Here is a 144,179-nt window from a genome sequence, read left to right as displayed (position 1 = left end):
GGAAAATCATAAATCTCCTAAAGGGCAAAAGCCAAGATTCAGACCTTACCTAGTTCTAATGCTAAAGAGACCTTTGTCTAAAGCAAATCTATTCTTGCCACACATCCTCCGCTTACTCTGTGGCGTGAGTGACTGTCCTCGGCTCCAGAATCTCCCAGCGGACCCCCATGGACACAGGCGGGGTTGCTATGTGGTATACATGTATTGTGAGATCATCGATTCCTCTCCTATCCACTCTTTTCATCTGAACGTACCTTGGGATTTGCTTTCTTTAGTGGAAGTTTCTGGCTTGGATGTAATGCCTTTTGTATTTGGTGCTAATAAGAATCTGGACATTAGGCTGGGACCTGGCCTTACCAAGCCAGGTGTGGTGGAGAACATGGAGTGGTCACCAGGCTAGAAAGCTCTGGTGCCTCAAGGGAGGCAGAGTGAGAGGAGCATCAGCAGAGCATGTCAAGAAGGAGGAGAGGCTGAGACTACCACCCTTTAGTGAGGAGAATGGTGGAAGCCGGACTCCTCAACCGGAGAGGGACCAGGAATGCTTCTTTGAGCCTTCTACCTGGAGAAGAAAAAAATGCCAATGACCAGAGGCCATGAGATAAAGTGGCAAACACAATAAGCTATAATGTGGTGCTTTCCAGGTGCCAGTCACTAGCCCAAGGATAGACAGCCGGGGTAGAGCCGGGATGTGTGCCAGGTCTGACCTGCAGCCCAGGCCCTTTCCCATGTTCCAGCGACGACCGCCTCTTACTGTCACAAGATACCACCTGGCCTGGCACAGGTCACATGAACTTTGAAAGTCTGATATAAGTGAAAAGTGATTCTAATTTGGTAGGGACCATGGCATTTCATCCCATATGGGATGGTATCGTGAAAGGAGATGCTCATAATTACATCAGCACAGTGTTATCTGGGGTTTTCCCAGGCAAAGCAGGATGTATTGTCATCCTATTTACAGGTTACGAATTACTTCACGAATTACACTTATCTAAAATGGGAATAACACCTGCTCTCTCTGCCTCTATCTCACAGGGTTTCTGTAAGGCAGGGTTGAATGAGATAATGTCTGTTACATCATGTTACAAAGAGGGAAGCCGTTTCCCCCTTTGAATAAACCATGAGTGTGATCTGAATGCATGGATTTTGGTAGGTGTGTAGGGACAGGGACACGTGCGTCCTAGCTTGCAGCATGCTTAGCTTCGTCATAGGCACTCAGGTGTAATAGATAAGTATGCACACCGACAGCCCGGAAATGGGGAACCCGGGTTTCTGGGTCCCTCCTGTAACAAATACATGACATTGCTTAAGTCTCTTACTGGTATAAGGAAGCTGAGGATGTTTCTAAAATAGCTTCAATAGTTGAATTTAGAAAAATGAATCTCATGAAGGTCGGATAAAGCGCTGGTGTAAACGTCACTAGAATGCTCATGAATCCTACCCTGTTGGAGTCAGCATTAGTGAAACTGCCCTACTCCCAACACACACATCTCCCTCATGACACAGAACACACAGACACACACACCATAGTGCATCCCGTTTACCACGTGCAGTAGAGTGCTTTGAATTTCCTTCTCATCCCATCAAGAGTTCACCAGTTCTAAAGCAACTGGCATCACACTGCTTGTGACGAGGATTCTGATCAACCACGTTCAAGATTTAATGTGTTTGTTATGCTGGCTCTAACGTGGTAAAATATCAAAAGGAAATTAATGAGATATGATTTGTATGAAAGCATAAAAGTCTAAAATCCCATTAGATCAACATGAACTTGCATCCAAGTTACGTGAGCTCCAATGAGCCAAATCCATGCCGTGGTCCACTTGCTGTGTTCTTAACTGGGTTAGTGTGAATCTGAGTGAGCGCAAGGCAAGCCGCTTCCCTCTTCAAATTTCTCATTACTTGGTACTGTATTTTGATTCATGTAAACACAGAAAAGAGCATAGCACCCCCAGGAATTCAAGTTAGTCGCTAACTAGGAAGTGGGTGCACCCTCCGTATTTCCAGGGACCCTGACGGTTACCCCACGGGATGTGTCGTGATGGGTGCAGCCGGCGCCGGCAGACCCCATCCCAGACAACGAAAACGCTGCGCAGAAGCGGCCCTGCCCCTACCCGCACGGACCACTCAGTCTAGGAGGAGACTTGCTGTTTGCTGTCTTGAAAGAGGAGGAGGAGGAGGAGGAAAACAAAAACGGGGAAGGGAGGCAAGAGGGAGGCGGAAAAAGAAAAGGATTAACTGATTGGAGAAAACAGTTTTCATGCCATGTTTTTTTTAAAAAAGGAAACAGGTAAGCAGAGACTTAAGGGAGTGCTGTTTTTCTCTCCTTTCATGGCCACGGGATTCTAGAAAATCAAATGGCAGGTCTGGGAGGGACAGCCTTGCTCCGCAGTCTACCGAGCGGGGGTGCAGTGGGGAGACAGAACCGCAGCAGGGCAGGATGTGGAGCAGGCCAGGGCCTGCACCAGCGCCCAGGTATGCGGCTGACAGGCAGGGCGCTGGCCCGCGGCAGGTGCAGCACCGCCAGTGCCCGCGGCCCCAGGAAAAGAAAACCTGCAGGTGCCGTCGGGACATGTCCTGAGCCTCCGAAGCCACGCGCTTTTCTCAATAGCTGTCCTGTCCTCATTGTCTGCCTGCAAGATGATGGGGTGCTGCTGTGCGGTGGGAGGGGACGAGAGGGAGGGAGTGGTGTGTGGAGTCTCCTGCTCTGGTGGCTTTGATGACACAGAGGGGTGGCTCCTAGTGAGTGGCAGCTGGAGGGAGTGGGGCAGGCAGTGGGGATCCCAGGGGGCTGTTGTGGGCTGGCTGAGCCTGTGCCAGAGGAGGGGGGCGGGGACTCCCCTGCCAGCCCCGGGACAGCTCCTCTTTCCCCAGCAGAGCGCCCCTCCATGCCCTCTCTCCCAGGCTGCATGAACCTGGCAATCTGTTGGCTGCAGAGTGCCCCTGTGAGCACGACCCACTGTCCCTCCATGCCCGGGATTCTCCTCTGTCCCCTCTCAGCCATCTGCCACACAGTGGCTCAAACCATTTCAGCTCAGTGCTCACAACCCCAAGAATTTCCCAACACTGCCCGAATCCCTGCACATCGCAGGAGCGCACACGCGTGAGCGCACACTGCCGGTGCTCCGGGGCCTCTCTGTTACCATTCAGCCTGCTCATGACCTGTCACCAGAGGCAGTTCTGAAAATAAGCAATTATCACATTCAGTTGGAAGCAGGAGAAAGCAATGGAGCCACGTGTCTTTTGCCGACTCTGAATACCTGATCAAGGGGATCTCCTGCCCTCCTCAGAGAGGACTGGCTTACATTTGCAGGGAGTGGGGAATAGGAGGGCGTTTTGCCTTTGTAGAAGGTTAACTCCGTGTTGTGGCTGTCATACTGACTGCAGCCAAGGAGGAAGGAGGCAGGCATGAGCTCCTGGCTGGGCCCGGGGAAAGGAGTCGTGCTCCCAGCCAGACCCAGAGGAAGGAGTGGTGCTCTCCAGCTAGGCCCAGGGACAGGAATAGTGCTCCCAGCTAGACACAAGGACAGGAGCAATGCTCCCCGGCTAGACCCAGGGACAGAAGCAGTGCTCCCGGCTAGACCCAGGGACAGAAGCAGTGCTCCCTGACTAGACCCAGGGACAGAAACAGTACTCCCCGGCTAGACCCATGGACAGGAGTAGTGCTCCCCACCTAGACCCACGGACAGGAGGGTCCCAGGCTAGACTCAGAGACAAGAGTAGTGCTCCCCACCTAGACCCACAGACAGGAGACATGCTCCCCACCTAGACCCAGGAACAAAAGCAGTTCTCCCCAGCTAGACCAGGGACAGGGGCACTGCTCTCCACCTAGACCCAGGGATAGGAGCAGTGCTCCCCGACCAGACCAGGGACAGTAGTGCTCCCAGCTAGACCCAAGGACAGGAGCAATGCTCCTGGGTAATCCCAGGGAAAGGAGTAGTGCTCCCCACCTAGACCCACAGACAGTAGTGATCCCCACCTAGACCCACGGACAGTAGTAGTGCTCCCCACCTAGACCCACGGACAGGAATAGTGTTCCCCACCTAGACCCAGAAATAGGAACAGTGCTCCCCGGCTGGACCCAGGGACAGGAGACATGCTCCCCACCTAGACCCACAGACAGGAGTAGTGCTCCCCACCTAGACCCAGGGACAGGAGTAGTGTTCCCCACCTAGTCCCAGGAATAGGAACAGTGCTCCCCGGCTAGACCCAGGGACAGGAGACATGCTCCCCACCTAGACCCACAGACAGGAGTAGTGCTCCCCACCTAGACCCACGGACAGGAGTAGTGTTCCCCACCTAGTCCCAGGGACAGGAGCAGTGCTGCCCAGCTAGAGGTGCACCCAAGCCCTTCCTTCCCTCTCCAGCCTCACAAGGCCCCCGCAGCAGCCTCCTGGGAAGGGGCTCAGAGCCCTGCACCCTGCCCTGTGCCCTGAACCCAGCGCTCACAGCTGATCCCCTTGGATGGAGCAAGCACACCTCTGCTTGGGCCACTGAGCAAGAGCTGAGCACCATGCCACGGTGTGCTCCCTACAGGAGAGGCGGCGGCCGGGCCCGACTGCAGTCCGGGGCCTGGAGCACTCCGTGCCTCACTGTACACAGTCATCGGGGGGTGAGCGTGTCCTTAGAACACCTGCCATGCAGGGTGGGGAAGATTTAGGTGAATAGACTGAAAGCACCTAGAGTGACACCCGGCACATGGGAGATGTTCAGTACTTGTCAGCTCTCATGACTGTGGTGTAATGCAAAGGGCCGTGTGCATGGCAGTGTTCTCCTGTCCAGTGTCATGCTCTTGCGAGCAGCCAGCCGATCCTGCATGCCACCTGGGTCACCCCCGCCAGTGTTCAGGCAGTGCTCAGTGTGTGCTGCTCGCTGCCCGCCCACCTGCATCTACTCCAGGGCAGGACTGGAATTCCTCCAGGGATCCGCGTCCTAAGTGAGCCGGGCCGGCAGGAGCCGAGGTGCAGTTCAGCTGCTGTGCGTAGGTGATTAAGATTCCTCACTGTATCATACACAAACACCTTCGCTACAAAACTGCAAGCTAGGAATGCAATGTGTACTTCCACAGAACGCTGACTCTCGGTCAAATCAGTATCCCTGTTGTCTGAGCATCCAGGAGTGTTCTCTTTAGGAAAACGATGCCCCAGAAGCACACAGCTTACTGTGAAGAACTCTTTTCCTATACCTATTACTAACCACCCAAATGAAACCTATTGCTATGTGAGTTTTAGAGCACTTTGTTTTCTGGTCTTAATGAAGTTTGGTTTGTGTGCGCATGCATGTGTGTGGGTGTGCATGTGTGTTGTGTATTCCTCTGTGCACACAGGCATGCATGAACTCACACCCTCAGCGAGGCCTCCTCTCTGGATCTCCCATGTCCTCAGCTCCATCTGGTCTTGCATTTCCTTGCATGTCCTGCTGAGGAAGCCTCTAGTTTAATGCACACGGTTTTCTACTCACCCTGTGACTATTCCAGTCGTTTCATGGAGGGCTATGGGAAAATGGAGTTCCTGGTAGAGGTGAACCGGACGGGCGGCAGATGTGCCTCCAGACCTTTGACTACAGCCTCAGGCCGCAGGCTGCTCCTGCCCACTGGCTCCCGAAGGCTAAGCTGCAAAAGCCGCCCTGCTCTCAGCTCTGACAGCAGCAGGCACAAGTGGGCAGGCGCAGGTGAGCAGACGCAGGTGGGCAGGCACAGGTGAGCAGGCACAGGTGGGCAGGCGCAGGTGAGCAGACGCAGGTGGGCAGGCGCAGGTGAGCAGACGCAGGTGGGCAGGCGCGGGTGAGCAGACACAGGTGGGCAGGCGCAGGTGGGCAGGCGCAGGTGAGCAGACGCAGGTGGGCAGGCGCAGGTGAGCAGACGCAGGTGGGCAGGCGCAGGTGGGCAGGCGCAGGTGGGCAGACGCAGGTGGGCAGGCGCAGGTGGGCAGGCGCAGGTGAGCAGACGCAGGTGGGCAGGCGCAGGTGAGCAGACGCAGGTGGGCAGGCGCGGGTGAGCAGACACAGGTGGGCAGGCGCGGGTGGGCAGGCGCAGGTGAGCAGACGCAGGTGGGCAGGCGCAGGTGAGCAGACGCAGGTGGGCAGGCGCAGGTGGGCAGACGCAGGTGGGCAGGCGCAGGTGGGCAGGCGCAGGTGGGCAGGCGCAGGTGAGCAGACGCAGGTGGGCAGGCGCAGGTGGGCAGGCGCAGGTGGGCAGGCGCAGGTGGGCAGGCGCAGGTGAGCAGACGCAGGTGGGCAGGCGCAGGTGAGCAGACGCAGGTGGGCAGGCGCGGGTGAGCAGACGCAGGTGGGCAGGCGCGGGTGGGCAGACGCAGGTGGGCAGGCGCGGGTGGGCAGGCGCAGGTGGGCAGGCGCGGGTGAGCAGACGCAGGTGGGCAGGCGCGGGTGGGCAGACGCAGGTGGGCAGGCGCAGGTGGGCAGGCGCAGGTGGGCAGGCGCAGGTGGGCAGGCGCAGGTGGGCAGGCGCAGGTGGGCAGGCGCAGGTGAGCAGACGCAGGTGGGCAGGCGCAGGTGAGCAGACGCAGGTGGGCAGGCGCGGGTGAGCAGACGCAGGTGGGCAGGCGCGGGTGGGCAGACGCGGGTGGGCAGGCGCGGGTGGGCAGGCGCAGGTGGGCAGGCGCGGGTGAGCAGACGCAGGTGGGCAGGCGCAGGTGAGCAGACGCAGGTGGGCAGGCGCGGGTGAGCAGACGCAGGTGGGCAGGCGCGGGTGGGCAGGCGCAGGTGGGCAGGCGCAGGTGGGCAGGCGCAGGTGGGCAGGCGCAGGTGGGCAGGCGCAGGTGGGCAGGCGCAGGTGAGCAGACGCAGGTGGGCAGGCGCAGGTGAGCAGACGCAGGTGGGCAGGCGCGGGTGAGCAGACGCAGGTGGGCAGGCGCGGGTGGGCAGACGCAGGTGGGCAGGCGCGGGTGGGCAGGCGCAGGTGGGCAGGCGCGGGTGAGCAGACGCAGGTGGGCAGGCGCAGGTGAGCAGACGCAGGTGGGCAGGCGCGGGTGAGCAGACGCAGGTGGGCAGGCGCAGGTGGGCAGGCGCAGGTGGGCAGGCGCAGGTGGGCAGGCGCAGGTGGGCAGGCGCAGGTGGGCAGGCGCAGGTGGGCAGGCGCAGGTGAGCAGACGCAGGTGGGCAGGCGCAGGTGAGCAGACGCAGGTGGGCAGGCGCGGGTGAGCAGACGCAGGTGGGCAGGCGCGGGTGGGCAGACGCAGGTGGGCAGGCGCGGGTGGGCAGGCGCAGGTGGGCAGGCGCGGGTGAGCAGACGCAGGTGGGCAGGCGCGGGTGGGCAGACGCAGGTGGGCAGGCGCAGGTGGGCAGACGCAGGTGAGCAGACCAGCTGGCTGATGCTGAGAGTGGGAGAAGTAAGGCCTCAGTGCCCCAGGCCACACAAACTCTATGTGTCCATGCTAAGTCGGTGCCTTACAAACAAGGAGGAGTGCGGACACAGGACAAGCGCATCTAGTAGCACCTAGAGCTGTCGTTTCATGGACACCAGCAAGCTGGGTGAGCATGAGCAGAAAGCAGGGAAAGTAAAAAGAAACGGAGTGAGCAATAGCGATATGCTGAGCCTTCTGTTTATTGAGGGGTTGCCAGGGACGGGGTGTAGAAAAACGGGCGCAGTGGCTCACGCCTGTAATCCCAACACTTCGGGAGGCTGAGGCGGGTGGATCACCTGAGGTCAGGAGTTTAGCGTGACCAACATGGTGAAACCCATCTCTACTAAAAAAACAAAAATTAGCCAGGCATGGTGGCAGGTGCCTGTAATCCTAGCTGCTCGGGAGGCTGAGGCACGATAATCGCTTGAACCCGGGAGGCAGAGGTTGTAGTGAGCCGAGATCGTGCGACTGCACTCTAGCCTGTGCAACAGAGTGAGACTGTCTCAAAAAAAGAGAGAGAAGAAGAGAAGGAAAGGAAGGAAGGAAGGAAGGAGGGAGGGAGGGAGGGAGGGAGGGAAGGAGGGAAGGAAGGAAAGAAGGAAGGAAGGAGGGAGGGAGGGAAAGAGGGAAGGAAGGAAGGAGGAAGGGAGGGAGAGAGGGAAGGAAGGAAGGAGGAAGGAAGGAGGGAGGGAGGGAAGGAAGGAAGGAAGGAAGGAAGGAAAAGGAAGACAGACACAGAGCACACCAGTAGCACCCGTTGCATTGCAGCCTACCTGCGCACACATGGCTCTTGGGAACAAGTGTCTGCTGTTAGGCTCTCCCTTGCCCCGAGGCTGACACGTGACTAATACAGTGGTGGCCAAAGTGAGTGGAAGGTGGGAGCGGAGCGCGGAGCCGGCGATATACCTAGGATGGGCCTGTGTTGGTGCCCGAGAGCACCCCCGGAGTCCATCTTCAATGGAGCATCCATCCAAGGGAGCTCCCCACTCTCTAGAAGGCGAATCTGGAAGCACTGATGGCCCTTCGCTGTGCAGCGTGGGCAGCCCAGTACCCTCGCCTCGTGCCCATGGAGCCCCAGCACCCCAGACTCCTGCAGAGTCTTGGGTCCCAGCCCTGCTGAGGCAGAGTCCACGTTCCACTGGGCCCTGCAGTGCAGCACGGGCACCGGGGAGAAGCCTGGGTCTGGGCAGGCTGGAGGCCTGGCAAGCGTGGCCCTTGGCACATGGCAAACACTGCCAAGGAGATCTCTTCTTTCACCTGGAGACATGAAGACTACGGTTTAGTTTAATAGCACTGAGTCCCTAAGGAACAACCATTACCACAACGAATGGGAAGTTGTTTCGATCCAAATGTTACGCTAATGCTATCTGCACCTAAAGAAATTTTATTAAATCAAGTGGTCTTTATGGCAGCTAGAAATAACGTGGCCAGCCACCATGAGGAAGGACACTGATGGGCCGTCCACCGGCAGTGAGGCAGACCATCTTCCTCAGCCTCCCTCCGCGGCGGTCCTGAAGGGCTGAGTGGGCTTGCTGGCTGGGAAGAGAGGACTGGTCTGCTTTGGAGGGCCTGTCAGTGCGTCTAATATTAAAAAGAAGTTTATCCCCATGGGTGCCCATCAAGTGGACGGATGCCGCCCTTGCCCCCTTTCACCTGCATGTGGGTCTCTGCATGGAAAGTTCGGGGCAGCACGGGAGGGCCCAGGATGTGCCAGACCACCCCCGACCACCCCCATGTGTCCTCACGTCTGCCCGCCATCGCCCCAGCATGGGTGCTGACGGCCTGGCTCCTTCGCTGGCTGTGCACCTCTGCTGCCATATATCCCTCAAGAAAACATTCCTCCCCTAACACACATCCCCTTGCTTATTTCTGCCCCGCCCCCAGCCTGTTTTGCTCCACGCTGCCCCTATTAAGGGGCCCCTGCCACTCACATAGAGCTCTGGGCCTGTGGGCTTTGCCAGGTGAGAGGGAATTAGCTCACGTGGGTGAAACTCAGGCGCCCTCCCCCCTGAAGGACACTGTCACCGCTTCCCTCCCTTTGCCACCAGACATCCACTGACCAGATGATGGTCACTTAAGTGCCCGTCACCTGTGCAGTGGATGGAGCATTCTCTAGATGCAATGCACAGCCTGTGTGAAGAGCTCCAATAAAGCAGAAAACGAGATTTTTCACTCCTGTCATCAGAGAATACTTGGAGTATTTCAATCACTGCTGTCATCACAAAGCCAGTGGCACCCACTCCACCACTAATAGCAAAACGGCCTCATTGCTCCAGCACCAAGGAACAAAACACGGGGGTGGGAAGGCTGCAGACCTTGGAGTCCAACCTTGCTACCGAGCCAGACGCGGCTCCAGGGCTGAGGATGTGCCTCCACGCCCTCAGGGATGCCCTCCGCTGCTCTCAGCCAGCCCCTGCTCGGGGGTTGCCTGCTGCCACTCTTTCTGAGTCTGCCTCTCCCTGTCTCTCTGAACAGGTTCATCTCTTCAGACATCTCTTAGAGCTTGAAAAAATTATATAAATTTTTCAAGATCCAGTAGCATAAAGCCTTTGGTATCATAAAAAGTTTACGTGTTGGTTCTGTTAGAAAAGAACACTGGCCTTCTCATGTCGACAAATGCCTGTTTCGCCAAACGATGGGTTTCATCTCTCTTCTGAGGTACCCACTAGTAGAAACACAGCGTGAACCGTATATGCGAGAAGGATTTGCTTCTCCAAACACCATAATAAGGAAAGAAATTGACTGACACCAGATCAGATGACGGCAAGCAAGGTCTCGCCCTGGCCTGTGGCCGGGAGGGAGAGGCAAAGAGGGCTGTGTTTTTCTCTCCTTTCATGGCCACGGGATTCTAGAAAATCAAATGGCAGGTCTGGGAGGGACAGCCTTGCTCCGCAGTCTACCGAGCGGGGGTGCAGTGGGGAGACAGAACCGCAGCAGGGCAGGATGTGGAGCAGGCCAGGGCCTGCACCAGCGCCCAGGTATGCGGCTGACAGGCAGGGCGCTGGCCCGCGGCAGGTGCAGCACCGCCAGTGCCCGCGGCCCCAGGAAAAGAAAACCTGCAGGTGCCGTCGGGACATGTCCTGAGCCTCCGAAGCCACGCGCTTTTCTCAATAGCTGTCCTGTCCTCATTGTCTGCCTGCAAGATGATGGGGTGCTGCTGTGTGGTGGGAGGGGACGAGAGGGAGGGAGTGGTGTGTGGAGTCTCCTGCTCTGGTGGCTTTGATGACACAGAGGGGTGGCTCCTAGTGAGTGGCAGCGGGAGGGAGTGGGGCAGGCAGTGGGGATCCCAGGGGGCTGTTGTGGGCTGGCTGAGCCTGTGCCAGAGGAGGGGGGCAGGTTCTCTTTGCCCAGGAGGGTCACCCTCTCTCCTAATGTCTGGGAAAGTTGGATGGGGAGCCCTGCACACCTCCAAATCCGGCCTTCACTGTCTCCAGCAGGCTCAGTCCTTGGCTGGTATTTAATATTTCCCTCCATTATTTGGTGAGAAAAAAGAAGACATTTTAAGCTCTCAACACTAGAGGATAAATGTGACATTAACCGTGACATCACCGCGGTTTGCTATGGCAAGGCACGTCGGTGCGGTGGCAGGGAGGACGGGCTCCCACTCATGCCAGCAGAGGGGACCGCAGGCAGCTGGCCACAGTCACCCACCCCCGATGCTACGCCCGGCTGCATTTTTTTCCATTTACGTTGCTCTTTTTTCCCTTCTATGGAGCATAAATCCATGAAAACACAGCCCCTGTCAGTCTTCTTCGCCGCCGTCTTCCCGCATGGTGGGGGCACTCAGTCAATACTTGCTGAATGAGTGAAGGATTGAACCCCACAGCAAAGCATTAGTGGAAAACTTATTTTGACCTGGATGTCAACGGAGTGTGTGTGCTCAGGACAATGTTGTTTTTCAAGAAAGCGGATGTGACACTATTGTACGTGCTACAAATTGCAGGGCTGGGTAGCTCTCCACGGCCCAGGGCAGCCCTGACAGCCTTTGATGTGCCGTGTGAAACCGAGAGCAGAAACGGATGTCTCCATTCTGCTCATCCACGCATGGCTCCAGTGGCAGCCCGTTCATTTTGGTCTGTTTCATTTGGTGTTGAAAATGCTCCTGTAGGCTGGGTGTGCTGGCTCACATCTGTGATACCAGTACTTTGGGAGGCCAAGGCTGGAGGATAGCTTGAGCCCAGGAGTTCGAGACCAGCCTGGGCAACATGGTGAAACCCTGTCTCACAAAAAAATGCAAAACTTAGACAGGCGTGGTGGCGCACGCCTATAGTCCCAGCTACCTGGGAGGCTGAAGTGGGAGGATCATTGAGTGTGGGAGGCCGTAGCTGCAGGGAGCTGAGGTCGTAACGCTGCACTCCAGGCTGGGTGATAAAGCAAGACTCTTGGAGAACAAAAGGAGGTTAACCACAGCACTCATTAACAAACCTGGCACAACTACTGGGATTCGCATAGCTTTTCCTGGAGAAGAGCAAGGGCTTATTCAATGCCTTTATTTGAACTCTGCATGTGGACTTTTATTACTTGGAACATATCTTCAAAAACTGGAACTAAAGTAAACAGACTCCAACTGAAGTGTATAAGTTTGGTTTGATTTAAATAGATTCTTCTATTGGTAAGGTTAGAACAAGCTATGACAATGCGTTAAGAAATAAACATCATTGTGAAACTTACACAGTGAGATATTTGATGATCCCTAATGAGTCCCTGCAGGTATAGGTAACTGAAGGATCCCACCGGGGTGATGATTCTATTCCTCTTCAGCCTCCTGGTGAAGCTGTAATGATGAGGGGTTTGAAACCTACAGGTTTTCAGCACTCGGCTAACCACAAAACTGTAACTTTCAAAGGAGGCGAATTCGCAGGTCAACAGGGTAGGAAATGATACGGTAAATGTTAACGCTGAGAAAGTCTCTCCCTTCCTCAGCTGGCACTGTTATTCTTAGACAGGGTAGGTTCTGAGCCAGTCAGGAGGTTAGGAGAGGGTGTTAGGGCAACTTGGTGCTTCTGAAAGGCTGTTCAGATTCTTGGCACACACTACAACCCTCTGAAAGACAATGGCTTTCTGGAGACCCTTTAAGTCACCTTTGCCATGATGCCATAATGCCAGGCCTGCCCATGCTCCCACACCTCCAAGCCTCTTGCAGGAATGGCCTTCCTTCCCTTCTTCCGTCTTCTGCCTGGAAGCTCCCGCTCTGCCTCCCCTGTGAAGCCCTTCCAGCCTCTGCCAAGAAGTCTGCCGCCCTGAGTGCGTGGTCCCGGCATCTCCCACAGCATGGGAGAGCATCGCACTTACTATCGACTTGCATGTCACGAGGCCGGGACTCCAATCTCCACAGTGCTCTTGTCTGGCATATAATAAGCCCGCAGTAAACTGATGACAATTGAAGAGGGTGCTCAGCCCAAACTCACGGTGCTAGAATCTCAGAAATTTCCCCACACATCCTCAGAATTCAGCTCTTCCTTTGCGAATGACAAAGGTCCTGTAGCAAACCATCGATGGGAGCCTTGCACTGCCGGGGCCTCTCAGCAAGCGTGCCTCCCCACGGACCCGGCCTTCTATGGGATGTGTTCCCCTCCACAACCTCAATCTTCATGATTTTAAACCTTGAACACCATCTCCCCAATTTCTTCCTCTCAAACTGCACTTCGTCTTCCACGTCATCGTCACGTCATCATCACTCCCACTGCCTGCCTCAGTCCGGACGCCTTCTCCCGGTTTTCCGGCCTGCACCGGCCTCATTCCCTCCTCCCTTCTGAGCATCCCTCGTCCCTTTTCTTCACCTGAGTGACTCCCTCTCATGCACCAGACATGCTCCTGACATTGTCTCTTTCCAGAAACTCTCCCTGGTGGTTCTTGGCGAGCTGTGTTCCCTCAGTACGGTTGGTACACTCCCTTGTTACCCTGTTGCTGCACTTAGCCCTGTAGAGCACGATTTCCTGTTAGTGTAGCTTTGCACTCTACAAAATATAAACTCCCCGAGTGACAAAATAGATCTCGCTCACCGGTAATTTCCATGTCAATACGTGACAGTTAAGCTCCCACCTTGTGTGATGATTCTGCAAGCTGCCCAGGGCAGGTCTGTAGAGCGGAGGGCTTTGCAGAGGCTGGAGAGGTGTCTGGATCCTTGGAAAGTTAGAGCTCTCCAGGAATATTGCTAAGTAAGGAAAACCAAACCCATGTGCACCTTTCTTTACAGGCTTGAAATTCAAATGGGAAAACCCAGCACATCTCCATTCAGAAGCTGGTATGAAGAATTTTCCATTTTCCTTTTCACCCACAATGCAATCACCACTCCTTAAAGACTGTGTCAGATCAATCTTGAGTTTTCTTACAACTGACAGCTTGCAGGGCTCTAACCCATGCATTGTGGGGCCACAGCCTCAGCACAGGAGTTGTGCCACCCAGGCAATGGGTGGCTGGGTGTCTTAGGGCAAATTCCAAAATATGATTCACATCTGAACTCTCAACGAATGACGTTACGAGTCCATCCCTCCTTCATCGACTAAGAGTGTATCCATCCTTGAAGGTGTACGTCAACTTCTTCTTCCATGACACGTCCCCAACCCCAGATTCATCAGTAAAAAACAGAACTTGAAAATGAGAGCGGGCTGCAGGGATTCCCTTCTTCAAATCCAGAGCCAATTTGGCTCAATTTTTTCCGATAAGGGACTTGGAGGATTTGTATTCACCTCTGCCCTCACACATGTTCATCCTGCAACGCTGACTGGCACAGTATCTTGTTTCGTACAGGTGTTACAAAAATATTGATTCATCGGCCAATGAAAAGAACACGCTGATCACTGACAGAAAGGAAACATCTCCCAGGAAGCTGAAGGCCCGAGTTTCTAGTGAACATGGCCATCAGTCTGTAGGGTTCTCGGGCCTTCATGGAAATGAAGCCTGCTTCCAAAAGCTGTCTGCAGAAGGGCAGCAGGCTGAGTCCCAGGACCAGCGACTGGTTAAATAGTATCCATGCCCTACCCTGAGTAATGGTAGGATTTTTATTATTCATGTGGCATTTTTATACTCTGCAAATCACTTTTATATCCATGAATTCATTTCATGTTTACAACCATCCCGGAAGTTGATGGGGCAGATGTGGTGATTATCAGATGAATAAACTGAGGCACAGAGACATCAGGGGACTTCAGCCCCAACGTCCGCCTGAGGGAAATGAATGTGAACCAGATGCAGCGCTGAGTCCAAGAGACAACAGCCACGTGGGACCAAATGGAAGCACGCGGAGGGCCCAAGCAGAGGTTTGCCAGGAGCGCTCAGGAAGCACAGAGGAGACAGAAAGACTGCGGCCCTGATGCCCACACTGCACCCAGGGGGCCGGCTCCACGGGGCCTGAGCAAGACTCAGATCCTCCCTCCTCTGAGGCTTCTGAGGGATGAAAGGGGCTCTGAATGTGTGAGCTACAGTAATTATGTTTGCTTTAATGGAGCAGTGCAGGCTTTTGTTGTGCTATGGCGCAAAGGCCTAATTATTCAAACTCAGCCATTAGTTCCCACACAGCAGAGATGACGGCAGATGTTATAAAGATAACACCTCTTGGCCCTTTGCCTGCCAGCCCCAGCCACAGGGACACTTCAGATGCGACAGCAGCTCCTGCCAGGAGCACCCAGCACATGTCCCAGGACATCAGAGCCCACAGTTGACCTGAGATATCTGGAGGGAAGAGGGGCAGCGTGAGCCCCTCCCTCCAGGACCCCCAGGTGAGGGAGGCACAGGCGGGCCTGCTCGGAGCGGAGTGACCCCGGCTGCCCGGAGCCCTCTGTGTCCTGCTGGCCGTCTTCACACAGACGAGCAGCTCCCATCAGGACACAGACACCGTGTCAGGAACCCATTTCAAGCATACAAGGCTGAAAGGAAATCATTCATTTCACCACAGGACGAGATGTACCCAGAAACCCGTCCAACTTCTTGCCGCCACCACCAGGGAAAAAAAAAAGTGACGAGCCGAATTGGTAGGGTGTGCGATTGCTCAAACGGGCATTCAGGAGCAGGCGCTGGCCTGCCTACATTTTTCCTATCCCAGCCCTTCTATGAGTAACTGTTAGGCAAACACAAAGGGCTTTAAAAAGTTCAAAGAATTTTTCTAAAAAGTGGCTGCCTTATTATCACCACAAAACTGTTTAATATTTAGACTTCTGTAAACTAAAACCAAAAAAAAACCCTTTTTTTTTTAAGTTGAGAGAACAGGCAATATTCTTCCTCTGCGCCAGCCACAGCAGGGATTTCCTGGAAGTTGGGTCCCTCGGGCTCTGTTCTCTTTCCTCTGCATGCCCACACACACCTGCCGCTCCCCCATGCAACCTGCTGGGAACTGGAGACCTGGAGAAGGGGGACAGGCTCTCAGAAACACTTCGCTTGACAAAGATTTCTGCCACTCTGTTCTTTAATCACATTTTCCTCTGGCTGCTTTTCACACATCCACCCAAGGTAGAAAGAGTATCTTCCATAAAAATTGTAGTGTGAAGAGTTCTCTATTTAAAAAAGGAAAGAAGTCGGGGGAAATCTGCCGTCATAATGAGGGAAGCCATACTCTGTTCGTTAGCAAGGACTCTGAACAATGCCCCAACCTGCCGTCCAGAAAAGACTTGTGTGGCAGCGAGGGGAAGAGGGAGGCCAGGGCTCCCCAGGTTCTAAGGACGCCCCTCTGTGCAGCCTGGCAACAAATCCTCCCGGGCGAGGTATTTCCGGCTCGGCATGTTGCTTTTTTCCACGTGAAGTTGTAGAAGAAAACCTGGGAAGGGATGAAGCCAAGTATTTGCTTCCCAGCTGAAGAGGAACAAGGGCCTCGGAAAGGCTGCAGAAGTGAGCTCTGGAAGTGTGTCAGCTTTTCAAACCACACACACACAGTTTAAGAGAAAGTTTTTTTAACAACATTAAAGATATTAAGAATGAGAAGCAGCAGGGCGCACACAGGCATGGCTAGCTCTGTGGCTGAAACAGAGGAAGGTGGGTCATGGTCTGTTAGGAAGAACGGAAAGAATTGCACGGGTTTGAAAAAGATCTGGAAATGACAGTCCCATCCATATTTTCAGGCCAAAGCAAGAGAACATCGAGAATTCACCAAATGCCATTCTGGGAGGTCAGAATCAGGGGAGACAGGGGAGACCTCAGAAATCAAAGGCTCATCGTGGAGACAGGAAAACAGGGCCAGCAGCTCCCGGGCCTTGCGGCTCACTGGTGGGTGCAGGACTGGGAAGAAAGGGAGATGGGCTGTGCTAGAATCCCGGTTTTTCAGCGGACACTGGGGCTGAGGAGGGGGTCTAGAGTCAGCACACAGGCGTTGGGGCCCACGGCTCGCTGCAGTACAGTCAGTTTCTACACAGAACAGCTCCAGGAGACGGTGCAGGTGCAGGTGAAGATGGAAGGTGGACTAATTGAACTGAGGGAGCCTCTGAGTGAAACAGCCACCCCCTCCTCCACCCAGCCACTGCCTCTCCTCCCACCCAGCTCCCGCTCCTACAAAGTCGATCTGTGCTTGCTTTTCCTGGTGAGTTTCTTCTAAACGAATGTACTTGTCTCCCTTCTTTCGACATGAAAAATACGAAGACGAAACCAGGCACCTTTGGCTTCTGCATGCAGCTATGTGGCCATGGGTGAGATCGAGCCACAGTTTTTCACAGCGTCCTTGAAGACAGACTGAGGAAGACACTGCCCCACCCAACACAGCCCACCCACGGGGGCTTGCTGAATGGACCCCACCCCCACTGTTCCTGCAGGCTGGAGCACTCAGCCTCTGAGCAGCATGACCTCAGGCAGCCACGCAGCCATCTGTTCAGACCCAAGGCCAAACCCACACTCCTGTGGGGGCCACAGAATTCCCTTCAGGAAACATTTTCCATTGCAGGGAGAGGCCCGTCTTGGGCAGGTTGAAGTCGGGAACATGCTGTCTGCTATGGGCCTAAGTGCCAGGCCTGAGGTGTCCTAGGCTTGGGGGAGGCAGGGATTGGGGTCAATTCTGGGGGCCCTGGCTGCCTCCCGATGGCGTGTTTTGGGGTTCTGGGCCTTTGTGCATAAACCGTGTTGGCTCCTGTGAAACCTACACGCTTCCTTCTCAGGATAATGTCATAAGCACACAAAACTAAAGAGGACTAAAGAAAAATATTAAAATCGGCTGTATCCACGTACTCCCTCGTTAAGGACTCACTTGAGAACTCAAGTGACCTAGACTTTGGCATAAACAGTAAGTGGGGAGCAGCCACCGTGAGCTCTGGTTCTGCAGGGCCGCAGGCTGCCGCTGTGATGAAGGGGGCACCTGGCCCCCGAGAGCACGCCGTGCAGACCTCCCAGGGCCTCTGAGCGCTGGCCCTGGCCACTTCCACCTTGATTTACACTCAAATGTCCAAGGACTGGCTAAGAAGTTAACTAAAGCGTCGTTCCTCAGTACAGACATTTCCGTGGAAGCATGTGCTTTATACATCGTATTGAGTAGACTCACGTATATAGGACATCAACACATTATTTTCTGTTTTATACTAATTTCTTATGAAGTACTCAAATCATAAGTAAGCCCGAGGATGTTCTCCTAGAGACAGATAAACACAGGGTACCGAGGGCTCGGTTTTCATTTTGCTGTCCGTCTTCGCGGTGATTCTTCCACGGCCAAGCCCGCGGCAGGCTCTTGTCGGAGGCCGAGGGACGGGCCGGGCCGGGTGCTCCGGGCAGGAGCCACAGTCAGCAGGTCGCAGCGCGGGCTCACCTGCTCCCGCGGAGCGCCGCGTCTCCAGCCGGCACCTGCACGCGCGGGCGTGTTGTCATCCCCCTCACACTGTGCACACAGGCGCGTCTGGGCCTGCTGCGAGTCGCCTCCGGTGATCACAGACCCAGACACGCTGCGCGGTGGAGAAGCCGGGGAGACAAGCAGCGCCGGACCCTGTGCCTCCTGACCCCCGTCAGGACCCCGCGTCCCCACCCACCCTGCCTGGGCCTGAGTCACAGCCCGGGTCCTCATGCCAGCTCCAGCACCTACTGCGCTCCCTCTGCGGACTGCAGGGCCCGCTGCCAGCCACGCCCCCGCACAGACATTCCAAGACAAGGACCCCACCATGGCTGCCAGCCGCGGGGGGTAGGGGGCGCTGAGATCGCCTGCAATGACCCTTCTGCAGCAGCCCCTTCAAAGGAGCCCTTCTTTTCCAGTTGACAGCAACACTTTTCATTTTTTTATTCAGGCTGGTTAACAGGCAGCTCTGATCGTCACGAGGACTGGGGTCCTACGAGAGTCTGGGAGTGAACTCACTTCCTAGTGGCATTGAGGGAAGACACCCAGCCATCCTGAGCGCCCTACTGCGCCATGCCTGACGCAGGCTGCTGGCCCACAGTCTGCCACACCATGTCTTATTTTCAGAGCGCACTCAAGTCCAACTTCCTCCTCTCCATGACCCCCAACGGGTTGTGGCTTCTGCTCTGTGGGGGAGTCCAGCATGAGGAATTCTGCTCCTCCCCATCCCGTGAGGCTGAAAGTTTTCCACACCCAGGCAAGCTCTGGATAGGGTTCGTTTCCGTTCCTGGTCAAAACATGGGGGCCGTTATACTCAACTACCCAGGATGAGGTGCTGGAAGAAAACTTCTCCAGATTGTAAAGTTTAATGTTTAAATATCAAGTAAGGCATTTCTTTTCTTGGGGATCATGCAACAGATCCAAAAGCAAGAGAGTAAACTTGTCATTTCTACGCAAATCAGTTTTCCCAGGGAAAGGAAGAGAATGACGCGTGGAAGGACCCCAAGACCAGGGAAGCTCAGGGAAGCTCAGGGAGCCCTTTTGCCTCCTGCACTTGATCCTCCTGCAGAATGACACATGGCATCCACTTCCTCAGGAAAAGACAAACATGCAGAGAACACTGAAGTCTCACTTTCCTGGGACGGACTTTTACAATGCAAGAACATTTGATCAAAGTGGGCCTACCCAAGAGCTGGAATAGACGCTTACGCCTGGCTCCCAGCACTGCCCTGCAGAAATCACAGGTGGCTTCGGGCGCGCCCAGACACCTGGAGCTCCTTACGAGTAGTATGGCAGGTAAGCCTTTGATAAGACCCAGCTCTAAAACCTTGGCAAGGGCCACTTGGTTTTCCAGCGTTCTTTTGTGTGTCAAAGCTCCAGCCTGATGCTTCCAAAGGCGCGTGCTCTGAGGGCTTTTCGGCAACTCTCACGGCTGAGTACTTTGCGGCGCATTGGCAAGGAGGCGCTCTTCCCCTCCCAAATACGCAGGCCAGAGCATGTGAGCGACAGCTGCCTGGCCTGCCCTCCGTAGCCTGGCAGAGCAGGAAGCCTTGCTCAGGCAGCTCCCCCTGGCTGGAAGGCCCGCCCTCCCTTCCCGTTCCTCTGCTACACTGGTGAGGTGCATGGACCTTTATTGATCTTCTACAATTATAGGGAAACTGAGGCCATCAACTGCTACGTCCCCAACACCCATGTCTCATCACACTGGAGGGCCGCACCTGAGCCTCCCTGAGATTACAGACTCCGGTATCCCACTTGGGATGAGGATGTTGATCCAGAGGAGCAAATAAGTAATTTCCCGTCAGTACGCTGGTACCTAGAGCAGTATCAGGTGTTCAGCTATTCTCTGTATCATGCTTAATATTAGGAGTGCAACACGTCTCAAAAGCATTTTCTCTGATACTATCAGGAAAAAGCATTTCCTTTGACACTTACCACACTTTTATGCTGTTTTTCATAGAAAAGCTTAGTTAATACTTGTGTTTGACCAGAGTTTAAATAATCTAACTTCCTTTTTTATCAGTTAGCCTTGAAAGCCATAGTGATTCAATGAAATTTGTTGAAATGTATCGACCACCCTGTGAAATGGACACTGCAGAGTTGTCATGGCCCCTTGTGTGTCCCTGGTTCTGGGGTGTGTGTGTGTGTCTGTGTGTGTTAATTTTTTTTTCATGGAGTGTTTTCTTTCCAGCTGAGGGGAGGAGCAAGAAGCGGTAAACCATCAGGGCCACTTTCCAGCAGTCACTTGTTCTAGAATGGGAACCTGTTCCTGTGAAAGGTTCCAAGCTTCACCTCCTATTACCATAACTGGATTATATGTTCTCTCTATAGACAGACCAATTAAAGTGAACTACAGGACTCACTGGAGTGGAGGAGATCTGGGAACTTTGCTTACAGCATGGGAACTGAGCAAGCCAGCTTTTCACAGTGATTGAAGCTGCAGGTTTAACAGTGCCAAGGAGGGCTGCGCCCAGTCTCCTCCTGAATTCATTAGCTGTGTTTGTTGTACACATGCGCTACCTGTGTCTTCTTGGCAGGGGATCATAAAGCCCAGTGACAGCACCTGCTCTGCCCAGCCATGCTTCTGCAGCCAAGGTCAGGGGGATCCTGCCAGCAGCACACTCCTGGAGACCCAAATCTTCCTAACAGGCCACCAGCCCAACAAGAACCCACAATGAACGCTGGCGGCACCCATGCCACCACAGACCAGCACGTCCCACCCCACTGGGGACATCCAGTTTTGTAAATAGAAGTAGCCCACCAAGGGAAACAGGGAGGATGCTATTTCTCTTTTTAAAAAACAAAAAGTGGGCACCTGTTTTGCTTAGATTTGACTGCAGGCCACACCTGCACAGATGAGCCGGCACAGGCTGGAGGAGGGGCCGCCCCACCCCAGTGCACAGGGTTCGCCCCCAACACAGGCAGTCCTGGCCCCAGATTGCACCTGCAAGGGCACTGACCAGGTCTGAGGCAGTCTCTGCTCCAGCGTCAGGGCACCCCTCTGTATCTCCTCCAGCAGAGAGCTTTGGAGTTCACCCACTTTGCACACTGTCTATTCATCAGTCCTCACTTCCTGCACACGGGGCACCTGGGGCGTTTGTGCTCCCGACACTCACAACCATCGTAATTCATAATCAGGCAGCAAATATCTCATAACAGAGCAGAACAGGAAGAAGCGAGTGCTGAAAGAACTACTGTGTGCTAATTTCACTTGAATAATTAGACAACCCCCTAGCAAATCTTAAAGTAGTCCGCAGACGCAAAGATTTAATGTATTGTGTATTCTTTTCCTATCTACATTCATAAATCGCTATGTGCCAACACTCAGTAAAAATTCCACATTTGTCTTTTGTGAGATTTTTTTGAGACAGGATCTCACTCTGTAGTCCAGGCTGGAGTGCATCATAGCTTGGTCACAGCTCACTGCAGCCTCAGCCTCCTGGGCTCAAGCTGTCTTCCTGCCTCAGCCTCACCAGTAGCTGAAACTACAGGTGTGTGCCAGCACACCCAGCTAATTTTTAAATTTTTTTGTAGAGATGATGTCTCATTATGTTTCCCAAGAGATATATTTTTTTCTATTGCCCTAATGATTAATTTTACCTGTGTTAAGTGGCTTAAATCTGGATTACACATTATCATAATAATAGACTATAATAATTTTAGATACATTACCAAATATATATACATGATATTTTATAAGAACTTAGAGGAGTCGGTCCTTACACTCATGGAATTTACAGTCTATGTTTAATGTAATTCTATGTTCCCTGAATATACAGTCAATCTGTGATCCCCAACATGTACTCTTGGCAGTTGGGCCAATGATTTGTCTCTTCATTGCATTATCGTCAATATATAATCCCCGATGTGTAGTATTAGTACTTAGGTCAATGAGTTGTCTCATTATTGCAATATTGTCAGTATAGAATCTCCAATATGTATTATTAGTAATTAGGTTGATGACTTGTCTCATTATTGCAATGTATATACTTATATTGATACAGTAAGAGACACCAGAAGCATTATGAGTTTCTAAGGTAATTCCATGAAAAAAAATGCACACAACATATCTTATTGGGAGCCATCGTAAATATTTCAGCAAAAAGTTACAACTTCTTTAAATGTTTTTCTAATTTTAATTATTGAGCCATTCAGCAAACTCAGTAATTCTGCTCAGTAATCAGCACCGTCAGTAGAAAATATATATTTGGCAAAGAACAATAGTACGCTGGGATCAGCTCATAATGGCTTACCAAAAAACACCTACTAAGCCATCAGGTATTTTGTGAGCTTTTTGTTAAACTCTGCCATTATTAAATGTCAAATTATATAGACTTACAACTTAATGACTCATATTAAATGCAAAGGTAGTAAGAACTCAAAACTCGTGACTTTCTCCATATTTTACTCCACTTCAGCACGTTCTGGGTCTCTGGCAGCCATGTGGTGGAAGCACAGTCTGACAGCGCGCTACTGTGCATCTTGTTCCAGCTCTGAGCTCGTGGCGTCTCATTCACAGCATGTAACCAGCCACGGTGGAAATCAGCAAATGCCACAGATCAGAGCTTTATTTATTACCTCATGCACCGCTCAGACTTATGAAAGTCAAGAGTAAAACGTTTATCGTGCAGATTAAACCTAAAACTGTGTCGTGTAGGTTGCTACTACATTGTGAAATAGCACAGCAGTGAAGGACTATCCTTCCTCTGTTCAGAACCCGTTGTCCGATTCAGCAAAGGAGTCGCTCACATCACTGAAGACCAAGTGACGTTCCCACGTACACCTTCATCGTTTCCTTTTCACCTTACTTATTAGGATTACTATGAAAACATCCACCAGCACTCATGTCAAAGTCACATCTGCACATCAGCTGCAACGCTAGGTCGGCTACAGAAACAAGATTTCAGCAAAATCAGCGAAAGCATTCTGTGAGGATAAAATAGAATTTATGATAAAGCATATGTTGTATCATCATATATGCTATGGTTGTTTGCAAACTGTGCACAATGTATCTTTACACAGAGATGATTGATAATAAAACTATATGCATATATATGCACACTTTTTTCCCTGAAGACCTGGTTGTTACACATTTACCAGCACACCACTGGTTACCTGTCTTTCTCAGTTTTTCTCTGTGTATGAAAATTCTAGCCAATTTAAAGGAGATCTGTTTGCCTAAATATTTTTCCTCAGGAAACAGTAAGGGATATTTTATGTTTACAGAAAAAACAGTGCCATTGAAGAAATACATTCTGTTGGTAATACTTACCAAAATTCTGGGACTGTATTGAAAAATGTTTTAGATCTCACTATTCCAGCAGCATTGCTCATCAAAAAACATTGTTCATGTATGTCTATTTAAATTATATTCTTGGGCTGGGCATTGTGGCTTAGGCCTGTAATCCCAGCACTTTTGGAGGGGGAGGCGGGTGGATCACCTGAGGTCAGGAGTTCAAGACCAGCCTGGCCAACATGGTGAAACTCTGTCTCTACTAAAAATATAAAAATTAGCCGGGCGTGGTTGCAGGTGCCTGTAATCCCAGCTATTCTGCAGCAGGAGATTGGGGAGGGCCGGAGGGGTGTGGCTGAGGCAGGAGAACAGCTTGAACCTGGGAGATGGAGGTTACAGTAAGCTGAGATCACACCACTGCACTCCAGCCTGGGCAACAGAGGGATACTCTGTCTCAAAAATAAATAAATAAAATTATACTCTTGTCTAACAACAGTTACTGATCTTACATATGTCATCATTTCAATTGTTTAAGGATTTTTCCCTGAAAATTTTAGTATAATTTTTAGAAATGATACACATGTGTATAAATACACCTACGCACACTGTGCTATTTCAGCAGAGAGAGAGCAGGGACTTTCCAACACACTCAGCATCCGCTTCTTCCCAGGAGCTCAGACCCCAGGGTCAGCCCGTTGGAGCAGGGAAGCGTTCAAGGTCCCACTGCCAGCTCTAGCACAATCCCACAGGAGCATTGCCCAAGAAAGCCCCAAGCATGTCCCCAAAACAGAGACCAGGCTGCAGTGAGGGGACTCACTGAGGACTCATTGAGGTGAAGCCATGCTAAAGTGAGCTGAGATACAGATGATGCCGGTTCAGGAAATAGTCAAAAGCCAGAGGATCAACCAAAGAGAAATCATGAGCAAAAAAAGGTTTCTCGGGACACGCCTCTCAGGACCAGTTAGGGACGTGAAGTTCTAGCTTGGGGGTTGATTCTTCTTGCATCTGGGAAAGCGCTTGGGGAGAGCCCAGAATCATGCAGCACATGAATGAATGAATGAATGATATGTGGAGCCCGTCCCCAGGGTTGGCATAGTTTGGAAGACACATGGAATGGAAATTTTCTTACGGCACCAAGTTTAAAAGCTCTGTGCCAACGCTTCTTCCAACAGAAGTAGGCAGACTCCAGCCTTTGTGCCCACTCAGCCCAGCCGTGTGTGTGTAAACTGAGTTTTGCCGGAACATAGTGCTGGCACATTTATGTGTGTAACGGGTTGCTTTTGCACTGCAGCAGCAGAGTTGAGTAGTTGTGACAGAGACTGGATGGTCTACAGAGTCCAAATATTTACTCTCTGGCCCTTTAGAGAAAAAGTTTGTGGATCCCTGCCTTGAAGGAATTAATATAATAGGCAGAATCTTCTGATGTTTCTCCCTTTCACACAGCTTCACAGGGACAGAGAGTGATTGAAAGATAACTCACCAGTCCAACGAAGGTTTACAGAATGCCTATTATAGATGTCATTGAGAATAAATATCTCCCCTGCCTCAGCCACCCAGGAGGCTGATGTCTACAATAAACACCACTCCACATCAGATCGGGGAGGGGGTACTAACTACAGTGATCCACGTGCTCCTGGGGGGTGGCCAGTGCAGGGGCCGCCCAGACAGGGTCTCTCAGGCCGCACGGGGCAGACAGCCATCCCTCGGGTCTCTGCTCCTTTGATGCCATAGGGTCCTGCCGTCTCAGAACAGAGGCGAGGGGCAAACGATGACTCCCACGGTCCTCTGCTGCAGGAGGAGGTCAGGCGCTGGCACAGATGGCCATATGCCTGCTTTCTCATTTTACCCCCTGCCCCCAGGCCGGGAGGAGTGAGTGCTCCCTGCACTGCAGAGCTCACCAGGTACTGTGACAAGCACGCCACCCAGTCCTTACAAAAACCTCTGCAGCAAGTCCTGCTGTTTTCTCTCATTGCTGCGAGGAGACTGGGCGCAGCGCCGTAAAGGTAGACAGCATCCCCCGAACGGGTGGGGGGCAGGACTGAGTCTGTCTGACACCAAAGCCAAGCTCTTAGGAATTCTGCTGGCGTCTGAAGCCCAGGGGAGGAGGGGGTTTCCAAGAGTCGGAGTAGGGAGTGGTGGACACAGTGAAATGTAGCGAATGGAGGAGAGCGGTCAACGGACCCGTGTGGAGCCACGCTGGCCTCGCTGACGACCGCAGGTGTAGGAGAGACGGTCTCACCTTCTGCCTACCCCACGATGCTGCCTTCAACCAGCTGGTTTTGGACAGGGGGATTTTATGGGCTGCTTGTCTTATTCTTTGTGCCAAGGTCAGCCTTAATGGGAAAGAATGTCATAAATGGGCAGCTCTGTATGTTCAGATGATAACTGAGAAAGGAAGAGTCACTCAAAGTTATGAAAGACCGCATCTGTAGGCAACTGAGTGTCTGTGTGCTCATTCAGAACTCCCATTCCTTAATTGGGGAATCAGGTGGACGGGTGCAACACTTGACTCTGTCACTTAGTGACTGCTCAACCGCGAACAAGTGTCGCCTCCTCTTAGAAATTCTGTTTCTTCATCTACACAATAGGGACAATAAGGCCTAATTCCCAGGCTGGCTGTGATCATAAAATGAGGTCATGCTTGTAAAGCAACTCCTTATGGGGTTTGGCTGTCAATAAAGCTGTTGTTCCCATCATCAGTTATTAGGACTGATAGGATCAGTATTATTGAGATTACTAAGGGTCTGTGATGCTAAGAAATCGAGATAGAAAGTGGCTATGTCCCCGCAGCTGGTAGAGTCGTAGGCAGCAGGAGGGTGTCCAGACGGCAGTCTCTCCTGTGTTTCTGCCTTACTGATGTTCTCCTCCAGCCACACACGTGTCTGCCTGGCTGCAGACCCTGCCACTGGGCCTCCCTCCACAGCTCCCCATCTAGAAGCCGCCACATGGGAGATTGCCTCTGCGTCCCCACCAACCACCCCCACTACGTTCACCGCCCCTGCACGTCTAGCTGCACAGACGTTCTTATGGGTAGCACTGTCCGAATGGGCTGCTTCCTCCAAAGCACGCATTTGTCTTAACCATGGAGCTGCAGGTGTGTGGATTTTCAGCAAGGTGCTAAGCTCCATCACGGCACAATGGGTAGATTTGGTGGCCCTGTCTTTGTGTAGCCATCTCAAATGGACAGATGAAGCCGCAACTCCAACAGAGAGCCTCAGGCAATAAGGCAGAGGGCTGACTTTCATTCCAGCCCAGTCAGCTCCCTGCTCCATGAGGACCATCACCTCACTTTTCCTTCAGTTCACCAGCACATGCAATGTGAAAGACCAAAGAACTCAATACATCTGTGTTTTGTCCACTTGTTTATCATGTATCAAAAGGGAAGGATAGTAGTATTAATCATAAGAGTATTCACCAGAGTAAATTCTAAGGAGTGCGTGAAGCCGCCCAGGGGAAACGTGCTCTGTAACTAACACCTATGATGATGCTACCTACAGATGAAGATGAATACTTTGTGCACATCCTATGTGCCGTTTTGTGGAACTTGCGAACACAATCTCCAAAAAAGGCAAATTGTGAATATTAGGATTTTTCTTTTATGTGCACATACTAAGCCTTTTCTGCAAAAGAATATGGATCATGTATCAGTCCATTCACACCGCTGATAAAGACATAGGCAAGACTAGGTAATTTATCAAGAAAAGGCGGTTTAATGAACTCACAGTTTCATGTGGCTGAGGAGGCCTCAGAATCATGGAGGAAGGTGAAAGGCACGCCTTACGTGGTGACAGACAAGAGAGAATGAGAACCAACTGAAAGGGGTTTCCCCATGAAACCATCAGATCTCGTGAGACTTATTTATTACCACAAGAACGGTATGGGGAAACCATCCCCATGATTCAGTGATCTCCCACTGGGTTCCTCCCATTACACATGGGGATTGTGGGAGCTACAATTCAAGATGAGATTTGGGTGGGGGCACAGCCACACCATATCACATCAGTAAAGGGGAAATGGATTACTTGCATCCAATCATCTGTAACTAGCAACATTGAACATGCATATTATATAAAAAACTTGAAGCCCAGATTATGTTAACTCACTTCAGTGAACATCTTCAAAATATCTAGAAATTGAATCTGGATTCCTACTGGTCATAAGAGTTCATTCAAGCCTTTACCTTCTCTAAGCCTTAATTTGTCTACATGAAAAATGGGTTAATACGTATGCCATAGAAATTTTATGAGAAACAAATTTGGTTTTGTAAATAAGAGGCATTTAGCTTCTTGCATAGTTCATTATTAATTGACATGTATTTGTTTTGCGGTAGTATCTCTGAAAATGTTGAAATTCCTTTGGGTACTTATGAAACACAGTCATCACATAGCGGTAACTGGACATAGATACATAAAAGGAGGCCAGAATTTTTATTTTCAAATATAAAATTTCTTTTGTGGTTTCAATCTGGAGATTTAGAGAACGTTTAAGATCTCTTTGAAATATTCCTCAGACTTGTTTGTGAGTGTAGCAGTTAGCTTGGTTGTCTCCATTTCAATGTCTTCTCAGAAGGCAGAGTGCGTGTTTGTCAACTACTGGGGGTAAGTTTACCCTTCCCCAAGTCTAGGTGAGTGGTGATTGGTCAAACGGTGACGAAGGTAATATTCCCTTGCCAATGGATTCTCTAGGTAAGTGATCCACTTCTGGGCAATATAATGTGAAAGGAGACTTTCTGGGGGTTTCTAAGAAATGTTTTCATACTCCTAAGAAGACCCTGGAATATACAGCCCATTTCCTGCCTTTGGACATCCTTGGTCTGGATGTGATACCTGAAAGGGTTGCAAACATCTCGTTCTCAGAGGTGAGAAGGGGCTGACACAAGAAGCAGAGGGAGGGATGAACTACACCTGCTTTTCAGACACCCATGAGTGTCGAATCAACCAACCTGAAACCCGTCTTATTTCCAGACACTCATGAGTGTCGAATCAACCCGCCTGAAACCCATCTTATTTCTAGACACCCATGAGTGTCGAATCAACCAACCTGAAACCTGTCTTATTTCTAGACTTTTTTCTGAGATCCTAAATGTCTTTATTGTTAGAGTTTTCCCTTATTTGCAGCTCAAAGAATCTTTACTAATTCTTGTCTGCATGTCAAAGATAGCCAAAGATGTGAAAAGCACTGGCCCAAGCTACTATAAAAATGTATGTTACATCTTGAAAAATTTCCTGTTAGACAAAGTGGTGTTGTCACTTGCAGCCTGAAGGATTAATTCAGTCTGATCTCTTACACATAGAAAATGATATTGTCCACAGCTTGCGGGGGCAGAGCAGCTGGTGATAGGCAAACTGGGGACACGAGAGCATGCCAGGGAGCTGTACACTCTTTCATACGTGATTGCTGAGAAACGCTCTAGGCAGAATGTGTTTTCATCCCCTTCCCTTGTCTTTAACTCCATCTGAGTGTAATTCTCTAAATAAATGCAGCTCTCAATAAGGAATGGGAAGATGAGGTCAAGAAAAGGATTCTGTTAGAAACGCTTTCCCAGTGCAGATGTGCAGTAACCCCACCAGGATGACCTTCTCAAGTCAGAATCCACCAAGAAAAGAACACTGAGGTGAACCATCATGTTTAATGATGACTTCATGTGACTCATAAACTCAGTTAATTGTGTTATTCTATTTCTAAAATATAGTGGGGAATGTGTCAGGAAAGCTCTAGATCATACCAGAAGCCAGAGGTTCAGAAGTTCAGGCAAAATCAAAAAGGTATTTTTCTTTAATAATAAAATAGATCATGTCAAGATAGATTCAAAAACCATCAAGAAACATGTCTTGATGTCAAGAAACGTCTATTGATATAAAAGAACTTTGAGGAATATAAAGAACATAGTGATTCGGGATGGAAAGGAACATTTGCATGCTCCAGAGATGCAGGAGAAATTGAAGATGTTTCATCCACATAAAATATGACCCTTTGAGTCCTGCCAAGGTCAGTGAGACCCAGAGCAATCAGCTCGATATAAAATTGGGTTTGTACATTTTCTTACTTGCACTAGTTCCTCCCTTCTTGTATATCTGCCACTTTTTTATTTCTCTACCATCCTCCGGCTTCACCTCCTTAACCCGTATTTTATAACTGTCCCAGAAGATAGATGCCACACATGTTGCAAACCAGAGCAGAGACAGCAGAGGAGTGGCATTGACCCTTGTTTTCTGGACTAACTTGTTTTCCAAATCCCGGTTCCCTAGTTAAAACCTCGTCTTTGTTTCTGTGTGGCTTTGCGTTCAGTGGTGGTGGGATGGGGCAGACAGCTTTAGTTCAACTCATGAGTTATTTAGTTACAAACGAGTCAGATGCTCCCTCGCCACCCTGTACCTGCCTTTCTGTATTTCCCCTTCCCTCTGAGTCTTTCGCAAGCTATCATCTTTCCACAGGCAATATGCTTGCACCTAAGAAAGTTCAATGGCAGGTTAGAGAATATATGGTTTTGACTAAAGTTTAAAATGATATGTTCAGGGTTGAGAAAGTAAAATCTGTCTTTTAGTGAATTAATAGATTTAAAATGCCACTGGCAAATATTAAGATGCTTTAAGCTCCAAACCATCGCTTGAAACTATAATTATAATAACTCCCTAGGTATGCAATTGAAAATACCATACAACTTTCAGAAATACTGATGCTTTTTTAAAAAACATCTTATGTTGTCATGGAAACAGGGATAGAGTAATAAGAGAATTTTTAAAATATTTTAATACAAAATAAAGCAGAGTTTCAAGTCAAAAACAAATGAGAAGCAAATTTTAGTTTCTGATGACCAAAATTACAAAAGAAATATCTGTAAAAAGATAAAACCACACAATGATAGTAGTATTGGAAAGAGAATGTTATAGTTTAAATTTCATATTCTCATCATATTCATATTTATTCCATTTACCTTCATTTATAATTTCTGAAAAACAAAGTATTTTTTCCTGAAAACTTTCCATGCTATGGTTTTTCTCTTTCTCTAGGGGTCACTTATTTACATTGTGGAAAAATCTTAGGAACATCTGTTCAAGGACTTTGGCTTTTAGAGATGCATGAAATGGAGGAAGACACTTGTGTCTAAAACCACTCCACTCATTTCAACTTCAGATCACTGATTATAAAGAAAATAGCTGTATCTATTCACAGACTTCAACAAGAAATAGAATTATGGAAAATAATTGAGGCTTAATGAAAAAATACTTGTATTAAATGGTGCGCTCTCCCCGCCTCCAACGCACTCTTTATAAATCACTCCTCAGAAGCACAGACTGGGTGTCCTATCTTCTTCCCATTTCCTTAGTGAGACAGTACATGACTCCCTGAGAATGAATACCAAGAGACAGCTGTACAGTCTTAGTTTCACTGTAAGCCAAGTAATTACAGTAAGACCTTGGATTTTTATATCTTCTAGTCTCCTGGGGATCCAACGCCCATTCACTCGTTGACTCCCAAGGAGTGCCCACGTCCGTAACACCACCCACAGTAGTTGGAAAAGTGGCTTCCATATAAGCTTAAGAAACCTGCAGAGCCTCAGAAATAAGGCTGGGCTCCACTTAACTTTTCCTTCTAGAACAATCTAGAACCAGAAAATTTGGGGAGGGGGGGTCTGTGGATGTGACCTACTGACCTTACACAAGGGGTCACCTGCATTTTTATGTCTTAAAATTGGGGAAGGAGGTGGCCTGGGACTGCAGGTAGTGTCTTCACACCGTAGGTATTGGCAGGCTTCTTAGAACTGTTCAATTCCATTCTATTATTCCTTGGAGCACCCACCCCTGGGAACTCTGAGTTTGCTTTTCTCAACAACTTTCAACAAATTTGAATATTAATTCTGAATTCTGAGCTATTTATACGCTCACGATGGTTATCGGCCACATACTTCCTGTGCAGGAGGCCAATTCTCTGCTGCCAAATGCTTTGTGAAGTGCTGGCAGAAATGCTTCCCAAGAAGGCGCCCGGGCGGAGCGCAGCAGAGCCACTGTCCAGGCGGGCAGCCGCGCAGCCTGGGCACTTCCCCAGGCGACATCCTTGTAGCTGCCATTGCGACCGAGGGATCAGCACAGAGCGTTAAGGGAGCCCATAAAACGAAGACTGACCCACAATGGAAGGATCAGGAAAGGCCCAAAGGAAGCAGCGTCCCGGTTGCCACGTGATGGAGGAAAGAACCTGCTAGGAAAAGACCGGAAGGAGCTGCAGAGACGGGAACGCCTGTCGTCACATTGCAGCGACACGCCCGCCTCCGAGCCCAGCCACCTGCAAGCCGGCACCACCCACAGCCTCTCTGATTTGACGCTCCCAGCTCTTCCCTGGGAGGCCTCACCTCCCTCCCTTAATGGAATAGATTTTTCCTTTGCAGTAAAAAACAATCACCTCCTTGCCTCAAGAACACAGTGTTTACACAACCAGCGTAATTTCTTTTCATTAGTGATTTTTGGCTCTGGGGTTATATTTCTTATATGCACAATGTTTTGAGTGTGACATTTTAAACCTAACTTAGCCCTTTTCTTCCAAAGCTACATTAATATAGTGGGAGGCTTAACAGACAATCCGGGCAGAAATGTCTGCAAGTTCACTGCCAGTGCCACAAAAATGTGAATTGTTTTCCTCTGCATATGGGGATTTAATGTTATTGCAGGGTTTCGGATTTTTATGAGCACTTAAAATGTTGGATCTGATTGGGATCTGGGCTCACATTAACTCATTTCAAATTATTGAAATATCCATCTTCTAGCAAAAATAAAATGGTTACCAATTCAGAACTATGAAGAGCATGGGCATGAAGGAAGAGGATATTTCTGGATCTCTTAAGAAATAATCACGAAATTACTACAGAAAACTAATCAAAATAAACATATGTAAGTGGGCCCAAAATAACCTGGTTGTATAATATCACATAACACCAGTGAGGTCACGTGGTTCAATGGAAGGAAGGGCATCACGTTTTCTGCCACATTTATCCTATTACCTGGAAGAACGAGTGGTTTTAGAACCCGTAAAGCCCACCCCAGCTGCCTCAGCCCTAGAGATTTTGTACTGACTAAGATGAGAGAAACTTTCTGATCCTGTGATATGCGCAGATATATGCAGCTTGAAGTCTTTCAAAGAACCCATATTTATTTTTCCCGGGATGCCTCCTTATTTGGGGTTCACAATGAAAGTGGTTACATGTGCGTTTCTCCAGCTCTCCCTCTGTACCTGACCTCTAGTGTCTACACAGGCCCAGGGCCCAAAGAAACCGAGCCCCTGTGTGTTGGGACATTACATTATGATCTCTATGTGTTTTTAAAAGTTACATAACTTTATACTCAGATTCTCTATAGTGTGAAAAGAACATTAATGAATCAAAAAATCTGTTTAGGAAAAATAAAATTTTAATCTTTTTTAGCATCAAGGATTCCTACAGTTGTATTGATTAATAAATTATAGATGACAACATTTTATACAAAGCAAATACGATTTTTATAAGCACTACTTTGTTTTATTTAACTCTGGGATTTAATTTTTTTTCTTTTGCTGCACCTACTTCTTGTCCTTCCGTTAAGCATCTTGCCTTATAACACGCTTCTCAATCGTCACGTCGAAGAGTTCCTCCAACAGAATCACCAAACCAAGCCTATTCTTCTCTCTAAATCATAAATCTATTTTCATATGCAATCTTTTGTTTGATCTATGTTGACATTTTCAAGATAAAATCCAGTCTAACTTGACCACACTTTCTAAACATTCGAGAAGAAAAAAGAAGTACTCCACCTAAAAATGGAACCTGTGTCTTCAGCCAGGGATGTTTAATCAGAGAGCCAAGATGCCAGTACTCCGCTGGGTGAGAAAATGGGAACAAACCTAGAATTGGTCTCGAGGCAGAAGCTCCTGTTCCTTTCAGGCTAAGGGAGAATCTGACGAGGGAGGGAGGCTCGGTGGGTTTTTATTGTATGTGGCGATTTAGGACAGTTGAAGGATTTTCTAAAAACTTTGAGCTATAAAGAACATGTGAATCCAGCACCTCCGCCATTTTTAACAATTTTGATAAACAGTTTTTATAGATTTTATACCAGCTTGCCATGAAGCAGGTTAAATTACAAGATTAGATCTATCAGAATTTCAGAGAAGCAGCTGAAAGCGCAGGCAGCCGGCCAGCAGGAAAGCAAGCTAATTAACTCGTTTCTCATTTCTTCACTTTTGCTATTCACAGACCTGTAAAACACGTAGGTAGGAGGCTTGGCATGGAAAATATGCTCTACTGCCCTAAAAAAGATAAAGAAGTGCTTACTTTATAAAGCACACTAATATCTAGGGTGTTAATTACTCTTCTCATTGTGCAGATGACAATGGCAGTAATATGCATTGTGCAAAACTGTAGAAGACTAAGTAGATTCCAACATCTGTGAGTGGGAAAAAGGACGCGTTTGAGAAGGCAAAGAGGCTCTTGACTCAGAAAAAGGTAAATTACATAGAAATGTCCTATCCAGTGAATATTACCCTAAGATGCAACACGTCAGATGGACAAAGACACGCAAAGCGACAGTGTTCAACCTAAGTCCACAAATGGGAAGCCTCTCGGGAAGGTTTTCCAGCTTGAGTAAATATGTTAGTAATTTAATGGTCATAAACAGCACAGTGAAACAAAGTTTAAGATAGACAAAAGCTTAATGATGATGATTCTATACGTTTGTATCAGTTTTATACGATTTTAGCACTGATCCCTCTTACCGGTTCCGTGTAGCACGAACCTGAGGACTGCAACCACACAATGAACAGCTGATGTGGTATCTTTTTCTAGACATTCCATATTCATCACATCTTGAATGGCACTGGCTTATGCAATTTTTTCTCCAACACTGAGCTGTTTCGTTATCTTTTTGTGTTCACAACTTAATATCTGGCATTAAAGAACGTTTGTAAAAATAAAATATTATGAGATGTTAAGCTTGTGGATTTTTGTTTGTTTGTGTGTGTTTGTTTGACTGTTTTAAGGCAGAGTCTTGTTCTGTCGCCCAGGCTGGAGTGCAGTGGCATGATTATAGCTCCCTACAGCCTCGACCTCCTGGGCTCGAGCAGTCTTCCAGCCTCAGTCTACCACATAGCTGGGACTACAAGCACATGCCCCCACACACAGCTAATTTTTTTTAATTTTTTTGTAAAGATGAGGGTCTCACTTTTTGCCCAGGCTGGTCTCAAACTCCTGGCCTCAAGCGATGCTCCCACCACAGCCTTGAAAAGTGCTGGGATTACAGGTGTGAGCCACTGTGCCCATCCGAATTTATGAGCTTTAAAAAATATTTTAAGGTGCTTACCTTATCAGTTTTGGTCTCAATTTTTTAAACGTGGGGAAAACAATAATTTATTTCCCCAGCATCCTCAGACAAGCTCAAAGCGTCGGAAAGCCACACACAGTCATCTGAGTATGTCCATCTTGAACATGACCGGCGCTGTGGTCGGAAAAGGGCCTTGAAGGGGAATATTTACCACAAGCCATTTCCGATTTCATCGTCAGTTGCCAAGGGCTGCCTTCCGGCCACTGGCCATTGGATGATGAGGGGGTAATCCACAAAGGGCACATCATTCTCGTTTCTGCTCTGGGCTAGAAGGCTTCCAGCCTGACAGTGGAGGAGTGGCATTGTGGGAGGCATTTGACTCTATTTCTGTAGAAAACAACACCAAGGGGGGGAAGCGAGCCGGTCAGATCAGCTTCCCTTCCCGGCCAGCAGGTACTTGGCAGTTCTCCAAGTTGTAGAATTTGTGTAAGAAATGTGCACTTTTCCATTTTTACTAATGTAACGACGATTATGTCTTCAAACTACCAAATAGTTACGATCTCCTGTGTGATCCTAATGTCAGAAAGCAGTATTTGTTCTTTTGGAGAAAATATGTAGCCAAAACTGCCCTAAAATTCCAGTACTGAAAGGGCCTCAGCAGAGCTTCAGCAGCAACAAGGTATTGCGAAGCTCGTTTGTGGTTTTCAAGGTTAAAGCATCCACAGGACTTGTTACTCGATCCATGCCATTCTTTGATCGGTTCTTCTATCTCTTTAATCTGTTTTCTGTAAAACGATACATTATCTTGTCATTCAAATATTTGAAAACAAATTTGGCCTTTTCTTCTTTAAGTTAAAACAGTCACAATTAGCTCAACTTATGTCCAATTCCAATATTCAAATTACCTTACAATTTTATTTTATCATCTTTTCCGGTTTGTACATATAAGTCATAAAACTTGAAGATTAATACTGGAATCCTGTGGTAGGAAGGGCCTAAAAGTGTGAGCTGGAGATGTGGTAGTGATGCGTTTACCGGAGTGACTCTATGCGTGGCTTTCCATCGCTGGACATGTGGCCTTCAAGGGTTGTGAGCACGTTCCCTGGAATCACACTTTACAAAGTTCCACACTTTGTAGGGAACATAGGGGCCTTCCATGTAGAGAAATACACATATTTAGCTGTGGTATTATAAAGAAGCAGTCTTCAAAAGGAAACAGGATTTTGGGTCTTACAATATGTCAGAATTAACTAGTGATTACGAATTGCATTCCTTATTTAATAAACCTTAATAACCGCCCTGCTCTGCTGTGGAAGGGATGCAGGACCCCATGTCCCCAGGACAAGGTGGGTCCGTGGTACTTGAAAGCCTGAGGGGCGCCCCCTCCTGCAGCCTAATCCTAACCAGGGTGAGATGATTACTCATGCCATCCACAGATGATGTCCATCCACAGATGTCCAGCCACTAAAACTTTACCCAGTGATGAACTGCCGGCCTATCCTTAACTTGGCTGTTTACCAGGAGAAAAAAAAGCAATAAAAAATAGTCTTAAGTGGATCTCCCACACTATTGATGGCCTGAGGCGCTGGGGAACTTCAGGATTAAAGGCTCATGCTTCCAGGACGGTAGAAAAGAAATAAATAGTAGCTAAAGTACTGTCGTTTCCATCAGCATCTTCAGTACAAGAAAAAAAAATCAGTCGAGGAACTATTTGAAGACGATGTTAATCTTTTCGCTCATGAAAGGAAATACGCCTTCCGTGACTGCTCTGCTGAGAAGGGTGTGTGTGTTATGTTAATATGGTAGAAAGGTATTGCTGCAAAGAGCTAACACAAATTTGCAAGACTTAAGCTTGAAATAATGGATTTCAAACGCCCCTCTAAGAAAAATTCATTACGAATGAGAAACAAATTTCTCAAGTCACTGTTAATTATGAAATAAATGTAGTAACAGTGCTTCCCGTGCGTGTGAGCCAAATCAACACGGCGTGCGTAGGTTTTGCACATGATTAGATGTCTTTGCGTGCCAGGCCTACAACCCCGTGGAGAAAACCACACGTGAAGACCCGAGACTCTGAGACCCTGGACACAGCCTGGGCTTCGTGCTGCCGCCCTCTCGCTTCGTCTGCCTGCTGCACTCATTTGTAAGTAATCATTAAAATGTTTTTATGTATCTTGCTGCCTATGGGTCCTGAGAAATGATGCTGAGAAGTGAAAATGAAAAAGAAGATGGGAAAGGAAGCTTCTGGAAGAGGAGAGGGGCAAGCCCAGAGGAAGGGGTGGAAGGGCAGGACGGGCCGCCTGAAAACCCCACGGATCCTTCAGTTGTCTCCAGACAAAATGAAACATACAATTCATCAGCAACACATAGCCCCAGAAAGTACTGCACCCGAGTGGCTTACGCCTGTAATCACAGCACTTTGGGAGGACGAGGCAGGCGAATCACAAGGTCAGGAGTTTCAGACCAGCCTGGCCAACATGGTGAAACTCCATCTCTACTAAAAATACAAAAAATAGCTGGGTTTGGTGGCACGCACCTGTAATCTCAGCTACTCTGGAGTCTGAGGCAGGAGAATGGTTTGAACCTGGGAGGCAAAGGTTACAGTGAGTCAAGATCGTGCCAATGCACTCCAGCCTGGGTGACAGTGCGAAACTCTGTCTCAAAAAAACGAAAGTACTGCGCCTGATCAGATAAGAAGCATGTTTCCGCCTGGCGCGGTGACTCATGCCTGTAATCCCAGAACTTTGGGAGGCTGAGGCAGGTGGATCACCTCAGGTCAGGAGTTCCAGACCAACCTGACCAACATGGTGAAACCCTGTCTCTACTAAAAATACAAAAATTAGCCAGGCGTGGTGGTGGGTGCCTATAGTCCCAGCTACTCAGGAGGCTGAGGCAGGAAAATCACTTGGATCCAGGAGGCAGAGGTTGCAGTGAGCCGAGATCACACCACTGCAGTCCAGCCTGGGCAACAAGAGCAAGACCCCATCTCAAAAAAAAAAAAAAAAAAGGCAGCATGCTGTTTGAAAGCATTCAATTTCATACCCCACCCCTCCCCAAAAGGGGGCTTTGAAGTTCACTCCTGATTTACCTTGAATTCAGCATGGTTTCTACACCTGCCCTAGTGCCAGCCCTCACCATACCACCGAGGGAAAAGCGTGTCTGGAATGAAAGCAGCATCTTCAGCCCTATCCTGCACTCCTTGGACCTCACCTGAAGCCCAGGCATCCGAGAGCAGGGCTGGAAACCCGGGCTCACTATGTTTAACCCACACGGTTTGGCTTATGTCTCTTACTTTTTTATACCATGGACTCAGCTACGATTGAAGTGTTCATTTTAACAGCAAATATCTTTCTTTCTCAATGATTTAAAGTAGCTTACTATATCATGCTTAAATCCGGTTTCTCACAAAGTAGAATAAACAGCAAATGGTTTTATGACTGTAGCAAATTATAGCTAGAAATTTTCCCTTTGATAAATATTGTTTCTACCCATGTAGACATGATACGGTGATTTGGAGAGTGACATTAGCTTAGGCTCAAATAGGATTCCGTGACTGAGAACAAAAGAAAGATGCTTCTTTCTTTCTTTCCTTCCTTCCTTCCTTCCTTCTCTCTCTCTCTCTCTTTCTTTCTTTATTGAGACAAAGTTTGGCTCTTGTTGCCCAGGCTGGAGTGCAGTGGTGCGATCTCGGCTCACTGCAATTCTCCTGCCTCAGCCTCCCGAGTAGCTGGGATTTCAGGCACCTGCTACCACGCCCAGCTAATTTTTTGTATTTTTAGTAAAGGCGGGGTTTCACTATGTTGGCCAGGCTGGTCTCAAACTCCTGACCTCAGGTGATTCTCCCGCCTCGGCCTCCCAAAGTGCTGGAACTACAGGCATGAGCCACCGTTCCCAGACAAAGGTAGATATTTTCTCAAGTATCAAACTGGCACTTGACCTCTTATGGTGACAAATGAATGCTCAGAGTCTTGGGGTCCCCAGTAAATTGCTTGACGCTGTTCCTATGCTTCGTTAAGCTTTATGAAGTATTGTCTTAATAATCTTCCATCTCTAAATAAATAAATACATTTTAAAAATTAGCTATGCATGGTGGTGCACGGCTGTGGTCCCAGCCACTCAGGTGACTGAGGGAGGAGGACGGCTTGAGCACAGGATGTTGAGACTGCAGTGAGCTATGATCACACTACTGCACTCCAGCCTGGGCAACAGAGCCAGATCATCTCTAAAATAAAATTTTCCTTTTACTTAACAATTCAGGTTATCTCTGGCGACACAGTGCACGTCAGTCCATTACAAAGGGAAAATTTGTGACTGCTACAGGAATGTAACAAAAGTGGGGATGGTGTAATGATAAAAGGGGCAGGGTTGCTAGGACTAGATGAGATGAAATTTCAGGAGAAAGCTTGTCTCCAGCCTCCACTTCCCGCAAGAGCCAGACAGGCTCTGCACAGTCACCGCTATCTGGAGAACAAGGTGGGCCTCTCTCTCACAGATCACGGGACGCGGCCACTCGCTGGAAGCTGATGCTCACTGCTCTGATTGGTCTTCAGTTTAGGTTAATGCTCATGATAGAAAGATCATTCGTTGACTTAAATTCCACACATGCTGCTAACACAAAATGAGAGGAAAAAAGTTTTCTCTCAAAAGTCGTATTGGCCAGATGGTTTGCATATTAATTCTGGAACTCTCCACTTCTGTTTTAACTATCTGCAGGTAACCCTGGGCCCAACTTGCTCATGAGTTTTTTGGACTGTTGACTTTATAGACCAAGGATAAAGCATGGTGCTTTCTTGGGAGTGTAGTCTCCTGATAGCCTTGGTGGATTTCCCTTACAATGGTTGGCCGACCCTAAGGAAGCTGCCTACGTAACACGCTTGGCTGTCAAGTATTCGTGTGATTATCACTGCATTTCCCTAACCTGACTGCATGTCCAGTGATGTCTGGCCCTTGGTGTTGTGGTTCACAGGAGCCATTTGTAACAACTGGGGAGGTGTCTTATGCAAACCAAGCTCTTGCTCAACACAGAGGTCAATGAAATCAGTGGCTACGTCTTGTCTGGCTTCTCCTTTCCAATACCCAAGGAGGCCTTACCCTGCCATACGGGCTGGAGAGTCAGCTCTTTCCTCCCCTGGTTTGTCCAGGCAGGACCAGAGGTGCAAAGACAGAAGCATCACGGCATGGGAACACCAGCAGAGACCCGCAGGAGGTCACGGACGCAGGCCTGGTTCCCAGGCAGAGCCTGGGATGCCAAGCTGTAGCCTGGAATTTTTACAGCTGAGTTTTAAACCCCTGACACCGAGAGTTTATAATGGAAACGCTGCCAGACCTTTAACTGTAGCGACGCCGCTATAATATTTATAAGTACCTCATACTCTTTCCAAACACATGTGCTCATTACTGATGTCTCTGCTTCTGCCTCACTTCTGGGGGAAACTCTCTGTATAAACAAAACAGATTGGCTTGCTTATGCTTTCCAACGCTAATTGCTCTCTGTCTCTATCTGTTAGAAGAAAGCCAGCCCCAGGCCAAGCGACGCAGCCGGCCCCGCTGAGCTTTGCGTAGCTGCGGTGCCCCACCACTCGCAGACTTCCTTTCTCACTTTCCCCACCGGAGTTAGTCAATCCGCACATCCGTTAGTATTTTCCTCTAATTATTCCCCTCAGTCGTGCACCTGAGGGACGCCTGGCCGGTGGATTGGAGACAACCCGTGAACCCACTGCGTCTGACAGGTTCTGCCTCTTAGATAGGCTCTAAATAAACAGGGGACAAGGGGCTGCACATCAGTGAAAGGCCACTCGGAGTGCTGACAGCTTATCTGGTCCAACATAAGTAGGATTCCAGAGAAACTGATTGCTTAATAGTGATGAGGAACGACAAGGATTTCCTAACTCTTCCATGCGAACCCCACAGCAATTGCAGGTCTGGAAACAAAGTCATGCTGAGGCACTGAGCTGTGAGACACACACATGGCCTGCAGGTGAGAAGGAGACAAAGGAGATCCCGCCCCCTTCTCAGCTGACCGTCTTAGAAGCCAGCTCCGCACTGCCACTCAGGTCACCAGACGCCCGCCTCTGCAAGCTGGAAGGCAGAGCAGTGCTACGGCACTCCTGCTGCCCCTGGCTTTGGTGTCCAGCCCTCAGAATATTCCTGGAGCTAAATAGAGACCCTCCTGTGGTCTTATGGCCTCAGACGTTCAGCCAGAAGTGAATCAGGAACAGGAAGTGAAGATGTATAGACAATAATTTCAGTGCCGGATTCCAAGGTCATGCAAAGAGGCAAGTGAGAGCTGTGCATTTGGCCAATTCATCAGGTCCCGCAGCACCCCAGAGGCACAGCCAGTGTGTAGCCAGGGCTGGCTGCAGGAGCACCGTCACACGCACCCAAGCCAGGCCAGGCCACACGGCAAGATGATGCATTCAGGCCGTGCCAGATAGCAGAACTGCAGCTAACCACTCACTAGCTAAGTGCCATTGGGGTTTCAGATGAGAAATCCAATGTGGATGGCTTCTCTTGACAAGCCACAGACACATGGGACTCTAAGAACAGACAGGAATTAGCTGCTGCAGCAGGCATGCTTCCAGAGTAGGCTATCCACGCAGGTGATACGCAGTGAACTGAGGTGCCCCAACCATGCCACTGCTATAAAACACGGAAGACGCCCGCCAGCACCTTGACCAGCTGAGCACCTGACAGGAAGCAAGTTAGTGGTGGAGGTAAGAGCTTAGGCGTCTTGAGTAAAGAGGCTGCCGCAGGAATGTGTCTGGGGCATTTTGTCCTTGAAATAAAGCAGCGGGGCTTTGAGGACCAGCCAACAAGAAGCTATGCATGATGCTGGTCGCTCAGCGGGGATGTCGGCACACGAACACTGCTGGAGAACTACGCAGCCAGTGGCCCCGTCATCAAATGAGAGGAAATTGCCTCAAGCGATGATCAGACCATTAACATCAATATCACAGTGGTGTTTCGAGCACTGAATAAAGAAAAGTAGCTGGGCTGGCATTTCAGTATTGGGCTGCGGGAGAGATTACTATGCAACAATTTCACCTACTCAAGACTGCTCACAGAGCCACGTGTATCCGTTCTGCATCACTGACCCTTTCTTCCCGGAAACCTCTGGCATTATCAGAACCTCGAACTAATTCAGTTACTATTATTTTTTGAGCAATTACTGGGCCTGGTATATGAGAGCACTCTTAATGAGAACAAAATGTCCCTTCACCACTGCAGTGGAAAGGCAATAATACAGTAATTTGATTCAGAGGCTCCTACAGAAAATGTAACATGGAGAGAATACTTATAAATATGTCTGGTCACAAGGAAAAACCATATCAAAAGGAATGTGTGGAAGGAACATCCATTTCTTCTCTTTTTTCCTACTTGGAGGCAACAAAGGTGTACAGAAACTCAGGAAATCACCCTCCTTCCAGGAAAACCACCAAGACCTCCTGAGGGAAGTCTGACCTCTGGATTTCAGAACCCCGGTGACACCAAGCTGAGGAGGGGGCTGGGGGCCCGTGGACACTCACATCGCCTGGAGCATGTGGGGTGGGGTGATTGTGAGGGTCAGACCCTGCCACGAATGTGGTAGCAATGTTTGCACACTGGAGCCTGTACACCCGCCCTGGATCAGAGCTGCCCCTGCAGTCCCCGCAAAGTCTAATTTAAGCCCTGTGTTTTGCAACTCGTCTATATTTGAATAGTTGATTTCAGATAACCTTTGAAAACAGGAAACAAATGCTATAATTTTAAAGAACTCTTTGGCAATCAACCCATGAAGAATAACAATCCCAGATTTTTAAATGGAGGGGGAATATCCTTAGAAATTTAATGTTAAAACTTTTCTGTTTCTTTCTGTAGTTTGTCAGCATTTACTGTGGCAGACATAGGAGAAAGAGTGAAGATTTAAAGTGAAATAAATAATTGAAAGGGTGTATAGTCCCTCTTCTCAAGAAAGGCAACACGATGAGGAATCACTTTATTCCAATCTCAAAACCTTTTCAAATACGGAAACAGAAGGGAGCATTTTGCAAAGGCAGAATCTGGAGCTAAGGTTATCACCATGTTAAATATGAAAGAAAAAAACAGTAAAATAAAGGAGAACACGTTAGTGTCTTTCCCATGAAAACGCTGCCATCCGTGGCAGAGAAGTCGTCATGAAGTGCAGACGCTGCCTTTACAGGGAGCCTGACTTCCAGCAAGGGAGCCTCCCGAGTGAGACAGGGCCGCCTGCTCCAGGCAGGAGCTCACCCTTCAGGGCCAAGCCTTCCCAGCGATACCCAACAGCACAGCAGCTCAGGTGAGAAAAGCCAGACAGGTGAACTCAAGAAACCCCGTTCCTTTCTAACGTGTAGGTACCAAACTCACCATGTTGCATAAACTCTATCAATATCTGAGCTAAACCAATAATGAGCTGATGGAAATCCGGCCAAAACATGTGTGAACGTCCCCTTCCCCATGCTACATGAAATGTGTGTTACCTGCCCCAGGCCAAAGGTCTTGCCTCCAGAAGGAGCTACGGAGGCACCTGGCAGCCTCCCCTGCTATACCATCTCCAACCTGACACCTGGCCTCAGCTGTGCCGAGGAGCACAGGTGCACGCGCACCCAGGCCGGGACGCAGGGGCGTCTGCAGAGTCACTGCCTGGAGAGACCGCTGCCCTCACTTTGTTTCTTTTTGACTTGCTGTCCCGAAATCTCTCTCGAGAATTACATCAAGTCAGCTAAAGGGCAGATCTGGGGAATGAGGAGCCCCAGATGCAAAATTTGAATGGAATCCCTTTCTGAACACAGCTGGCGATATAAGCATATACTGAAAACATTTCTACTTAACTTTGAGCTTCATTGAGACCCTCGTCCCCCACTACTGAGTCAATGACACGCTTCAATCCAGCAGTTGGATGCCAGCCTTTGCAAGACTTGCCGACATTGATGTAAACCTCACAAAAGATGCATCTCCCTCCCTGCAAAGGACGAAAGAGGAATGATCCTAGGTGGATGTGGTGGTCCATACCTCTAATCCCAAGTGCTCGGGAGGCTGAGGTGAGAACATTACTTGAGGCCAGGAGTTCAAGGCTGTAGTGAGCTATGATCGCACCACTACATTCCAGCCTGGGCGTCTCTTGAAAAAATGATGATGCCATAATAGGTGGAAAGGAGAGCCTTTCCCTGCCTCTCTTTCTCTCCAGCACTCTTGGGAGGACCCTTCCAGCCCACAACAGAGCCCAGGCCCTTTCTAGCGGCCATGTAGCTGCATGAAGAAACAGCCCCAAAACAACTCTCTTAAACAAATAAACACTTCACTGCTTGCACTTTATGTTCCCAGTCTCTGCCACCATTAATCACATTCAGAGTTTGTCTTTAAGAGCCTGCAGTGAAGGAGTGAGAGGTGGGAGGGAAGGAAGGAAAATAAACTCCTGAGCCCGGTTAGATCCGAGAGGCGCAGGGAAGATGGAAACCCGTCTCGCCTGCCAACAGGGACTTCTGGACGTCGGGGAGAGGTGCCCACGGTGAAAACGAGGGGCGGCTTCACGCAGAAACCAAAGGCAAGCCAGGAGACAGCGCTGTCATTTCAGCGTCCTGGAAACCCAGGATGGGGCTGACGGTGCCTCATCCACGTACGTATGTGGCTGCTGCTTAGGAAGGAACTCTGGGAAACACAAACGTGAGTTGGCTGAGGCCACATGCGAAGTGAATCTGGACTTCAGGGACGCGAGGATGAGGAGGAGCACCTCAGGCTCACGCCGCCCCTGCCTCACGCCGCCTGCCTATCAAGTCTGAATCAGACGTTGACAGGAGCCTGGTGCTCCGCTGCCTCCCCGAGCTGGGAGCGGAACGAGGAGTCAACAAAAACCCTTCAGCTTTTTATCTGCTGTTTGTGATCATTTCCTTTCCATTTTTCAAAACTCCTAACTCCTTCAGACCCTAAATAACTTCGCCGTCATTTTCGCATTTGCAAATGAAACATTCTGTTCCAAAGAAAGCTAAGTGACTGTGAGGTCACTGGGCTGCCCAGGGCCATCTTCCACATTGCGGGGCTGGGAGACCACCCTGCGGGGAGCCGGGCTGGGCACCATTGTGTAGGTTTTGTGTATCCTGCTCGTGACACCGAATGTTCCTGATTTATAGCAGTTGGTGAAACAATGGAACATTCTTCTCTTGCCTTTTGTTGTTGTTATTGTTCAAAAACTACTAATTGCTTTTTGGCTGAAAACCGTCTTGCTGGGTGTCAGAGAACACAGTTCAAGTGATGAAAGCTAACTGAGTTGCTGTGTGTTTGATGGACCAGTTAGATCTGCACACCAAGGGCTAACATGGGCCAAGGGGTTTATGACCAACTTATGGGTATTCTCGGCTTAATCAAAGACGCATCTACCAGCTCAAACCCTTCCCAGAATCTCACCCATTGTTAGGCAAGAGAACAAGAAAATAGTCATTTGAACAAATGTCTTCTTGCCTCGACATTTGATACAGACTTTCAGCCCCATCTCTAATAATAAAATCACCCTTAGAAACTGGCTGTGTGTTTAACTGATTTAATAGTCTCTTCCCCATGAAACAAAAGCAACTGAAATTCATCATCCTGATAGATCTCACTTCAAAGTTCTGTCCCTCCGCACACTGAGTCTTGAGTGTGTATCCTCCTGGGAATATTTGTAAGTTGATGCTGTAGCAGAGAAACAAACCGAAGTGAACTGCACAGTTAATAGAAAAAGGCCTGTTGTTAGAATACATCAGAGTTGTGGAAACAGCACTTCTGTTGCCTGGAGTAAGATTCGCTACGTAGCATTTACTGGCTTTAATGGAGGGGGGTTACAATGTGCTAATATAGTTTTCAATTATGTTCTATAATGTTCTAATAGAATTTTTCTTGTGTAAACCGACATTGAAATCCTAAATTATCTTTATACTGGTCAAGGACAGAAGCTCAGGGGTTTCAGGACACATTACACATGCGCTAATCAAAAGACAACTATCTGCTCCAGAAAACATTATTATGTTTCCTGATGTGCCTTTGATGTAAATGAAATGTAAGCTCAAGGGGCCTCAGCTGTGGAGGATTGTAGCCATCCAAAGGGCCAGGGGCTTTACATAATCTCACACTGCGTCTTCAGGCTGTGAATAACATACATTCTCTCTGATGTCATATCCACAGCAGTTAACAGCAACTTCTATGTAGATAATGTTCTGTGAGCACAGACCTGGGCATGAGATGCACTTTCAGTTCTGCATACGGAAAGTCTCAGCTGTCAGACATGGCTAAGATTTCAAGATCGAAATTGAGCAATGGGCCATGGGATGCAAAGGAGAGAGGAAAAGAGCTGAGCAAGATGTTGAGGGAAGAATGGAAATGGGGTGTGTTTTGACTGAATGAGTATGGATTTGCTTACGGGATCATGCCACACCGCTTTCCCTAAGTGTGCATTGAAAAGTTGGCTACGAGTACACGTGAGATGTGAGTAGCTTAAAAAAAAAATTTTCCTGAGACTATAGTTGTTGAAACTTTCTGGACAATCATTCGAATTTTAAATTTAGGTTTAATTTCAGTAAATTGTATTACAAAACATAAAGACATTAGATAACTGGGACTTTTGCTTACCTAGAGAGACTCCAGGTTTTCAGCCATCCATCAAAATGCTGTGGACTAAATGAGGTAAAGTGCAACATTCCTATGGTGTGGCTTCTCACCATACTGGAAGTCATTTAGCCTCACACATTCCTTCTCGTTCTTCAATTAAAAAAATACACGTGAACCTGATAAGAAAGCAACTGCCATACACTAAATCATGGTTTCTGGAAATGAAGGTTAGTGGATCCGTGATATAAACAGATTACTGCGAATCCCTGAATCTCTTGTAATTGTATAGGAAACTTTGTGTTTGTGTGGTAATGTGCATATGTGAATTTTCCTACAGAGAAGGGACTGTTCCTCCCTTAACTGTCCAAGGGTCACCTTGCCATAAAAAAAAGTAAAAGCCCATGAACTCTTTCCTTTTACTATAACCATTTCAGTACATGATGTTTTTATTCTGTCTGATCACTTACTCAGGCTAAACTGGAGAACCTCACTTCAGGAGGAAGGAAGAAGAGACGTAAATATGCTAAATGGGGCAGCAGGGTGCACATATTCAACAGGATATGAGAAAAGTTTGTGACTATTCATGAAGGGGACCCAGGCACAGCTCTGGGCAGCCAGCTAATCTAAGCCAAGGGGTCTTCAAGCCTTTCATTTCCCCAAGCTGGCTTTTGAGAAAATCTAGCTGTGATTAGTAAGGGGAGGGGCTGGAAGCAAATGGGATGTGACAGTCTCCCATCCCACCATGGCCAGTGACGTGCCTTGGCTCTGCGTCCTCACACAAATGTCATATGGTACTGTCATTCCCCACGCGGGGGAGGGACCTGGTGGGAGGCGACTGGATCGTGGGGACGGACTTCCCCCTTGCTGTTCTCCTGACAGGGAGTGAGTTCTCACGAGAGCTGATGGTTTAAAGTGTGTGGCACTTGCCTGTCTCTCTCTCTCTCCTGCCACCATGTGAAGACATGTTCGCTTCCCTTTCACCCTTCTGCCATTATTGTAAGTTTCCTGAGGCCTCCCAGTCATGCTTCCTGTACAGCCTGTGGAACTGTGAGTCAATTAAACCTCTTTGCTTCATGAATGACCCAGTCTCAGGTAGTTCTTTATAGCAGTGTGAGAAATAACTAATAACTAATACAGCCAAGAACTTACAATTTCGGGGTCTTTTAGCCAAAGGAGGCCCGTTAATCTGCCAGAGGGGTTGAGGATTTCCATTTCAGCCTCAAGTGGCTATGTAGAATCCACTGGTAGGTAAGACACATATATCCCCTGTCTTAGGGGTTCTTTGGCCTAATTTAGAAGTGCAGATGGAAAGAAATAGTATGGAAGAATTTCCATTTACTAAGCAAACAGATGGGTCTTTCTACCTCAGCCCAGGGTAGCAGGGAAGGAATCCTGAGCAATATGTGATGGTCTCAAACTATTAAATCTACTATCCTTAATGATTCACAAATTATCCCATCTTCAACCCCTTCAGATTGACCCCTCAGTCCTTTGACAAAACCCCAGCAGGCTCTTCCAGTATTCTTGATTTCTTGAATAGCAAGATGTTCTGGTCTTATCTTGCAGGTTTCCTGCCCCAGACCTAGAATTAGCCATCCTCAAAGGAGCACGGGTCTCTTCCACCAGGCAATGATATTTATTTATTTGTTTGTTTGTTTATTTATTTAAATTTTTTTCCCTGAGACGGAGTCTCACTCTGTCACCCAGGCTAGAGTGCAGTGGCGCCATATCGGCTCACTGCAATCTCCACCTCCCAGGTTCAAGCCATTCTCCTGCCTTAATCTCCCAGGTAGCTGGGACTACAGGCATGTACCATCATGCCTGGCTAATTTTTGCATTTTTAGTAGAGACAGAATTTCATCATGTTTGCCAAGCTAGTCTCAAACTCCTGACCTCAAGTGATCTGCACACCTCGGCCTCCCAAAGTGCTGAGATTACAGGCATGAGCCACCACGCCCTGCCAGCAATGATATTTAGATACCACAGTCTAGATGCTAGGGATCCAAAACTCAATACTTTAAAATGACAAAAGGAAACTCAAACTTTGTACATGGAAGTTTTAGTTTCCAAAATCGTAGAGTCAAATAAAGATGGTGTTATAGGCCGCAGCGTGTAATAACAGGAAGGCAGTGCATGGATGTAAATCTGCACTTCAAGTCCACCATGCTGATTCCGCATGTCCAAATGGAGACACTACTACTTCCTTTAGGGTTATGCTTTGGATTAAATGAGATGTCATTACAGCAGCAAGCACTGCTTACGTGACTCGATATACCATATTTCATTCAACTTGAAAAGCCATAGATTATGAAATGCCCCTCGACTTCCATGGCCTGGGATTGCCATTAGAATAAAGGCCATGCCCTGTCCGTCCCTCTAGAGCCCTGTGTGGTCACCCAGCACCTTCGATCTCACATGCCAGAACCCTCCTCGTGCCTGGGGTTCAGCCTCCCTGGCTGCTCCCAGCTCCAGGCCTCTGCACAGGCTGCTCTCTCTGCTGGGAGCGTTCTTCCTAGGGGTCACTCCTCTCCTCGTTCAGATTTCATTTAAAATGACTCTATCTGGCACAGAAAACACGTTTTTTGTTTTTATCCCCTCTGAATATGAGTCTTCTGTGTTTTAACCTGAGTCACCAGATAATTTCTTTTCACATTCAGCCACATATAATACTCTGACGTAAGTCTCTGTTTAGAACTTAAAAATTTAAAAAGTCAAATTTTATGTAAGTGCCTGTTAGAAAGTGGTAATTGTCTGAGTGTTCTAAAGCCCTTTCTTTAAAGCATTATCAATTACATTATCAATTACAATGAAATATCATTTTTAGCATAGCAGTGAAAATGTTAGAAACGAAGATTATTTATTTCCCCAGATGTTGGTAACAGCATTAAGCGATTTTTTAAACGATGATGAAAGCAGTTATAAAATGTTCTTACGGAAGTTAATCTAGAACCATCTCTAAAATGGTCACAAATCTTGCATGCTCCAGAATTATATGTCACAGGGAGCAAATACTAATTCCCCTCCTTATAGCTGTGGGTCCAAATGAAATCTGGACATCAGTTTCTCTGATAAAAAATGAGTATTACAATAATTCTTATCTTGTAAAATTATCACCAGGATTAGGTAAAACAATGCAGGCAAGGCAAATAGAACATTGCCCGAGATTTCTGCTTCCAGCCAAGAGGGAATAAAGGACTGATTTAACCTCCTGGCTGAAACAGCAAAAATCCACACAAAGCATGGAAAAGAAAAATTCTAAGACACTGACATCAGGTAACAAAAAAGGTCAGTCCCTGAGGGACAGGGAACGAACAAGGAGCGCCCTGATACTGCCCAGCTGACTGCCTTGAGAGAGTCCCTGGCCACGACACACAGAAGGGAAACCCAGGCAGAGAGCCGGTGGACACCTGAGTTGAGAAGAAGAAGCTGAGATTCTGCGTTCACCCAGAAGTCTAGCATTGGCAGACCTGGAGAGAAGAGGGAACTGAAGGCATTCACAGACGGTCTCACTCATGTGTTTAACCGAGGACTGATCAGTGCAGCATGGCGGGGGCAAAATGTCATCTGACAGAAACAGAGGTAAGAGTACCCCACTCTCACATGGGCTGCGAATAGTGTCTGTCCCCACCAGCCAGAGCGGAAAAAGTCACAACTCACCAGGAATTGGACCAAGTACTCAAAAGGGTATTAATTCTGTAGTGGGAAGCAATTATCCCTAGATTGAGCATTGCCTGGCCCCACCTAAAATTTAAAAGCAATACCCAAAGGAATCAAACCGTTTCCAAGTAATTCAACTGCATTCAAGAACAAAGCTCAGAATATTTATGGGAGTTTAAAATATCCAGTATGCAACAAGATAAAATTCACAACGTCTGGCATCTAATTAAAAATTGTCAGTCACACAAAGAAGCAGGAAAATAAAATCTAAAATGATGAGCAAAATCAATAATTCAAAACCAACAACTGACGTATATGTTAAAGTTAGCTAACAAGGACATTAAAACAGTCAAAATAACTGTATTCCATATGCTCAAAAAGTTACGCGGAGATATGGAAGATATTTTAAAAGACCCAAATTAAATTTCTAGAAATGAAAACTACAATGTCTGAGATAAAAATGTACTGGATGAGATTAATGGCAGGATAGACATTGTTGAAGATATTAGTGAATTTGAAAACAGGAATAGAAACTTTTCAAAACAAAACTGAGGGAAAAGAGCTTTAAAATAGTTAACAGAGCATCACTGGGCTGTGGGACAACTTCAAAAGGTTCGTCTGTAAGTATGTGAAGTTCTACGAGAAGGTGATAGAATAGAAAAAGGATTTGAAGAAAATCTGGAAAAAATCCAGATTTAATTAAAACTAAATTTACATGCAGATTCAAGAAGCACAACAAAACTCAAGGCAAAAAAAGAAACTAGAGCAAGACATATTATCATCAAATCGCTCAAAATCACTGATAAAGAGAAAATTCTTTAAAGCGGCCAGAGAAAAAGGAACATTTCATAACGGAGCAAACCTAAGTCTGATCGCCGGCTTCTTGCTAGAAGCAGTACAAGCAGGAAGACAGTGGCTCGACGTCCTTAAAATAGGAAACAAAAAACTGTTAATACAGAATCCTATACCTAGAAAAGGAAAAACAACTTTCAAACATGAAGGTAAAATAAAGATATTTTAAGACCTATAATAGCTGAAACAATTCATCACCAGCAGGTTTACACTACAAGAAATGATAAAAGGAAGTTTTTAAGGTAGTCAATTCATCAAGAGAACACTATAGTTCTAAATATTTGTGGACTTAGTAAGAGAGTTTCACATTTTGTGAACCAAAACCTGATAGATCTGCAAGATGATTCATAAAATTAAAAAAAATACTAATAAGCTGGACCTCATTCGCATTTAAAGCTTTCCCTTGTGAGAAACAGTGTTAAGAGAATAACAAGTAAAGCCACAGACTGGGAGAAAATATTTTCAAAATACATATCTGATAAAGGACTTATATCCAAAGTATACAAAAACTCTTAAAACTCACCAATAAGTAAACAAAAACCCCAGCTTTAAAATGTGGAAAAGTTTTTAAATGGACTAAACATTTCACCAAAGAAGATATTCAGATGACAAATAAACATCGAAAAACTATTCAACATCATCTTTCACTTAGGAAATGTAAATTAAAACAACAATCACCACACACTTAATAAAATATTTTAAACCCCAGAAAGACTAACAATACCAATTTTTGGTGAGGATGTGGAGCAACAAAAACTTCAATTAATTACTGGTGGGAATGCAAATGATACAGTCATTATAAAAAACAGTTTGGCAGTGTCTTAAATTAAACGGTCTTATCGTACAGTCTAGCAATTATGCTTCTATTCAAGCTTCAAAAACGTGCACACATACGTTTTAGAATCCTCATCCATAATTGCCAAAAATTGGCAGCAACCAAATGTTCTTTAGCAGGTGAATGGATACATTGCAGTACAAACACCCGATGGAATACTATTCACTGATGAAAAGAAGTGAATATCAATCCCCACAACAACACAAGTGAAACTTAACTGCATATTACTGAGTGAACAAAAAAAGCCAGTCTGAAAATGCTTCATGATTCCGTTTACCTGACAGTATGGTGTGGCTGTGTCCCCACTCAAATCTCATCTTGAATTGTAGCTCCCATAATTCCCACATGTTGTGGGACGGACCCACTGGGAGAGAACTGAATCATGGGGGCAGTTTTCCCCATACTGTTCTCGGGGTAGTAAGTCTCACGAGATCTGATGGTTTTATAAGGGGAAACCCCTTTCGCTTGGCTCTCGTGTTTCTCTCTTGTCTGTTGCCATTAAGATGTGCCTTTTGCCTTCTGCCATGATTATGAGGCCTCCCCAGTTACATGGAACTGTGCGTCCATTAAACTTCTTTTTCTTTATAAAGAGGTTTGTCTGTATAGACAGTCTGCTGTATGTCTTTATTAGCACATGAAAACAGACTAATAAACCTGACATTGTGGAAAAGGCAATCCTATAGATTGGAAAAACAAATCAGTGGTTTCAGGTGGTTTGCAGAGGATGCGGATGGGTGTTGGAAGGTAAAATACAGGAATATTTTTAGGTGAAAAGAGTATTCTGTGTGATACTGTAAGTGATGGTTCAATAGCCCTACTCATTTATCAAAATCGTAGAACTTTAGAGCACAGAGTGAACATTCATGTATGCAATTCTTTGAAAATATATTTAGGAGATCCAGGGGTCCCAGGATGAAATGTAGAATCATGACAGGGCGATGAAAGAATATAACTACGGGATACATTACAAAGCAACCTCAGTGAGGTTTATCAGTGAAAAGGGTGGAGGAAAAAGTGGTGCCTGCCTAAGTTGCTTTAGAAATGAATGGGAACTCTAAAACTAAAGGTAGAAGAAACCGTCTACAGACTATACTCTAGCTGCTAAGGCTGCCTCCATGTGAGCAAGGGTTAACAATTCTGATACTGCTGTGTATGGACACTGGACAATTCAGTAAATGGCTGGCAGATGGCAGGACCTGGTTCTGAATTGTGGGGCCGAGAGATTGTATAGACAAACAACGGGGAAGGCAGCATGTTCCACGTGGTAACGGTGAGGGTTGGAGACACCAGTATGAACTCACACTTAGCTTAATGTAGATGCAGGTTGTTTCATATAGAAATATTTATACATGCCGGGCGTTGTGGCTCAGACCTGTAATCCCAGTACTTTGGGAGGCCGAGGTGGGCGGATCATGAGGTCAGGAGATCAAGACCATTCTGGTCAACATGGTGAAATCCCATCTCTACTAAAAATAAAAAAATTAGCTGAGCATGGTGGTGCACGCCTGTAATCCCAGCTACTCGGGAGGCTGAGGCAGGAGAATCTCTTGAATCAGGGAGTCAAAGGTTGCAGTGAGCCGAGCTCACGCCACTGCACTCCAGCCTGGTGACAGAGCGAGACTCCATCTCAAAATAAATAAATAAATATTTATACATAGGTGTTTAAACATGTTGGCATATACACCTGTATTTCCTCACTCAGTAATTGAGAGAGTTTAGGAGCAATGACATCCTGCTAGCACCGTGCACACCCAGCACCCAAACCTCGGTTTTAAATACTATTCTCCAATAAAAGAAGCCACAGTTCTTTGGAGAGATGGCTGATTCTAGGTGTGAGGTAAGAAATACACAGTATGAGCCAGGAACATCTTGTTTTGCCGGAAAGTCAAGAAGTACAAACAACAGCAGCAGCAAACCCACTGTGATGGATTGTGACAGAGGGATACAGGCACTGACAGAAAGAGCTCCCATTGGCAAACATCAGAGCGATTTAACAACAAATACCCCAAAATGTAAAGCAAATATGCTTGATTCCCTAAGGATACAAATCAAGGACTGACTATATTAAAAATGGAAAAAATAGATAGATCTCTAATGTAGAAGAATTCGAAGTAATTTATGTAGCTCTTGACTCCTGAAGCAGGTGGTCATAACTCTGCACCTGTGAAGTGTGGCTGCACAGAGGGGCTTCCCTCCAAAGGGTAGAGCATGGAAAGGCTGGGGGAAGTAACTGCAGGGGAGAAGCCCGGCGAACACTTCCTCAGCTGGGTGATTGAGGTCAACATCAGAAGTGGTGTCATGTTGAGACTATGTGCCCTTGTTATGGCGTGATGAGAATGGTAGTTTACCTTCAAGCTCTCCGCCCCCAAGATCCGTAACACCAGTCTACTCATGAGAAACACAGTCCCCAAAACTGCTGAAGACAGCTAACAAGGGAAGTCTGAGAAGCGTCAGTGAAGACCAGCCTCAAAGACAAGGCAAGTGAATGCAACGTGGGGTCCTCGATGGGATGCCGGGACAGAAAAGAGACGTGAAACTAACGAGATCTGACCCAAGCATGGATCTTCATAGGTGTTGGGTTATCCGCCGTGACAGATGTGAGCAACGGGAAGCTAGGTGCAGGGGACGCAGGCGTCATCTGTGCCCTCTTTGCAACTTTTCTATAAGTTTAAACTCTTCTGAAATAATAAGTGTATTAAAATAATAAAAGTTATCTTCCAAAGAGCACGCTGAGCGTATGGTTTAAGTACTGCCACTCTTCTCGACTGAGACTCTCACACTGAAGCCTCGACTCCCTTGAGAAGAGGTTGTACCCTAACACTCAAGCCAGCGGCAGACACAGGTCCTGAAGGACCTATAGCTTGTACAGTTTTACAGACTGCACGTTTTTTGAAAATGAAAATGTAGTGTTATGCATACAAAGTGAAGGTAGGAGCCTTGGGAGAGCCTCACTCTCAGCAGAAGGACCCAGACGCTGTGCTTGCCAGCTTCAGGGTCCTCACCTCTGGATCAGCTTGGGAAAACACTTAGTGCCCTCCTTCAGCACTCAGTTCCCAGGGCTGGGAAATTTACCGTTTCTGAGAATTGAGTGTAAGTTGCAGGAATTTCGCCCGGGCAGTCTCATAGATCCTACAAAAGGGGAATAAGTTGTCAGAAAATGCAGCAGGTGAGAACGCAGGCTGAGGCCTAGAACAAGAGGCAACGCGCTCGCCCCAGGCCGTCATCCTGCAAAAAGCATCCCCGGAGGTAACGCGAGGACCGTCTGACAAAATGATACCCTTACGGTTGGCTCGCCTCCGAATTCTGGGAGCTAAAACTCGCTCAACACATTTCCCGTAGCTCTCGGGGGAGGGGGAATACTTTCATATCCTGATGAGGCATCTCCGGGTGTCAGGCCGGGCTTCGGGGGGGTGGGGGGGAAGTGAAGCCGGTCCAAACACGCCTTGCGGGTCTAAACACGTGCATGAGACCCGCGCTCCAGCTGAGCCTGCAGAGCCGCCGCGGCCGCCGGGTCGGAGCGCACGGGTAACCAGCCGCGGCTAAGCCGGCGCCCAGCGTGTGGCAGCAGCCTTAGCATCCTGCGTTTCAGACGCACCTGTTGAGGCCGGGCGCGGTGGCTCACGCCTGTGATCCCAGCACTTTGGGAGGCCGAGGCGGGTGGATCACGAGGTCAAGAGATCGAGACCATCCTGGTCAACATGGTGAAACCCCGTCTCTACTAAAAATACAAAAAATTAGCTGGGCATGGTGGTGCGTGCCTGTAATCCCAGCTACTCGGGAGGCTGAGGCAGGAGAATTGCCTGAACCCAGGAGGCGGAGGTTGCGGTGAGCCGAGGCTGTGCCATTGCACTCCAGCCTGGGTAACAAGAGCGAAACTCCGTCTCAAAAAAAAAAAAAAAAAAAGACGTACCTGTCTAGCATTCGCCGCAAAGGGCTGCACACCCCGCGCCCCCGTTCTCGGAGGGAAGGAGAACTCGTCTGAGCGGTGACCCTAACCTTTCTCTCTCCCAGGTCCGTGTGCCGTTTCAAACCGTTCCCCTGGTCTGCTTTTAACGTTCTTTTTCCTCAAGTCTGCTGCAAACTGACTTATGTAAAACTCAGCAAACGACTCTTCTTTCTTCGCTGCGATAGGACGACCCGGCCTCCCGGAATATGTTGGTGCCGAAACCTCACATCTGTCCCGGACTGCGGACCCGGGGATCGGGCGAGCCGCTGTAGGAGCCTCACAGCCACCCAGGGGCACCTCCGGGTCGCCGACCCGCCTTCGGGAGTGAGAGCTAAGCTAGAGACTCGGCCTGTCCGCCCTCCGGAATCTCCTGAGGATTCCAGGCAGGGTACACCGTTCTCAGAACTCCTCCCGTTAAAGACCTGCCCCCACGGCAGCCCAGCCCGGGGCGATCTCTGCGGCTCATACAAACCTGCCTAGATCTCAGGCTCGGGGCTCGCACTGAGCAAGTGTGTCAGGAAACACCTGGCCTGTCTCCCCTCTCTCCCCTCAGCGGTCCTGTCACTGTGCCTGGACAGCCTGTCGGTTTTAGATTCTCTGTCCCACACTGATTAAATTCCAAGGTACTCAGATGGGAGTTTGCCATGTTGGCCAGTGCTGGGGGCTTGCAGGCAGATGAAGGAAAGGATGATGGATCATAAGGTCTTTTGAGATCCCTGAAATTACCCACCTGATTCAACAATAGCAATGAGTCCTAAAATTTCAAAGTGCATCAGAGTCATCCGGAAAACTGTCACAGAAAGGCAGTTGCCCAGAGATTCTGGTTGATTGGGTTGGACCTGGGCTGTGTGCCTTTACAATTCTATCTATACCTGAATTTGAGCATCGCTAATATACAGGTCAGTCAACTCTGTCAGGTTCTCCTATGTACCAAGACCCTACGGCATCGGGACTCTACATGGAATCTCTGAGCTTACTTCTCATTCTAGTTACATCCACTAGGGTCCACCAAACAGTTCATCTACTGGATGCATATTTATTGAATGCTTACTGGACTATCAGGGAAATATATACACACACACATATTACATACACACATATTACATCTATGTTATATACATGTATTATATAGAGCATATATATTCTCTGATGTGTCTCAAAATTTAAGTTACTTGCAATTATAGACAAAGAGTTTTCCATTTTCCACCTGACTCTGAAATTCCAGAAACTAAAATACCTCCATGTACAACTATTTGTGTCCGTTGAAGGAAATTATAAGTCACTCCTAAGATAATTTTATTGGCAAAAGAAAAAAAAACCTTACATCTCAAAATCATATTTATTAGGAATTCCAGGGATACAGAGTACAAAATGATGTACAACTAAATAATATTCATTGAATCCTAGATTTACAATATTTTCATTTTCTTCCACCAAGAATTTTTTCCTCATTTTTTTTTTTTTACTTCTCAGGTGAACTGCAAAGGTTTCTGTTTTTCTTTAACAAGAGGAAGGATCTTGATTAATTATGTAATATTGCATTTCATAAATATGGGTGCTGTCTTTTAAATCTCTCTCTAAGAAAATAAATCTAGAGAGAATTCCAGTGCAGAGTGTGGGAAGCGTGGCTGAAGTCTGTTCTGAGGTGTCTCTCAGCTGATGAAAGGATTTTCCTCTGCTCTCGCTGAAGGCGTGGCATTCTTCTAGACGTGCAGAGTCATCACGTTCACCCGAAGCTTCCTTTGCTGGTGCCGATCACAGCGCACGTGGAAGCCTCCTGCCTTTGGGGAGCGTTTACTCCAGCCTGTCTCAGCTGCCTCCTGCAGACTTTGTCACTGTGCTGAGGGCTTTAGCTGACGATTTCTGTGACTCCTTCGGACAGATTCCTTTTATCTGCATTTTGCTCCAAGCTTTGAAATGCCTGTTGCCACTTGAGTTATTTCATAGATGTTCAGTGAAGATGAAAAGCGGAATTCAATAATACAATCTGACTCAAAGTGAAATTGTCAGCTTTTAAAGAAAGAAAGGCGATTTGATGGGGCTGTGCTGTGTGGTATAAACAGAAGTTGAACATGATATGGGGCATCTTATATTATGCTGACCTGAAGCACAAACTGACCCAAACTGACAGCGGAGTAAGCATCCAGAGACTGAGGCCTCCCATGAATGCTCTGTGGTGGCCCAAGGCTCCACGTCTGTGCTCTCCAGTAGAATGCCACTAGTCACATCAGCTACTGAGACTTGGGACGTGGCCAGTGTGACTGAGGAATTCAAGTGTTGGTATTATTTGATATGAATTAATTTGACTGTGAATTGCCGTCTGTGACTAGTGGCCATCCTATTGCATGGCAAAGCTCTGGATCTGGTCTAGAAGGGGCGTAAGGTCCTGTGAAGCACTGGTACTCCATCAGAATGAAGTAGGGTGCCCCCAGAGTCAGCGCCGGCAGCTCAGCTCCACCCCAGCTGCTGTGGAGGCGGCTTGGTGATGAGCGGCATGTAGCCCCTCTCCTTCCTGAGGACGGGAAAGCCCAGCTGTGTGGCTTCCTCATCTCACCTGAGCAGGACAGGAAAGGCAGATCCCCCACCATCTCCACTAGGGACCCTCAGCCAGAAAGGGTACCCATGCCGGAGAAGATTGGAGATAAGTCAATCTGGAAGTGATTTCCTACTTATTTATCCAAGAGATTCAAAAACTAGTGTTTCCTCAAGAATGGTGTCGTCCAGCACAAGAAAATGAGGGAGACTGCTTGATTCAGGAAAAAAATATGGAGAGATAAAACCCCACATTGCAGTCACATATGAAAGCAAAGGCTCCCATTCCCTGCTGATCCCCCCGCAGGGGCATTTCTCCTTTGGACGCACCACTTACATTACCTTATTTAAAACCCGCTACAATAAAACGAGGTACCATGTGCTTAGTAAGCATTTACTAAATGCCAGGTACATTGCTAAACGCTTTCTATGAATAAACTTATTTTTCATTTTCACAACAAACATAGAAAGTAGTTAATAACTTGTTTTTGTTTGTTTGTTTACAGGTTAGGAAAGAGGCTAAAAAGCCTAAGTTGGATTCAAGCCAAACAGGTCTAGTTGCACAGCCCCCAAGAACTCTGTCACTCACAGTCTCTACTTTTATTGCCTTCGCCTTTGATTCGCGTCATCTTTTGCGTAACTAAATGAATAGTAACCTATAGGGTTTTGAGAGCTATGGACATGGATAGATTTAGATCTGGATATATAGCATGCTCATGCTTATGAAAATCTGATTTTAAAACAATAAACTTACAAATGGGGGCAAGGGTTTGGAATGACAATTGCTTCCTGACTTCATAAAATGCCTCATCACAGGGTTTCACGCAGAGAATGCCCAACATCCTAGATTCTCTCTTCTTCAGGAAAATTTAAAAAAATAAATAAATGCTGGGGCCTCTTGGTGACTCATGCCTGTAATCCCAGCACTTTGGGAGGCCGAGGCGGGTGGATCACCTGAGATCAGGAGTTCAAAACTAGTCTGGTCAACATGGTGAAACCCTGTCTCTACTAAAATACAAAAATTACCCGTGCATGGTGGCGCGTGCCTGTAATCCCAGCTACTAGGGAGGCTGAGGCAGGAGAATCACTTGGCTCACAGGTTGCAGCGAGCCAAGATCACTCCAGCCTGGGCAACAAAGGGAGACGCTGCCTCAAAATAAATAAATAAATAAGTAAATAAATAAAATGTTGGAGAACATACTGATGGAATACGATGGTTCTTAATAGATTCTACAGAATTTTGTGGTTATCGCTCCGCCATTTTAGAAAAGCTTGTGCTAGTTCTTGATGAGAAAGGACACGTTTGCAACCAATCCTGTGTCCGACGGTCCCGCCCAAGCTCTGGGCTCGCTCGTTTGTGCCTGCGCATTTGTGCACACTTTGACGTCCCTCCTTCGCTCTGCTGCTAATCGCTACTGCTGCAGTCAGCCCGTCTCCCTACCCACGTGGGAGGAATTCTGAATTTCTTTCATTGCCAAAGTTCGTGACAACACCTGAGATAGAGCAGACACCGAATAAATGCTTTGTGAATAAACAAATTTATAGACGGTGAGTTAATAGATATAAAATACATTTTAAATTAGGACAGACCAGAAAGCCAAGCCTGGAGGTAGACAGTCGGGGTTAACGTTCCCATCCACGTTTCTTTCCAGTGTCCTTCAGGTCGCGCAGGAGCGTCAGAGTCAGCGTGGAGCGGGCATCTCCCGGCGTGTTCGGCTCAGTTCGTGTCCCCAGCGTCATTTCAAGGCCAGCCTCCCCCTCCGCATAATGACCAGGCCGAGGCAGGCCACGTACAGTTGTTCTTTGCCAATTCCTTAACTAAGGCTAGGTGAATATTAGTTCAGAAAAAAATAGGAGCTGACCTCAACCTTCTTCTAAGCTTCGAATACTATCTGAAGGAAAATTACAGATGTTTTAGTAAAGAATTGAGAGTCCTGCAGGACAGGCACTCCCTTGGAGGGTCCGGGAGCGGCAGCATGGGTGGCAGGAGGCCAGTGCTAACCAGCAATGCTCTTTCCCCGGACACAGCACACGATCTCCTGGCGGCCCGTGCCCCCTTCCCTGAGGTCCCTGGAGTTGTTTGACAGCGCCTTCTCATAAACACAACGGGTGGAGGGTGAAGAAATGCGTGCCTTAAAACTGGCTTGAAATAAGCAACAAAACTCTACCCTAAGTCATCATGGGAACGCTGCAAGGTTAATGGAAGAGAGGAGGAAGCGAGGAGCCGCCTGTGTCTGGGAAGCTGGGTGCTGTATTTAATATATTAGTGACAGGCCTGATTATGCAGTGGACTGTCTGTGAAGCTGGCTGACCAGCAAAATTGTTTTGGTTAGCAACAGTTCCGGGAGATGTGAGACATTCCAGATGGTCTCAACGGCCCAGGACGGGAGGTGGAGTGTGAGTGTGAGATGCACCCCGGGCCCCGCACGCTCAGGAGGCCGCAGTGCCCTCTTTCCTGTGGAAGCCCCAGGGCCCTCCTGCTGCCCCTCACTCCGGAAGTGCCCAGAGCCGCCCCACCCCTTCCTCTGTGGTCTCCTACCCATCAGCTCCTTTCCCCCGCCCCACAGGAGAGGCAGAGGGCAGTGCTTGAACAAACTGGTGTCTGACTTAGAATTAGCAGGTCCAGAGCAAGGCAGCCTCAGATCAGGCACCTTCTGTACACGTGTGAAAGGCAAGGAAATCACCAAATGATGCAATGATGTCCTCACGAGTTCCAGGCATTTCCAGGAAGAGCGCAGGGGAAATGTAACTGGATTCTAAACACACTAAGGAAACACTAGCTAGTTTATCAATGACAGAGATTCATCACGGAAGTCTGAGTGCTTCTCTGATGCTACATGTGCATAGAATAGACTGTGAGTGTTTCTTTAAGGCCATATTTGCATAGAATATACTGCAGGTGTTTCTGTGCTGCCATGTATGTGGAATGTCTATACTTCTTGCATGGCATGTATGTATAGAACATATTGTATTTCTGTAAAAAGCATGTGTACAAACACACACACACACACTTCTCCAGAGTGCATCACACCCAGGTTTTCATTTTACTTTCCATTTGATAATCTGAGGCCCACAGAGGCTAATGATTTAGAATAGGTCTCAGTGTTAGACGGTAACGAATCTAGGATAGGATTTTACCACCCATTCTTTTCTCAGCCAGACTACCAAGGGCTTAAGTTACTGTATATATTTAGAAAACATCTCCAACCTAAATTGAGGAGTTTTAGAGTCTAGAAAAATGCATAGCAGCATGTGTACGTGTTTCTGCATGACACCTCCTAAGATTGAAGTGTTCTAACCACACTGTTAAGAGAACATAGATTCCCATCCGACCCAAACCTCTCCAGTGTCCTCCTCCAGTTCGGGTTTCAGCCCCTTGGGGAGCTGCAAGAGAAACCAAGCTGGGGATGTGCTCCTTCCTCTCTGACCACCTGCCATCACCCTCGGTCCACATCAGCAGCCACAACTGCAGAACCACAAGGTGATGTCACATTTCCTCAGCCAACTCAAGACAGCGCCTCCACTCCAGGCAGTGGCCCGCCTCCACGTGGCCTCCTTCCCTCCTCCCTCCCTTCCTTTCTTCCCTAAGCACTGACAACTTGCCACGCACCAGATACGAGATTAGGTGCAGAGATACAGCCATGAATAAAGCAAATATAATCCTTGTATTTGGGGAGTTTCAATTCCAGACGAATCACATGTAAAAAGATGGTCGGGGCTGGGTGCAGTGGCTCGCGCCTGTAATCTTAGGGCTTTGGGAGGCCAAGGCAGAAGGCTGGCTGGAGTCCAGGAGGTTGAGATAAGCCTGGGCAACATAGCAAGACTCCATCACTACAAAAAAATTAATTAAAAAAAACTAGGGAAGTGTGGTGACATGAGCCTGTAGTTCCAGCTACTCAGGAGGCTGGGGTGGAAAGATAGCTTGAGCCTCAGAGGTTGACGCTCCAGTGAGCGGCGTTTGTCCCACTGCACTCCAGCCTGGGTGACAGAGACAGACTCTGTCTCAAAAAGAAAAAGATGATCAAGTGAATGAGGAGTGGAACCTGCCACACATTTCCTAAAGAAGTATCAGGGCTATGATGGGTCTGGGCCCAGGCAGCTGTCCTTGAGGAGGTGACGCTGTGATATGGGAGGGCCTCACGATGGCCCACACCCCAGCACCGTCCGGCTGACCTCCTGCCCCCTGGGAAATGCCCTCTCTCTGAGCCATCCTTGACGGTGCCCAATGAGTACCCAGAAAGGGACGGGCGTGACAAAGGACTGGAGTTGTATCTTATTGTGGCTGCTGTGGTGGACAAGGCAGGGCTTGGTTCTCTGGCAGAATAGAAAGAAGCAGCTGGAAATGAAACCAGGGAGGGGGCGGGGATGAGGGAGAGGGCCAGAGGTACAGCTGAGAGGGGAGATGGTGTTGGAGCAGCCGTGGACGTCCCAGCAGAAAGGAGGTCATGGTAATTACGGCAGTTTCTGAAGAAATGCATTTCCAGACATTCTGGAAATGACTTGAGGATTCAACTTGTTCATTGGACAAACTATGGAGCGTCCCTGCAGATCCTGGCCTGGAGGTGCGAGGCCGCCTAAGACAAACACACCCTCTGTTTTCCACCCAGACCTTCATATCCGTGAAAGTTCAGGCACACGCTTCCCGTCACAGCGTGGTGAGATAAATACTAAGAAAGGGGAGACTTTCTGGAGCAGTATTTGTTTATGAAAATGGCAGGGCGTTAAGGCAGTCCTAGCACAGTCCTAGAGAGCCATGCCCCAACCCACTTCCAAGAACCTGTTCTGGAGGGGCAGGGGGTCAGGGAAGAAAGCAGAGGAGACCCCAGGCGTTATGTGTGGGAATATTCGAGACACTGTTTGTTATCTGGGTGAGCAATTGTGACAACAGAAAGGTGGTCTGCAGAATGAGGACACGGATGCTCTGGTGTGATGGAGCACTCTGCAGCCATTCGCCGTCGGAACAGTAGCAGGCAGGGGCAGGTGCACAGTTTCAGCAAGCCTGTATACCCGCTAACAGAGTTCGCGGAATAGCGATGATGTAATCACAGTCGGAGGAAGGTCCTATTATTCGGTCGCCATTTGACAGAGGACCCTGAAGCTGGCCGTGGAGGGAGTGGGAGCTCAGGCTGCATGATGAAATCCTCACGGAACCAGAAATTTGAATGGCTACCCTGCCTCCCCTCACGATTGTAAAAAGTATCTAATAGCACGAGGAAATGTTCATACCATGATGTAAATTTTAAAAAGTGAGTATGGAACAACATGATTCCCCTTTTGTAGTTAGACACTTCTGGAACCAGAAGTAAACATTCCAAAATGTTCATCATGGCCTATTGTCCTTATGTCATGAGAGCAGTGCTTTTGAATTCATATTTCATGCTTCTTTTCCTAAGTTTTCAATAGTGTTACTTTTACAATCAAAGAAATCAGCAGTACCAAAAATGTGTGCAGAAAGCAGGAGAAGTTTATTCACCATTTAATTTTTACTCCTGTGCCCGACTCTTTGCATGTTAAAGACTTTTCAAACTTTAAAGCCAAATACAAACATTCGTTATTTTATGACTCACTTTGTGCTTTGATTTCAGTAGGTCTCTTTATCCCTGAGTGTTCTGTAAACCTTTCTGATCCTCTCATCTTGCTGGAGAAGATTATTTCCTCTTTGAGTACATTTTAGAAATAGATAGAAAACCATAAATTATTTCAAAATAATAAATTTATTGAGATTTCTGTATACGTATTCCTTTCTGTTTAAAAGTAGTTTATAAACTAGTTGCTACAGAATCACTTTCAGAATGTTCTTCCAAAAACCCCTGTGCATTTTCCCCTTGTAAGAGTTTGGCACCAAATCTCAGTTCTCCGGAAGTTATTTTGTTCCCTCCAACATATTTTGGAATGTGCAAACAGTCCAGCAGTAAAAAATTGTTTAATAACTTGAATCAACCGAAAAAAAAACCCTCGATTCTCACGCATGTATACGCCCTATCAGACACTGTCACTGTGCACTCTCCCCGGGGAAGTCCTGCTGTGTCACATCCTTGATGAAGGTCAGTTCTGGATGAGAACCTCTGATGTCCCACCACAGGAGTGGGTGCCATCCACAGCATCGCTCTGGAGCTGCCTGACATCTGATATCCCCTGGTTCTTATCGCAAATGCTCCTGAAACCTCTCTAGGGCCAGTGGCCATCCTGCCCCTATTGGTGTCAAACACCAGAGAGTTCAGCAGGTGACAAGAGCAGCAAAGAGCCGATGACACCAGAGGGCGTGGGCCCTGCTATTCCCACCCTGCCCCTGGGTGCTCCTTGTCAAGCTGGTGCTGGCTTCTGCCTGGACTTGGGGTCGCTTGAGCTACAGCCCTGGGCAAGCACCCTTTGCAGCCAGTGTAGACACCTGGCCATTCCTTCATCATCTCATTCCTTTCCTTTTCCTCCCCAATACATACAAATTCAACATTTTTGTAACCCAACTTCCAGAGCTGTTGGAAAGGTGGTGAGTGAGCGGGCATGTACTCACATGCCCACACACGTGCATATGTACACATACACACACATGCACACACACACAGCCCTCGCTTATCCTTGGGTTGCAAACTCCAAGTCATAAGGACTTGGACTCTGGCTCCCTTTTCTTTGCCAAGATTCATATTATTGAGCAAGCGAGAAGAGCTGGGCCAAAGCAAATCAAGTGACTCCACAGGCACATTGTGAGGTGCAGAGCTAGCACTTTGGATATTGTGTAATTAAGGCTGTAACAAACAGCGCACAGGGAATTAGCCTCCAGATTGTGGTAGAAATAAATCTGCTTGGCTTTGAAAAGTTTTCCTTAAAAAGAAATATTTTGGTTCCAGTATCTGCAAGAGAGAGCAAGCTTGCTGTCCTTGACACAGGAAGTAGATAACACCTGTCATTAGAATTCAAACCACCTGCTCGGGGGCCTCGGGGAACTGAGCCCACAGCTGGTCGCAGGCTGTCCCCTCACAGGCCACAGCCCGGGCTACAGAGGAGCTTCAGAGTGGGCAAAGTCCTTTACATTAGCACTGCAGACCCCAGCTACATAAATCATCACAAGCTGTGGGATGTCCCCCTGCGGATAAGGAAAGGTTGTACTCCCGTCTTCAGGATTGCGTGCTGCCAAACGCAGTTTGGTATTTTACAGGCTTCACAGTCTACACGGTGTCCTCATTCCCTGTGGAAAAAAAAAAAAACACAGCAGTAAAACAAAAGTCTTAGTACACTATGTCTGTTCTTCAGAAAGCGAAGCCATCGGAGCCTTCACCCTCAGACTCATGGACAAAAGATTAACCACAACGCCAGAAGGAGCAGCCTCCGCCGTGACGCTGCTCTGTGTTATTCTTGGGAAAGCCCTTCTTGGTCTAACAAACATCAGTGCTTAACAGACTTTTACCATAAGCATTCTTTTTCTGTTATTTTAAAATGTTTAATGAATTCTGGAGTCTGAAGGAGTCAGCAGGCCTGGCACTGGAATCGTACGCCCCACATGCATTTTTGCCATGGAAAGCCTCAGATGTCCCGGGTAGTTCACTCTCGGATTTTTTTTGGGACTTCTGAGATAAATTTTAAATCGACTATTGACAGCCTGAAACTAGCAAGAAAGAAAGTTGGAAACGGAGGTGAATGAACTGAGAGTCAGCAGTCTGTGGATCATCACTGGGACAGGGATGGAAGAGGTTATTCCTCTGATCACACTTCCCTTGTTCCTCTTCCATTACTTGTTTCATTGCAATTGAGACTACTGCAGAAGGATTGTGGAAATGTGAAATCACCTCCTAAATATAAAGACGGGTGCATGAGGACGTTTGCACGCATCATGAAAATGATCCGAGTGTGCAGCCAAGCCTCCTCCTCTCATCCGTGTGTGAATTCTTTGTGTATGTGTGCCACATGTCAGGCCGCTTACCGAGAAGCGGGTTTTGCTTTCTGAATCACACATGCGGTAGAAAGCTGGAGAAGCGGCTCGCCCAGCTGATGCCTGTGTTCAGGAACAGGGCCCACAGGCCACCGAGTGCCCCAGTGCAGGGCCAGGTGTGGCTCAGGAGAGGTCCAGAAACCACCTGACTCGCAAGTCTCCTGAGTCACAGTCCCTCTGAGGCCCATTACCTGTGCCAAACATGAGCGGCCTTCCAAGAGTCTGGGAGGGAATTGGAGAGGAATGTGGCATGTAAGTGAAAGGCCCAGAGGCTTTGAGACTTTCCTCCTGTCCTCAGCTCTGACTGGTACACACGCCCATGCAATATACACTCAAAGGCACGCTCCATTCACACCCAGACGCCGTCCCAGGAGTGCTCGAGGGTCTCTGATCCCAGGATGTGCATGAAAGCTCGCCGTCCTCGTGTGCCACAAAGGCCCTGCAGAAGGAGAGTAACGCCGAGCCTGGAGGGGAGGCAGAGGGAGCCCCACACACAGCTGCGCCTTGCCATCCTCTCCGCTCTCTGCACCCAGCACGTCCCTCCCACCCACACCCGCACGGGCCTCTCTGCATTCATATCTCCTTTCCCTGCTGATCTTCAACCTCTCCCTCACCACCGAAGCCTCCCCTCCACGCAGAGAAGTCCATTAACAGTTATGACCTTGATGGCCACTCCCACTAACTGAACTGTTAATGCAGACCAGGTTCTCACGTCACGAGGGAAACGCCACATGCATTTTCCTCACTAAATCCTGAAGTAGGTTCTGTTTCAATGCCCATTTTAGAAATGTGGAAACCGAGGCTTAGGGTTCTGTAACCTGCACAAAATCACACACAACTCGTTGGTGTTGCACAGGCCCCAAGCAGCCTGAGTTCTCAACTCCACGCTCAGGATTACCCATAAGCATCTCACGTCTCAAAACCAAGACCAGGCTTCCCAGACCGGGCACACCTGGGTCATAGGGAAGCAGCGGCTCTTGGCAGGTCTTCTGGTCTACCTCTCCGGCCCGCCGTCTCCTCCCTCCAATAGGCTCCTCCGCTCTGCCCCTGCCAGGGAGGTCCTTCCACACTTCCTCGGCTCCGTGCTCACACCACCCCTCGCTGAGCCCTCCCATGGGCTGCAGGAATTTGAGAACCTCGTTCTGTGCTGCGGCTCCCATGGTCTTCAGGCTGACATCCAAGTTCCTTAGCACAGGAGGTCTGTGTTCTGGGCACCACATATGCCCCGGGCTTATCACTTGCTGCTTCTCTCTGTGACCCCCGGCCCCAGCCCTGTCACAGTGGCCGTCATCCCTGCACCTGTGTGCACTGCACACTTTGCAGATGCCTTTCCATTCACTCCCGAGTGCCCAGGCGGTATTTCTTCTGGGACTTCTTGGGCATTTTCCATGCCTGTCCATACCTCGTGCCACAGCCACTGAATGTTCCTCCTTCCTGCCTTCCAGGAGGATCTACTGAGTACCTGTCCTGGGTCAGGCACTATGCTGAGAGCTGGGTGTTGAAAGCCGCCCTGGCTGAGCGGGGATCTTGTAGGAAGGAAAGGAATGGACGGGAGAAGCCACAGACAGCCCTGCCCCAGAGGATCCGAGCCTGGGGCTCAGAAGAGCCTGCCCTGCTTCCTCATGGTCCGGGGTGGGAGTGAGGTCCATGTGTTTCTGCTTCTAGTGCATCTCATCCTACAGACCAACTTGAAGATCCGAAATGACATCCGAGCACCTAAATATAAACTTCCCTGAATTCCCAGTGCTATAATCAACTGCCACAGATGCAAGTAACTTGAATTTTAAAATTACATAGATATTGGAAATGTGATGTTCAAGATCTGTAACTTTTCTTAAAAGCTTTGTTTCCGTTTCCATGACATACCTGTGAGTCTTTCATGAGGATCAGGAAAACAAAGCCTGTGTTTTTAAAGACTTTCCCTTCATCTGGAGTAAAGCGTGGTAAGAGCACACCTGGCCCTGGCCGTGGCTGGGGCTGCCCAGGAGTGAGCGGGCCCGGCTGCATCTGGGGAACAAGCTTCCCTCTCCCTCCGCTTCCTGTGACTTCCCGGTGTCCTTGCAAGCAGCTTGTGCAAACTGAACCTACCCATGGGCCTGACTGCAGGGTAGAGGCAGTTGGGGCTACAATCCCAGCGAGGTGCTGTCGGCCTGACCCCCTACATCAGGAGTAGAAAATGAAAGACCCTGCAAAGCTCCAAACAAGCTGGCATGCCACCGCGAAAGGAACGCGTGTAGTCAATACAAGGACTCTGAAGACGGTTTTATAGGTTTTGGGTTGTTACTCGTTGGGCTTAACTTCCTGGCTTGTATGCTTCAGAAAAGAGGGAGGAGAGAGATGGGGGCCGGGGATGGGCATGCATGTTCTTACTCTCTCTGTTCTCACCAGCCTCCTCTTTTGATACTAGCTGGAATTGACCCCTTTTCAACCCATAAGGCCCAAAGGAAATGTAATCATGAACCCCCTAACGTGAACCCGTCAGCTGTTCTCAGCTATCAAGGAATAAGCACCGGGCCCTCCATCCCACAGACTTTGTAAATCATCTCTGCATAAAGCGTGTCAAGGTGGTCTCTGCACCCTGTCCCTCCTCCACCCTGGGGCCCAGCCTCTGGGGCCAAGACACTACAGGTATCATCCTGGGGAAGTCCTGGAGGAGGGTGGCAGTGAACAACACCTGCTGGGTGGGCAGATGGAGCCCCCACACATCCTGCCCAGGCAAGTGGTGCCCGGCGTAGACCCCGTGTGGGAGGTCAGGGAGTGAGGGAGGCCCATTCTCGCTCTTGCCCAGCCCAGCACATGCCTGAAAAACAAGGATGAGGCCGCTGTCCTTACAGCCCGACAATGGACCGCATCCATGGGAACCTGCCTTCCAGGCTCCAAAGCCTCTGGCGACGGTGCAGGCGCTCCTCACGGCAGTGGTATCCAAACCACGGCGAGGCATCCCAGGCGCGCTCTGCAGGGAGGAGCAGGGGACGGAGGAAGGAAGGGAGACGGAACCCCCATCCTCCAGGCCCGGGGACCCAGGAGGTGACCGTGAACATGCGCGTTGTTGGAATGAGCACAGAGCCGAACAAGGGATCTGGTGCCAGCTTTGCCACTTACGGTTTCACGTGATAAGGCTCTGGTAGAGGGTGGTGGTGAGGGCGGCGGCCCTTGTTCACTGGGCCGCGTCCCGGAGCGGTGCTCACAGCTTGGCATGCATTCACGCATTCCTCACTTCTCTCAGCTGCCTTGGATGACGCTAATCTGGTGATGCCCGCCTTGCAGATGAGGAAACAGGTTTTGAAAGATGACAGCTGCCCAACCCCGACAGTAAAGAGCGGGAACACAGGCCCGAGATTCTATATCACAGGCTCTTAACCGCCAGATACGGCACTTTTCCTCAGGTCTGTCTTTTAATCTGTAAAATAAGATTAATAATACCGACATTATGGGACTATTGTAAGGATTAAATAAATAATATATGTGAAAGCATCCTTTAAAATAAAAATTGTATCTTTGCAAACATTGTTATATAACTAGAAGTCAAGGAAGGATGCAAAAGTATTCTGATTTGGAAAGAAGGAAAAGCAGAAACAATTCAGTTTAAAACAGCAAACATCCTTCACCCCACACCTGAACCCTCCTCTCTGTGGGACTTCACCAGACAGGCCTTATCAAAGCCAAGGTCTGTTCATCAAATGTCTGACGCTAAAATTGCTCATCTTAACTCTAAAGTCCGTTGTTCCTGGACATCAGGTAGGGCTGTTGCCGTTCATTCTTACCAAAGTTGGTTTCTGTCTTCCAGGAGTGCAGCTTCCAAGGCTTCCCATTTGCTGCACTGCTCTGTCTTAGGAATTTTAAAATACTATAGTTTTATTCTCACTTGAGCTCTAGACTTTCATCATGTAGTTCAAATGAATTCAGAGCATGAGCACATTTAATTTCTCTCCCCATAGGTCTATTCGACAAACACGATGAAGAGTCTTAAAAAAGAATTCATTTTTATCATGGAATACACAGAAGTGAGATATGCAGTTATGTCTTTTCTTTTCTTTTCTTTTCTTTCTTTTTTTTTTTTTTTTTTTGAGATGGAGTCTCACTGTTACCCAGGCTGGAGTGCAGTGGCGCCATCTCAGCTCACTGCAACCTCTGCCTCCCCAGTACAAGCAATTCTCCCTGCCTCAGCCTCTCGAGTAGCTAGGATTACATGCATGTGCCACCACACCCAGCTAATTTTTGTATTTTTACAGAGATTGGGTGTTTTGCCATGTTGGCCAGGCTAGTCTTGAACTCCTGGCCTCAGGTGACCCACCTGCCTGGGCCTCCCAAAGTGTTGGGATAACAGGCGTGAGCCACCGTGCCCGGCCCCCAGTCATGCCTTGCATACAAAAATCCACCTAACTCCACACCTGGTGAGTCCTGTTGTGCACCTGCTGTCAGCGCACATCTGCACGCCATCCCCACTGAAACGAGATGCAATTCCCAGTTCTAGCAGGAGAAGGTGCGCCAAAGTTTGCCTCACTGCTATCAAGAGGAAATAATGACTTTTCATTTATGTTTACTCTGAAAAATGCATTTTATACTTTGTCAAGATCTTAGCTCCCTTGTGTGTGTTTTCTCTATTTCCCTCTTTCTCTGCCCATCAGGAAATGCTCCTTAAAAACACTGGCCCTACAGTCAGGGACCTGGGATGCAGCCTAACTCTGCCATCCACCCACTGCATGACCTCAGCAGTGGGAGTGTTTTCAGGCCTCTTTCTTATCTGCAGACGAGGAGCAGGAGGAGATTCTTTAAGCTTTATCCCAGTTCTGAATATCAGTGACTTCCCAGAGCCACATGCAATGCCATCCCTGCTCCTCAAAGCTCGCGTCTCTTGTCTCCTGGCGCTTCTGCCTTGCGGGATTAAGAACAGAGCAGCTTGGGGTTGCAGAGCTGAGCATTCCACCAGTGTCCAGCTGGACAGTGAAGGATCCCAGAGCCACAAGAAATCCAGCTGACATTTCCCAGGGAGATAAGCCAGAGGGCGGGGGCCAGGAGCCTTCCAAGTGCAGGACATGCAGACACATTTTCACAACACTCTAGAATGTTCCCACTCAAAAGATAAAAACATGAAAATCTTGAAGAGTCTGAATTCCTACTTAACATTATCAAGATGAATCACTTAAACACAAAGGGTTAGTTCAGCAGCTTTGGAAGGGATGGTGCTCTTTCTCAGGTCCCAAAGGTTTCCAAGGGTTTTTTTCTTGGGTTACTGTCTGCAGGGAAGATGTAAGTAATTCTCTTTTCAAAATGTACTTTTGCTACCAATTAGCCCAAAATAAAAGCTCCTTGGCCACAGTTTCTGGACTTCCATTAGCATGAAAAGCACTCTCTTAAGGCAATAGGTATCTAATTATTGATGTTTTAAGATGAAAACTGTTCTTCATTTCACTATAATTCCCCCAACTCCCTCCACTGCTTACAACCAGGGGGACGTTAATCATTTGTCAATTATCTGTAGGCAGGGAAGAATGGCTTTCCTTAGAGTAGCATGCTGTCAAAGACAGCCTGGGTTTCATGTCCCTATAATCTGTATAAGAATACCCAGATTACTGTGACACAGATACAGATATAGAAACTGTGATACAGTTTATACATGTATATATATATACACACACACAGACACACGTGCGCACATATGTTTCATCATAAAGGCTGAAACCATTGTCACTTGTGAGATATTAACACAACATCTTAAGAAGGTGGTTCTTATGACAGAAACGTTTCTCTGGGCTTGAATTTTGCAGAAAGAATCATTGCAGGAAGTTTTTTAATTGCATTAGTTACTCATGACCTTAAATACTGATCTCTGTACTCATGGCCTATCTGCTGGTGAGACAGGGAACAACTGAAGTGCCTCGTTCTGGAAGACTCCATCTCCAGTCAACTAACACATTCCACATTACACAATCATCTTACATATACAGATGTCTTCAGAGACCCTAGAACTGCCAGGAAGAAGTATCAGAATATCTTCATCATCACCACCGGCTTCATGGTGGCTAGCATTTATGGAACGCTTATGAGCCAAATCCAATACTGAGTGTCATATATATATATATGCTCATTTGATCTTTATTTTAAAAACCTGTTGGGCCAGTTCTCTAGTTACTCGCTGCTGAAAGATGAGGAAACTGAGTCTCACTGTGGATGAAACAGCAAAGTTCACTCAAGTAGGAATGGGTGGAGTTCACTCACGCAGTCTGGTTTCAGAGCCTGAGACCTGTACCTTTCTGTCTCTATGTGCTATGCTGTCTGTGCCTGCAGTGCGGTGTCAATTCCAGGAAGCACAGGTCCCAGGGACTCAGGGGACATAAAGGCTCAAGGACACATGGCTTCAGGTTCACCTGACGATATTCCAGAAGTCTTTGCATGCAGATGACACAACCCAACTCAAACTGGTACCACAGGGGAGGCCAGTCAGCTCCCACCGTGGGGTCCAAGTCAGTTCCCAGACACCACAGCTCTTATACTTAGTAATGTCAACAGAAAGAGAGGAACCTGCACCCAACTAGCAGCTTGAGGAGATTCCTGGCACGTATTGGCCACACTGAGACTTTATGCACATCCCTGACTAAATACTGGACAAGGTAGATGGACTGTGATGATGGGGGAGGTCTGAGGTTGTGATGTCCCCAAAGTGAAGTGTCCCTAAAGGAACTGAGGTGGGAAAAGGCTGGCTTCCCACAGGAACCTGGGAGGGCTTTCACCCCACAGTGGAGCAGGCAGGAAGTTCACAGGAAGAGAGATGTTTATTACAGTGGACCAGTAGCGGGGAGGCCAACCTCATAGGAGATGTCTAAGAATGTCTAAGAACGCCTGGGAATCTGGGGCTTTTAACAAAAAAGTGCTCGTTATTTTTAAATACTTTTCATACCTTTGGGCCTTTACGATGTAAAGAATTCCAGAGTATGTTACACATTTTTTTAAAACTTTATATAAAATGAAATTGAGATTACCTTAAAGAATAATCAGCCCACACAAATGATTTCTGCCCTAAGTGGAAGAATTATAGAACCAGTGAAATGCACCGGCGAGTGCTCTATATACAAGAAAGAGTCTCTCAATAAATGCTAGTGTCTGATTTACACATTGAATAAACAAGATTTACATCTTAGTTCATTCACTGTATCATAAATTCTTACTAATTTTTCATGAGTCAGTGAGTGTATATTTACAAGTGAGACATAATATGACGGTAAAGCTCAGTTACATCAGCATGTAAATTTTATGGCCTTCAAAACGATAGTCTGCTGCCCCATTCTCATAGAAGACTTGGAACTCTGTTCCACAATTCAGTTCTGCAACATTTTACTGCAGGCCCATCAGGCGCATGTGGCGGGCGTTTGTGATAAAAAACAAATGAACACCATCCCTGTTCCTGTTGGCAGGGAAGACGAGTATGTTACCATATCTCCTGTTGTAAGTGCCGTGATAAAGGTGAGCAGGTGCACTCTGGAAGCTCCAGTAGGGGTTACTCAACTCAATTTTAACCAGTAAGGAATTGAGGCAGAAAGTGGGGGAGCAGTTTCAAGCAAGGAAAATACCAACAGCGAGAGTATGGAGGCACGACAGGGTAGGACATGTTCGGGGAGACAGCAGCAGTTTGCTCCTAGACGGCACACTGCCCAACAGAAATCTGATGGGAGCCACAAACGCAAGCTGCTAGTGTAACTTCAACATTTCTTCCAGCCACACTAAAATTAAATATTTCTAGTAGCTGCACTAAAATTGAAAAACAGCTGAAATCAACTTTAAAGTATATGTTATTGAACCACATAGATCCAAAATGTTGCCATTTCATCATGATGCCGTGTGTTCCAGACTGGTGGCACATCTCAGATTGGACGGGCCCCCGTTCCAGTGCTCAGCAGCCGCTGTGACTGGCGGCTCCTGTGTTGGACAGCACAGCGCTAGAGCAACAGGTGTGAGGTGTGGAGTGTCCAGACAGCTCGGGAGGTAGGCAGGCGGTCAGACGAAATCCTTCAGATACTTCATTGTGTAGGTCATGGGAAGCAGTGAGGGCTGCATCGCTTTGAGAACTGGGTGAGGGATGGATTGCAAGAGAATGAAACTAGGGGTGGGTGGCTATGAGGTCCCGCTGGACTTGAAAAGGGCTGAAATTAGGGCCAATGGTAGTAGAATTGGGAAGACACGAATATTGGGGACAAAATGTCTGCAGGATTTTGGTGAATTCAATGTGAGACAGAAGGTATGAGGCATGAGTTGAAGATGCCTCCTGGTTTCTTTCTTTTTTTTTTGAGACAAACTTTCCATCTGATTGCCCAAGCTACAGTGCAATGGGGCCATCTCTGATCACCACAATCTCCATCCCCTGGGTTCAAGCTATTCTTCTGCCTCAGCCTCCCAAGTAGCTGGGATTACAGGCTCCCGCCAGCACTCCCAGCTAATTTTTTATTTTTAGTAGAGACGGGGTTGCTCCATGTTGGTCAGGCTAGTCTCGAACTCCTGACCTTAGGTGATCCGCCTGCCTAGGCTTCTCAATGTGCTAGGATTACGGGTGTGAGCCACTGTGCCCGGCCTTCTTCCTGGTTTCTGACTGAGATAACTGGAGAATATTAACAGCTACAAGGTGGGGGTTACAGGAAGACTACTGATGGGTACACTCACATCATTCTGCCTCACATCATATGCAGCACATGGTAAACGTAGGTTGGCTCTGGTGGGGGTCTTTACTGAGAGAGGAGGGCCGAGCATCGATGATCACCCCAAGGTTATTTCCATGAGTACTGTAGAGCTTTGGAGGTTCTCAGAGCAGTCAAGACATCTAGGAGAGAAAGACCCTTCCCAAATACAATATTCACTTTTGAGCATAAAGGGTAGAATCAGATGCCAAGCTTGGTTGGGAGGTATTGATGCCCCTATCAAAAGGGTGGCATAGCCATGGCATCCAGAAGCTTCTAGCTCGCCAGATGGTCACAGTATTAACAATCCAGTTCCAGGTTTGTGACGGAAGAGAGCACCTACGTATGCAGCAGTGTCAAAAACAGTCATCCTCTGAAAACCTGCAACTCTGGGACTTTTCAGCCTCACCACAAGGTGCGTTTTGTGGAATAAGCAAAAAGCTGCAGGGTCAATTACACCCAGGCATCCCCAAGTCACGGCAATAGCCAAGGGGAGCTCCATTCAGCTATCCCAGGCAGGGTCATTGCAACTTTAAAGGGAGAATTCCCAAGCTGGAGAAGCAAGTGGCCACAAAAGATTTGAAGCAGCATTGAAGAGCATGGCATGGACTGATGGGTTACATGGGAAACATGTTTTAGATAGATAGGATCATAGAAAATTCTCAAGTAGGGATTGGATGGCATTCTTCATTATTCTTTTGACTGAGAGCTCAAATCTTAGGGGGACAGTAAACACTTGGCATTGGGAACTCGGCAGATGTCAGTGTGGGCTTGAAGTGAATGCTACTAGACCGATAAGTTGCTCAGCTGCGGGAGTCGAGTGACGTGCGCTTGCTGGGCACAGGCGCAGGATGAGAAACCGGCAAGGTGAAGGGTGAGTCCCTCGCCCCAACCCTAGGTGCTCATTCGGAAAGCATATTAGAAAGTAAAGTAGGAGATCAGAAGGATGGAATATGGCTGTGCTTTATCTGGGGAAATCCACCACCTCACAGGGATAGAAGCATTGCAGGTCGGCTTTCCAATGTGGCACACATATTTGTGCATCAAAGAGCCTTGGCTGCTCTGCGAGGGTTTTAAATAACTCACATCCCTGGGTTTTATTTTGAGAAGACTGGCTTCATTCACTAAAATAAGAAAAAGGAGAATATTGAAGGAATTTCCCAGAGCAAAATTTCCAATGGAAGAAACATAAATCATCGTCTAGCACAGGAAGAATCTCTTCATCATTTGGGGCGCCAGAGCAATACAATGTATTGCTTCTGAATCAAGAATCCTTGTCATTTGCTCCTTTACACAAATCCCCAATGTTACAAAGGATACTGGAACTCCATGTGCCCCTCTGCTGTGTGGACATAAAGCCCAGAACACAAGGAATCCACCAAGCCCAGCTTTTCCCTTTTCTTTCTGTTTCATCCAGGACACACTTACCTATTGCTGACCTCATAAATGCTAAAAATAGTCATGTAGCTTCTCCCTCCAAACCCTGTTTGATGAAATCCATGAGGAGTTCATGTCAATGTTTCAGACTCTGAAACATATCAGAGTTATTTCAAGTGGCAATGAACAAATCCTAAATTATATCCTAGGATTCAGACACTTACTCATCTTTAACCAAATATTTTGAGCTGAAACACACATAAAATAAGATTATCTACCAGAAATTCTAATACTTCAGTGAAGGGGTTGGAGGAATAAAGGTGCTGACCTAAATAACTTTAAAAATAAAAGAAGTTTATGAAAAAAGAAAAAGAAGTTCACAGAGACCAGACAATGAAAAAAATAATATAAATGAGGTTTGTAGGTATAAAGGCAAAATTAATTGTCCATAAGCACTTGACTTTGATTAGTAACATTGTTTCCCATGGGGACGTGTGTTAACGATTCTGTTACTGTATAGAGGTACACAGGAACTGATCAATGAAATAAATGCACGTCAGATGGTGGGAACCTGCTTCTTACCGTTGGAGCGGGGAGGTTGCAGGCAAACAAAGGGACAGGCTAGAATCGTTCGTGGGGTAACAGTTGAACGTGGAGACTAAGAAACTATTTCATTAAATACATATATACATGAGATAGATAGATAGACAATTATGTGTGGATATGTGTATATACAGGGGTTACTAGACACACACATATTTCTTGCTCTGTGGGCTGAGAAGACCCAGAAGCAAAGGCATCACAATAGCAATAAGCACACCCGGCACCCAGATCTTGGTTTTCAGCACCATTGACCAAGAAAAGGAATCAAGGCTCATTGGAGAAACTGTTTCAAAGACTGGAACAGGGAATATCAGAGGTGCTGCCAGATGTATCCACCAGACAAAGTTGGGATAAAGTTGAGCAATAAAACAAATTAATACTGGATCATGAGGGAGAAGAGACAAATATGTGCAAAATAATTCTAAATAATTTATGTAGCCATTTCACCCTGAAGGAGGTGAGACTAACTCCCCACTCCTAAGTGTGGGCTGTGCACAGTCACCTCATTCCAAAGAGCACAGGAGGGGAGGGGTGGCTTCACAGAGGAGACACCTGACCAGCACCACCACAGCCACACGATCAAGGTCACATCGGCAGTGATGAGTCGTGTTCATGGCATGTAACCTTGGTATGACGTGATGGAAATGACAGTTTATCTCTGCACAGAAAACTCACAACACCAGCCTAATCATGAGAAAAACGTTTGACAAATCCCAATAGCAGGACATTCTACAAAACACCTGACCAGCCTTTCTCAAAGTTGCTAAGCTAAAAAAAAAAAAAACAGACGTGACAGTGATTGACATCACACACTGCGTCATAAAAGGTGTGGTGCTCTCTCTTTTCTGAATCACTCATTCTGGGGGTACTTAATGGCCCTGTCTAGAAGTCACTGTGCAGCCCATGGAAAGGAACCAAGACCTCCAGCTCTAGCCGCATGAGTGAGTCTTCTAGGAAGCAGCCCTCAGCCTCAGGGAAGCCTTCAGAAGGTACAGGCCCTGCTGACACCTTGCCTGCAGCCCCATGAGGGGGGTCCTGAGCCAGAGCCTCCCACCCAAGCCACTCATGAATTCCTCATCCTTAGACACTGTGAGATCATCCATTTTTCTTGTTTTAAGCCAGCATATTTTGGGGCAATTTGTTAGGCAGCGACGGATGACTAATACATGATGCTACATGCATGGAGCATGTGAACGTAGGAGGGGATGGACCAGAGATGGCTTGAGTCTGGCTTCGTTCTCCCACTTCTGTAGAAAGCTGGAAGTAATCCCCATTCTGGCTAGAGATAACTGGGGCAGTAGAGCGAGTGAAGCAGAATTGGTCAGGTACGGTGTCTAAAAATTGGAAGGAAAAATGGTAACTTGTATGACTCAAAGAAAATGAGTATCTACAAATTATATGTCTGGATTTTATTGAAGCATATAACAAATGTTTAAAAATTAACCTGTGAGAAAACTGAATAATGGGTGATGGTAGTATATTTGAAAGTCTTATGAAATGATCTGGATAGATATGAATAATGTGTAGGAAATGAGAATGTTTAATAAGAACAGATGAGAGTTCAGCATTGGGGTTTTTTAAACACCAACTATATAAATGCAAGTTTGGGAAACCAGGTTGTTTGCCAGAAGTTCATGAGGAAAAACCTGTCAATATGAGCCACTCTGTGACGGGGCTGTCCGGAGGGCTAAGGAAACCTTTTGCAGAAAATGGGGGCTGGGGGCGAGATCCACTGAACTTTGAAAGGATCAAAACTCAGCCCCAGGACTTGCCCTGCCCCAAAGCCCCGAGATGCCAGGCAGAACTGAGAGGTAGGGAACCAGCCCATGACCATCTTGGCCCCGGCGCCGTGAGGAACCATGAGAGGAACAGAAGATGTGTCAGGTGGAAGCAAGTCCCAAGGTGGGGTGGTGAGATGGCCTCCACCATCTCAAAGGAGGAGGCAGGTCTGTGCAGCCTTGCTCTTTACAAACGGAGCCCAGAGCAACACACACTATTGGAGTGAAGAGTTTTATCTGAATAGAGAACTATCCAACAGTGAAATCAACTGCCTTGAAAAGTCAGGAGCGGTGAGCAAGGTCTGTAGACAGCTTGGGGAGCCAGACAGACTGCACCGCAGCTCAGACCACACCGAGTCTGTGCAAAATAGGGATGCAGGCCGGGCATGGTGGCTCACACCTAAATCCCAGCACTTTGGGAGGCCAAAGCGGGTGGATCACGAGGTCAGAAGTTCAAGACTAGCCTGGTCAACATGGTGAAACCCTGTATCTACTACAAATCAAAAAATCAGCTGGGTGTGGTGGCGTGCACCTGTAATCCCAGCTACTGGGGAAGCTGAGGCAGGAGAACCACTTGAACCCAGGAGGCAGAGGTTGCAATGAGCTGAGATCGCAACACTGCACTCTAGCTTGGGAGACAAAGCAAGACTCCATCTTTAAAAAAAACTGGTAATGCATTCATCTGTAAGATGGGATTCCTACTACAGGTATGACTAATAGTACACCATGATTATTTGAAGAGAATTAAATGCAGTGAGCCACAGACAGCACTGCCTGAGATGAAATATGCTCCTATTAATTGTCAACCATCTTACTGTCCCATTGCTAGAAATCTTCAGGTCAGGCTCCAGCTGATAATTCTGAAGAAGGATGCCAACGTCCAGCAGGAGTTTGGACTACACCAGTGGTTCATAACCTTGGCTGCACATAGTCATCTGGCCGCTGTAACATTCTTCTGTACTCGAGCCAGACCTCTGTCTAATCAAATCAGGATCTCCCAGTGGCAAGGTGAAACCTTGGAACCATGTGGCATGAAATGGTGAAAGGTATGAGGTCACAGCTGGGGTTGGGCCATGTCTATACTGCATCCCAGTTCTCCGTGGGATTCCGACGTGCAGCGCAGTGTACAGCACTGGACTACGAGAAGTCCAAGGTCCCTCTCAGCTCTGTGCTTCTGTAATTCTGTATCTGGACTCCCAGGAGCTATTCCGTGGAGCCACCCATCGGCACTTCTGTTTTCTCAGGGGCATCTTATACGGGCAATGGACTTTACCCAGTTCCCTGGCTCTCCATTTGTGAACTGCAAGTTCAAGGCCTCTCTGCACTGTGTGCCCCACTGTAAGACGAGAATAGTAACGCTGACTGCTTACAATGATGATGAGGAGTGAATAGAGGAATTCGTGTGAAATGCCTTACGTATCTTCCATGCAGCGGGAATTAATGAACAGGTGCTACTGGTGTTAATGCAGGTATCAAAGGGCAGACGTGGCCTGTTGAAAGAGCACCTAAACTAGTGCAATCCATAAAGAAATTGGATATAAATACAATATCATAATAATTCAAAAAAAATTATCTTACACGAACATGTTAGCTTAGTTTCCAAAACTTGTGCAAGAAAAAATACATATGGTCATTTTTAAAAGACTGTGGAGGTTTCATGATGCTTTTTATAATTATTAACCAGGTTCACTTTTGCTATATAATTAGAATGATTCTTCCTGGGTTATTTGAAATTCCAAAATAATATTTTTAAAAATTGACAAAGCAAGTTTTAAATCTAAGAGGCTTCACACATCCATTCCAGAAATGTTAAAAGAATGGGATTAAGATAAGAACAATATCAAAAGCACCGATAGTGAAAGAAAAATGATAAATAAAAAACTTTTCACCTATGAAAGACACTAATTAGGATGAAAAGACAAACCACAGATTGAAAGAAAATGTTTACAAATCATGTTTCTTTTTTTATTTGTTTCTTTTTGATACAGAGTCTCGTTCTGTCATCCAGGCTGGATCTCGGTTCACTGCAACCTCCGCCTCCCAGGTTCAAGCAATTCTCGTGGCTGGGCCTCCTGAGTAGCTGGGATTACAGGTGCACGCCACCATGCCTGGAAAATTTTTGTATTTTTAGTAGAAACGGCGTTTCAGTATGTTGGCCGGGCTGGTCTTGAACTCCTCACCTCAAGTGATCTGCCTGCCTCAGCCTCCCAAAGTGCTAGGATTACAGGCAAGAGCCACCTCACGCAGCCCGCAAATCACTTTCTTATATCTGATAAGAAACATATCCAGAGTTTATAAAGAACTCTTAAAACTCAACAATAAAAATAACACTAAAAAGACAGGCAAATTTCAACAGTGATGTATAGATGATAAATAGCATGTAGACCCCAATTATCTTTACAGAAATGCAAATTAATATTTTAATGAGTTACTACTATATACCTATTGGAAGGTGAAGATCCTAAAACCAGACGGTACTAAATGTTATCTAGAAGGCAAGACAAAAATATTTCCTATTCATTGCCGGTGGGAAAGCAAAGTGTCTTCCAATCTGGAAGACAGTTTGGCAGTTTCTTATAAAGTTAAACAGACTTACCATAAAACCCAGCAATGCACTCGTAGGTGTTTACCCAAGCGCATTAAAGGGGCAGGTTCACGACAAACCCTGTACACAAATGTTTATAGAAGCTTTCTTCATAACTGCCAAGACTGGACGCAACCAATATTGGATAAACAGCCTCGCTACTTTCAATAATGGAATATTATTCAGCAGTACAGAGAAACAGAGCCACTAAAAGACGTGGAGAAAACGTAAATACGTGTTGCCAAGTAACAGAGGCCAGTCAGAAAAGGCCCCATACCAATAAGTACAATTATAGAATGTTCTGAAAATGGCCACACCACAGAGACACTAAGGATCGAGGGGTGCCAGAAATGTTGGGGAAGTGGGGAGAGTTTAATAGGTGGAGCATGGGGTTTTATGAGTTGAAACTACTTTGTATGAGCCCGTAATTGTGGATACAGAGTGCTGATTGTCAGAACACATAGAACTTACGGCACAGAGAATGAATCTTAATGGATGCTAATTTAAAACTAAAGTTGTTCAGGAGGTCAAGGCACCCCGGGATGGAATGCAGTATGTGAGCAAAGAATCTAACTGTACTAACAACCCCCCAAAGGGGTTAGGGTGGGAAAGTGCTGGCTTAGGCACCTCTAGGAATGAGCAGGGTCCGTAGGACGAAAGACAGAAGAAATTGTCCGTAAGCACTACTTTAGTTGATAAAGCTGTTTCGCAGGGGGATGCAGGTTAACAGTTCTGATACTGCTGTAGACGAACACGGGAGTGGATGGCAGATGGTGGGAGCAGGCTTCCTGCTTCTGGCTGTTGAAGGGGGAGGTCAGAGATAAGCAAAGGGTAAAAGCTAGAATCACTCATGGGGTAATGGAGGAGAGTTAGAGTCATCAGTATGAATTTCTGTTTTGCTTAAAATATACACAGCTAGTTTTATATATAATTATTTATAGATAAGTGCATATACCAGAGTTATTACACACACATACCTCCACCCTATGTAGGGTGACAGGACGCAGAAGCAAAAATACCCCAGGAGCACCGTGCGTCCACATGGTTTCAAATACCGTTCTCCAGTGAGAAGACCCAGGGCCCACTGAAACGGCTGAGTCTAGGCCTGGGATACAAAATATGTAAATATGAGTCAAGAGCATCTTGTGGTGCCAGAAAGTAAGGAAGTGATTTAAAAATTTTTTTTAATTATTGTGGATATGTGAAAGAGACACAGAAGCCAACGGAAATAGGTTCCACTGGACAAAGCTGGAACAATTCGGGCAACAAAATCAAGCCGTGTTGGACCATAACTCAGAGTACAAAATAAATGTCCATTAGTCCACGCTCATTTAAATAGATGAATGTCTGAATGAATAAATAAATAGCTTGGAAGAAGAGACACATCTCCTGTGCAGAAACATTCCAAATAATTTATGTAAGTATTTCACCCTGAAGGAGGTGACCTTAACCCCTTACTCCTTCAGTGTGGGCTGTGCAGTCACCTCCTTCCACGGAGCACCGGAGGGGAAGGGGTGGCTTCGCAGAGGAGACACCTGACCAGCACCACCACAGCCAGGTGACCAAGGTCACATCAGCAGTGATGAGTCGTGTTCATGGCATGTAACCTTGGTATGACGTGATGGAAATGGCAGTTTATCTCTGCGCAGAAAACCCACACCACCAGCCTAATCATGAGAAAAACATTTGACAAATCCCAATAGCAGGACATTCTACAAAATACCTGGTGAGCATTCCTCAAAGTTGCTAAGCTCACCAAAAACAAGCTAAGTCTGAGAAATTGTCACATAACATCCTGCAACAGAAGAAACAAGGGCTCCTTGGAGAAATGGCTGATCCGAGGCCTACGGCAGGGAGTACACAAAATGACTTTCAGCATCTTAGAATGCCAGAAATCAAGGAAGTGCTCCCAATGGCACGAGGGGCTATGTCCATTAAATGTCATATGGTATCCTAGAGGGGACGCTGGGACGGAAATAATACAAAAAGGTGAAAACAAGAAAACCTGAAATAGGTATTGGCTTTGTGAATGTCTGTGTGCCCCAGAGGTTCATATGCTGAAAACCTAATTTCAAATGTGATGATATTAACAGATGATGCCTTTGGGAGGTGACCAGGTCATGAAGGTGCAGCCCTTATGAACGGGATGAGGCCCCAGAGAGCTGCCTCGCGCCTTTTACCACGTAAGCACACACAGAGAAGGGCTGCCTGTGAGCTGCGAAACAAGCTGTCAGCGACACTGAGTATGCTGGTGCCTTAATCCTGGACTTTGCAGCCTCTGGAACTGGGAGACGTGAATATCTGCTGTTTTTCCCTTCCCTGGTCTATGGTGCTTTGGTCCAGCTGCCCAAATGTGCTTAGATCGTTAATTGTCACATTCATTAATCACAAATGTACCACACTAATAAAAGATGTCGATAACAGGGAAAATTGGGTATGGACTATATGATAACTCTGTACAATTTCCAGTTTTTCTGTATATACAAAACTCTTATGAAAATTAAGTTTATTTAAATTTTTTTTAAAAACTGCATATACACTGTACTGTATTAGGTAAATCTGTTTTAACAATTCGGAAAGTACTTTATGTCTATACTAGGATTGAACAAATAAATGAATAAACGGCAGACAATAGGGGCCTGGTTTCTCACTGCGCAACGAAAGTTATTAAAAAAAAAAGCGAGGGAGCAAGTCTAGAATTAATACCAGGCTACGGGACTAGAGCCAGAAATACCAGCATAACCTTAACACTTCATTTATCATTGTACAGAGAGAGATACATGAACACAGAAATAATTATAAATACGTATGCACACATGGGTTAATATCCATTCATGTATTTCCTAGCTCTGTCTGTTGGGGAAGGCCTAGATGGAGTGACACCCCAGTAGCAATGAATACAAGTATGGCTAGATTTTGGGTTCTACATAACATCCTCCGATGAAAGAAACAAGGGCTCCTCGGGGAAAGGGCTGATCCGAGGCCTACGCAGGGACTGCACGAGATGACCTCCAGCATCTTATAACGCCAGAAACCAAGGAAGCGCTCACAAAGCAAACAGATGAACGCATGCCAAAGGGACCAGAAAGCAACCTGAGAGCGCTCCCTGTGGCCAAAGCTGGAAGAATCTGAACATCAAAACACAAAATAGAACATTGGTTTATAGCTTAAGGAACAAAATAAACATCCACGAGTCCATACTGATTGAGATAAATCATTGAGGAAATGAATAAATGGGGAAGAAGAAACGAATTGTCCTTCCAGAAGCATTCCAAATAATCTGTGCAGATTCCCACGCAGAAGCGGGGTAGTACCCCTCCCTCAGTGTGAGAGGGACCCGGTGACTCACTTCCACAGAACAGGGTGTGGGAAGGGAAAGGCGGTGACTTTGCGGCGAGGATTCCTGGCGGGCAGCACCTCAGCCTGGTGATCAAGGTCAACATCAGTGACGTCATATTCACACCATGTCCCCCTGATAGGAGATGAACGGGCACATTCCTTCTGTGGTATTCTTTCCACAAACCTGTAACCCCAGTCTAATCAAGAGAAAACATCAGACAAACCCGAGCTGAGGAACATTCTACTGGTTTATCTGACCACTACTCTTCAAAACTGCCAAGGCCATGAAAAACAAAAAAAGTCTGAGCGACTGCCTCAGAGGGGACTCCAGAGACACAACTGTCACGTGGCATCTTCAGTGGGATCCTGGGGCAGAAGACGGCATCAGTGGGAAAGCCTGTGAGATCTGAATAAACTCTGGAGCTTGATTAACAGCAGTTTACCAACATTAATCTCTTAAGTTTGACAAATATAGCACAGTTATGTAAGATATTAACACATGATACCATGGAGTGAAGGACAGGAACTTTCTGTACTTGCAACTTATCTATAAAACCAAAATTAGGCGGCGTGCCCTGGCTCACGCCTGTAATCTCAACACTTTGGGAGGCGGAGGTGGGCATTTCACCTAAGGTCAGGAGTTCAAGACCAGCCTGGCCAACATGGTGAAACCTCGTCTCTACTAAAAATACAAAAATTAGACAGGCAAGGTGGCAGGTGTCTGTAATCCCAGCTACTAGGGAGGCCAAGGCAGGACAATCACTTGAATCCAAGACGTGGAGTTTGCAGTGAGCCAAGATCGCACCACTGCACTCCAGCCTGCATGACAGAGCGAGACTCCATCTCAAAATAAATAAATAAATAAATAAATAAATTAAAACCCGAAGTTACTTTAAAGTAAAAACTTCGTTAGAAATAAAAATCAAGGCCGGCACACTGGCCCACGCCTGTAATCCCAGCACTTTGGTAAGCCGAGGCAGGCAGATCATGAGGTCAGGATATCAAGACCATCCTGGCCATGGTGAAACCCCGTCTCTACTAAAATACAAAAAATTAGCCAGGTGTGGTGGCTCACACCTGTAATCCCAGCTACTCAGGAGGCTGAGGCAGAGGAATCTCTTGAATCCGGAAGACGGAGGTTGCAGTGAGCCGAGATCGTGCCACTGCACTCTAGCCTGGCAAAAGAGCAAGATTCCATCTTAAAATAAATAAATAAATAAAAATCAAACGTTATTTTACTCTTCTTTACATGGTTACAGTGTAATTTGTCAAGACTGTGAAGCTGCAACGTGTTCTTGTTTTAGTGGTGCATATCCTCTTCATTGCAGTATGCATCCTAAGTGTCCATCGTACCTGACAGGACTGTCAGGAAATGCTTGGAGGCACAGGGGCCCCCACCTGGAGTCATCCTGCACCCGCGGTGAAGCTCAGGCCTGTGCTGCAGATACTCACTGAATGAACCAAAAATAAATCCAGGGTGTCGGTTTGGGAGCAGCTGAACTGGGAGATCCTTGTGGAATAGAAGTGGCTTCCCAAAGATCCAAAGAAAATGAAAGGTACACTGGCTCTAGCTCAGAACGATCTGGGGCTCCTGGAGCCTTTTCCAACATAGCAGACGTCCTAGAGAGCGGCTGAGGTGTGGGGCAGAAAGCGGGATACCAGGACAACCTTGGGCCCCTCCACTCCATCCCTGCCTGTGCACCCCAGGCCCTGGAAGCTGGGCTGGGCTCCTGAGCTTGGCACCCAGGCAGTGGCCAGGCCCCTGGGAGCCCCAGGGCTTCCCAAGGCAGGAGAGGGCAAACAGACCACCATCTCTTACAATCTCACCCCTTCACTCCTCGGAAGTTGGAATGTGTCATATCGAATAACATCTTAGAGTCAATGGAATTGCTATAAATTACATTCCAGAGAGATGATTAATAAAGTTGACTAAAGTCTATAGGAAAGGGGAGTGGGTAACACGCACATCCTAGTGACTCTCCAGGACCCAGAGAAGAGAATCAGCAGTGCCTGCTGTAGGATCCAGAGGCTGGGAGTGAGGAGGACGAGAACCCCAGCCTGGTCAACGTGCACAGGGCAGACCAGGCAGCTGCCCCGAGCCTGGGTCTGTGCCGTCCTCTTTGTCTTTCCTGCAACCCTTATGGTGTCCCAGGTCCTCACACACAGACACCAGTGCCCTCTGGACACCACCTGCAAGTCCAAAGCCCCCGTGACCCCTCAGCAAGGTTCCTTCTTCCTCCGATGCCCCACAGCCCGGCTTCTCGTAGCTGCTGGCTCCTCATCCGTCTGTCTCTCTCACACACACACACTCGCAGTCATTTACACACCTCTCACACTCACATGCTCACACACTGGCACAACAGATCACACACACATAAAAACACACTCACTTGCACACACCTCACACACAAACACGCACTACATACACACACACCACATGCTTTGTCAGTCACGTCTGCTCACATACTCATTCATACAACCCGTCACACACAGATACACTCAAACATGCTTATACACATTTACACACATCACACATACCCACTCACATGCTTACACACCTGTTACACTCACATGCTCACACACTGGCACACGTCTCAGACACATGCTCCATACACTCACACACCACACTCACAATCACTTAAACATACACACTCACTTGCACACACTACACAAATTCTCATACATTCACACTTACATAGCCACACAATTTACACACATCATGTATTCATACACTCTCACATGCATAAATATATGCCACACACATACTCATAAATCATTATACACACACACACCACATGCTCACACACTCAGTCTCACACTCATACACATGTCACATGCACAATGCTCACACATACATGTTCACACACTCACACATGAATACACACTCACACTTACACACACACACCTACACACATGAATCACCCACCCTGCGCTCGCAACACTCAGACAAACAGTTGACGCCAGTTCCCAGCTCAGGTTGTCCGACCCGGACCCAGCACTGGGAGTCCCTGGGGTCCACGACTAACAAAGCTCTACATAAACCCCTGGCCCCGAAAGACTGCTGGGGACACCAGAGGTTTCCTGGGCTCTTTGAATCAGGTCCTCCCTGCTCCGAGGGGAGAGCGGGAGAGGGTCTGGCTGGAAGGAGGCCAGCACTGGCCAGTCTCCCTCCCCTCCCAGACCCCCGCCGACGCACCATGAAGGGGCCTTTGGAGAGGCGCCTGGCCTCCCTGTCCTGAGAGCTGGCCCTGGGACATGCAGACTGTGGGTCCCAAAGCCAAGACAAATGGGGTCCCCTGAGATGCTCCCCTGAGCTGTGCCGCCCCAGAGGAGATGCCTGCTATGGCCGTGCCCTGCCCAGCCTGCAGCAAGTTCACAGGGGCATGGGCCTCGGGGTGTTCACCAAAGCTAGGCTCTCCACAAAGATGCGGCCAGCACTTGCTGCAAGCCAGGTGCCATCCCAGGGCCGGGGTGTGCCCAAAGTCCCCTCTGTTCATACGGCACAGATGCGATCTGGAGAAAGGGACAGGGAGGCAGCAAAGACCGCCCCAAACCACTCCTGACTCCGACAGCCACCGAGCAGGCCTGAAAAGCCCAGAGGCCACAGCAGGTGCTGCCCTCGGGTTAGGGCTCAGAAAGACCTTTGCAGGGGCTGGCTTCAGGGTGCTGAAGGACCCAGGCATGGGGGGCAAGGGCAGGGGCGCCCTGGACCAGGAAACGGCCAGGCCTGCTTGGGGACCAGGTTGCGCTCCAGGAAGAGGAAGCCCAGCTATGGTCAGGCCAGTAAATGTGGGCAGATCAGAGCTTGGTAAGTCAAGACAGGGCAGAAGGGCCACACTGATGTTATCAGGACGCTGGGGCTTCCTGTGCAGCAGGCGGTCATCTGATGACAGTTTCAAAAGATCCCCAGGCAGCTGCGTGGGGACTCTGTGGTGGAAGGCCAGGGACACAGGGCAGCCACGTGGAGGCCTGTTGCCGGCCTGGGCGGACAGGATGAGGGGGCCGAGGGTGGTGGGGCTGGAGGGAGGAGGCCCGGGCCCGGGTGCACTTGGAGGGAGAGGAAGCGGGGCTAGTCAGAGACTGGGTGTGTGGGAGTGGGGACGGAAGGAATCGCGGAAGCCCCATTGTTTTCACTCAAGTGAACTGAGTGGGTGGTGGTCACATTTCCGGAAATGAGAATTCTGGGGGTGGGGGAAGGAGAGGGGGTAGCGATAAAAACCTAACTTGCATCCGTGTTAACTTTGCAATTCCCATTGGATATCCCAGTGGGCATGGCAAGAAGACAGGTGGATTGTGGAGGGTGGTGCAGGGAGGCTCAGTGTACGCATGGAATTTCCAACCGGGCCCTGGATGAGATCGCCTGGGTGCCAGCTCCCTGTGGAGGATACAGGGGCCCAGGCCGAGCTTGGTGTGCAGGGAGAGGGGACAAAATGAGGCTGGGAGAGAGAGTGGCAAGACAGGGGCAACCCTCAGAGGGCGAGGAGGTGAGACGCAAGCGCAGAGGCTTCCCAGAGCCCAGCTCAGCACAGAGCAGGGCGCACCCAGGGCGCCCCATGGCCCAGGTGCCTGCACCAGAGGACCCAGATCCAAGCCCCTCCGGTCACACTCTTCCCTCCCCAGGTTTTTTCATCGAACCAAAAAATCTCTCCACATGCAAAGCCGCCCTCTTTAGAGATGTCTTCCCTACTGTTGCCCTGACTAATGCAATTCACCAGGCTACAGCTCTGCAAGACTTTCTCTCCCAAATACGGGCTTCATCTCTCAATTGCCCAGGGGGTGTGCCATGGACTCTGACAAAGCTCCATCTCCCTGTCCCCACCCTCTGTCCCCTGCGGTGGATTATCACCTCACATTATTGCCCCCATGAAGTCTGTGGAAGCCCCCAGGGAAGGACCCTCTCCCCTTCCGAAGGCACATTGTGTCTTTGCGTCACCTCACCGAGTGGAGTCACGAACATTAGCTCATTCAACTTTAATGAGCTTAGCACGCAGCAGGGACGCAGCAATTTTGGAGAGTGAATTGACTTCAATTGTCAGCCTCCAGCCGGCATGACATCACCAGGTCTTAGCAGAGGAGCCCATGGCCGTAAGGCTTCCCCATGCTCTGCAGGATATCTCTGAGGCCTGAGGCCAGCAGGACACAGTGAATTGACACTCACAGATGCATTTTCTGGGAAGAGAGTGCAGACTTTTATTGGAATTATCAGCGATAGACATGCTTTTTTTTCTTCTGTTGCATTACAGCTATTGATTCTAATCTTATTCATCTCTGAACAATTCCAGGGAAAGGGCTGTTGCCTTTACCTCCTGTTGCTGATTTGAACAGACACGTGGCACATTTCTCCTAGGATCTGGTTCCCCGTGGGTCCTTCTTCCTGGTGCTGAGTTCTGGATTCCTGGGTGGCTTTGGTCTGGGGTCCCTGTGTCCCTGTTCCTCCAGCCCACGTTCCAAGCGATGCAAGCACTTCACTGGAACTAGCTCCAAATAGCCACCTCAAGCCTTGCCCTGTCCTGGGATGGAGGTTTGGACCCCAAGAAGTCTGCATACCAGGTACAAGGTAGGTCTGCAAAAACAGGAAGCCCCAGAAATGGCATCCCTAACAGAACGCCATTCAAACTTGCTGGGCCTTTTAGACTGTTCTTTATACAGCCTGGTGGTACCTGTTAAGTCTGCAAACATTTGTGGAACACCTGCCAGGTGTCTGCTGTAGGCTCCACATGCCGTTGTGAACAAAACAGACAAACATCTCCACCCTAATGGAATTTACCTTCTAATAAAACAGATGGTAAACACAGTAAGTTAGGAAATGTCTGTAGTCTGTTAGCTGGGGATGAGTGCCCAGGAGAAAAGGAAATAGAGAATGACCATAGTGATAAAGAACAGCATCACAAACACTTGCACAGCACATGCCACACTCCAGACTGCTCTCAATATTTGTGGCCGGGCACAGTGGCTCACACTTGTAATCCCAACACTGTGGGAGGCTGAGGCGAGAGGATCGCTTGAGCCCAGGAGCACAAAACCAACCTGGGCAAGATGGGAAGTCCCCATCTCTAGTAAAACTTAAAAATGAGCCAGGCACCTATAGTCCAGCTACTCATGAGGCTGACACAGGAAGACGCCTTGAGCCCAGGAGTGCAAGGCAGACATGAGCTATTATTGTGTCACTGCATTCCAGCCCGGGCACCAGAGCCAAAGATAAATAAATAATAAATGTTCCGTGTGCATTTGCTCATTAAAACCCTCAGAACAACTGCCTGAGGCTGGTATTGCTATGATTCCCGTTTAAATGTGGTAAGGGTGGGGCACAGAGGCGCCCAAGGTGAAGGAAAAGGAAGGATGGAACAAGGGAGGGACCGCGGCCAGGGAAGGCCGCTGGCACGCTGTGTGCTTGGTGGCGTGCTGGCTGAAGGTTAGCTAGAACCCGGTGCCTGCCGGAGGAGCGAGCCCCTCACGGGAGCCAAGGATAGGTTCTTTCTACCTCCCCACCCGTGATCGCTTTTTAAGAAAGAAAGGAGAGATGGAAGAGAAAGAGCATGCACAGACCAGGAATGCTGTACAAAACCTAATGTTTGTGGAGCAATGGAAAAATCAGCAGTGCGGTGGAGTAAACAGGGAACGAAAGGCTAGCGTGTGTTCACCTAGATGCGAAGAACTGTTTCCAGATCAAATGGTTTGGAATGAGAACTTCCGCACCTTGAATATAAACTCACATTTGCCCACGGTGAGAACCATTTAAAATGCTACTTACTTTAAAGGATGAGAAGCCTGAAAACATATTTTGGGGAAGAAGAGAACTAGAAGGACAGCGGGCACGTGTGAGCCACCGTACGTACAGGCTCAGCAGAACAATGGGGAAAAATTCAGACAACCTGTCTACACGGAGACCTCCAGCAGCCCCTCCGAAGCCGAGCAGTCTCGCTCAAATGGTGTCTGATCGAGACAATGATGAGGGAAATGCCAATTCCGCATTTCGTATCTCTGCACTTAACATTGTCAGAGCCCCACGGAGACGGGATACGGAAAGACCAGCCCCACAGGGAGGGAGGGAGCCATGCCTCCTGGAACCGCGCCAGGCAATGTGGAAGTCATTGAGATTTACCAGCATCGTTTCCATAATCACTTTTGGATGCACAATAGTTGAAGATTGTGCCTGGATTCCCCTTTGCTAGCATTCTGGGGTCACAGCATCAGCATAGAAGGTGGCCAGCCTTTGGCTTTTGCAGCCGTTTGTGGAGTCTTTATGGAAGAGCAGCGTGGCCAAGAGACCCCGGCTGCGTCGCCCCGCCTGCGCCTCCCCGCCTGCGCCTCCCCGCCTGCGCCTCCCCGCCTGCGCCACCCCGCCTGCGCCACCCCGCCTGCGCCTCCCCGGCTGCGCCACCCCGCCTGCGCCTCCCCGCCTGCGCCTCCCCGCCTGCGCCTCCCCGCCTGCGCCTCCCCGGCTGCGCCACCCCGCCTGCGCCTCCCCGCCTGCGCCACCCCGCCTGCGCCTCCCCGGCTGCGCCACCCCGCCTGCGCCTCCCCGCCTGCGCCTCCCCGCCTGCGCCACCCCGCCTGCGCCTCCCCGCCTGCGCCACCCCGCCTGCGCCACCCCCGCCTGCGCCTCCCCGCCTGCGCCTCCCCGCCTGCGCCTCCCCGGCTGCGCCACCCCGCCTGCGCCTCCCCGGCTGCGCCACCCCCGCCTGCGCCTCCCCGCCTGCGCCACCCCGCCTGCGCCACCCCGCCTGCAGCGTGTGAGGCTGGAGTGCTGGCCCCGGACCTCCCCAGTCATGCCTTCGTGGTCAGCTGTTCATCTCATCTGCTACCACGGTAAGAAATGGTTTTTATAAAGCCGTTTATGAGTTATGAAAGTCCGTTATTTTCCAACTGAGAAGGTAGACATCAAACTGCAGAATCAGTGAGGCGGTAACGGTTTTGAAACCTGAGTACAAGCAGTGGCGCCTTCTGCTGTGTAAGAACCGATCGACTTGGCCCATTTCCCATTTCCGCTTCTCTAGAACACTGAACTGCAGAGTTAGATAGGCAGACGGTGTCCGCGATCGTGAGCCTTTCACCTGCTCCACAGGGAACGAATGCTCACCCCAGAGCAGGCTTACACCCTGCAGAGGGCTGCGCCAGGTCCACAGTTCTCAGGGACGCCCGGAGTTCATCCAGAAGGGGTCAGGCATTTGCCTACGCCAGGCCAACGCTGGAGTCAGCACGGAGGGGAGGGTTACGCCGGGACCACTGAGTCAGCACGTCGTGGACCAATGATAGCGTCTCTCCAACAGGGAAGAGCAATGCCCTGAAGACTGCTGGCCGTGTGTTCAGTGATTCTCACAGAGCACAGAAAATGAAATATCAGAGAAACTGCCCTTAGGCAGGGCTGGCAAATATCTCCCCCACTGGGCCCAGGCCGACCTCACCTCCAGGTCTTCCTCCACACACATTCCACAGCCCCGCCAGTCCTCCGGGGCGGAACTCAAGATGAGTCTGTTCACCGTCTCTGCTCGCTTGGGAGTGAGGAGGATACACAGCTGAGGTCCGGCATCTCCGCCACGGCTCCTGGACCAGGCGAGGGTGGGAAGGAGCAACGTGATGACCCACACTCCAGTTTCCTGTCCAAGGCTGCCTGCGGCTGATGTGCTGCCTATTTGGGGAGAAAAGGGGAACACGCAGGCTTGTCTCAAGCGTTCCTGGAGGATGTGAAATGGCCACCCATGGCTGAAAACTCATGTGGGTCACGAAAATGCATGACGTCTGGACCTGAGGCCCAGCTTACCAAGGGCTAGCTACATGACCTCACCCCTCGGTGTATTCATCTGTGGAATGGGGATACTACTCGCACTGGAGGACCAGTGAATCAGCCAACGTGTGTGAAGTGTTCAGAAGGTGCCTGCTGTGCAGGAAGCCAGCGCTGGCCACTAGCTATCGCTGTCATCGCTGCTGTCCCCAATGAGTGCAGCCAGCAGCTGGGCTGGGGCGGCTGAAAGTGACTGGCAGTGGAGGAGGTGAGAACAGAAGGAAGGCCCCGTCGCAGAGGGGCCAGCGGCCATGCAGGCTGAACTCCAACAGGAGCAGCGGCCGCAGCGGGGAGCCTCGACCCTGGAGCTGCTCGTGCTGTGCAGGTGGGGTGGGCAGGGGGCTCCCGTGTAGAGCACAGGAGGAGAGGGTTGTGTTCCTGAGTCCGGAAGGGGCTGGAGCAAAGAGAGACCTGGGCAGGCCCAACAAGGCCTGGCGACTCGGTGTCCTCCACAGACGCAGCACTTCCTACCAAAGCAGTTCCCAGACCCCGGCTTCTTCCTGCCTCTCGGCCATTATCGTTGCTCCTTCAACCGTCAGAGAGCCCGAGTCTCATCATTCAGTGACTTATCAAGGCTAGACTATTACTCAGGATCTCCACTGTAAATCAGGCTAGTGTTAGAATAAACACTAATGTTTAAGACAAAAGTCTTGGACTCAACGAAGGAGTGGACATGGTCAGGCGTCCTTCCGGCGCGTCATCCCAGAAACCTCGTCTGACACCCTCCACCACGGGCCCTCCACACGGGAGGGGATGCCCAGACAGTTGCGCACACAGAAACCTTCATCCGCACTGGTTCGCTCTGCAGTCCCGGAAGGCCATCAAACGGAGTGGAAAAAAAGGCGTCTTGGGGCCAAAGACAAAGTGCGATTCGATACCCTGATCTCCTGTAAGCAAAGTTCTAATTAGCGGAATCGTTGCTTCAGCAATAGTACAGAGAGACGGCAACAGATCCGAAACTCCGATAGGCTTTGTCCAACCTGGCAGAGTGGATTCTTAAATCTGAAATCATCCACAGCAGCCACTTTCCGATTTGGGCCAATTTTCAGACCTAAATTACCTCTGGCTCCACGGTAGCATCTGCCCATGAAATCAGCTTCTACCGAAAGCTTAAACTCCCTGGCAGCAATTATCTGGAACAGCCTCAAAACTGCATTTTTGCCATTTGAGACTGTTTTCCGCAATTGCCAGCCATCTTGCCTGTTAGCATGCCTGTGGGAAGGACAGGCTGGCGGTTACGGCATTGGGTCCCTATTGAAGTTGTTGTCCTTGAATCCTTTATGAGCATCAGACATAACACCCGGTGAAAACGACGCCAACTGCATTTAGAGTCATTCAAAACCTGCCACCTCGCAGCGGAAAAGTTCAGCCCACCCTCAGGGATGCAGGTCTTGACTCTGTCCTGGCTGAACTCTCAACAATTCTCCTCTGCAAACTCCCAAAAGGAGACTTGATGATCTCTTCCACATAGCACTTAATGAGGAAGCAAAAACTATTTTCGACTGAGGGAGTGTTTTTGCAAAGTGGAAATCAAATCCATTTGTTAATCTTCAAAAACTCTGGACTGTGCAGATTCTTGGGAAGGCATTAAGCATATGCATCACAGCAGCGATGGACTCTCAGCAAATGGACCCCGACAGCTCCAGAACCAAGCACTTGCCTGGGGGAACTCCTCCCAGCAAACGCTTCTCAAATGGCCAGCCTGGGTCCTGTTCGCCATGCGGGCTGTGATTTACTGGTGCGTGCCTATCACCAATAGATACTGTAACATCAGCCTTCTCTGTAGAGTTTATGGGTGATTTTTTTGCACAGAAATAAGGATTGTGGTTTACAACACTGCAGTGGTCTTAAGCTCAAAGTCCTCATTCTTCAACCCAAGAGTTCTTTATTTTGGTTACCCCCCAATTACATATAAGACAGCCTCCATCAAGACAGCGACAGTGTGTGTTCGCTTGATTAAAGTAAGCCCGTGGGCAACAGGATAGATTCCTAACCCCTAACTTTTACTTAAACTAGAATATACGAACAGGAAAATGCAGAAAACAAATCTGCCAAACAATGTTTCAGTTTTCTCATGCCTCAAAATTATCTGCTCAGGTCAGGGCTGTTATTTTCTCCAATGCGAGTCCTTGTGAGGGCAAAATCAGCATTGCCTTTCCCGTACGCCCTCATCAGACGATTTCAGGGAGAACTTTCCTGCAAACACTGAGCCACATTGGCCTAGAGGGTTGGTCAGTTCGCATTTGCTCAGCCCTGACTGTTCACGTGGAGTCGTGCTGATTTCCATTCACCTAAGAAGTAACGGTTTCCCAGAGCTGGTTCCAAACCCCGCTCGTATGCTACGGAACTTAGATGGTTCTGTGAAAAACTGAGAAGGCTCCAGATATCTGAGACAGCTGCGAGGCATGTGCTCGGAAAGCCTCTGTGGAAAAGCAAAGCTTTCTGCGTTTCAGTGAAAACGCCCACGAGGTTTCAGTCCTCCCTCCTCTGAAGAGGCAGAGGAGACATCCAGCCACTTTGGGTTTCGACAGAGGAGGGTTAAGAAGTTGGGCAACACCAGCACCAGTGAACCCTCGGGGACCGGGAGGGCAACAGCCTGGTTTGGTTTTCAGTCACCCGCTGCAGTGGGAACAATGATGTGGGGGTGAGATCAAGTTCAAGAACAGCACACACAAGCAGAAATCTAATTGTTCCTGTTGTTACATTCTGAACGACTCCTGCTCTGTTTTCTTTTAAAGAGCATTGTTCAGAAGGTTAAATTCGTTGGCTAAGACATCCCCTAAAAAGCTTAGTAACTTGGAATTTTGGTGGCCATAGTTTTCTTCCTGTGTGAGCTTCCCTCCAAGGTTAATCTTAAATATAGAATCTCCCTCCTCTTTCCTTCTTTCCGAGCCATCCAAGTAAATGGTCAGGCTCCATTCCTGTTCTCGGTGGAGTAGACCGTCATCTCTGCCAGACTTCCCCCAGCTGCCGCCCATGAGCGCATCTGCTGTAGAGTTCCCCACTTGAAAGATGTCCCAGAAAGCCTGGCCCCGTCTTATTCCCAGAGGAATCCCAGAGCCCTGGGAGACAATGGCTAACAGCTGGTCCCGAGATTGTTGCACAGACTTTGGAAGCCACAACTGGCAAATTGTAAGAACATGATGGAGTGCAGGCAGACTGGTTTGCCTGAGCTGATCCGGACCAAAGACAGTGTGGGAAGAGGACAAGTGGCTGTGGCTGAGGACGGGGCTGTGGCTGAGGACGGGGCAGGCCACTACTTCCATCCTGCACGTCTGTCCATCCCTAGTGCTGGGTATCTGTGATTTGTATTCAAATTTCAATAGTTTGGGGGGTACAGGTGGATTTTGGTTACATGGATAAGTTCTTTCGTGGTGGTTTCTGAGATTTTGGTGCACCCATCTCCCTGAGAAGTATACACGCACCAATGCTTAGTCTTTCTTTTATCCCTCACCCCTCCACACACACACTTTCCCCTGATTCCCCAAAGTCCATTATATCTTTTTTTTTTCTTGAGACAGAGTCTCGCTCTGTCACCCAGGCTAGAGTACAATGGCTCGATCTCGGCTCACTTCAACCTCCGCCTCCCAGATTCAAGCGATTCTCCCACCTCAGCATCCCAAGTAGCTGGAAATGCAGGGACGTGCCACCATACCCAGCTAATTTTTGTATTTTTGTAGAGACAGGGTTCCACCATGTTGGCCAGGCTGGTCTTGAACTCCTGACCTCTGGTGATCCACCTGCCTCAGCCTCCTGAAGTGCTCAGATTATAGGTGTGAGCCACCGCACCTGGCCCATTATATCATTCTTATGCCTCTGCATCCTCATAGCTTAGCTCCAGATTATGACTGAGGACATAAGCTATCTGGTTTTCCATTTCTGAGTGACTTCACTCCAAATAATGGTCTCCAGATCCATCCAGGTTGCTGCAAAGGCCATTATTTTGTCCATTTCATGGCTGAGTAGCATTCCATGGTGTATACACACCACATTTTCTTCCACTTATCGGTTGATGGGCATTTCGGTTGGCTCCGTATTTTTGCAATTGCAAATTGTGCTGCTATAAACATGCTTGTAGGGCACCCATGATAATATAATTGTTTCCATCTTGGTCACTATCTGCCATATCATAAACACAAAATGATGCCTTCACAAGAGGATGGGCCAAATGAGAAGCAGAACTGTGAGGGAAGGAATGCTTGTTAAAGTAAAACTATTCTCAATAATTGAGAGAGGAATTTTAGAAACTAACTCTGGCCAAGAGGTTTTTTTTATTTATGTTCTCAGCATTAGAGCTGTGTCCCAACCATCCCTGCTGACACAGGCATGACAGCTAGGATAAACAAGCCTTCGAGAAACTGTCTGAGGAGCCACGTGGGAGCTGCCGCTGGGCCTTCCCAGGAGCTCCCTGACTTCCGATGCCCGCTGCCTTCCCACCATAAAGGTGGGCCCGTCCACTTATGATTTTGAAACTAAAGTGAATTTAGCGTGCAGAAGCCATGTCTCAGGGTGGAAAATAGCTCATCTCTACTGGAAAACACTGACAGGCCATTCGATTCATTGCTGAGCAAAAATCAGAGTGAGAGCGTCCGAAATGAGGCAGCAAGAGGAAGGAACTCACAAGTGCATGGAGAGAGGTCATGTGGCGGCAGTGTTTGCTCAGCATTCCCCAAACTGCCTCCCGACCAGCAGGAGGAAACGAAGGACAGTCCGCCAGCACTGCCGCTCAGAGGACTTGGTGTAAGGAGAAGCCGCGGCCTGCACTGGTCCTACTGCTCCTTCTGCAGTAGCTTCTGCAAGCTATGGGATTTCCAGTCCCATTACTAACACAGGTTAGCATAAACATACCTTATCCAAACAGGGAAGAAAAGATACACAGTGTGTATAAATGCATACTATAGATGCATAACACGTAAACTGTGTCTATAACCTAAAGATCTCGTGGCCAGGCACAGTGGCTCACACCTGTAATCCCAGCAGTTTGGGAAGCCCAGGAGGGTGGATCGCCTGAGGTCAGGAGTTCAAGACCAGCCTGGCCAACATGGTGAAACCCCGTGTCTACTAAATATGCAAAATTAGCCAGGCATGGTGGTGTGCGCCTGTAATCCCAGCCACTTGGGAGGCTAAGGCAGAAATATCGCTTGAACCCTGGAGGCGGAGGTTGCGGAGAGCCAAGATTATGCCATTGCACTCTAGCCCGGATAACAAGTGCGAAACTCTGTCACACAAAAAATAAATACAAATAAAAAATTAAATAAATAAATAAGATTTTGTATAAAAATATGAAATTCAGGCTAGACAGCAAGCAAAGAATGCAATGCACTGGCAACTAACATTTCCCCAATATACATTAAACGCCACCAGGGCTGAACTCCTGATCCCATCGTCCTAACCAGAACAATGGGGAAAGTAAAGATTTTAGTTTTATACACGTACATTGCACCCAGGCACCAACAGACAGCACATGGGTCATCCAGACAATTAAAAGAATCTCACTGAGTTCCCAAAAAGGGTAAAGAACTCAAGGAAAAAGTGTTCTGGAAACTCCATTGCCCCCACCCCCGGTTACCCCGACCCTCTGAAATGGAGCTGTCCCATTTGCACTGAACACCTCTGCAAAAATTTATGACTGGAATCATGTATGCGAACAGAATGCCACCCTAGGGGACCCGGCGATTGCACTCTGGACAGAGGACGGTGTGGGAAGGAGCCAGGTGGCCTTGCGGGAGACGCTGCAAAAGTGAGATGCGGCTGCGCAGGAAGCACTTCCTAAAAGTCAGAAGAAGAAGTTTGTGCTCAGCAGCTGGGGGAGGGTGAGAGGAAATAGCTCAGAAATCTGAATTGTGTCCTACAATACAATATATTCCGTCCTGATCAACCAAATAGCTGGCAGAAGAAAAGTACTTTGACTTTTATATCCTTTTCTGCAGACAAAGAGCTCTGTGTATGGCTGTGTGTTTGAATAGGTGCACTTGTGGGACAGCTGCTGAGACGCGACCCTGCGCTTGCAGCGGAAAGAGCTGATGCTACTCCTGGAGCCACACAGAGCCGCCTGCGGGAGCCGTACACTGACTGCCAGTGGAGGGCCCATCTCAGAGACAGATCCAGACTCACATTGTGTCACACGTCGCACAGGCATCTAACAGGAATGGAAGAGTTTTCTAGAACCTCCGAAATACTGCCTGGGTTCAACTCGCCTTGATCAGTTACTACCTAGTTACTCTTAGCGAGTAACTCAATCTCTCTACGCCTCAGTTTTCTCATCTGTAAAATGAGAAAAATAACAGTCCTTACTTAATGGAGTGGTTGTGAAGACTAAGGAGTTAGTAAGTGTAAAGCGCTTAGACAGGAATGATCTCTCGAGAAACGGTAGCTGCCGTGGTTGTGGGACACAGCAGGACATCTTTCAGTAAGTGGTGGCTGAGGTTGTTATTACAAGAAAAGCCCTCTCCGTGCAGCGACAATGAACAACAATCAACTCTTCCTGAGCTGAGAACGCACACCCGCTTAGGGTAAGCAGGCTGGTATGTGCTCCACGCTTCACCGGATCTGTCACTTTCACGTTTCTTATTCAAGAGGTGATCCCAAACTTTCCACACTTAATTTTAGTAACACTTCCCCAATTAACCTGCAAACTCCACGAAGTCAATTTCTTTTTATACCTTTCTCGATTTGCCAGAAGCGTAGTCAACAGGTGAGGAGGGAAATGAAACATTCAGTTATAGAATCTTCATATCCCTCACCCGGCTACAAAGAGATAAAGACACCATGGCAGAACCCTTATGTGAGGAAAGAGAAGGAAGACCGGTCCTGTGGTTGTCAGAAAAAGAAGCTGGATTTGTCTGAAATTGACCAAGAACCTCTTCGCGACTCTAACTCTTGGCTTCTTTTATTAATATGTTTTCGATACAATCTACTTTCAGCTTCAGAGGAGAAACTGACAATGTCCAAATTTCTGCCCAATTTCCTCATGTGTTTATAAAGGTTTATATACTATTCATTTCTGACAAAAGTTTTATTGTGAAATTTGTAGATTCACATGCAACTGTAAGAAGCACAGCAGAGAGATACCTGCTCCCTTTATGCAGATTCCCCCAATGCGACACCTGGCAGAACTGCGGTACAATAGCCCAGCATGGCACAGACATTTCTGATGTTAGGACACCACGTTTTGACATTATGCAGCCACACACCCATTTACCACACCCGCTACCTCCGTAATCCCAGCCAACCACTAATCTAGTTTCTGTTTCTATAACTTTGTCACTTCAAGATGTCAAACAGATGTCGCTTTTGGGGTCGCCTTTCTTCACTCGCCATCATTATTCCTGGGAGACTCATCCAGGTTGCGGTGTGTGAATAGTTATTTCCTTTTTATCACGACTTGTGCCCCATGGTGTGGTCTTGCCCCGGTTTGCTTAGTCATCCAGCCTTTGAAAGACGCCTGCGCCGGTTTAGCTTTGGAACTTTACAAATAAGGCGCCGTGAGCCATCCCATGCAGGTCTCTGTGTGAATGTCGGCCTTCACCTCCTTAGAATCTGCGTCCAGAGTGCGCGTTATGGGTTGCACTGCGTAGAATCCACATGCTGCACAGTTTCACATTCTGTCGGACAATGTGTAAGGGGTCTGAATTTTTGCCAGGATGTGGTATCGTCAGTATGTTTTACTTTAGCTATTCTGATCAGCGGGTAACAGTAGCTAACTGTGCTTTTAACTATCATTTCCCTAAAGGCTAACGATGAAAGTCTTTCCATGTGCTCATTTGACACACACACACACACATATATATATATATCTCCTCTTCAGTAAAATGTCCTTTCCTGTCTTTTGTTTATGTTTTATTTTATTTATTTTTTTATTGCATTTTAGGTTTGGGGGTACATGTGAAGAACATGCAAGATTGTTGCATAGGTGCACACGTGGCAGTGTGATTTGCTGCCTTCCTCCCCTTCACCTGTATGTGGCATTTCTCCCCATGCCGTCTCTCCCCAACTCGCCGCCCCCCGCTGTCCCCCCCCCATTTCCCCCCAACAGACCGTTTTAATTGCTCATTTTTCCATTATCCGGGTTTACAGATGTTAGGATTTCAGGTATCGGCCCTTGGTTAGATACGCGGCTTGCAGATACCTTCCTTCACCTGTAACTTGTCTTCCACTCCTTTAACAGGGTCTTCCGCAAAGCAAATATTTTTAAGTCCAATTCACCAATTTTTCTATTTATGTGTCGTGCTTTCTTTGGTGTCAAATCTAAGAACTCTTTGCTCAGCTCTAGATTGCAAAGGTTTTCTCCAATTATTTTCCCTAAATGTTTTACAGTTTACATCTAAGTCTGTGATATATTTCGAGTTAATTTTTGTACAAGTGTAAGACAGACCAAAGTTCAATATCTTTTGACCTACAGATACTCAAACTGATCCAGCAGCATTTGTGGGAAAGCCTGTCTTTCCTCCTGTAGATCGTTTTTGTTACTTTGTTAAAGATCAGTTGGGCATATTTGTGTGGGTCGACATTGGGGTTTCCTACTCTTTTGCTGTGATCGAAATGCCCATCCTTCTACCAGTGTGCCACAGTCTTGATTACAGTAGCTGTGTGATGCATTTTGAAAGCAGGTGGACTGATTTCTCCTACTTTATTCTTTTTCAAAATGGTTTTACCTATTCCAGTTTATTTGCCTTTCCATATAAGTCTTAGATAATCCTGTCTATATCTAGAAAATATCTTGCTGGGGTGTTGACAGGAATTGCATTAAACTTGTGTATCATTTTGAGGAGAACTGACATTCTTATTACATTAAATCATCAAATCCATGAACTCAGTCCCTCCATTAAGATCTTCTTTGGTTTCTTTCATCAATATGTGTACTTTTTATCATTCAAGTCTTGAATTCTCATTTTTGACTGATTGATTGTGAGTGATATTTTTTTTAATTTTATTGTCCACATGTGAACTGCTAGCACGTAGAAATCCTATTGATTTTTAAGCATGTAATACAGCCTTGACCTTGCTGAAGTAACTTACTAACTCTAAGAGTTGTACTGTAAGTTCTTGAGCATTTACACATAGATGACCAACAAATAAGACAATTTCATTTCCATTCCAATCTGTGCGTCTTTTACTGCTTTTTCTTGACTAACGCACGGGGTAGAACTTCCAGCACTAGGCTCGGTAAGGGATTAAGAGCTAAGCCTCTTTCATCTTCAGAGATAATGTTAGCTGTGGGCCTTCTGCACATGTTCATTCTTCATCAGGTTGAGAGAATTTCCTTTTTCCCTATTTTTCTGAGAGCTTTTAATACGAATGGCTGTTGAAATCTGCAAAATGTTTTCTATGTTCATATGTATGCTATTGTAATTTGTTCAGTTAATAGGGAAGATTACACTCATTTTGAATATTGAACCGGCCCTAAATCCCTGAATAAAACCAACTTGGTGACAGTGTACAATTTTTCTGATATGTTGCTGAATCTACTTGCTAATAATTTTGTTAAAGAATTTTATATTCCATTATCTCTCTGTAGGGACAATGATCTGAAGTTTTTTTCTTTTTCTACTCTCTTTTTCTGGTTTTGGTATAAAGGTCATACTAGTTTCATAAAATGAATTGAGAAGTGTTCCCTTCTCTCCTATTTTCTGGAAGAGATTCTACAGAATTTATACTAATGCTTCTTTATACATTTGGTCAACTGAACCAGTGAACCAGGCCTGAGATTTTTTTTCAGGAATCCAATTATGAATTCAATTTGCTTAATAGTGATAGGATAATTCAAATCATTTCTTTCATATTGGATGAGTCCAGGCAGTTTGTTGGTTTTTGAGGAATGCGTCCATTTTACCTAAGTTGCAAAATCTATGAATGAAGAGCTGTTCGTGGTATTCCTTTACTGTCCTTTTGATGTCTGTAGGATCTAAATGATGTCCCTGATCATCAGTGACGATGACATTTGTGATGTTGCTAATTTGTTTCTTCTTTCCTTTTTTTTCATCAGTGGTGTTTGGTTTGTCAATTACATTGATCTTTTCAAAGAGCTGGCTCTTCATTTCATTGTTTTTTTTCTCTATTATTTTACTGTTTTCAATTTCATGTGATTTCTGCTTTTATCTTTAGTATTTCTTTCTTCTGTTGGTTTTAAATTTCCTTTCTTCTTCTTTCTGTAGACTTAGAATGAGATCTTAAGGTTCCAATTTAACATTTTCTTCTTTTCTAATGTGTGCATTTAGTGCTGTCGATTTCTGTTCCAGCATTGCCTTAACTGAGCCCTAAAAATGTTCATATGTTGTATTTTCATTTTTGTTGAAGTCAATGTATTTTTTTTAACTTTACCTTTCACTTCTTCTTTGACCTATGGATCACTTAGAACAGGTTGTTTAATTTCCAGGTGTTTGGAGATATTTCTGTTGGATTTTTGTTTTTAATTCCTAGTTGCATCCAGTCATGACTGGGAAACACTCAGTATCACTTCAGTTTTTACGCTTGCTGAGATTTGTTTTACAGCCCAGGATATGGTTTGTGTTGCTGTAACATCTCTGGGCACTGGCAAAGAATATGGATTCTGCTGCCGTTGGGTGGCGTGCTCTGCATACGTCAGTTAGACCTCGTCAATTAGACATTGTTGACTCCTTTTATTTCTCTGTTGATTTTCTCTCTATTTGTTCAGTCAAATGTTGAGAGATGGGTAGGGAAGCCCTCAAGTATGATTAAATGTTTTTTTTCTTTCAGCTTTGTCTATTTGCCTCACGTATTTTTCAACTCTATTTTTGGTGTATTTGCCTTCTTGATAGATTGGCCCCTTTTATCTTTACATAATTTCCTTCTCTGTCTTTGCTCTGAGGCATACTTGGTCTGACATTAATACAGCCACTTCTGTCTTCCATAATTAATCTCTGCATGACATTTCTTTTTTCATTATTTTGCTTTCAATCTGCCTATACGGTAGTGTTTGAAGTGGGTGTCTTATACACAGTGTATAGTTGGCCATATTTTTTAATCCACTCTTCCAATTTTTGTTTTTTATTTCAAATATTTAGACCATTTATATTTAATTTAATTATTGATGTGTTAGGGGTTAGGTCTGCAATTTAATTTTTTGTTTTCAGCTTTTTTCTGTTTTTTTTTTTTTCAGTTGTTTCCTTTTTCTTGCCTCTGACTTTTATTTAAACATATTTCTAATTCCATTTTTTTTAATCTATGGGGGTTTTTTGGTAAAACTTTTAAAGTGGTTTCTCTAGGTACTATACTATAAACACAAAATTTATCACACTTTTATTGGTGCCGTCATTTTACCTGTCCAAATAAATTACAGAAATTTTACCTCCCTTTGTGTCTTTACCTTCCCCCACTTATAAAATAATTGTCATAAATATCTCCTCTATAGCCTTCAAACATAATCTGCAAAACTCAAAAAGATGAAGAAAACCTGTTCGATGTAGACTTATTTTGGCTTACTATGTCCTTTTCTCCTGATGTTCTGAGTTTCCTTCCGTTATCATTTGCATTCTGTCTGGAGAACTTATTATAGCCATTCTTTAGGGTAGGTTTTTTGGTGTCAGGTTCTCTTCGTTTCCCTTCATTTGAAAATGTTTTGGTTTTCCCCTCATTCCTGAAGAAAATGTTCACGGGGTTGGCGGTTCTTCCCTTAAAACACTTGAAAAACGTTCTGCCATTTCCTTACCGTTTTCACGATTTCTGATGAGAAATTATTTGTCATCAAAGTTGCTTCTCTTCTATGGGCAAGGTGTTCTTTTTCTCTGACTACTCTTTAATACTTTTTCTTTGTCTTCAGTTTTCAGGAGTTTAATTATGATGTGCCTCAGGTGTCTGCTATTTGAAGGTATCTCAGCTTCTTGAATCAGTAGATTTATTTCAGTTGCGGAATTGGAGGAGATTTTAGCAATTGTTCCTTCAAGCGTGCTTTCCGCCTCACCCTCTTTCTCCTATCCCTGTGGGATCTGACAGCACGAATGTTCAGTCTTTTGTTATACTCCCACAGGTCCCTATGGCTCTCTTCCGTTTTTTTCACTCTATTTTCTTTCTGTTGTTCAGATCGGTTAATTTCTCTTACTTTTTTTTTTCCAATTCACTGATTCTTTTCACTGCTCCCTTCCTTCTGCTCGTAAGCCCATCCACTTCAGTTATTTTATTTTTAAGTTCTAACATTTCCATTTGGCTCTTCTGTATATATTTGCTGAGTCTTTTTTTTTTTTTTCATTTTTTTCAAGTGTGTTCAAATTGTTTATTGAAGCATTTTTCTCATGGCTACTTTAAAATCTTTTCAGATAATTCTGATATCTCTGACTCTGGGTGTCGGCATCTGTTCATTGCCTTTTCGTCCTTCAGTTTAGGATCTTCCTGGGTTTTTGAATGGTGAGCCATTTCCAGGTTCAAGTGATATTTCCTGTCTCAGTGGGCACATTCACATTTTGAGCTTGGGTATTCTGATTTAGCTGGTTTTTTTCCTTGGAAGCACTCCTGCAGGGGAAGAGGGCAGGATGCAGTGTCATTACTACCAGGTGGAAGTAGAAGTTCATGTTCTTCATGGCATCTCTGTTGGCACCCGAGGGCACAGCAGGGATGTTGTTCCTCATCACTGCCAGGCAGATGTGGGAGTTCCAGCTCTACCTATGATCTCCACTGGCACCACGGTGGGGTGGGGTGGGGTGGTCTCATTCTCCTTGGGCCACAGGGAAAGTCCTGATGTTCCACCAGGCGTCTTCTGATACCACCCCAGCTGGTAGAGGGAGGTACCTCATTACTGCTGGGTAACAGCGAAAATTCAGGCTCTCCACACGGTCCCACTGACACAGGGGTGGCAGGGGCTCATTATCAGCTGGCAAGGGTGAAAGTTCAGCAGTCCTATTTGGCCTCCTCTGCCACCATCCGGGTAGGATGAGGAGGTGTCTCATTACAGCCTGCCAAGTGCAAGAACTCGAGCTCCCTAGTCAGCCCTTGCTGGCATGAACGGGGTTGGGCCCCACTTGCTCAGTGGCATTTGGCTGCAATAAAGCCGTGTTGCCTTGGAGTTTTCAGCCTTGCTGCCCTTTTCCTGGCTTTGGTTGGAGAGAGCGTACTTCTCTTGGGGTTTCTTGTTCTCAGCCTATTACTGTTTCCAGTTTCCTGGCTTCTTCAGCTCCAAGTGTAGCGCATATGGGGTCAAAAGAAAACCCAGGGAATTCACGACTGTGTCTTCTGTCTTGTCCCAAGGCCCACATAGGTTTGCCTTCTTCTCTCCACCATTCACAGCCTCCTTATGATTGGCTCCTGTATAAAGTCCTGCATCTTCAGTTACGTTTAGATGGAGGAACAGGGAAAAGTATGTGCACTGCATCCTCCTGGAAGCAGAAGCCTCAATTCTCATACTTTTAATCTCATGACTTTTTAATATAACTTAAACTACTAAGTGAAACGACGTTATATGGTCATGGTGAGATAATTTAAAACTCAAAATTAATGTCAAAACCACCATATCATTGTTTATACTCTGATAATGCAGTTTTACACTTTATAAAGAATTTTTTAGAATATTCTCTGTATTTCAGACAGAATATTAAAGTAATATAAATATTGTATATATTTCAATAAATAAGCTTGAGAAATATAAATGATTTTTTAAATAGTACATAATGGAAAAAGTAAAAACATGTACATTCACACATTATATATATAATATATACCCTGTATATATGAAGAAGACGCAACTCTAACTTTGCAATGGCACCACTGAAAATGTTCCATCAAAATACTTGTTAAATCTTTATTTTATGAGGCACTCCACTGGACGCTGTGGAGGGTATAAACGTGAAAAAGACAGAAGTCCTATCCTCCAGTAACTGACAATCCAGTAGTTCATTTAAATACGCGAGGCCCAGAAACACTGGATTTTAACTGAAGGGTTTGGGCAGGCTTCACGGAGGAGAACAATGTCCCAGGTGAGCCTTGAAGAATGGGCAGACTTTTATGGATCACTAACTGTGTGCCAAACAGCTGTTATCTATGGGAAAGACAGGCCTGTCCAGCAAAACTAACAGCTGAGTAAATCCCTAGAGGCAGGAACGCGCCTGCAAAAATGTGAGCAACATCAGGTCTCTGAGTGTAAGTGCAGAATGTGCTCAGGAGAAAGAAATCATAGTGGACCGGTCACCGTGAGCAATGAGCGCCTCATGTCTCCCACGGAACTCAGAGCCCACAGCAAAAATCACGGAAGGTTTTTGATAGGGAGAAGGGCTTGCTCTTACACTCACGTTTTGGAATAAAAAGATATAAATGCATTATGTAGATAATAAAACAAACAAGCAATATCTCTTTAAGGAAGGTGGAAATCCAAAGATTGTCTCCCCTTCTATTATGTGTCATTTTAAATTCTCTCAGCTACATTTCCCCAGCTTTTAAATGGAAATAATAGCACGACTATGAGAATTCAACGAGAGACCAACTGTGGCAATGTTTTAGAAACAGTAAAATGTGTTATTGAACACAGTTATCCTTGAGTTGAAGAGAGAGAAGCTAAAGTCAAGGAGTCCAGCTGCGCGGAATTGTGACCATCAAGGCAAAGTGCACCGTGGGTCTCCATGAGTGCTTTTGCTGTAGACTTGGACTGGCCTTAAAGGACATTTCTAAAAGCGATGCAACAGAACACGGCAGCTTGGGGCTGGGCAGGGAGAGGGCTTTGCGCTTCGCTGGGCGCTTTGCGAGCCTCCTTCTCTCGGCGGCTCTGCTCCTCTGCCTGCACCCCTTGCCTCCTTCTCCTCTGATTACATTTTGTCTTGCTCCTCCTCCCCTTCTTCCCTGTTTCCGTCTACCTTAAGACCTTTTTTCCTGGGTGCTCCCTGTGTCTTCTCACTCCCTTCTCACCCTTCCCCACTCCACCCACCCCTCAGGCTGCAGTAGACTCGGCCACTGGCCTGGACCTGGAGACTCGCTGCCCTTCACTGGATCACGAGTCCTGCAGATGTCTAACTCAGCGTGTTTGCAATAGCTCACTTTTCCTATTTTCCGCCGATAATCTGCCACCCTTCCTCCCACCATTTACAGATCAGAAAAAGCTTCAGCAGGAGAAATAGAATTAGAGTGGACTTTCAAGGATAGATAGAATTTGACAGGCAGAGATGGGGAGAATAATAACATTTAGGTATGTGATGATGATATGTTTCAAATGCTGTGTATGCTTGACTCAAGCAGAGCGTGTTCATTCACTGTCCATAAACGTGTAAATGTCTGTTAAGTATCAGACACTATTCTAAGTATTAGCTTAGAATACTGTCTAATATTATTAATAATTAATAATATTATTAGAATAGTGTCTAATATTAGCAGTTTCAAAAAGCAGAGGTCCCTGCCCTCACAGAGCAAAGTCTAACCGGAGAGACAGGTACGTTTCAAGTCAACAAACTAAAAAATCTGTAACAGTGATTCTATTAAATAATTGCTCTGAATAAAAACAGATGGTGATGAAAGAGAAAGCTCAAGTGGGCAAAGAAGGGTTATTTCGAGCTGGGTATCAGGGGAACGTCACTGAGAAAGTTACCTTAAGGATTAGCAGGCATCGGGCAGATAAACAGTGGAGAACATGGCATTTGGATGGGCTCTGTGTGAGGCAAGATTCCTGTTCTAGACAGGCCAGCACAGTAGTGGAAGCAGGAAGGAGGGAGATTTGCTCGTGGTAAGGCAGAGCGGAAGACAAACCGGATGACGGAGGCTACACGGCAGGTAGCGGCAATTCGCCTGCAAGTGCCACGGGAAACCACTGAAGGTTTTAATCCGGGAAGTAACGTGAGCTGAGTTCGTCATAAGGGAAATAGTAGACAATAAAACTGGAAACAGTTTGGGGACACACCGTGGAATCCTTCAGTGACAGTCCTGGAAGGTTTCACCTAATTCATAGGACGGTGGAGAGTTTTCAAGGACTTTATTTTTTTAAGCAAACACTCGGTTCTAGATTGATTACACAATAAATACATATTAGAAAGTAATCAGAAACAAATAAGCAAAAAGAACATAAACATAGCCCATAAGCAAACCAGTCAGATAGCATCCATTTCAGTGCAGTTTGGGGTTTTCTCTCTCAGACACCTTTCCATGCATCTATTTATGTATGATTTAATACACTACCATACGTTGATTAGTATACATAAGCACACATATTACAAAAGGAGGGTCTTGTGGTCTTACTGAATAGTGTTTTGTAAACTTCTTTTTCCTTTTCACGATGTATTAGGAACATGTGTTTCAATAAAAACACTTAAAATGACATCATTTTTAATGGCATCTCATTGTATGTATATTTCACAGTGGATCTAATTAAACTCAAATGTTCAACTTCTAAGTTTCTTCAGGTTTTCTGCACTGTGATTAGCCTGCATTACAGTTGGTGTCATCGCAACAAAGTGTCTGCAAAGTCAATAATCAATTTTTGGACTATTTTCCTGTAAGTGTAAGTGCCAGGTAAAACACGGGTGAACATGTCAAGGCTTTAAATGCACCCGATGTCATTACCCCTCACAAAAGTTGTGTGAGTTTATAATACCCCTATAGTATAGAAAGGTGTCACCCTCCCAAAGGCACTGGGTGCCGTCGGTTCTTTTTACTTTCATCATTTGGTGAAAGGAAATGGCATCTCCTCACGAGATATTTTGTATTTCTTTGATTACTGATGAGATTGAACGTTTTTAATTGTCAGTTACTGGTCTTTGTTTTTCCTCTTTTATAAATTTATTGGCTTTTACTAATTTTTATGTTGGTAGATGTATCGTTTCCTTTCTACCTGTAGATATATATTTAATAAATACATTTTGATTACACATAGTTAACATTTACACCTATCCATGTGAGTTTCTTTTTGGTTTTTTTTTTTTGAGACAGAGCCTAACTCTGTCACCCAGGCTGGAGTGCAGTGGCACGATCTTGGCTCGCTGCAACCTCTGCCTCCCGGGTTCAAGTGATTCTCCTGCCTCAGCCTCCTGAGTAGCTGGGATAACAGGCGTGCACCACCATGCCCAGCTAATTTTTGTATTTTTGGTAGAGGCAAGGTTTCACCATATTGGCCAGGCTGATCTCAAACTCCTGACCTGAGGAGACCCACCTGCCTCGGCCTCCCAAAGTGCTGGGATGACAGGCGTGAGCCACCGCGCCCGGCCGTGACACATTTTTTCTATATCTACGAATAAAACCCTTTTCTGACATATGACACGAATATATTTTCACAGCTTGCAATTTACCTTTTATGATACCATCTTACCATGCGAAAATGTATCCATTTTGTTACTCACGCATTTCCTTTATGATTTCTCTCTTAGAAGTCATACTTAGAAATCCCTTTGCCCCCCCGGCCCATGCAGCCTCGCATTGTGATCAGTTTATTCCTGCCACGTAAGTCTGGAATCCTTCTGCCCTGTGCTATGAATTATACTCTGTCTAGCTTTTCCCGACGTAGTTCCTCACAGACTAGAAAGACTCTTGTCCACACAAACACGGACATGCCCCTCAGCCTGCTTCTGCACTGTCTGTGTTGGGCCATTGATGGTTCTATTTCTCAGCCACTGATGGACTGTTTGAAAGTTCATAGTTGGTCCGTGGTTCATTTCAGTATTCAGTAGAGCAAGTCATCCTTTTCTATGTTTTTTGTCAAAATTGTATTAAAAGTTTTGTGTAGATGAACAAGCCTGGAACCATGCGTGGGAATGCCAGCCTCACGTGACATAGGAGGCAGAGGACGAGGTGGGCTCAAAACGGACCCTGCACCCAGCAGCCCCGTTCAGGTAGGAGGTCTCAAAGGTAATTCGCATTCAGAGCTTAAATCCCCAACTGACTACGGGGCCAAAAATCTCACTGACCTCCAGTTATGAGCTAAGCCCCAAGGCGTGTGATTATCAAGTACCTGTGAGGGTTTGCTGAGCTGCCAGCCTGGCGGAGCATTCGGCCGCGCAGTCAACCCAGGGCAACAGCCTTACTTTGCTGTTAGTCTACAACTACGGGACAGACGTTATGCAAATTTTTAAACTTGTATAGCAAAAAATGAAATAGCAGGGAACTCTGGGGATCTGTTCCACAAACACTGAAAAGTATGACAAAAAGGTCATGCATGGTGGCTCACACCTGTAATCCCAGCACTTTGGGAGGCTGAGGTGGGTGGATCTTCTGAGGTTAGGGGTTCGAGACCAGCCTGACCAATACGGTGAAACCCCTTATCTACTAAAAATACAAAAATGAGTCAGGCATGGTGGTGGCATGCCTGTAATCCCAGCTACTCAGGAGACTGAGACAGGAGAATCGCTTGAACCCAGAAGGCAGAGGTTGCAGTGAGCCAAGATCATGCCATTGCCCTCTACCCTGGGTAACAAGAGCGAGACTTCTTCTCAAAAAAAAAAAAAAAAAGATAAGGTAGGAAACATAATTGATTTCACATACAGAAAAAATGCTAATTTTTCTAATAAATACAATGCTCTTACAAACCAACAAGCAACAGGTCAAAAGACAGTAGGAAAATGTCAGAGCGAAAGAAGAATATACAAACGGCCTTCGAACATTTGGAAAGAAGGCTTGACCTCTCTTCTAATAAGGTGATGTCAAATAAAATTACATTACATTGTTTTTCACCTCTCTCATAGAGATCAAAAAGTGGATAATGGTCAGAACAAGGATCTTTGAGGAAAAACAATTGGGCTACACGGTGTGTGAGTGACAGAGTGTGGGGATGCCAGGTTTACATTGCTTCTGTGCTGCTGGTGAGGCTGCTAACTGGCCAGACCTCTATAAAAGCAGTTTGGCAAAATACATACAAATTACTAATATATGTATTTTTTGATTTGGCAATTTTATTTCTAGTAATTATCATACAGAAATACTCTAACACATGTGAGATGACATATACACAGCCTTGCTATTATAATATGATTTGTAAGATCAAAACGTCAGCGACAACCATAATTATCCATCATTAAAAGATTTTTAAATAATATGGCGTATCGTACAATAGAATGTAATGCAGCTGTAAAAAGGATGGAAGGAATGTTTGTGTGCAAACATGGAATGCACCTGGAAATATATTGCTGCTACAAGGAGCAGAACAGAGTGTACAGTATTTTTACCATTTATATAAAGAGGGAAAAATAAGAACATGAATTGGCTGACTTTGTAAATATGTAACCTATTTCTGAAAAATACTAGAAAATTTGTAGAAGTGGCTGCTTCATAGGAAGGGAATTTGTGTGAAGGGAAGGTGGAGAAATGCATTATCATTATTTAAACTTCTGTACATGTTGAATTTGGAACTCTATGAATATGCTACCTTCACAAAAAACTAAATGATTATATATATTTTATTGAATCCCCTTACAAATAATGCAAGTGTTTAACCAATGCTTACTATTAACGGTCACACCATGATAGACTTACGGTAAAATCATATAAAAATTAAGACATTATTGAGTGGCATGAAGTGGACCTCATTCAAAACAATGGCTCCATGCAAAACTCTACTGAATCATTTATCATCCTTGATATCATTCCATACAAGACTCTTGCCTTTTATTCAGCTACAATGTAGAGATCACGTTTCCACGTCAGCTAAGGTTGCATCCCAGTTGGTTCTTGCTGAGGGACCCCGAGGGAAGGTCTGTAGATCAGGTGAAGCGGGTCACAGCACACTACAGCAGCGGGAGGCGTGGGCTTCCCAAGGACCACCGCCACCTGCCAGATGTGGGCTGGCACTGCCGCCTTCCTTCCCGTGCCCTGCATGGCTCTCCTCTCCTCTAACCTCCTGGAGCGCCAGCGGGACTCCAGTGGAAGTCAGCAGATCAGGAGTGAAACCTGAGTGCCTAAGAGCTGCTGAGAACACGTTTTCTTCTAGACATGTTACATAGTCAGCCATCATTTAATCCATCCAGTGACATCAACATAAGGTACATGTCATCTTCCCTGTTTTCCACAGGCAAATACTTGGAGTCTAGAGCGAGCAACATCCCGAAGACTTGCACAGGGAACAGTACTGGAGCTTGGATTAAACACTGATTGCCACACACACAAAGAAAGCCAGGCTCAGAAAGAGGGGGACAAAGAAACAGGAAGGAAGTTAAAAAGCAAACCAGAGGACTGAGTTACTTCACTTCAGGGTCTAATGAGGGCTGGCAGCCACAAACAGTGACTCTAGAATTCCCAACGTGGAATTCCAAACTTTCTACAAACAATGGAAGATGTAGCTTTTTAAAACTTTTATCAGTCTGTGTTACACTTTCATCGATTTTGTTTATTCTTTAGCAGCACACCAACTAACACTAAAGCAAGCCACCTGGCCAGGCATGGTGGCATATGCCTGTAGTCCCAGCTACACAAGAGGCTGAGACGGGAGGATCCCTTGAGCCTGGGAGGTGAAGGCTGCAGTGAGCTGTGATCACACCACTGCACTACAGCCTGGGTGATAGAGGGATACCATCTTAAAAATAAATATAAAAAATAATAATCCCCTCAATTTGCAGGAGACCATGCAAAGGTAGACAGAGCAGGCTGGCCACCAGAGCCCAGGGCAGTCATACACCTGCACACAGATTCTTGCTGGCATCATCTCCTGCTCTTCCTCTGGCTGGTCCCTCCTCCAGATGTTATTTCAATGGTCCTGTGTATTTTTGTGGAAGTCGCTTCACATGTTTTCCTAGTGTAGTGAGAATACTAACCAAAGGCTGAAAAGAAATCAAATGCAATGCCAGGTGAAAGGCGTGAGACAGACGCACAGGGAACGCCTAGGTGCCTGACAGGGAGAGAAGCTCTCAGGGTGCCATGTGCCATGTGGATGCTTATTGAGGGGACTTGCTAACCCAGCTAAGAGATAGTGGCCCAGCAGGTCTCAGAGGAAAGGACCCTTCTGGCCCCAGGTGGCTTGAGGTCCCTCATCAGCACTCCTGTGACACCTCTCAACCATGGCCACCACACCAGGGCTTTGCGTGCAGATTGCGTCCTGAGTCCGTCTTGAAGGCATCTGAAGGTGCTCGGAACCACGTCTTTTGTATCCCCTACACTAACAAAATCTGTAGCACATTGTAAATGTTTATTGAATGAATTGCTAAAAGTTTGAATCTGGACCTTCAAGGGAAAAGAAAATACGGCCACTCAGGATTCAGAGGATAACCAGGCAAGAAGATCAGAAAGGTCTAGAAACACACCGAGAAGAGAGCCCATGGCTTTCAGGGCAGGCCAGGGGTGGCGCGGCCAAAGGCGCATATGGAGCTGTGTCAGGCAGAATAGATGAACCGGCACCCAGCCCAGAGGCGCCACTTCCACCACGCCTCCTCTGCAGATGGCACCCGACTTCATTCAGGTGATAAAATATGGCCCTAACACTCGAATACTGACCGTCACTCAAGGCATCTCTGTCCAGTTCTTCCAAATGCAGAACAGTTTCAGTGATAACAGACAAATCCACACATACCACGTTATGTTTGATTATTCAGAGATGAGCACTGAAACAATTTTGTTACTGCTATCCACGCAAGGCACCCCATGGAAACGCCTGCCTTAGTCACCCCTAAATTTGACCAACCTCAACTTCCAGTTTGCCTGAGGGCCTGGAGGACATTTGAGACAAGATACCCAGAAAATCAAAGTGAAACGTTCTCCACTGTTATTCCAGGACTTCTTTGGAAGCACCACTTGGGAAACGCAGTCTGCTCTGAAGACGGCACTCACGCTGGTGTCAGCCGCGTACTTGAGCTGTACCTGAGCCGAGGACCAGTGGGATGCCACGTTCTGAAAGGAGAGGAGGCCTTGTGTCAGGTGTGACTACAAAATAACACACTCTCAGTATCACTACAGGCCCTCGTCCCCGACGTTTTAAACTCTCAAAATAACCACTTACAATTTGGAAATTAACACATCTCATCCTTCCCAAGCCAGAAGAAAGATGGGAGCTATTTTCTCGGCCGGTGGCATAATTGAATCATCCGCAGAGCCACGCCGAAGACTCAGTGTCAGCTTGGTGCCGTCAGAAAGAACACTGACGGTGTAGTCTCTGGCAGGCATTCTCCAGCATTCAAACGGGTACTATTCCGTAGCCTCCTTCGCCAAGTCAGTTCCTGGAAGGCGGCGGAAGCGGGAGGCAGCGCTCTCGAAGTCACAGGCTCCACGTGGGCCAGGCTGACGTTTAGCTTCACAGTTGGAGTTGCCGTGAAGCTAATTTTTATTCATACAATTTTCTAGTTAAAATCCTCACTTCACATTTTCCCATGGTGCCCTGGGGTCTTGACTATTTGCTCAAGCATTTGAAAACATTTCTTTTTTCATTTCTTGAAAACAGGTTCACACAGAAACTCATACACAAATGCTCACGGAAGCTTCATTTGTAATGGTGGAATATGGGGGACAGGGCAGCCGCCCTTCGATGACGGCTGGTTCCACAGTGGTGTGCCCACACCCAGAGCACGCTCCGCTGTGGAAAGGAATGGGCTCTGATACACACAGCAACGTGAACGAGTCTCAGGGGCATTTTACTGAGTGCAAAAGTGCCTCGTGGAGTTAGACACTGTGTGGTTTTGTTTATGTAACAGTCTCAAAGGATAAAATTATAGACACGGAGAGCAGATTAATGGTTCCAGGAGCAAGGAAAACAGGAACCCTTGTTCGGTTCTTGACCGTCAAGGTAGCCGTCCTACCCTTCAGCAGTGATGCGGTTATGGAGAAGCAAAGCACACCACGAACTGAGACTGCAGGAGCCCCGGCGATGCTGGCGAGTGTATCCATTCACACGTTGGTTGAGAGACTGTAAAACAGTGCTATGTTTTGCAGGATGTTACGACTGGGGAAAGCTGGGTAAAAGGCACAATAGATCATGCTGAATTACGTCTGACCGCTACACGTGAATCTTCAGTTATCTCAAAATTAAAAGTTTAACAGCAAATTCTTTGGGGAAGATGTTTGACCCAGAATTCACCCCCATAGGTGGCCCTCCTTCCTATGGGGTCCCATCCTCTGTTTCTGTTAGAATCACCTGTTAATGTTTAATCAGTCAAGAGTGTCTAACTGCAGGCCAGCCTGATTCCATCGTGGGCCGGGCGGTGGTCCCGTGCCGACACCTGCCACTCCAGTGCCCCTCTGCCTGCTATGAACGCTGAATACCCCCCTTCTCCACACCCAGCCTACTGTGCTGGTGAGCTGGGATACACTGGTCAGCACCCGTGAGTGTGCATATTTGCATTTGTGGGTATGGATTTATCTTCATATGTTAATAAAAGTCTTTAACTGCGAGGGAGCTCTCACCGTTGTCATTGTCCTGGTTATGCAATCGCGGTGACAACTACTTGGTGACCAACACGGAGCTGGAACCCTCCGTGCCCCCCGAATGACCCATGGCCGTGCTCCTCAGGCTCCTTCCCTGGACTCTGCCACCGCAAACCCACCATAGTGTCAGGACACAAGGCAGCCGACGCAGACAGGACCCCTCAAGATACCACAGCCAGGCACGGCTGATGTGGCAGCTCAGCAGGCAGGGCAGGTGCAGGCCACGGACGGTCAGCAGGGGCCTGCAGGGAGCCTGCAGAGCCCGGACACACCTCCCTGGTCTGCAGAGCGGCAGCTCGGGGCCTCTTCTAAACACCGTGCACAGTTCTGCAGCTCTTGGCCCTGCCTCGTGTTACATTGCTGAAAAATAGAAGTAACATTCTGCTGGGTCTGATGCTGACCCCGAACAGGATGCGTGGGGGTAGGTCGTGCACAGCGCCCTGTGTGGAAGGGTCGAGTCAGAAGAGGGTCATGCACTCAAAATAACGAGATGGATGTCGCCTGGAGGAGAGTCCCTTCCTGCCTACATCCATGGCGGTCATCCTTTGCCGTCTGTGACAGGCATGTTCAAATCAACATAAAAATAAACGGCAGAGAATGTAGGCTTCTCAGCCAATCTTTTCCAAGCAGACACAAATGTTTTGTGGATATAAAGATGCCTCGTTCACTCCCAGTGGGATCATTTCACCCTCCGTCCTTCCACGTTCAAATTCATCTGCCCTCACTTCAGGGTGTAAGAAACAGTCCTTCTAAATTAAGTCTAAATAGTCAAGGGCTGGGAGAGACCTGAGAATGGACTGGGAGAGGGAGCATGAAAGGGGATTTGTTCTGAAGGCAGGACACACAGAGCACTTGCAGAAAGGATGCCTGATCACAGAAAGACCCCCTGCGATGAATGTGTCATGCGGTGAGCAAAGCTCATCCTGACAGGTACCCTGTGAGGAAAGGAGCGTATGCATTTTGGAGCCCACGCAGCCTGGCCCCATGACTGAAGTCCTCCCTCAGCTCCCTCACATACAGGGGAGACAGACACTGGAAACCCCTCATGGTGCGAACGGAGGAGTCGACGAGCTCACTCAGGTAGAGTCAGATCTTAGCTGCTCTCGTCATCGACAGCACCTCATCATGGCTGGATCTAGTGTCTCGCCACGGCTGGATACTAGCAGGGTGCCGGGACCCATTCCTCGGCTCCCTGAATGCTCCTCCCGGGGTCAGAAGTCAGGGCAGGCAGAGCACGTGGAGGACAGGCTCAGAGAACTCCAGCTCGGCAACCGAAGCGAGGACCGCCATAATCCCCTTCCTTGTGTTCACTAGTGAACGTGGGCTAGGGCGTCCCTTGGGAATTCTCCATACGACCTCATGGGTGCATGCTGTCAACTTCAAGGCTTGTCATTATGACTCAACAGAGGCTTTCCATGATTCATTCCATGTGCCAGAGGCAGGGAGCCAGTGTGCGCTCCTAGGGAAGAGCACCTATCCCTGCTTTGGGATACCCATCAAACCCATGTTGCTGTGTGACCTGGGGCGGCACAGCTAACCTTCCAGTGCTGAGTCATCTCCGCTGTGATCAAGAGCAGATGCCGTCGTGGGTCTGAGCCGCCCTAAAGAAGTGAATCACACACACCATGCTATGCCCTCAGTTCCCTCCACTTCAATAGCGATGTCTGGGAACTTCTTAACTGGCCACAAGTTTATGTAACCTCTCCTCTGCCAATTCTAATAGAGAAAAATGCTTGAGGTTTTACAGAACAGTTTTGTTCACATAAAAACAACATCAAATTCTGCATTGTAATACGTGAAATAAATCCTGCCCAATTTTCATCACTAATGATGATAGAAGGCAACACCATTTGAAAGAAGGCTATTCTGTACCTGTAATTGCACACAGTCTAGTCATTGTCAGAGGGACCAAGTACAGATCATCCCCAAGGAAGACTAAACAGTGGCATTTTTTCTGGTTGACTTCCTCACTCACTAGCAGTCATTGAACTCTGAGTCCAATTTCTAGACTCCATGGCCTGTTGATTCCCCAGTCCTACAAAGCCCATTAATCCAGGCACTCAGCAAATGGTGATTAGTATGGCTGGTGACAAGAACTTGTTTACGCCTCTGGCATGCAGTCATGAGCCCAGCAGGCTGAACCCGCTCAGAGCTTACATCCAGCTGGCGAAAGAGATGGAGAAGTGTTACAACAGCGAGTCCCACAACAGGGCAGACAGAGGATTCCATCAGAGTCCACGGGAGCAACGGCCCAGTGTCCTCAGAACCAGCAACAGGTCAGCCCTGAACAGTTAGTAGGGCAGAAAGTGGAAACAGTATTTCAAGCAGAGGGAACAACAAATGTAAGCCCACAGAGTAAACGAGAGCACGGTGCGTTTAGCAAAGCACACAGGGTGTGAAGGCATGTGGTGAGAAGGAAAGGCAGAGAGTTCATCCGAGCTCACAGTCTTGGGCTTTGTCTGGAAGGTAGTGGGAACCATTGATACAGGAGTGGGGAAACCATGAAGTGTGGCCTCCAGGAAACCAAGGGAAGAGGAGTTATCTGCCCACGGCCACGGGGAGCCCAAGTGGGAGAAGGAGGGTGGGGACGGTCAGTAACTCTGGCTGTGATAACTCAAAGCCTCAGTGACTTGACACAGTGAAGACTTGCTTCTCACTTGCACGAAGCCCTCTGTAGACATCCCTGCTGAGTCGCAGTCATCCACATGGTCACCCAGGGACTGCACATCTCCCCTCCAGTGACTTGGCCTCCTCCAGCTGCCCTCCACTGGGCCTGCAGCTGGGGAAAGGATTAAGAGTGGGGGGCATTTATGGACTGGACTCAGACATGGCATGTCTCCTTCTACCTATATCCCGTTAGCCAGAACTCAGTCACATGGCCCCGAGCAAGAGCGGCAGTATCACCTAGCCGTATGTCTGTGGAGGAAAAGGAAACCTTTACAGTTTCTGCAACAAGGACTGATAAGAAAGATCATTTCTGTACATGCAACAAAACACGAAACAGAAGGTGGTTATTAACTGTACCGGTCAGCGACTGCTGCCCAACAAACCATCCCAAAAATGTTGTGATTCGAAAAATCAGTGATGTCCTGTTTGTCACGGGCTATGGATTGGCCAGGAAGCTCTGCTGATCTGGAAAGGGCTCAGCTGCTGTCCTCTGGGCTCATTCATGAGTTGGTCCTTTGTGTATGTCAGCTGGGGCTTGACAGTTGAGAGTGGCTGGGCTCCACAAAACTCATTCTCCAGTGTGTCAGCCCAGACGTTTCTCATAGCAGTGGTAGAGTTCCAAAATAAAGACAGGACACATGCAAGACTTCGTGGGGCCCCCTTGGAACCAGCACGTTCCACCACATCCTACTGGCCAAAGCAAGTCACTAGACTGTGCAGGCCCAGGAACTGCAGAAACAGATCAGCCTCGAATGGGAAAATTACAAAGTCACATTGCAAATGCCATGGATAGCTTTGCAGGGAGGAAGGGAAACTGGGGGTATTTTTGCTGTCCATCTCCCAGAGAGATGGGGCCAGAGCGCTGTGTGTGCATCGAGGTGTGGGCTCTGAGTGGAAGCTCCGGGCTAGGATGGGAACCTGAATGAGCTGCAGTCACTGCTGGGGTCACCGCTCGGAGTAACACCTTGTAGGTCACGGGAGGGGAAAGCAAAGGAAAAGAACAGAGGTTGAAAGAGAAAGAGAAAGTAAAGCGAGAGCAGTGGAGATGGTACACTGGAAAAATCTGCACAGTTTAGAAGCAAAGAATGGAGAATTAAAACAAAAACAGAAGTACCACGTGGCCACTATGCCACGGTCGTCCAAACAGAATAAACTATGACTGGCTGGTAAAAGAGGGATACAGAGTCATAGAATAGAAGTATGTATACACACACACACCCAAGAAGTAAGGCTGCTGTGAGCCTGTGCAGTCAGGGACGACCTCAGTAAGAGAACACGTGGACCAGACAGGACCGTTCTGATGTCAATAAAGCTGTACTGAGCGTCTCTACAGGAGCAGCCGACGTGCCCCTGTTCATTGAGGGGCCCCTGTGCACCAGGCAGTGTGCTCAACACTGGAGCACCTGTCCCTGAAGACGGAGACTGTACCCTGCCCTCAGGAGCCCACAGCCCTTGTCACTCCCTACCTCTGCAAACCAGCAAAGAAGGAAAAGTGTGAGCAGCATTGCTGTGCTTGTCCAGCATCCTCACAGCCCCCACCAGGGCTGTCTCAAACATTCCCCTTTGGGTGACTCGGGCTCAGCTGGTGAAGGCCCAGACTTTCTGATGTTGCCCATGGGCTAAGGGTGTGCACAGGGCCCACGTTCTGGTGGCTGTGGATGGGGCTCCCATGACCCACAGCCCTCGCAACCCGAGAGATGGGGATGCCGCCAGCCCTTGACCTCCAGGCTCCGCATGCTGGTCTGAGTGTTTCCAAAGCAACTCAACTGAAGGAGGCCTTAAGCTCTTCAAAAGAACTGGCACAGGCCGGGCATGGTAGCTCACTCCTGTCATCCCAGCACTTTGGGAGGCCTAGGCGGGTGGATCACCTGAGGTCAGGAGTTCAAGACCATCCTGGCCAACATGGCAAAACCCTGTCACCACTAAAAATACAAAAATTAGCTGGTGGTATGCGTCTATACTCCCAGATACTCAAGTAGCTGAGGTAGGAGAATCTCTTGAACCCGTGAGGCAGAGGTTGTAGTGAGCGAAGATCGTGCCACTGCACTCCAGCCTGTGTGACAGAGTGAGACTCCATCTTAGAAAGAAAAAAAAAAAAAGAACTGCCGCAGGCTCTACCTTCTTCCCATAGAGCTGTGCGCTAGAAGCGCTGGGCTCTGAGCTCTCTCACCCCTCAGTCAACGTCCTTTTCCTTGGAGCAGCACCATGGTGGCATCTTCTTTATACTTCTGGGTGACACGCTATGCTCTGAATCTTCCATGCTTGATGAGTTAAGGAACTGGGAAAGCATGTTTGTGTGTGCGTGTGTGTGTGTGTGTTCTCTCTCCTCTCTCTGTGCAAAGTGTTGCTTTCCAGCACATTAAGTCGCCAAACCAAAGGTGGATTTGAATTTCAACATGAGAAATCTTTGCTGTTCAGTAGATACCTGCCCTTTTCCAGTAGAATCAAAACCAGAAGCCCGTAGGACACGAGATGAGATGACACAAGGATACAACAGTATGTCCGCAAGTGTCATCCCCACTGCAAAACTCCGGTTCCCACGACCACCACCAGTGGTGGCATAATGCCACTTCCCTATAACAGTAACAGTGACAAGTACGTTTACGCGGCAAAGCCTCCTTCGAGAGGAAGGATGGGAGATAGAAAGGACATTATGTGAATTACTATCCCTCCAGCTTAGGCTTGGACTTCTGGGCTATTTTTGCTATATTTCCCAATTTCTAGAAGCGAAAAACGTCCCTGGCCATTCACTCATGCAGCACGTTTTTACTGAATGCCTATGATCCACCAATTTGCTAGAAACGAGGTGTGCAGTGGTGAGTGAGGCAGACGTGACGCACGTTATCTGTAAGGGCAGACAGGCAACGGTGCCATCACACAGACAGCCCTGTGGCATTCCCTATGTAGCCCCACCGTGGCACCACCGGTGTACGGAGCATTTCCTGCAGGAGCCCTAACGGGGCACACCGTGCCCAACGAGCATTGCTAGCATCACGTGCAAGTCTTAAAGGGGCCTGAGCCCGCTCTCGTCCACCGCTTATCTGTAGTTGCAGGAGTCTGAACTGCTGTCAGCAACTGCAGAGGTCCAGGCACTACTCACTCCTCTAGAAAAGAGGCGAGCAATCCTCAGAACTGGCTCGTCCTACATTTGCCTTAAAAAGCATCCTCCATGGTCACTAAATAAGCAATAGAGTCCACACAGCAGCACCAGGGGCTGGAAACGCTCCTGACCCTGCTTCCCTCCAACACCTCCCCAAAAGCAATACTGGAGCAGGGATAAAATGTTGTCAGGTCTTTAGATGGGGGTTCAAGGTCACAGATTTTAGAATTTTAATCCACGCTACATAGCTGAGCATTTTTGGAAAGAGAGAACACCTCAAAGCTACTTTCCTGTATAGCTCCATTCTCCAGGAGAGAAAACGTAAAGGCTGTGCTCTTCCATTCATCACATAGTTCCACACTAGCTGCCGACTACCCAATTAAAAAGCCGCAAAGACAGTCATTCTGTAAAGTCTTCCTTGGGTCAAACGTTGAAGCAAAATGTTATTGTAAGAACACATTATGTAGAAATGAAATTTCAAGAAGCAGTCAAATAAAAAAACAATTCCCAAGAAGCAATCAAACTTTTAAAAAAATGATGTCTAGGTTTTGTTCTGAAGTTTGGATTCCCAATCTTTAATTTTTGTGTATGGAGGGAGGAGCAAAGATTTAATCTCACCAATCAAACTAGGAAAAACCCAAGAGGTAGCAAACAGATAGGAACAGGGGAGGCGGCTGTTAGCAATGAGTCTGTCCAGAGAGGCAAACATAAGGGCTCCCTAAAGGGAGCCTGTGGGGAAGGAGAAGAAAGCAAAACTCTGATAACAGAGATGAATGCTTTGAACTAAGAAAGGGCCATGGTGTTCTTAATCACAAAGCGCCATTTTTAAGCACCAAGTGAAGAGATGTTGTTTTGAGAAGATTTAAGAGCTTCAGACATTAGCTAAAGGGTGAAACTCAGGTCTGTAAGGCGGCTGCCCAGAGATTCAGGGAGCTCCTGGATGCTGACACTTGCATGTACTTCTCGGAAGGAGCTGTGTGTTTGGGAGACACACCGCGGCCGGGGCATTACCCAGGCAGCTCACTGTCCGGCTCCTGATCATACACGAACCCAAGTACGTTCTCCGTGTCTGAGAGAACACACGGAGTCTTCCATAAAGTAAGCTAGATCTGGCTGGGTTCTTGTTTTGTGGTGCTTTTTTTGTTTTGTTTTGTTTTAATAAGTTTGAAATTTAATAATGGAGTCCTTTAAAGCATAAATCTTTTCTCTTGGGAAGAAGTACGGCCCACTCCGTTCCCATCTCCACCAGATCCAGGTCTGAAAATGGACAAGACTTAAGATGATGCCTTGAAGACAAAACTGACAAAATGGGTTTTCGTTTGTGTCTCTTAATCCAAAGATGATGATCAGGCTGTACATTGAGAGGGGCTGTTTATTTAGGTAGTTTGAAAAACTGATGTAGACTAAATGGGTCTGAGTGTAATTAAATTTATAAGCGCGGAGAAAAATAGGAAGTTTTATTAACTGTGGAAGGAATGTGGGTCTTCAGCTGCCCAGCCAGTTCACAAAGACAAAGGAGATCCGTTTGCAGGGTTAAATAAACATGATGCTTTATATTATAGTTCAAACACATCCATTTGCAACGAGATTCAAGAGGCAAAAACTGATTTACCAGATCTGACCTCTCCGCGACAGCAATGAGCCTGTGCAGAGCTGCGGTCACCGGCACCGAGCGCCACTGAGGCACAGCTCCCAGCGGCCTGCCCCGAGGGCTGCGCCCGAGCCTCTGCGGGTCTCGCTGGTGACTTTTTCCTCTTGCTGCTTGTTATGTACGTCGTTGGGTTGGATTTTAGTAACCGGTCTATCAGAAGCATGGAGCTGAGGAATGTGTTTAAGCAAAAAGCAAAGCGGCAAGGCGACATGGAGAAGCGTGTGGGGAGGAGGCCGGTCGGGCAGGACCGGGCAGGGGAGGCGGGAGAACGCCTGTCGGTTGATGGCACCGCTTTCCACGGATTACTTCTTCTTAAAGATCTAAGCAGATGCACTCAGGGCCAGTGCTCCCCGCTGAGATCAGCAGCTCTGTGCATCTGAAGCAGGACAAGAGGCCAGGAAGAGGCCACCGGGCCCAGCCCCGGGAGCCAAGAAGACCCGAACGGTCAACTTCCCTCTTCAAGTATCATTTGGCCAATGAGGAGCTTGTTAATTGGTGCCAATTATTGGTTTGCCAGCAACCCCCACAGATTAATATTTCAGGAGTTAGAAACCCAGCTGAGTGTGAAAACAGCATGGACTTGGAGCTAGGAATCACATTTCAAAACTGCAGGGGGAAAAGCAAGCGAGGGAGGTTGTTTCTTGAGAAAAGAGGAAGAGACTCATTCATTTCACGAATACTCAGGACTTTGGAAGCCTGAATCAGCTCCCCAGACACAAAAACATGGCATGCGTCTACACAGATTAGATCGTGTGGCTCCACAGGCAGAGGAATGTCCCCCCCGTGGCTAAAGTAGCTCAGCTTTTCTCCAGCAAAACGGGGCACGCTTACACTTCCTTTGGTTAAAAAGTGCTTTTCAAGAATGTGTTTCTGAAACTAATAAAATGACCTGGAACTCTGCAATGCCTTCCTTACAAGGTGAAAGAGAACTTCATTCACCAGAGTCCACTTGCTCGCTGCTCACAGCGAAGGCACAGGCGGGAATGACTTCCTTGCTCCCTGTGTCTGTTCTGTTGCCTGAGGGGGTCCCAGGAAGGGCACCCTGTGAGGCCGAGGCCGCAGGGCAGTGTGGGGCCCGCTGCCATTGCACCATCTTCAGCAAGCAGCCCAGGCCCCTCTCCTGGTCCTCACACCCCAGGCGGGCGGCCGTCCCCAGTTCCCGGCAGGGCCCAGACCTCACCAGACTCCTCCCTGACTCTCCCAGACCCACAGGGGCCCCCATCCCACCATCCTGGGGATCCCCACCCTTCCCCCTGGCTCACCCCATCCCTAGCTCCCACCCGGACCCCCCCCCCCGACCCAGGCTTCCCTCGCCTCCCGCCACCAGTCCCCCTGCACCCCCACTCCTCCCACATCCATCCCAATTCCTCCCCCACCGGCCTCCCACCCCTGACTCCGGCTCCCCCGCTCTGCGGCGCCCCCTCCCTCCCCTCCCCGGAGCGCTCCCCGCCTGCCTATCATCTTGCTCTAATTGTTTCCAGATTCGTGTGGGAGGTCAGGGCCCGGGAGTGCTGCTTCATGCCAAGTTTATAAACAGAGCAGTGTTTCCAGATGGCCGCTGGCTCCAGCCTGGCGAGCAGGTTGATTGGGACCAGAATAACAACAGGTGGAGCGCAGACAATGAGTTCCTTGACACTTAGTTACTCCCCGGGCTTTTTCTTCCTCTTCCAGCCCTGCCTCCATCTGCCTGAGCCGCCACCAGCGGGTTTCCAAAGCGCTCGGAGGAGCAGGGGGCGGTGGAACGCGAGAGTGAGCGGCCATGTCCCTCGCGCGGGTGGCGAGGCTGCACCCCGAGGCTGAGCGGGGCCTGGACCGCGGGGCCGCCCGGCCGGGAAGGGGCCGTCGGCAAAACGCCCACGTGGCGCCAGGGGAACAGGACACGGAGGGCCCTCGGCGGACCCCTGAGCCCTGCGGGGAGCAGGCGGGAGTCGCGGCGCAGAACGTGGAGCGGTTCTCGGTGAGGCGGAGATTCTGGGACGTGTCTACCGGTTCCCTGAACCCGCACTGACCAGGAGGCCCACATCCCGTCCAGGCGGCCCAGGGGCTGAAGTAGCAGCACCTCCGCGAGAGCCGGAGCTGGAAATCCGCGCGGCCAAACAGGCCCGTGGAGCCCGCCCTGCAGACCTGGCTCCCCCAGCCTCATCCCGGCCAGCGGGGCGGGCGCGGCGCCCGGGGAAGAACGGCCCCCGGACAGCGCTTTGTGACGTGCAACCGCGGGTTCCAGTAAACAGCAGCAGAGGCACCGGACGCCTCTAAAGCGCGGAATGGCACAGCAAGCCCTGCACGGACGGAGAAACCGCCCCACAGACGCGCGCAGGCGGGAGGCAATGACAAGTCACCCCGGCCTGCCCGGCGAGCTGTCCCCTTGCGCCCTGAGCCCGGACTGGCGACAGCAGAGCCCTGGCAGCCTGCCTGTGAGATCAGGCACGGCCCGGTCGGGGCAGCCCCGGGGAGATGATGCAGCCGCCCGGGGCCAGGCGCCCTGCGCTGGGAAGGATGACCATGGCACCGGCCTTCAAACCCCTGACCTACAAAAAGGGCTGACAGAAGAAAGCTCCTGTGAAAATAAAGCATGTCAATATGAAAAGTATGTGTGAAGGGCCTTCCAGTTAAGGCTAGATTATCTCTGAGAGTCCTTTGAGTTTGTACTTATGAAATGTAACCGGACACTCTGCCTTTGAAGACTGGGGATCCGGACCAGGGCTGTGCGATTTATCTGAACTGACAGAGCCGTTAGAGCCTGGGCGTTGGGTTCCTCCCGCCCCTCCGGCTCGCCCATCCCAGACCCCGAATCACTGCAAGCCACGGCATCCCTACAAACACATTGTTTAAAGTGTGTCACTGCTGTGTGTGTGTTTCACAGCAAAATGCAGGCTATCTAACCTGCTAGCCTAAGATGTTACCCTTAGTCCGTGCAGGATCTTTTCATAGAAAGAACATAAATTCACATTTGTTTAGTTATCGTCTGTGTTTTCTACACAGCAATCGCTTACGGAGGTTGTGATCTGAGAAGCTCCAAGTATTATGTGAAAAACAAATCATGCCTTAAAATAAAGCGCAACAAAATGAGCGCTACAGAATAAATGCATGACTAGGGCAATGGAGGGGAGCCTGTGCCCAGGACTCAGCCTGCTTACCAGCTAGGTTCCCGCCTCAGAAAGTCCCTAGTGAAGTCAGCTCCCTGAGGGGATGTTAACCTCTAGAGGAGCATCTGTGGAAGATGCTGGAAATCTCCTGGAGAGATATCATTGCTGATGACAGGTGCCCTGTGCAAACGTCATAGCTCCCACCATACTTAGAAGTATCAGAAAGAACTGCATTTGTCATAATGAATGAGTCCTGGCACGTAATCACGCACGCACTTGGGAACAAGCTCTCCCCAACAGGAACGAAGCGCCAACAGCTGAAGAGATTCCACCAGCCGCTGCCCTCGCTCACTGGAGTGCCTGGTGACGTTGCCCTGCAGCTGCGGAAGCCACGGCGAAGTCCTGCAGCACGGCCACCCCTGTCATGCAGAAGGACTTTTTTCCACTTGTGACTGACCACGAAATTTCGTTCCCAACCACAAAGCACTGAGACACACCACTGTGACCTCCACTGAATCTACCAGAACAGGGACACACAATTTGTCCCTACAAACTGCAAATGCCAGATTAAAGGGAAAGCGACTTTTATCTCGTAAATGTTTAACGCTCCTCTCCCCACACTTAACGGAGAGTAGAATTTGTCTTGGCTCTCTGATCTACACAATTACAAACATGTAGCCAAAAAACTGAGCTAATGCTAACCTTTAGCAAGTCAAAATGTTATCAATGACACAGCATTTCCTGACTTCATTGATAAATAGAAAACAGTACTTTAGGATTAGAAGTGTTGAATCATATGGGAGCTCTGGCTTTACCACGTGCCAATTTTTGAATTCCCTTTGAAGGCCAAGATGTAAAACCTAAAACATAGGAAAAGAAGCATTTTCGTCAGATAATTTTATTTTTATAATTTGAAATTCATTGCACCTTTGCAAATACAGACCAAAGAATTTCAGCAAACACAACTCATTTGTTATTTTATGTACTGGTGCGCTCAGGCAGACAGGGATGGCGAGGTCAAGGTGTATGCGGGGCTTTAAATCACAGGTATTTATTAGCAGTGCTAACCTACAAAGCACACACAAACGCTGCCCGAGATGAAACTTGTTTAGAAACTAGCACACTGCTCTTCCAGTTAACCAGCCAAGATACCATTTATGTAACGCTGAAAACACTTCTAACCAGAATTAAGGGATTTTTTCCCCCTTAAACTTGCCAAGCAACTGAAAAGACTAGTGAGGAGGAGGTGAGAAATGCCATTTGCAATCCTGAAAGAGCCAAGTAAGCCATCCATGGTGACTTCACCCGAATTCTCTCCCGATGGAGTATTTGTTAGTGCCAGCTTTAGATTTTAGGGATGCAAAGTCAGAGGTTTCAAAATGTAGATGATAAGTATGTGGTTTGTACAGTGTTTTTCTTGAAGTTAACCCCTCCCAGCCATCCTGTCCTCCTGCTTTGCCAAAAGCCCATCCCCATGCATGCAATGTTCCCATAGACAGAAATCAGCCCTGGCCGCACCCTCCACTGGCCGCTCTCGCTGGCGCTGAGTCCACCCTGAGCCCCGCCCATATGGGTGCAGCCAGCACGTAAAAATAGGAGGCATTGCTAGAACCAGGTTTGCAATCTTGTGTGCCTTCTCCCCTAACTCAAGGCACAATCAATAGAAGACTAGACAACCTCTCTCCAAACCAGTTTTAATCCCATTAGGAACTCCAATTAACACCAGTTGGTGTTCTCTGCATAAGGAAACAAAGCAATTATGGGCCTCACGCTGTGCCTAAGAAAATGGCAAAGCTCATCAAACTGATACTCCCAATACAGCGAAATTGGCAGGTTTACCCAAACGAACCCTCCGTGGCGGTTTTGGGGTCGCCAGCCAGACCGTTTCAGCTTTGCTTCTTCGTAAATGACTTTTACTCTAATTGTAATTTCAGTTTTTCTTTTGTTTTACCCTCCAAATATGCTTCCACGGCAGCATGGCTAAATTTGCAGCATGTTTCAAGCTTGAATTGGGGCAGTGAAGGTGGAATTGCAACCGAAAGCAGCATTCATGAGCAGGCAGTACCTTCAGCTTGTGCCCAGAAAGGCTGCGGAGCTGAGAGGAGGCCTTCAGTAAACACGGAGCTGAGAGGAGGCCTTCAGTGAACACGGAGCTGAGAGGAGGCCTTCAGTGAACACGGAGCTGAGAGGAGGCCTTCAGTGAACACGGAGCTGAGAGGAGGCCTTCAGTGAACACGGAGCTGAGAGGAGGCCTTCAGTGAACACGGAGCTGAGAGGAGGCCTTCAGTGAACACGGAGCTGAGAGGAGGCCTTCAGTGAACACGGAGCTGAGAGGAGGCCTTCAGTGAACACGGAGCTGAGAGGAGGCCTTCAGTGAACACGGAGCTGAGAGGAGGCCTTCAGTGAACACGGAGCTGAGAGGAGGCCTTCAGTGAACACCACCTGACACTGACTAGAACAGTCACAGGGAGCTCCAGATGCACCTGAATGAGCCTCGTAAATTCACAAACAATATTTGCAGGTTCTGATTCAGCAACCTTGAGCTACACCTTATAATGTTACTCAGTTCTGCTGCCTTTCAGGCAACTATGGGATGTTAAAAGCAGCAGAGAAGATGGCTCTGACATCACACTGATAAAGCAGACGTGACTCTCAGCAATAAACCTCTTATGTGCTCTTCATGTAACTGAATTTAAAGTTTTTGGGATGACAGCGCCTTACAAGGCTAGTGCAGGATCTCCATTGTTTAACATTGTGAACTAAGGATGTGGCCAGACGCTAAATCTAATCTGCTGGGAGAGTTAACATCTTTACTGTGCAAGCAAAGCAAACAGGCCCTTGTTCACAAGGGCTCTGACCATCCGGAGACGGAGACACCGCCGCGGCTGACCTGGGCTTTCTCCGACCCAGAGTTTCTGCCTGTGACTATCAGAGCTTTGGCTGTTTACCCAAATGTATTCATGATTATAAAGAACTTGTAAGTTCTGAATAAAAGAATCTATCAACTGCCATTTTCTTTTACTGTGAATTCACTTTACAAAAAAGAAGAAGATCTCCTGAAACCTGAAATGAAGGCCCTTACTCCACAGAATTGCTGAAGAACGGCCTGCATCAGCAGAAGGCAATGATAACCGGGAGATGAATGTATTTTAAAAATAAAATTAACTCCATTGCAAAGCAGAGCTACCCAAGCCAAAATGATCAGATGATATCATATGAGATATTAGTTGGAAGAAAAATAGACTTCCCTTCGCACTTTTTTTTTTCTGAGACAGTCTCACTCTGTTGCCCAGGCTGGGGTGCAGTGGCGTGATCTCCGCTCACTGCAACCTCTGCCTCCTAAGTTTCAGCAATTCTCATGCCTCAGCCACACAAGGGGCTGGGATTACAGGCACGCACCACTACACACAGCTAATTTTTGTATTGTTTTAGTAGAGACAGGGTTTCGCCATGCTGACCCAGGCTGGTCTCAGCCCACCTCGGCCTCCCAAAGTGCTGGGATTACAGGCATGAGCCACCGTACCTGGCCTTCCCTTTGTATTCTCAAATGAATTTTTGTTTTCATTCAATGTTGTATGGCTTTTATAACCTATAACATTTAAAAAAAAAAAAAAGGACTTATTTTCGTTGGATAGATGCTGATCTCAGCACTGCTTTTTACCGTCACAGATGATTTACTGTGATGCTTCTCAACCCCTTATCCTCACGTCTGGAGCCCAGCGATGACTCACTGGCCTTACCCGGTCTCCAAATCCCTTCCATGGTGCTCCTCCCAACAGCCCAAGGTGATCAAAAGGCAAGGCCCCAGCAGAGCTGCCCAGCGTGAGAAGTCCCTTTGTCCTGACATGGTGAAAAGTTGTCCACATCTGATTCAGTTAAACTTTCTCTGAAGACATCATCCCCTCTAAGAGACAAATAAGCGAATTGTAAATAAGACAATTAAAATCTGTCATGACACTGAAATAAATTCCTGCTACAGTTGAACAAAGTTATTTTATTCGGGAAGGACCAAAAGTTACTGGTATCCTACTTGCTTCTCATAAAGAGTCTTAAAAATCCAAAAGTATCAGGAATGCAGTACTTAGTAGTAATAACTTATTCCCAATAAAAATGTTCTTTGGCCAAGGACCAACGAAAAGTTATGTAACCTAAATTAAATTCATGACAGTTGAGAAGGGCTTGCTTTCCTCCAGCACATTTCCTAATAGCTACCTGATGGGACAGTATTTAGGAAAATACAGAGAAAGAGAAGGGAAAGGCAAGAGAGAACAATGTGAGTCCTTTCCTCATTTAAAGAAAAATGCACCTATGCAACAATCTTGCATGTTCTTCACATGTACCCCAAAACCTAAAATGCAATAAAAGGAAAAGAAAAACGACCCTGAGTAAGGCTTGAGTGCTTTTCAAGGAATCCAGTCATTTAAACTCTGTGTGTGTTAAATGTCCCAGGTCCACCTTATCTGATTTTCTCTCTGGGAATTCATGGTGAGCCAGCAGTTCCCTGGAATGAAGACTTCATGTTTCCTGAGAGAAGCAATTAAGAGAAAGATTGGACTGCCTGGAAGGCAGCCTCTGAAAGGACAGCCAGTTCCTTCTGATGTAAGAGAAAGTTGAAGACCTCAAGTGACTTTTTGCCATCTAGGCTGGCACGGAAGAGGACATGTGGCGATGCACCTGTGTGGCATGGGGAATGCCCTCCGCCTCCCAGAGCATCGGATCAGGAGTCTAGTAAGAAAGTTACAACGTGAAGCACACCCTAAGCACTCCTGCGGGCAGCCTGTTAAGAATGGCAAGATGCAGACTGGGCAGCTTGCAAAATCCCCCATGGAACCAGCGGGTGACGTTGGCCCACACTTCCTGGGGGTCTAAGGGTCATAGCAGCAGCAGATGAGGACCATTAGCTGCATGCGCTGGCCTTCCAGGCAACCAAGGAGACGGGGCAGCATCCAACAGGGAAGCCCTGGAGAGTCTCCGGGGAAAGAGGAAACTTCAGACCGTCTACTTCAGCTGAGACCTAAGATGCAGGCTGGGTGCCACATTTTTAGGTGGCCCATGTCCTTCCTTAGGAGTTGAACGCTCCCAGCATCCCTCGTGAGTACACCATTGCACCTCCCACAGAACGCCACGATGCTCTGTGAACGGTTGCATGTCCCTGGACAGCCCACACTGTGCTCAGCACTTGGGGAATGACAGGAAGGTAAACATGGGTCTGAAATCCTTTAACCTGAGAGGCGGTTTTCTCATCTACGAAACAAGGTGGCCCCATGGCAGGTCACTGGAAGGGTAAAGATGGCGTGGTGTGTGTGCAGCTCCTAACAGAAAGCCCGGCACACGCAGGTGCTCATTTCCGCCCCGATGGCGGCTGGTAGCCACCTCCACAGATCTGTCTTGGCGTGGTACAAGATTCACCAGTAAGTGGCCAGCCATTAACTTTAAAAAAAAAAAAAATCAAATAAGTGTCTGTTGAACTTTGAAAAAAAACACACTGCATTTATATTAGATGGTGTTCAGGAAGCTGAAATATTTTAAAATGCACTTGTCCCTCTGTAACGGCAGGAGATTGCTACTTATTTGAAAGTGACAATGAAATGCTTAAAAATAAACCTAGAAGGTAACTTATTAAGCCCAGAAAGGTATGCAAGCAAGACAACATTTTGACAGATTACACAGAAAAAAACACTCCTTCGTAATTTAGATGAAGATAAACAGTAAGCCAAAGAAGCTCCTCAAAGTTAGGAAAATTCCACTTAGATTTCAACATGCCGTAGCTTTTCGGGTCCACTGCTTGCACTTACGTATCTCTATAAACTGGAAGAGATCCTTTAACCTTTAGATCAGCTTCACCTTGAAAATTCCATCTGAACAGTGTACCGTTTACGTATGTTGTGTTTTCTTAGCCAAGACAGGACCATTCCTGCTCCGGCATCCTTTCCTTTCCAGCATCCATGGGCCTCTTTGTCAAGAGACTCCGTCCTCTGAGGCTGTACCACAAAGGGAGGGTGTCTGGTTGTTTTATCTATAAAGCCACTCCTTTACTCAGGTTCTACGTTGCCTCCATTCTAAGGCGTTTTCAGAATGCTTAGCAAGGAGTTCTGACACTGGGGTTACTTCTCATTCCAGTTTGCACTTATGTATAAATCTCTAATTTCTGGCTTAATAACATTTGCAAAAAGCGAGGAGGGAGCAGGGGCCCCTCTGACTCAAGGCCCTACCCTGGATGCTGCCTGCCGGTGACAGGGGCCCCCATCCCCTGTCCCGTCTCTTCTTGCAGGACTGGTCAAAGCCCCATCTCTTTTCATAGGAAAGTTTTTGGGTAGAGCCTTTTAAAGAGTTTTTCAACCTGACAGCTTTTCTAAACCCCTCTCGTTTCTATGAAATTTGAGGTTTTGTAAAAAATCTTCCTTGGGGCGTCTCATCCTGCTTTTTCCATCCAGTTTTTATCAACTGAGGACCTCACTAATAATGAATCGATTGGTATCCATCAGAGACCCCTGCATTCTAATTCCTAAAGTTACTCTAAATCCCTCCGCAAATGTTTCCCTATTCAGCCAGCTCTTGAAAAATCTCACAACAGCTCTCAGCTCAGAGTAAGACTGGGGCTTCAGACCAACAGCGAAGGCTCCTCTTCTGAAGGTTTGACGGTAAGAGGCAGCTGAGTCTAGGGAGTTTCTGGCTTGTCAGGAGGGAAGGAAGTGGATCAAAGAGAGAGATAGGAACACAAAAAAAAAATGGAAGATGGTATAGGAAGGAAATTTTTTAAAAAATTAGCTGGGTGTGGTGGCACGCACCTATAGTCCCAGCTACCCGGGAGGCTGATGCAGGAGAACTGCTTTGACCCAGGAGGTGGAGATTGCAGTGAGCCGAGATCACGCCACTCCAGCCTGGCGCCTGGCAACAGAACAAGACTCTGTCTCAAAAAAAAAATGGAAGAGGTATGGAAAGGAAATGGTAGGCTGTTAGGTTCAAGTTCTAAAAGACACAATTTTAATATTTTCCAGTTTTTTTCTTATGCCTTAATCATAGACTCTCTTAAGAAAGAGATCTTCAGATGTAAATTTTTTTGATGCTTCCTCATACTAATTAAAAAGCAAAGACTATCTAAGTTTGAAAGTTTGCTCCCTTTTTCTTCAAAGACACCTCTCAAACTCCCTTGATCATATCAAAAGTCTCACAAACATCCTACTGAAAGCATGCCGTTTAGAAAGATAAGCCCACAAATTGGCATTGTAACATAAACACATCATTCATGAAGCAGGGGGCCAGCCTGGGCTTTAGGCTGAGACAAATGCATGAGAGTGTAGGAATGTTCTGTCAAAAACGCGCCCCAGGCCCCACCACCTAACAGGCACAGGTAGATGCCAACTGAAACCTGCAAGCCCCCAACAGGGCTTGTGGCCCCAGAGCCACAGAGAGGCCTGCAGAGGCCGTATCTCGCAGACCAGACTCCGCCTCCCCGCAAAGGCGGGAAGACTAGGGTAAGTCCCGCAGCGATGCTGACGGCTGACCTGGGGCAGACTGTCTTCAAAGAGTGCTGATCTCACAAGAAAATGTCAGAACTTCCCAGCCCCTGGAGCTGGTTCAAAGAACAGTTTCCTCTCACGGTCCCTTCTAGGAGGGAACAATAAAAATGAGAGGGCCAGGCAGCAGCAAACCGGAGTGTGAATAAAGAGTCAGATTCCCACCGAGGACAGCACTTCTCAGGTCCGATCAGACAGCCCACGGAGATCTAAAGGCACTTCCTACTCCCAGGAGGTAAAGTGGACTGAGCGTCGGGGAGCCAGGCATTGCGAGACTGGCGTTCCCCCAGTGCACCTGCTTTCCCAGGGTTCGTGGTCAGGAGCCCCATGCGTGGGGAGGGCTCGTCTACCAGCTGACACCGTGACTGTGGAGTCTCAGGCCTGCCTCCAGAATCTTTGCAGCTGGGCTCGCCAGACATCACCACCACCACCTGCGGCGGCGAAGCCGAGTTTGCTGCTTACCGCGGTAAAGGAGGCCACCTTGCAAGCTTCGTCAGAGCTGAGGGACGGGAAGGTGAAGTCAGGATTAACTGAAAATTGCAAGTTTTGACTTGAAGCAGGGCGCAGTTAGAATGCGGTAAGGATCACGACGAACCTGTCCAGGCTACGGAAGGAAACAGCAAAGTGCAGACGCTGAGATGAGGGACACCTTAGAGCACGAACTATGGGACTTTTCCACCAAAGCTCTGATGCGTCTTTCAGGAAGCTCCTGGAATAAACAACCAAACCATTCTTCTAGGCAGGAGACGGGGTGGAAAAACTAAATCAGGCCTTCACGGCGGAGGACCCGCACAGCACCGCGCTAATGCAGAGGAGGCCGTGCTTTCGTTCTCAGGGCCTAAGTGTCACCACAGAGTACAGGGATTGACGCTCTCGAGTGGAAAACCACCATAAATAATGATAGAGTAAATAACAAAAGTACTGCTATTTAATCGGAATAAAAAGTAAAGTCCCAGGAAACTTCATGTCAACATGAGGATTAACAAAGTAAAATATATATATATAAACGAACTTTGATTTAGTACCTGCTCAGTGCCGGGTAACTTCACAACGCTTCTCGTTTATTCCTTACAACACTTGAGTTATAAGTCTTATTATTCTCATTTATGGCAGCTGGGGCAATGGAGCACCAAAAAGGTTAAATAAATTATCTCAGGCCAGGCACAGTGGTTCAGGCCTGTAATCCCAGCACTTCAGGGGGCCAAGGCAGGTGGATCACAAGGTCAGGAGTTTGAGACCAGCCTGGCCAATATGGTGAAACCCCATCTCTACTAAAAGCACAAAAAAATTAGCCAGGCATGGTGGCACACCCCTGTAGTCCCAGCTACTTAGGAGGCTGAGACAGGAGACTCACTTGAACCCGGGAGCAGAGGTTGTAGTGAGCCAAGATCACACCATTGCACTCCGGCCTGGGCGACAGAGTGAGACTCCGTTTCAAAATAAATAAATAAATAGTCTCAGATCAGGCAGTTAGAGAATGACAGGGTCTCGAGCTAGACCCAAGAGTCCAAGCCAGGCTCTTCACTTGACTGCACCACAGTGGCCTCAAACTCAAGGAAATCCCAGAGGAAAGGTCAGCCACACAGGTGGCAAGATACCCAACCCAAAAGACCACCCCAGCCGGGAAGCTTCTCAGAAGTCATCTTCACCGCGATTTAAGCCCAGGGTGCTCTCTTTTTCCCCTGGCTGTATGTCCTTGTTCTCGGAACTGAATGCAGCTTTGCTCAAGTGCTGTATTTCAGGAATCAGTGGCCCCAGTAAAGCTGTCCCGGCAAGCACCAGGAATGCAGGGCACAGCAGGAGCAGAAGCCCCTCCTGCCCCCAGAGAGTGGTGGCTGGCCCTCACCTACTCCAGCTGCAGCCTCTCACACCAGAAGCTGCCCGATCTGCATGATCGGAGAGCAGGTTAGGTGACAGCCTGAGTGGGAAGAGATTGTTCCTCGGTTTTGACTTTGCTGGAACCATCAGACGCTCAAGGGAAAGAGAGGGTGGACCGTGTGCTGGGGGGCTTCAGGACACCCTGAGGAGAGGCTGAGGAAAACCTCCAGCGAGAGCTGCTTCCTCCATTGTCAGCATGTACCTCAGCCAGGTCGCAAGGATGAGAGGATGTGCCTCTGCCAAGAGGGGCCGCCCCCATGCGCGTTGGGCTGACCGTGAAGACACACGTGTGTACACTTCAGCCTGAGACCTACGAGAGAATGCAGGTGGACACCGGGCTTGCAGAGTCCCGTTGAGTAAGCTCTTGTTTTACATGCACAGGAGCAGCTGGCTCAGCAAACATCTATGAGCTACACTTAATCCTCCTGATGATACAGAAAGAGAAGCTGAGAGAAGTTAAATACCTTACCCGCATATCTCAGACTTCAAGAGACGTTTTTGCAAAGTTTTGTCTGGCAATAGAGCAGGGTGTAGTTTCTTCCCTCCACACATGGTCACAGATAGACCTCTGAGCACCGACACGGCTTCCCCAGCCCCTGCTTAGCACCCCCAGGGCTCAGTGCCTACCGCCCATGGCCCAGTGTGGCCCCTGTGGGGGAACCAAGAGCTAGGGAGGGAGGCAGGTACTGTGCCATCCACCATGAGGTCAGCGAGGCCACACAGGGGAGCGGTCACTGTGCCAGTCTCCACAGATGACTGGGGATGAAACGCAAAGGCCAACAGGAGAGGGTGATGGCATGGCCGACTTCCGGCCTGGCAGGAAGTAGCTGAATCACCCCGGTGATGATAGGGACGTGATGGTGACGGGACACCATCTCCTACACATCACGTGCTCAGAGCTTTCAATCTGCAGCCTTATTTCGTTCTTACTAGACTCTCACTAGGGGGGCGGAATCATCTCCATTCCAGAAATGACACATTGATGGTGAGCTTAGTGAGATACCAATGGTCCACATTTGTAGCTTGCTGGGGACAAAGCCAGGATGTGAATCTGTACTCTTCCACGTCCAAAGCCTGTCCTTTCCCCTGTGCCAGGCCACCTCCCGTTCCACCCCTGAGCCAGGCAGAGCCGTGAGAGCACCCTCCTTCAGGAAGGCCTCTGTCACAGCCGCGGCCCGAGTCACTGCTGAGAGAGAGCCAGTCTGCTTTTGCATTGAATACACGATTTTACTTTATTTTCACAACGCCGCAAGATAATTATCATTATCCCAACTTATTAGACAAGGAAACCAAGATTCAGTAGGTTTTGTAACAGAACAAGGCCCTAAGTGTCTTTCAGCAGTCAGGACACCTAACCAAGCTGCTGTTGGGGAAAGGAGGCCGGGAGCAGATCTTCCCATGACCCTCAGGCTTAGAGCGCCAAACTCATGAGAGACGGGGTTTTGTCTGTTTGTTTTGTTTTTAAAGACAGGGTGTCACTCTGTCACTCAGGCTGGGATGCAGTGACGCAATCACGGCTCACTGCAGCCTCAATCTCTCAGGCTCAAGTGACACTCCTGCCTCAGCCTCCCGAGTAGCTGCAACACAGACATGGGCCACCACGCCTGGCTAATTTTTTTTTTTTTTCCTTTTTGTGAAGATGGGTCTCACTACGTTGCCCAGGTCTCAAACTTCTGAGCTCAGGTGATCTGCCTGCCTTGGCCTCTCAAAGTGCTGGTATTGCAGGTGTGAGATATAGCTCCCAGCCAGGTGACAGGGTTTCAAGATCCTTCTTGAGCCCATCAACTAGCTCATCTTATCTGCTAGAATTTGTTGTTATACACCGTTTGAAACTTCTTTAAGCTCTTTTGTTCACGCACCCTGCTTTTCTTACCAAAAAAAAGGAAAACGAGTTCCTCAACACTCTTGCATTTCTCCTCTTCCCAGAAGCTGTCCAAATGCTAAATTCTTGAGAGCATTTTACATTGTCTTTACCTGTAAGTTGCCCTCAAAAACCTCCACTGTATGCTGAAGCAGTGGATGAAGAAAAGATTGGAATTTGTGAACTAAAGCCCCCAATTTTTAATTATCGTCCTCCTGGTCTAGAGGGAGCACGTCCAGATCACAGGATTGGAGCAGGACGCGATTGGGGCATGGAGTCTGCATGGGTCTCTTTAGAGGAGGCACTCAGATTATATGTGAGAAGATGTTACAGGGAATGCTTTTCTTATGCAGAATGTAAACTTGTTACTGCTTTATCTAATCTACGACTATATTTATTAAACTTTGTTCTCCCTGCCCTCTTGCTGTTTCTGATCTTTCTTCAGTAGGATGTTAGTTCAGTAGTTAGCTAGACTCAAAAGTAATGTAACAGCCTCAATGTATAGTTGGAAGAGTAATAAAAGCTACTACTAATAATGAAAAGCCCATTCCCGTTATAACTCAAGTATGCCTTCCATCAAGTGAATTGGAAGCCACGTGTATTCAGTTGTTTGCTCCCTGTGAACTGAAGGATTGGACAAGCATGATTTTTTTCCTTGCTCCCTTCCTTGATTTAATTCACTTATGGAGGGGAGGCAAGGAATGAAAATGAAGCCGCCTGTAATCCCAGCACTTTGGGAGGCTGAGGCGGGTGGATCACGAGGTCAAGAGATCGAGACCATCCCGGTTAACATGGTGAAACCCCGTCTCTACTAAAAATACAAAAATTAGCTGGGCACGGTGGTGCGTGCCTGTAATCCCAGCTACTCAGGAGGCTGAGGCAGGAGAATTGCTTGAACCCAGGAGGCGGAGGTTGCAGTGAGCTGAGATCACACCACTGGACTCCAGCCTGGATAACAAGAGCGATACTCTGTCTCAAAGAAAAAAAAAGTTGCAAGAACAGTATAATTTCCTGCCAGGCACGGTGGCTCATGCCTGTAATCCTAGCGCTTAGGGAGGCTGAGGTGGGTGGATCACCTGAGGTCAGGAGTTCAAGACCAGCCTGACCATCATGGCGAAACCCCGTCTCTACTAAAAATACAAAAAATTAGCTGGGCACGGTGGCGCGTGCCTGTAATCCCAGCTACTCAGGAGGCTGAGGCAGGAGAATTGCCTGAACCCAGGAGGCGGAGGTTGCGGTGAGCCAAGATCACGCCATTGCACTCCAGCCTGGGTAACAAGAGCAAAACTGCGTCTCAAAAAAAAAAAAAGTTTTTGTGCCTCAGTGAAGAAATATTGCATTGTCTACAGCACACTCTTCCAATGGTCTGATTTTTACCCTGTTCATTGTCACTGAGCTATTTTGCACCTCTCAGTAAACAGGAGGCAAGGGGTGGATGTGCTAACTTGTTGTGTTCTGTAGAATCTCAGCTGACTTCAGGGTTCCTGTGAAAAATCAGTATTGCCTCCATTTGCAATTCAGCTCATTAACTCCGTATAAAGTTGTGCTTTTTTACTTTCCTTTGGACTGCTTTTAACATCTGGTTCCCTCACTGATTGCAAGTAAAATAAAATCTTCCTGTGTTTCTTCTGGATGGAGATGAGAATCACACTTTCACTTTCTGAAAATTACCTTTTAACAGAGACACACCCAGAAAGTGGCCTACCTTTGACAAGCACTCGCTAAGTGCAGAGCTGATGTGATGTTGGTCCTTTCATGTGGGCTTTCCAAATTCTTCTGAGTGCCCCTTGTTCTGACCTAACTGAGCTGCTTATAACACTTCACTTGCACATCATGTTTTTTAAATTTTACTTTAAGTTCGAGGACACGTGCAGAATGTGCAGGTTTGTTACAAAGGTGTACATGTGCCATGGTGGTTTGCTGCTCCTATCAACCCATCATCTAGGTTAAGCCGCGCATGCATTAGATATTTGTCCTAATGCTCTCCCTCCCCTTGCCCCCACCCCCGACAGGCCCCAGTGTGTGATATTCCCCTCCCTGTGTCCATGTGCTCCTACTATTCAACTCCCACTTATGAGTGAGAACATGCGGTGTTTGGTTTTCTGTTCCTGTGTTACTTTGCTGAGAATGATGATTTACAGCTTCATCCATGTCGCTGCAAAGAACATAAATTCATCCTTTTTATGGCTGCATAGTATTCCATGGTGTGTATGTGCCACATTCTCTTTATCCAGTCTATCATTGATGTGCATTTGGGTTGGTTCCGAGTCTTTACCATTGTAAATAATGCTGCAATAAACATATGTGTGCATGTGTCTTTATAATAGAATGATGTATAATCCTTTGGGTATATACCCAGTAATGGGATTGCTGGGTCAATTTCTGGTTCTAGGTCCTTGAGGAATCACCACACTGTCTCCCACAACAGCTGAATTAATTTACACTCCCGCCAACAGTGTGAAAGCATTCCTATTTCTCCACATCCTCTCCAGCATCTGTTGTTTCCTGACTTTTTAATGATCACCACTCTAACGGGCGTGAGATGGTATCTCATTGTGGTTTTGATTTGCATTTCTCTAATGACCAGTGACGATGAGCTTTTTTTTCATGTTTGTTGATTGCATAAATGCCTTCTTTTGAGAAGTGCTTGTTCATATCCTTTGCCCACTTTTTGATGGGGTTGTTTGGCTTTTTTCTCTTAAATTTGTTTAAGTTCCTTGTAGATTCTGGATATTAGACCTTTGTCAGATAGGTAGATCACAAAATGTTTCTCCCATTCTGTAGGTTACCCATCCATTCTGATGATAGTTTCTTTTGCCATGCAGAAGCTCTTTAGTTTAATTAGATCTCATTTGTCAATTTTGGCTTTTGTTGAAATTGCTTTTGGTGTCTTAGTCATGAAGTCTTTGCCCATGCCTATGTCCTGAATGGTTTTGCCTACATTTTCTTCTAGGGTTTTTATGGTTTTAGGTCTTATGTTTAAGTCTTTAATCCATCTTGAGTTAATTTTTCTATAAGGTGTAAGGAAGAGATCCAGTTTTTGTTTTCTGCATATGGCTAGCCAGTTTTCCCAGATTTATTAAATAGGAAATCCTTTCCCCATTGCTTGTTTTTGTCAGATTTGTCAAAGATCAGAAGGTTGTAGATGTGTTATGTTATTTCTGAGGCCTCTGTTCTGTTCCATTGGTCTATATGTCTGTTTTGGTACCAGTACCATGCTGTTTTGGTTACTGTAGCTTTGTAGTATACTTTGAAGTCAGGTAGCGTGATGCCTCCAGCTTTGTTCTTTTTGCTTAGGATTGTCTTGGCTATGTGGGCTCTTTTTTGGTTCCATATGAAATTTAAAGTAGTTTTTTCTAATTCTGTGAAGAAAGTCAATGGTAGCTCAATGAGAATAGCATTTAATCTATAAATTACTTTGTGCAGTATGGTCATTTTCACAATATTGATTCTTCCTATCCATGAGCATGAAATTTTTTTTCCATTTGTTTCACTTTCACATCATTCGATACCTATTTGTGAGTGACTTTTTCTTGAATGTTTTGTGTACTTCCCAAATTAATTGCCATGTGCAAGCACTTGCAGGATGGAATGTGCATGAGCACACTGGCCTGTAGAGTATCCCATCAGGATGACAAAACTATAGAATTAATAGCCTTGGTTTTTCCAGTGGAAGAGAAAAAAGGCAGGTAAGAAAACATTATAAAACATTTTTAAAGGTGTTTAGAAAGTTGTGCAAACAAAATATAATTTTAGCATTAGGTTTTTGAGTAATGTCTTATTCTGAATGCTCTTTTAACAACAACACGGAAATAACTCCATAGGTGAAAAAGTCTCCAATGCTTTTTAAAAGAAAACACAGCTATAGAGATAAAGCCTAAAGACCTTAATAAATACATTTAGGGCATCATATTATTGAAGAATTTTTAGGTAGATTCAGTATCTCACTGAGGTACAAAGAACATTAATTTTAAGCAATGTTAAGTCTGATAGTTCAGAGAACTAATTGATTTAAATGGTTTTTTATAGAATAAATGAAAAATGCTATTGAAATGATTGAAGAGTAAGAAAGAAATTAGTTGATGGGTCATTGACTCCCGCATTGTATAACCAAAAATCTCATTGACTCCCTTTAAGACATTTGTATAACTAAAAACTATTATTAAAATAAAAGCTAGGGAAGAAAAGATTATATCTTAAAAACTTTATAGCAGATAGCAGTAGGGATAATTCCTAACATAAACAACTAATATTTCTTCAGTTATTTCCCTGAATGGCAAAAAAGGACTTTTATTCTCAACTTTTAAAAAGTAGTTTTTTGTAAACAGGCATCTTTTTTGAAACAATAGACTGAAATTAGTGACAAATTTATGGTAAGTCTTCTCCAGACATCCATATTGTCAGAAAATCCTTTGGCGAGAAAATACAGGTAAAACCAACACCTTTGCAGAGCTGGCCCCACACCCGCTGTCCTACATGCCATTAAACTGACACAAAAATGTAATCAAGAAGCAAAGCAAACCACCAAGAAAGTTGTTTCTGTCGCTATTAAAAATGCCTGGGTACTAAATAAGCCAGCAGGAGAACAAAGTTCAAACAGACCCCAAGAGGGGACAATCCACAAATCAATAAGCTGTGTGAGTTGTTTTTTTAACCAGATTGCTTACTCCCAAGGGCAGAGTGATCGTGTACTTCTATATTGTATCATAAAATATGAAATAACCTTAATTAGAGAATATTACAAATTAAACAGGATACTGCATCATATGTTCTCCCTCTGACATTTCATCCTCACTGTGCAATCCTTCCCTCTCTAAATTAACATGCCAAGCCTTTCCCAAATTTCCCCAACAGCCAGACACCTAAGCTGAGTCCCAGCCTGAGAGCAAAGAGAGACACTGCTTTCTTCACATCACAAGAGCCTCTGAGAGCAAGAATAACCCTGGAAACAGCGTATGTGGTGTGAAGTTAAAGGAGAAAAGCCTCAACACCATCAGTGCCCTGCAGTACCACGTGGGATTCTTCACCACTCAGCGATGCAGCCCTCCCGCGCCTGCATGGCCACTCACCGTCCAGCTGTGAGCACAGACTCCTGACACTCGCTCCTGAGGCTGGCAGACACAGGGCACCCAGGGGCACGCTGGACAACAGTAGGGTATGGGAGGAGAAATTAGAACTTGTATTTATATTCATGTTTACTAAAATTAAGTAGAGCTTTATTAATAATAAATGATGTGGATATGAATAATATGAATATAACACTTCTGATACAAATTCATACAACAATATGCAACATTTATTGAGCACATGTATTCCAAGTACTTCACGTGGGTTAACTCGCTGAATTCTCACAGCAGCCCTATGGATGAGATGGTCACATAACTTACGGTCCAATCCAAAGTTTCAGGGCAGTGAGAGGGGCCCACTATTAATTACTGCACCATGCAGCAGGTATAAATCTGGACCAGCTCAGGACACCGGCATGAAGGTCACCCTGACCCTGAACAGAGAATGCACTGGCCAAGGTCACAGTACAAGGCCATGGTACAGACTGAATGGAGCCCAGGAGGTCAGAATTCAGGGCTGGGCTTATAGCCATACCGCTTCACTGCATGATGGAAAACCCAATAAATCACTGGGTGACTTTTCCGATAAGGGGCTGAGATAGAAGCCATATGGAAGAACAAGATGGGCAGCCCCCTTCCCCCTGCTCCTGCTCCCCTAACTAAGCAAAACTGCAAACCCATGATGGCACATAAAGCAAGTCCAGGAGGACTCTGGGAGGAGGGGAAGGCAGATGTGTCCAGGACCGGGAGGAGCAGCACAGTGCCAGGCCTCAGTCCCCAGCCAGCAAGGAAGGCCACCAGGCATGGTCTCAGTCCAGCACCAGCAGGTCCTCAGATGGCTCATCCTCCAGATGGAGCAGACTTTCTCCAACAGCACCAGGGGCACCACTGGCAGAGTCCCATCAGAGCCCACCAGAAATCAATGGCTGGAGGGTAGGACTCCTTACCACTGAGCCTGAGATGCTTTTCCCTGCTGAGACACACAGGAGTAAGAGGTGGAACCAGAGAAGGGGCCTGCACAGCAAGCAGCGGCTCGGACAGAATCTGTT

The 144,179-nt window shown here is 47.6% G+C and overlaps 1 long non-coding RNA gene and 1 pseudogene across 1 annotated transcript; both read right to left on the bottom strand.

Moving 5' to 3' along the window:
• Positions 1–89,225: 89,225 nt before the first annotated feature.
• Positions 89,226–92,450, bottom strand: LOC105710545 (uncharacterized). The gene is made up of 2 exons (XR_001105811.2): positions 92,324–92,450; positions 89,226–89,438 (listed from the first exon to the last, which is right to left on the bottom strand). It is a non-coding gene; the product is annotated as an uncharacterized LOC105710545 (long non-coding RNA).
• Positions 92,451–111,834: 19,384 nt separating this feature from the next.
• On the bottom strand, positions 111,835–127,125 carry LOC105710567 (uncharacterized; annotated as a pseudogene).
• Between the last annotated feature and the right edge of the window lie 17,054 nt (positions 127,126–144,179).

Source organism: Aotus nancymaae, unplaced genomic scaffold, assembly GCF_030222135.1.
Source record: "Aotus nancymaae isolate 86718 unplaced genomic scaffold, 86718_ANA_hifiasm-v0.15.2.pri h1tg000036l, whole genome shotgun sequence".
NCBI classification, from domain to species: domain Eukaryota; kingdom Metazoa; phylum Chordata; class Mammalia; order Primates; family Aotidae; genus Aotus; species Aotus nancymaae.
This window is presented reverse-complemented; position numbering and strand designations above follow the sequence as displayed.